General features: G+C 39.6%; 1 protein-coding gene across 5 annotated transcripts; it reads left to right on the forward strand.

Annotated features, from left to right (window-relative positions):
* Window positions 1-37,452: 37,452 nt before the first annotated feature.
* LOC126200319 (SPRY domain-containing SOCS box protein 3) lies at window positions 37,453-111,127 on the forward strand. 5 transcript variants are annotated; one of them, XM_049936698.1, is made up of 9 exons: window positions 37,453-37,976; window positions 48,002-48,192; window positions 65,770-65,872; window positions 65,963-66,088; window positions 66,372-66,620; window positions 94,769-94,843; window positions 95,643-95,732; window positions 97,421-97,452; window positions 109,935-111,122. In XM_049936698.1, the coding sequence occupies exons 1-8, from the start codon at window positions 37,856-37,858 to the stop codon at window positions 97,441-97,443; spliced, it is 978 nt and encodes a 325-aa protein (XP_049792655.1). In that variant the 5' UTR covers window positions 37,453-37,855; the 3' UTR covers window positions 97,444-97,452; window positions 109,935-111,122. The 5 variants fall into 5 exon arrangements, 3 of the variants coding, with proteins under 3 accessions (XP_049792655.1, XP_049792656.1, XP_049792657.1); XM_049936699.1 differs by lacking the exon at window positions 37,453-37,976 and adding an exon at window positions 38,368-38,577 and having other exon boundaries at window positions 109,935-111,126; XM_049936700.1 differs by lacking the exon at window positions 37,453-37,976 and adding an exon at window positions 38,584-38,848 and having other exon boundaries at window positions 109,935-111,127.
* The last annotated feature ends 33,052 nt before the right edge of the window (window positions 111,128-144,179 follow it).

A 144,179-nucleotide genomic window follows, 5' to 3' on the forward strand; every position in this document is an offset into this window, starting at 1 on the left:
GAAATTATACAGAGCTTAAATGCAGATCACGACGCACACACGAGTCTTGATGCGCTCAAAATAATAATAAAAAAACACGTTTAAATTTATTGTGAAATTTTGGGATAGACATTTTGAAAGCGAATTTATACTGAGGTTACCAAAGTCATCGGATAGCGATGGCAGTTGTATTCCGTACACAAGATATAAAAGGCCACTGCATTGGCGACGTTGTCATTTGTACTGAGGTGATTCATGTGAAAAGGTTTCCGACATGATAATGGGTGCTCTATGGGAATTAACAGACTTTGAACGCGGAATTGTAGTTGGAGCTAGACATATGGGACATTCAATTTCGGAAATCGTTGTTGTTGTTGTTGTGGTCTTCAGTCCTGAGACTGGTTTGATGCAGCTCTCCATGCTACTCTATCCTGTGCAAGCTTCTTCATCTCCCAGTACCTACTGCAACCTACATCCTTTTGAATCTGCTTAGTGTATTCATCTCTTGGTCTCCCCCTACGATTTTTACCCTCCACGCTGCCCTCCAATACTAAATTGGTGATCCCTTGATGCCTCAGAACATGTCCTACCAACCGATCCCTTCTTCTGGTCAAGTTGTGCCACAAACTCCTCTTCTCCCCAATCCTATTCAATACCTCCTCATTAGTTATGTGATCTACCCATCTAATCTTCACCATTCTTCTGTAGCACCACATTTCGAAAGCTTCTATTCTCTTCTTGTCCAAACTATTTACCGTCCATGTTTCACTTCCATACATGGCTACACTCCATACAAATACTTTCAGAAATGACTTCCTGACACTTAAATCTATACTCGATGTTAACAAATTTCTCTTCTTCAGAAACGCTTTCCTTGCCATTGCCAGTCTACATTTTATATCCTCTCTACTTCGACCATCATCAGTTATTTTGCTCCCCAAAGAGCAAAACTCCTTTACTACTTTAAGTGTCTCATTTCCTAATCTAATACCCTCAACATCACCCGACTTAATTCGACTACATTCCATTATCCTCGTTTTGCTTTTGATGATGTTCATCTTATATCCTCCCTTCAAGACACCATCCATTCCGTTCAACTGCTCTTCCAAGTCCTTTGCTGTCTCTGACAGAATTACAATGTCATCGGCGAACCTCAAAGTTTTTATTTCTTCTCCATGGATTTTAATACCTACTCCGAATTTTTCTTTTGTTTCCTTTACTGCTTGCTCAATATACAGATTGAATAACATCGGGGAGAGGCTAAAACCCTGTCTCACTCCTTTCCCAACCACTGCTTCCCTTTCATGTCCCTCGACTCTTATAACTGCCATCTGGTTTCTGTACAAATTGTAAAAAGCCTTTCGCTTCCTGTATTTTACCCCTGCCACCTTTAGAATTTGAAAGAGAGTATTCCAGTCAACATTGTCAAAAGCTTTCTCTAAGTCTACAAATGCTAGAAACGTAGGTTTGCCTTTCCTTAATCTTTCTTCTAAGATAAGTCGTAAGGTCAGTATTGCCTCACGTGTTCCAGTATTTCTACGGAATCCAAACTGATCTTCCCCGAGGTCGGCTTCTACTAGTTTTTCCATTCGTCTGTAAAGAATTCGCATTAGTATTTTGCAGCTGTGGCTTATTAAACTGATAGTTCGGTAATTCTCACATCTGTCAACACCTGCTTTCTTTGGGATTGGAATTATTATATTCTTCTTGAAGTCTGAGGGTATTTCGCCTGTTTCATACATCTTGCTCACCAGATGGTAGAGTTTTGTCAGGACTGGCTCTCCCAAGGCCGTCAGTAGTTCCAATGGAATGTTGTCTACTCCGGGGGCCTTGTTTCGACTCAGGTCTTTCAGTGCTCTGTCAAACTCTTCACGCAGTATCGTATCTCCCATTTCATCTTCATCTACATCCTCTTCCATTTCCATATTGTCCTCAAGTACATCGCCCTTGTATAGACCCTCTATATACTCCTTCCACCTTTCTGCCTTCCCTTCTTTGCTTAGAACTGGGTTGGCATCTGAGCTCTTGATATTCATACAAGTGGTTCTCTTTTCTCCAAAGGTCTCTTTAATTTTCCTGTAGGCAGTATCTATCTTACCCCTAGTGAGACAAGCCTCTACATCCTTTCATCTGTCCTCTAGCCATCCCTGCTTAGCCATTTTGCACTTCCTGTCGATCTCATTTTTTAGACGTTTCTATTCCTTTTTGCCTGCTTCATTTACTACATTTTTATATTTTCTCCTTTCATCAATTAAATTCAATATTTCTTCTGTTACCCAAATATTTCTACTAGCCCTCGTCTTTTTACCTACTTGATCCTCTGCTGCCTTCACTACTTCATCCCTCAAAGCTACCCATTCTTCTTCTACTGTATTTCTTTCCCCCATTCCTGTCAATTGTTCCCTTATGCTCTCCCTGAAACTCTGTACAACCTCTGGTTCTTTCAGTTTATCCAGGTCCCATCTCCTTAAATTCCCACCTTTTTGCAGTTTCTTCAGTTTTAATCTACAGGTCATAACCAATAGATTGTGGTCTGAGTCCACATCTGTCCCTGGAAATGTTAAGGATTTCAATATTCCGAGATCCACAGCGTCAACGGTGTGCAGAGAATACCAAATTTCAGGCGTTACCTCTCACCACGGACAACGCAATGGCCGACGGCCTTCACTTTACAACCGTGAGCACTTGCATTTTCGTAGAGTTATCAGTGCTGACAGACAAGCAACACTGAGCAGAAATCAGTGTGGTACGTACGACGAACGTATCGGTTTGGACACTGCGGCAAAATTTGGCGCTAATGGGCTATTTCAGCAGACGACTGAGGCGAATGCCTTTGGTAACAGGACGACATCGCATGCAGGGCCACTCCTGGGCTCATGACCATATCGGTTGGACCCTAGACGACTGGGAAACCGTGGCCTGGTAAGATGAGTCGCGGTTCCAGTTGGTAATAGCTGATGGTAGGGTTTGAGTGTGGCGCAGCCCCAGAAACCATGGACCCAAGGCGTCCACAAGGCACTGTCCAAGCTGATCGTGGTTCTGTAATGATGTGGGCGGTTTTCACATGGGATGGACTGGGTTCTCTGGTCCAACTGAACCGATAATTCACTGGAATTGGTTATGTTCGACTGCCTGGAGACCACTTGCAGTTATGCATGAACTTCACGTTCCCAAACAACGATAGAATTTTTATGGATGACAATGTGCCATGTCATTGGGCCACAGTTGTTTGCGACTCATTTGAAGAATATTCTGGACAATTCGATCGTATAATTTGGGGACCAAGATCGCCCAACATGAATCCAATTAAAGATTTATGAGACACAATCGAGAGGTCAGTTCGTGCACGAAATCCTGCAGCGGCAACACATTCGCAATTATGGATGGCTATAGGGTCAGCAGTGCTCAATATTTCTGCAGGGGTTCCAACGACTCAATGTGACCATGCCACGGCGAGTTGCTGCTCCGCACCAGACAAAAAAAAAAAAAAAAATGGTTCAAATGGCTCTGAGCACTATGGGACTTAACATTTGTGGTCATCAGTCCCCTAGAACTTAGAACTACTTAAACCTAACTATCCTAAGGACATCACACACACCCATGCCCGAGGCAGGATTCGAACCTGCGACCGTAGCAGTCGCGCGGTTCCGGACTGAGCGCCTAGAACCGCTAGACCACCGCGGCCGGCACACCAGACAAAAGTGGGTCTGACATGATATTAGGAGGTATCTCGTGAGTTATGTCACCTCGGTGTAATTAACACTCGAACAGCGAAAGGCTCGCAGCTGATAGCAGGGTCTCAGGTTAAAGATAATTACAATTCCAGCATTAATAAGGATTTCCTCATTCTCGATTTCACTCTTCATAGTAACCACACGATGGCGTTCATGATGAGTTAAACACTCACACAATATGAGTAGCTTTAGTTAAGCGCATACATACATAACATACAGAATTAAATCAAACCACTATGATGCTAACAGCGATCTTTTACAAATTTCTGTGTCTTTATGCTAACAAGTAGTACAAGTTGTCGAACTCATTACCTTTCCCCCATATACAATAGCATATACCAAATCAGACCAACAAATTTAGGCAACAGTGTGAAACTCAGAAAGACTATGGCCCAGGCGGCGCAGAATATCACATACAGTCAATACTCGGTGCCGCCACACCCATTGGCATTAAAATTCACAGAGTTAAAAATACGTGCACTTCTGGTACACAAATAACTTAAGCCGCCCATTGCTAAATGTTTATCAAAGTAGGAGAAGTGCTGAATGTAGGAGTGTTCAAGTTAATGTACCAAATCAGGACTTTGCTGGCTGTGAATATAATGTTACTCCTGTAAGGAAGCTTAATCATCTTCAGTCTTCTCCATTTCATTTTACAGCTATGAGACTTCTCCACATACAGATTAAGTCACCAATGCGGGTAAGCATTCACATAGTCCAAACCCAAACCAATCCTATTCACCAGATAATTACTTTAATCAGCTAACACTACTCATATACAGGACATCATTGTGTTGGTCCACCTGTTTGCACCACTCGACCTCGCACTGCCTGCCTATTCCTTCCCTTTACGACTCCCAATGGCGCCGCCAGCGCGGGTCAAGGAGGGGATAATTCGCAGATGTGCCACATAATTAAGGAATTCAAAGTACAGTAGCGTGCTACGAAGCTATAAAGGAAGTTGTGTCGGAATCAAGTTCTTCGTGTGTTTAACATTAGTTACCGTGTGCACAATGGCAGGGCAAGAATGGGCCATCCCCACCCCTGCCTCCCAGCTCTTAGGGAAAGGAGTTGCTTTTCTTTCAAGGACATTGATTTAAACATCGATATTACCAAGATTTTTAACAGGGTTGGGACTGGAATTTTCTTGGCTACTTACAGTTCGGCACTCATCTTCCAAAATATTAAAAATACCCTACACCCCAGCTGTAGCCCCCCCCTTCCCCCCACCAGCAAACTACTGTATGGACACTCTTGAGTGTGCACGTTACTTAACATGATAATTGTTGTACATGGTGTTCGGTGTTCTGGCAAACAGTGTTACTAAAGACACTGCTGACAACTAAACTTCACAGTACTTTGTCATTAGTAGGATACAAGTCAACATTAATTTCTGCTTCATAAAAATTAAATGGCTTGAACTTTGAAGTTACAGAAAAATTAATTGAGTGTATTCTACTTGCTAGCTACCATTCGAATACAAGCCTGTAACTATGAGCATAAAAAGTCCAAGCATATAAATCATGAGAAACTTCACAAAAAATAAATTGTTATATGAAATAAAAGATAGCATCTTTAATAAACCATCAACTTACGACGTTGTTCTGTGATTCGACAAGAAAAAAAAAGCCATGCTGGTACGTTAAAAAAATCCTAAGTGACAAGTGGCTTAGTTGCTAGACAGACAAGCATTTGAAGAAAAATTCAGCAGTAAGAACAAAACCCGTGACAAGTCTTCAGCCAAAACAGCGAAGTATCAGACATTGTTTTCAGCTGTAGCTGCAGGGCAGAATGGTACATAGACTCACGTACTTCAGCGCACATGTCAAACATGCAAAAAATACCTTTTACAGAAGTATAAGTGATGGGCTTGCAAGTTTTGATAGCAAAAAAATGACAACTTACCTTTTTAAGGAATAGGATCTTATGTAAACGTTCTATGAGCAGGATGAAAGGCAGGATTAAAGTAGAGGTACTTTGTATATACCCAACTAAGTACAAATCTACTATCTGTTACTAAAATTGAGATAAATATCGACAGAAGATAAGTGGAAGTGTGATGAAAAGAAACATGCTTATTAAAGAATTCAGGGTTTGGTAATGTAATAAGAAGCTATAAAGTAAATTATATCGGATACAAGTGGTTCAGCTGTTTAACATTAACTGCAGTATGCACATAATATGAAATGGTGACTGCTTTACACAGTGTTTGATTTAAGGTCCAGTAATTTTCATAGCGAACATTTCATAAAGACCATAACCAAAGCAAAAATAGTTTTGTAAAGACAATTATGATTGTGAGTGTGGACTCAAGTATTATTGAATTGATACTGTTATCTCTGAAAGAGTAACTTTATTCACAAGTGCTTCTGATAAATTATTAAAGACAGAAAGCTGTATTTTATATTAAATTTTCACGAAAGATTCCATCTGTATGCACTTTCTCAATCCCAACTAAATAAATTTCATGGTCTTGAATAAATTTTGTGACTTATAAGTAAATATTTTAAACATGGTAAGGGAGATGTACAAGATGACACTAACTTGCCATCATGTAATAAATGTTGAGACAATGCAGAAACAACCAGTGGCATTCAGGCTAAACAATTTTTTAAAAGTTTTGTGATGTGATTAGGTTCAGAATAGCAAATAAGTTATTACATAAACTTTCATTTTATATGATTATCGTAAATTTTAGTACTTTTCTGCTTCAAAATACTTTGCATAGAAATCTGATTTCTTGGAATGTTGGCATTTTTCATTAGTAGTGTTTTCTAGCATTCAGTGTATTTGTGTGCGTGTGTGTGTGTTTTGTGATCTGTTGGGAATTTCACATTCACATGTCTGTCCATTGCCAACGTTACAGTTCGATAAAAATAACGGGTTAAGTATGTTAGTAGCTGAGTAGCTGTTATGTACAGTAGTGAAAGCCAAGTTGTGCTGTCAGTTTCTTTATTTCGGAATGAGGGGTGCTACTTACAATGCGAAGAAAATAACAGGTCACTTAGATTTCTGTAGACAAACAATAGAGAGCACAGAACATAAAGTGTCTAATGATTGAAAAACCTTTGCCTTACAACAGCCGCTGCAAGTGACAGTCAGTGCACTGGATCGAGCTTGTTTTCTGCGTTCCTCGCTGTCCCTTAAACAAGTAATCAAGAAAAGTTTGATAAATATCATACAGTTTACCATGTGACTTCACTGCTTGACATTATGTTTACTTTCTGTTACTTTGCTAACAAAGTTGTGGGAAAACCCATCTTCATGGAGAGTTCGGCTGTATCTGAGTATCAATTGGAAGAGATTACTAGACCTCGGAGCTATCACAGCTATCTTCGTCAGTAAGTTTTCTACAACGGTCCACACACAGCGATCTGTCTGTGAAAACATCTGTACATGGAATACATAGCCGAAAAATCTCGTGTGTCCACACGACACAGTACTAATCTACTGCTGACCTCCGTTTGCTTTCTAGGAAAAAAATTTCAGCGAAAGGCGGCTACGCTCTCGCAAAGGATATTTCAGTTAGTAAACTAACTTGTAATGAAGAATTATTCTGTGGTATGTTTTCGAAACAAGTTTTGCAAGGAAGATAAAAAAGTAAATAAAGGATCAGAGGAGGAAAGAACGATATCAATGGTCAAGACAGTGACTCCGTAAACGATGGTCCTTTACATATATTAATTTAGTTCTCTAGCTACAGGGTGAATATGACGATTGGCGAAATAAGTTACGAATAAACATGGAGACGTATACCTGTCTATTTCCTTCGACATCGCGTCTCCATTTCCGTCCTCAGTCGCCTCCATGCTGGATCTCGGTATTTAATAATCGACGCAAAAGCACAGGAAGTCAAAAACCACAAACCTGGCTTATATATTTCCCTGCCCCGATCAAACAGATTACACAACTATTTGCGGCAGTGGCAATTTATGGAGTGTCTTCTAGGGATTCACTGGAAATTGGTCTACAAAGTTCCAAATAACTAACAGAAAAAGGCTAAAAACGAAGAAAAAGTTGCTACACGGGAATACGCTTACCTTATGATGAATGTTTGTGTGAAAATTCCGTTCTCCTATCCTTAAGAAGAGAGACTCTGTCAATGAAGCATTCATTTGAAGTCTAGTCTGCTCATACAAAGTCATCCCCGACAGACAGCGCTGTTGCTACTACTGTTAACCGTTCTTCACTCATAGGAATTCTCAAAAAAGCTTTTACGCTCTTCAGCATAGAGAAAGATCGCTCTGCCTCAGACGTTGTCACCGACATGGTAACAATTACTTTCAGGAGTATCGTTGTTTCATTAAAAAGCCTCTACAAATCATTTTCGAACGGGAATTGCTGAAGTGGAATAGTATCTTTGATAGTTCTAAACTCATTCCTCGTGTATAGCACCTGAAGTTCTGTTCTCAGCTTATTTTATTCTAGGAAGGTATCGTATATGTTTTGCAAGACCTCTGCAACAACGTTTGCACTAACTGAGTCGCATACAGACCAAACGTTTCATTATTAAATAAATCTGTAGCGATGTGATGCAGCATTCAGCAATCTGAGCGATAATTGTATCTCAAACTAACTTTGCAACTGCAGTTTTTGGAATTAGTTTCCCTCTCTCTGCCTCTTCACTGCATGCAGAAGCCTTCTGCACATGGAAATCATATCAATGTGCTGTCTCAGATAGGATATTTTTCAAATGTTCCTCCCCTTGTTGTACAGCCAGCGGATCAACTGCTCATTTTTGTAATCGACTGTACAATATACCAATGTGTGGCATAATATGATTAAATACGGACAACCAAAACTGAAATATTTGGCGCCTTAATTTCAGTTGGAGCTCTTTTGCTTGAGTAATAGTTGCAGTTTGCAAAGATGTAAGCTCAATTTGCACCAAGCGCTCTGCAAGTGACACTATTTTCTTTCACAACTTGTGCAGTTCTTGATTTAACATTCCATCTCATGTTGGTAATATGTGAGACTCCCCTGTTCATGGTAATTAACGTCACTGTTCACTGTGAATGACTATAAAAAATCTAAGGATACACTAACATCAGCATGAAAGATTCTAACTTCCATATGAGATTCAACTTATGGGCATAACAATGGTCAAAATAGGCATGTTTAAAATACTGTTTCAGAAGAGTCTATGCATATGAACGACCACTCATAACACTTGCACCATCTTAGCTGCGAGAAACAACTTATTTGAATTAATTGCAGTGCCCTGTTAAGTCTCTTCAAGCAATTCTGATATCGTTTTCACATCATGTTAACGAGGGCTGGGAAAAGTCTAAAACCTTTCTACAGATGTACTCTCAGACCAAACAGATTTGATAACTACGACAAACTAGAATTTTTAAGCATTCTCTCATCTGTAATAGTTGATAAAAACTAAGTGCCAGCAATTTCCTTTCTTTCTTGGTCATTATAAACCTCCAGTATAAAATTGTTATTTTGAATGCATTTGCATGTGACTCTGAAAACTCTGTAAGTGCAGCATCAAATTCAGCAGTGAAATTTAGAGGACCATACAAAATTCCTGAATGTGATGAGTCAATGCATTCATTATGTTCACCAAGTGTGAGCTCAGAAACATCACAGACTTCAACACAATACATAAGTTTAGAGGATACACAACGATATTTGTGAATCTTTCAGTCTACCTATTAGCACCATCCAGTTGTCTAGTATCCTATTTCTGGTTGTGCAGTCATGTGGGATCTGGACTGCTCATATTTTCTTTTATCTTCTGTGATAAACGACCGAAATCGACCACGCCTCTTAGCAATGAGTCATTTTGAACCAAGCATTTTTCTTTGCAAGAGAGTAGTACAGAAAATAGTACAATTTGATCTGATAGGATTACAATTTCCTTGCGACATATGAGTCTCAACTTTATCTTCGATAATGATGGAAGCTGAAGAAATGAATTAAAATTTGTGCCACGGGCAGGACTTACACCCAGGTCTGCTGCTTACCGTGTGAATATGCTAACACCACTGTAGCAGTATAGCTAATACACCTGCACCGTCAACCCTATTCCAGCGCTCTCCCAAACACAAATTTCAGTTCATGCCTTCAGCCCATTTTCCCAGGTGAGCCCCCAGCCACAGCACAAATTTTAATTAATTTCTTCAGCTTCTATCATTATCAAATATAAAATTGAGATTTATTTGCCTCAAGGAAATTGTAATTCCATCAGATCAATAGATCACCTACGCCTGAGACACAGGCTGGATTTCCCCACTACATACAAATCTGAAGTGCTATTCCTAAAGTGGAGAGCATTGGCAATATTGACGATTTAAGATGGGGAAAATGGGCTGAAGCTGTGAACTGAAATTTGTGATAGGGAGGGCTTTGGACTAGGATATTCTGTGCAGCTGTGTTAGCGATACTGCTTTTGTTGCTGTAATAGTTAGCACATCTGTCTAGTAACCAGGAGTCCCAGCCATGGCACAAATTTTATCTCATTTCCTCAGCTTCTATCATTATCAAAAATAGAACAATTTGTTTGTGATATCAGAACCATATGTCAAATCTACTTTCTCCAAAGTATCTAGCCTGAAAAATTTTACAATTTCTACACTTTTAGTTTTGTTGACTATCTTGATTTCCGACATCCATCTCCGTAAGCCCTTGATGTGGAGCGTATCTCCAAGCAACAAGGAAAAGAAATTAGTTTTCCTAAGCTTCTGCACTCAAATATCATACATATGTACTTCTCACTGTAGACACTTCACATCTGGGAACTCACCTCTTCAAACTCACAACTGCGTATCGAATCCTCCCATGTGACAAACAGTAAAAGTTTTTCACAGTATTAGTAACTTAACTGCAACAAACATGACAAAACTCCTGCATGTCTTTTTTGAGTAGACCCTTGTTGTTAATTCAATTTTAGAAATATAATTGCTCACAGGGATTGGTAACACAACAGATATAAGTTACAGAATAGTATAGATATGAATTAGATTCAAAATTTGCTATTTGTGTGCCATGTTTGTGGAACCACTGGGGACGAAGAGGAACCAGGAAGGGAAGTGGAGGATGTGGAGGATAGAAACCAAAGCATCGTTCCAGTACTTAAGGTAGGAGAAATATCCCGCTCTCAATTCCTTCTCCATCCCTCACCAATGAACTCAGTGGCTGAAATGTGTCCATTGTGAGCAGAGAAATAGATATGCACATAGGTCATGCTGAGCACGTAAGAGCTGACTGTCCATTTATAATATGACTGTGGACATCAGAGAGGAGGTTCATATATATTACTTTATAATCATTGGTCATGAATGCAGGGGAAAGGATGATTTTAACTTTGAAATTTTTATGCTCTGTAAAATTCTCTCTGGCATGAATGTTTCTATGGAGGTTCTCTGTTCCACATGATGAACCTCTACTGTTTTGTGATAAACAGTGCACAATGAAGCCTTCACAGTTTTCCTGTTTGCTTCAGGATCAACTGCTCTTATATTCTCTATTAAAGAATTATAAACGCCTATCTTCTTATCTCAGTCACTGAATGCCTACTCCTAACCCCTGCAATTATGTGCAGCTATGTATTTCAATAAATTCAACAGTGAACTCTCTGGGGCAGTGACCTTTATCGTCCATTTCAGCACGCAGCGTGTTTGGAAACATGAGAAACACTGGACAAATTAACAAACACCTGATTCAAAACATATTTCTCCCACCAGACCCACAGCAATCACCAGACCACATGGCATGATTTGTCTATGCACATGTGATTTGTGCCCACAAATTTAAGCAATATTGCTCAAATCTCCGTCTTCCAGGCTGATACGTATCTTATATCTGCACTAATTGCCGATGCATGCAGTATGATCTGTCATAACCAATATGATGTGGGCAGACATTTGCAGATTGAGCATTTGTGGACATTGTTAGAAGGTAGCACATTCATATTGATAGCACCAACCATATTTGTTGGACTCTCGACAATATGTACAACAGTCTGTCAATTCTGTGCACTGAATGTATTCACTGTGTAAAGACAGACTTATACTGTACTTGTCCTGTTGCTAAAAAACGTTACTGACATGTTAGCAATTCATAGTTGTTGAGGTGAAAGAGGAATGTTATTTGGAAAAGTAGTGATCTGTTGTGAACTAACAGGACTTTTTTATTTGAAAATCGTGCTCTGTAAAATTGGGCATGGCTGACAGTAAGAGACTAGTGTTTGGTGGAGAAGACTCCAGGAATTGGGAATGGCAAATCGAAATGTATCTGGAAATGAAAAAATACTATACAGTAGTTTCAAGAAAAAATGAATGTGGACGAGATGGACACTTAGGAAGAAGAAAATCTGACTGCAGTGAACTATATGGTCGGTTAGTTAGTTAGTTTCATATTCCATGGATAATTTTGCATGATAAATCGTAATGATGTGGAATGAGTCATTTTACATTCACATCACAAATTAATTTGTAAATGTGGCTACATGCTTAACATTTATAAGATTTTTTTAAATTTACAGACTGAGTTAGTAAATCCTGCCTACCACCATTTAAATGTTACTATAATAGAAACCTTTTACAGAATAGATGGAGTTATCAAGAAGAAACTTTTTCAGTTTGTTTTCAAATTTTACTTTGCTGTCGGTCAGATACTTTTTATCACTGGCTAAATGATCAAAAATTTTATTTGCAGCATTGTGCACTTCTCATTAGGTTAAAAACAACCTTAATGTGGAGTAATGAATGTTATTTTTCCTTCTGGTATTGCAGTTATGTATATTATTGTTACTTTTGAACTACAGCGACTTACTTACAACATACATCAAGAGGCAATAAATGTACTGTGAAACAGTAATTAAAATGCCCAATTTCCTCAACAGATGTCTACAAAATGATCATAGGTGAGCGTCATGTATTATTTTTACAGCGTGTTTTTGGGCAATGAAGACTTTCTTTCTTAAAGATGTGTTACCCCAGAATATTATTTCATATTACATTATTGAGTGACAATATGCAACATATGTCAGCTTACTAATTTGTCTCTCTCTAAGATGTGCAGTGATTCTAAGTGCAATTTAGGAGTTCCAAAATGTGCTTTTTCCAGTTTAAATTCTCACCAATATGGACACATAAGAATATTGAAGTTTACACCCTACTTATTATTTCCACACTGTCTGTTACACTTATCACTGGTTTACTACTTCTAGATGTGCAGAATTGAATATGTTGTGTCTTTTTGAAACTGATAGTGAGATAATTTACAGAAAACCAGTCAATGATACTGTCACGTAGAAGAAGGTGTAATTAGATGAACGACGAACACTAACTTCACTTAACGAAGGTTTATTGAGCACTTGCACATACAAGAGCGCAGAGCGAACTGCCTCCAGCCAGAACACATATGATATGTATACAGTTACAACTCATTCCAGTACAATGATTCCTGACATTTGTGGATACTTCTAGAATGTACTCGAGCAGAATATAGGAATTAAAATTCGACAGTAGAGGTGAGTTCTGGACTCACAACCCTCCTTGCAATAGTCTAGTATCAGAATCACTACGCCACGGTGACTGTGCTACTCAGCTTCTTCTGTGACATTGCTCCGTCCTTAGGAGAACAGCGTCTCGGTGTTACGCCCTCTTAGTCTAGGAACAAGTCATCGGCCCTGCATACTCCGACTCCCGATGACTGATTTTCGCCCTGGCAGTGATCTTCTTAGAACTTCCTTTGCCCCTACGCTCTTCGTCACCTTTCCTCCTGTTGCCTGTCGCTGGAGCTTCGAATTTACCCTGGGTTGCAGAATCATTATAGGGCTTCATTCGAAGGACATGGACCGTATCTCTGATCTTTCGTCGTCTTGTGTGGGGGTCGAAATCTTCAACTTCATAAGTAACATCAGACAACTGTCTTACAACGTTATAAGGTCCATAGTAGCGCCTGAGGAGCTTCTCAGAGAGACCAACCTTCCGAACAGGAGTGAAGATCGGGATCACGGGGCTGGTGGACAACACGGCAGTGGCTCGCGTCATACCTTCGGCGATCGTCTTTTTGAGCCTGCAGCGTGCGGAGGCGAGCTAACTGCCGAGGTTCCTCATCTCTGGTTAACACCTGGCCAATGTAGTCGTCATCCATGTCATCAGGATGTAACGGAAACACAGTGTCCATCGTCGTAGTCGCCTCACGCCCATGCACTAGGAAGATGACGTAAAACCTGTGATGTCTTGTTTGGCGGTGATCTTGGCCAACGTCACGAAAGGTAGCACCTCATCCCAGTTGCTCTGCTCAACATTCACGAACATATCCGTAGCATGTCGGCCAAGGTCTTATTAAGGCGTTCAGCAAGCCCGTTAGTTTGCGGATGGTAAGACAGTCGTCATGTGATGAATAATGTTGCACCGGCAGTTTATATCTGTCACAAGATTCGATTGAAAACTTTCCTTTGATCCGTATTTAACGAAACTGGGGCACCGTGTTTTAATAAAGTGTCTATCACGATGAATTTGGCTAGCTAGTATGCTTCAGCTGTTTTCACGGCTTTTGTAATGCCATAGCGTGTCAGATAATCGGTGCAAACAATAATCCATCTATGGCCACTAGCAGACGTTGGAAATCGTTCGAGGAGGTCAATCCCAACACGCTGGACAGGAGTTTCGGCTGGTGAAATTGGTAAGAGTTGGCCAGGTGGTTTCTGAGGAACTATATTTCTCCTCTGGCACTCTTGACAATGCAACACAAAATGGCGGACACTCCTAAATAAACACGGCCAGAAAAATCTCTTGCGGATCCTATCGTATGTCTTAATAAATCCCAAATGTCTGGCGTCAGGTGTGTCATGGAATTTCTGTAGAACATTTAAGCGCATGTGTTTAGGAATCACTGATAGCCACCTCTTTCCAAACGGATCAAAGTTTTTCTTGCAAAGTAATCCATTAACTAACTGAAACTGTCTGTTCACAGCCTCTGGCCGATTTAAGGCAAGCATAATTTGAGATATCTTGGCGTCCTTCTTCTGCTCAGCAGAGAGATCCTGGAGTGCAGCGAGGCAGTCACGATCTTCAGCAAAGTCTTGATGGTGTTGCACAGGGTTTCTTGAGTGACAGTCGGCATCTTGGTGTTTTCTTCCACTTTTACACACTATGGTAAGGTTATGCTCTTGAAGACGTAGTGCCCACCTGGCGAGTCGTCCTGCTGGATCCTTAAAACCTGTCAACTAACGAAGTGAATGATGGTCTGTAACAACTGTGAATGGCCTTACATAGAGACACTGCCGAAATCTGCACATGGCCCAGTTCACATCAAGACATTCTCTTTCTGTAGTTGAGTAGTTTCTCTCGGCTTTTATGAGTGTCCTTGAAGCATAGGCTATAACCTTTTCTCTTCCATCCGAAATTTGCACCAGAACAGCACTGATCCCATACCCACTGGCATATGTGTGTAGTTCTGTAGGTGCTCTCTCATGATACAGACAAAGTACATGGTCAGTCGTCAGAGGTTTTTGCAGCACATCGAAAGGATCTTGTTGAGCACTACCCCAGACGAATTTAGCATTGACTTTCAACAACTCTTGGAGTGACCTGGCTTTGATGCAAATGTCTTTGATAAAACGACGGTAATAAGAACATAATCCGAGGAAGCTTCTCACATCTCTAATACTTTTAAGCATAGGAAATTCCGTTATAGATCTCACATTTTCTGGGTCTGGCCGCACACCTTCCTTTGACACAAGGTGTTCAATTCTTTTGATCTCTTTTGCTCCAAAGAGACACTTTCTTGGATTAAGTTTCAGTCCGCCTTGTTGGAGACACTTAAGAACGGCCCTCAGTCTTTTTATGTGTTCATCTCTGAGAACACTATAATGTCATCTAAATAACAAAGAACATCGTCCACTTCAGTTGACTTAGAAGATTATCCATCATCCGTTCAAAAGTTGTTGGTGCATTACACAAACCAAACGGCTTTACCTTAAACTCATACAGGCCCTCAGGGGTGATGAATGCAGTTTTTTCACGACCAGCCTCATCTACTTCGATTTGCCAGTACCCCGAGTACATGTCCGTGGTTGAGGAAAACTTAGCCCCCGTCAGACAATGTAGTTCATCGTCAGTTCGTGGAAGAGGGTAAACGTCCTTTTTAGTTATCTTATTAAGCTTCCTGTGATCAACACAAAAGCGCCAACTGCCATCCTTCTTCCTGACGAGAACCACTGGTGACGACCACGGTCTCTGCGAAAGCTGATGATGTCATTCTTCATCATTTTCTCTACCTCATCGCGAATTATTCGACGTTCCGTTGCTGTCACACAGTATGCTCTCTGGCTTATTGGTTGATGGTCTCCAGTGTTAATCCGGTACTTCACCGTCGATTTGTCTAATTTGCTCTTCACCTGTGGATTGAAGCATTCAGAGAACTCTTGAAGAATGGCAAGTAACTTCTTCTGTTGTTCCTTAGTGAGATCTGGTGATAGTCGAGCTAGATGATCTTGTCTCGTAGTGGTAGCGCTAATTTCGCCCACAGACTCGGCATGGGAGGTTTCTATGACGCTCAGCTGTCCCGCAATTAACGCCTCAGCGTTTGCTAAGCACTTGCGTCTTGGAAGGATCTGCAGTTCTCGGTGACAGTTAACTATCCACAATTCACCGAATCCGTTCTTAAAAGAGACGACGGAGTCTGGGATGACCAAGTTATTCCTCAGTGGTATGCTTCTCTTACATTCCACTACAAGATCCATGGGTTGATGCATGGCACGGCACATGACAGTTACCTTTCTAGCGCTGACTGCAGGAATGAACACTTCCTCCAGCACACATAGTCTTCACACACTCGGATGCGCATCTTCCTGTCCACAGTGTCTCATCTCGTCTACCATAATCTTCGAGCGACAACAATCTATAATTAACTAACAAGCTTTCAAAAAGTCCCATCCTTGAATGACGTCATGACTACACTCTTGTAAGATGATGAATTCTAAGGGTTGTATATGGCCACTTATACCCACACGAATGACACATCTTCCTGTAGGTTTTACATTTTTACCACTAGCCACCTTCAGCAGAGATGTTTTGCTGTTAACGAATTCGGTTTTCTGCAACTGGTGACAGTACTTCTCCGAAATGACTGAATATGATGCGCCAGGGCCCACAAGAGCTCGGGCTGGCTAGCCATCCATGAGGATATTGACGTAGTTTCCTATCATTTTTGTAGTGATCGGCGGTGGAGGATTTTTCTCTTCGGCGGCCTCACCTCCAAGGAAGGTCTTTAGTTTTCCAGGTTGCGGCGGCTAGGTGATCGGCTGGATCTTCGAAACGGTGATGGAGACCTTGACCAGCGAGTTGGGGACGCCCTCTCCAGCAGCTAGCTTGCGGCAATTGTGACCTATTTCGTCCTGCACCCATATCTTGTTCATCTTCGTCGTTCCGGATTTGGCGGCGGCTAAGATAGGTCTGCTGTCTTCTGATGTGGGCGTCATCAAATATCAGCCTCCTATCTCGACAATAGCGCACCACATGTCCCGGTCGCCCGCAGTGGAAACATACTGGTTGGTTATCCTGGGTCCTCCAGACGTCAGTCTTCCTTGGTGCCCAAACAGGTTCCTCATGCCCCATTCTAGGAACGTAACTTCTCCTGGGTCTCGACTTTTTCATCGTTTTAAAGGGAAACGAAGGGCGAGAGATTGGGTTCAATGTCTGTTCCACTTCTTCCCTTAAGACCTCTTGAAGCGCCTCGGTTTTTTGCTCGCCGTGCAATCCAAGTGCCTTTTGAACTTCCTCTCTCACTATCTGACAAAGAACACTTGTGAAAAGTTTATTCCTCCATCAAAGACATCGATACGACGTTTGGAACCCGTTCAAACTTCTTGTGTGTAATTCTTTTTTGATGCATGCTCTCGATATACTGGTACCATTTTATGAAGTCGTCTGCTGTCTAAACTTCCTTTAGGATTAAGGCTTGATACATGTCCTCAGCAACACAAAAAAAGGTTCAAATGGCTGTAAGCACTTTGGGACTTAACATCTGAGGTCATCAGTCCCCTAGACTTAGAAGTACTTAAATCTAAGGACATGACACATATCCATACCTGAGGCAGTATTCGAACCTGCGACTGTAGCAGCAGTGCGGTTCTGGACTGAAGTGCCTAGAACTGTTCTGCCACAGCGGCTGGCTAAGCAACGCCCTTCATGAGATGTGCAAGCTTATCTTCCTCCTTCATTCTGGGATCCACTACTTTACACATCTCCAAGGCGTCTTAAATGTAGGATGCTGTAGTTTCTCCTGGACGCTGTGTCCTGCAATTTAATTTGTCTTCAGCCATGCATTTCTGTCGTTGTGTGTCGCCGAATTATTTGCGCAGTTCCGCCTGGAATACTTCCCAGCTTGTGAACTTCCCCTCGTTGTTCTCATACCATTAGCCAAACACACGGTGTTAACCCATTTGTTAAATTTGGCTATATGCTCGTATGCCAGCAGCCACTTGTTTGGAACTTGGCTATCGTCATCAGAGAACCTGGAGGGATGTCTCATGTGGTGGCACACAGTTGCTGTCATCATAACGTCCTCTTCTTCTTCTTTCTCCGATAGATTGCGATCTGTTGAATATGGCTCGAACTCGGGTTCCTTGCCACGTAAACATCGGCTCTGTCATGGCCTGGTGGGAGCCACTGCGTCGTCGATAATGTGCACTTTCACAAGTCCCAATACCCAGCGCCTCCACCAGAATAATGTCACGTAGTAGAAGGTGTAATTAGATGAATGATGAACACTAACTTCACTTAACGATGGTTTATTGAGCACTTGCACGTACAAGAGCGCGGAGCAAACTGCCTCCTGCTAGAACACATACGGTATATGTACAGTTACAGAGCATTCCAGTTCAATGATTCTTGACATTTGTGGATACTTCCAGAATGTACTCGACCCGAATACAGAAATTAAAAGTTTACAGTTGAGTTGAGTTCTGAACTCACAACCCTCCATGCAACGGTCTGGTATCATAACCACTACACCACAGTGACTGTGGAATTCCGATTTTGCGACAATACTTTTAAGATCATTGTTTATCATTTCTTCTGTTTCTGTATGTATGCATGGATTGATTACAATACTAGTGTCATCTGTAAAAAGAACTAATTCTGCTTGTTGTGTATTAGATGGAAGATCGTTTATATACATGAGGAACAACAGTGGGCCTGAGACTGTGACTTGGGGAATAAAAAAAAAAAAAAAAAAAAAAAAAAAAAAAAAAAAAAAAGGTTCAAATGGCTCTGAGCACTATGCGACTTAACTTCTAAGGTCATCAGTCGCCTAGAACTTAGAACTAATTAAACCTAACTAAACTAAGGACATCACACACATCCATGCCCGAGGCAGGATTCGAACCTGCGACCGTAGCGGTCACTCGGTTCCAGACTGTAGCGCCCAGAACCGCACGGCCACTCCGGCCGGCCTTGGGGAATCCCACATGTGGTTTCACACCAATCAGAATAATATCATTGGACTACACTGGTTGAATTACTAAATACAACTTTCTGCATTCTTTTAGTTAGATCTGGTCAGCTATACCATCAGTCCCATAAAACTTCAGTTGGTCTAACAAAGCTTCAATTGATCTACAGTCAGAAGCTGCAGATAGGTCGCACACAATACCAAATGGCACTATTTTATTATTTAATGGTTGTAAAATTTGGTGCGTGAACATGGAAATGGCATTCTCAGTAGTGCAACGCTTCTGAAACTCAAACTGTAGTTTTCTGATGGTATTATTGTTGATGAGAGGACATACTATTCCTGAATACATAACCATCTCGAATATTTTGGAAAATGATGTCATCAGTGTAACAGGTCAGTAGTTACTGACGTCTCTCCCATTACATTTCTTTAATAGATGTTTGCACTGGCATATTTCAGTATTTCTGAGAAAATGTCTTGAGTTAGTGATGCATTACATATTTAAGATAAGACCAGGCTTATTATTTGGGAACAAATCTGTAGTATTCTATTGGAAACAGCCTGAAAACCGGATGAACTTTTATTTACGAGAGAATGTACAATTTTCTTAACATCGCAAGGAGGAATTGGTGATACAGTCATATGATTAAATTTTATGAAAGTTACTTTTTCAGCATACTGCTGTGAGTTTTCTGCTGAACTGTTTGCCTGTGTACTTTCTACCATATTAAACAAATTATTACTAAATCTTTTTGCTGTTTGTAACTGATCACTTATAGCCCTTACATTCAGTTCGATAGTGATGTAGCTGGCTGTCCATCTCTCGTTTCACCACATTCTATTTAGTCTTAAGTCTATTGCCAAAATTAAGATGTCTGACTTTATGTGCATATATGAAGCGATTAAGAACAAATAACTGTAATTTTTGGGTGATAAGAAAACTGCATTTGAGATCACAAAAAAGTTCGATGAAGGAATCATAGCACTGCAAATTGTTTTCAGAAAAAAACGTACTCAAACTAAGGTTCAAAGACTTTAGTGACATGGTAACATACCTCAGTATGAAAAAAACAGCGAATGAATTAAAAAAGGCAGGTGCAAAAGTTACAGAAAAGGAAAAGCTAAACTATGTGTTGAGAAAGTTGGCAGAATTTTGAGTTGTATCAGGGGCTTTAGTGATGTTTTGAAGGAAGACGATCAGATAATTGAATATAACTACAAGCAAAATTCAAATGATGGATTTAAAAGACAAGCATGTATGTGAAGGTGCAAATCCAACACACTTCACACTGAAAAGTAACTAGTGTGAGCTACCAGTGGAAGTTATGTTACAGATGAGGCAAACCTGGACATTTCAAGAGGGACTGTGCCAGTTAGGAACAAGCAGAAATTCATGGACACTTGGCAGATATTATCAAGGGGCTAGTCATGTCAATTATCAACATGAGCAAAGGGACTTGTGAACAGGGCTAGTAAGAACTGGTCATGTGTCGAAGTAAACAGTATGGTTCAAAAGGTAGTTTGCACTGAAGACAAGGAGGCTACCAAAAGAATAGAAATGGCATGGGCAGCTTTGTAACTCAGGTATAACATATAATTTCTTGTATTAATGTTGAGCAAGGTAACGACATATATACTTATTAGTTATCGGATAGTGGTTACACCAGATCATGTTGTTAGTAACGAAAATTATTTTTCTGCAAGCATAAATTTAAAAGAGCTTGTGAATGTGGAAACTGTGGATGGTAAAGTTTCACAAGCTACATAAATATTATTAGTTTATTCCAATTTATAATGATATGATTCAACTGAAATGAAAAATATGTTTTGCATCAAAAACATGGGCAGAAATTCGTTCAGCTAAGTTAAAAAAAACAGAAAAACGTAAATTTGTATCTGTAGGTAATTTTTCTAAAGCTTTTGATAAAGACAATAACTTACTTGTGATTGCTTTGAAGGAACATAGGCTGCCCAACATGACAAGTAGAATTTGCTGTGTGAGCAGTAAGGATGGTGTATCAGTAAAGGAGAAATGGCATTTTAGACTTCGACAAGCAAATTTTAACGACTTCTATACTTTATGTAAACATAAGTTAGCAGAAGGATTGCAAACAAATTTAGAATCAGATTTTATGAATTACAGGATGTTTACTGAAAATAAAATTAACAGCTTAGCTTTTGAAAACAATTGAATAAAGCAAGACATACATTAGAGATTACTCATGCTACTTTTAAAGCATCTCTCGGAAATCATGTTGTGCATGGGGAAAGATACTTCCTCAGTTTTAATGGTAATTATAGAAAACCAGCTTGAATCTAAACTACCAAATCTAAATGTCAAGTTTATGATTGTTTTCTGGAATAAATTAACGAAACTGAAAGTTTAACTGTTAAAAGTATTAAGAAATGGAGGTAGGGCAATTAGAAGAAATATTTAACTTCAAGGAATCATTTTAAATGGATTTCATTGCTATGTCTGTGACATAAATGGAAGATACAACAGGTCAAATGTGGATATGTCATGATACCTGTTAGATGAAGCTACTGTAGATAAGAGATTTTGGAGTGAAATAGTTTGTACAGCTGCATGCCTTCAAAATAGAACTTCAGCTAATACTACTGTAAAAAACTCCTTATGAGATATTATTTGGGAAACTTAATGTTAAATATTTAAATTTGTATAGAAGTAGGGTTATTGTACATGTACCAGAACACCTGAAACTGTCCATGTGGGATTGTAAAGTATATTTGGGAATCGTAATCGATTCCTGTAAAATTGGGTACAGATTATTGATTAACAATAATGTTGCCATTGCCAGACACGTTGATATTGTTAAGAAGACATCAGTTAGGGTGATCTAAAGGAACATGATCCTGAGTGCAAAAGCATAGAGAATGAACATGAAATGAGCAAATAAAAGAAAAAGGTGTTGAAGGGGTTCAAGCAATCATAAAAAAGGAGAAGAATATGAGTTGAGAGGGTCAGCTTCCATGGTACTGACAGAAAATTTTGAGGGGGCAATGAATAAAAAATTTGGAAACAAACAATAGAGAAGGAATTTGAATGCTCACTTAAATATGAAGCTTGGTAACTAGTATTTAAACCAGAGAGTGTAAATGTTCTTTATGGAAAGGGGGGTTTTACAAGAAAATCAAGAACATTCGTAAAGCAAGATTAGTTGTAAGGAGCTTTCAAGAAAAAGAAATTTTGGATTATATTTATTCACTAGTTGTGATGATGCAAACATTGAAACTTTTGTTTTCATACAGTTGTCAAAAGCTCTTAGCTTTTATAGATAAAATTGGTGGACATATGCATTTCTAATGATAAACTTTTCTCTGACATACATGTAATACAATCTTGAAGATATGAGGATGAAACAGGCATATTTGAGGCACTAAATAATTTCAGAGAGTTATGATTGTTTGGTTGGTTTTTTTTTACATCTAGCTTTGAGAAGAAGTAAATATGAAAATTATCTTTTCGTACTGACAACTGAAAATCTTGTGGCTGACAATTTGTTAATTTGCAGTAAAACTAAAGGCAGTATAAAAAGAATGAAAAATACAGTATGAAAGAATTGCATGTAAAAAAAGTTATCTTGGGATAAATATCGACTTTAATTATGCAAAAAATGTAATAACTCTTAATTAGGAAATTAATATTATTAGTATAGCTAAAAAATATAAGCTTGGACATCGAGAGTTGTACAATATGCTAATGGAATTATAACCAATAAATGATGCAACTCGTGATATTAAGTACAGGAACTTGATATGTGCTTTCCTGTACACTAGCTCAGGAACATGGCCAGATATAAATTATAGTGTGAACTATTTGAGTAGATTTCAAAATTAATATATATAAAGACTGAAAATATTGATCTTTTAAATTATTTTGTAGATGAGGAATGGACTGGTGATTGTGTTGTTATTTTATGGATAGTTGATTGTGTAGATCATAAGTCTAAATCGGTTTGTATAATTAGATTATTTAAAAATTTAACACTTTGAGAAGGAAAGAAACAAGAAAGTGTCAAAAATTCTTCTACTTTTGCTGAGCATGTAACATTGTCAGAAGCTGGGACTGAGATTAATATATTTTTAACAGAAAGTCTGATGAGGATGTTAACCTTCTGTCAGGTGCAGTGTTTCTCGCAATGAGATCAGGCGCCGTGTACGAAATTGATCATATCGTTTATGCACATGGTTATTTATTAAATTTCATTAACAAAACACACAATAAATTAAAAAAATCTTTAAAGAAAGATAAATAATACATAAAAGCACAACAGCAATAGAAATATTATTCATTCAGATTTCTTTTCATCACTGTTGGATTGTGATAACAAATGATAACAATGCCTTTTTTCACTTGCTTCTTTATTACATTTCATTAATTAACATATTATAAATGACATATCTTCACAGAAAGCCAAAGATGACATTATGGCACAATAACAATGGTAACATTACTTATTCAGTTATTTCATCACCACTTTTGGACTTCGGTTACATATGAGGAATTTTACCTCAGTCAGAACAAATAGGTTCAATGTGCATCAAACAGATTGGCTTTTGACACATTTTGCAAAAATATTTTGTGTCTTTTCTTTACTGTGGAGGTATTTCACCTTTTCCTCTTGCTTGCAGTTGTTTGTTCTCCTTGTCTGCTTTCGTCTTCTGCTTCATCTTCACACATTGGCCAATAATGTTATAGCCTCCGTTGAAGATCCCTGTGAACTCCTGTGGTGCCCAAATTTCTTCGAGTCAAGTGAGATAGTAGTAATGCATGAAACAGTTGTTTCAGGAATCCTGTTCTTCTGATACAATTCTCATTGCTGCCACAATAGATTACTTGTACATTGATTCCACTCATATTAATCACTGCAAAAAATACAACCATGGGCCAATGGCGCATGTTTCATGCAACATTGCACAACGTGTTCAACTTATCCATAGTGTTGGCTCCACCTTTGGTGCTATTATAAAATTTTACTATCAATGGCTTTAGTTTATCTCCAGTGTCAGCATCTATTGAATTATCAACATGCAAACTTGTTGCTAGGATCACACACTTCCCCTTTTTAGGAAGATAGGAAACTAGAGTACATCCTTTCTTGAAGCCAAAAAGTGAATTGTTAGCAGCCCTTCCCTTATTTGTAGCAAACTCTGGAGGAATCTCACACTTGTTTTTCTTCATAGTTCCAACAAAAGGAAGATTTTTCCTCCATTACTCTTCTGTCAAGCCAAGTCTACAGTCACATTTCTATCAGACTGATAAATAGGTTCACATAATCGCAGAACAACATTAGAAGGTTTATTGCTTACGTGATGTAATCCTTCTGGTTGCAACCCAGCTTATATTTCCAAATTATACAGGCAAAATGCTTGGGAATCCACAAGAACATATATCTTAATCAAATATTTGTTTGGTTTGCTAGGTATATATTTGCGAAAACTGCGCCTTCCACATAATCCTTCCATTTTCTCATCTGCTGTAACATTCTCTCTGAGGTATAGGATTTCTCGCAGTTCTGTACAAATACAGAAAACATTTCCCAAACCGCTGTTATCTTGTCTGATGGTCTCCTTTCATTGCGTGTTGCACATTTGTCAAATCTAAGACACTGCATAATGAATTTGAAATGTTTTACGTCCATTATGAGGTGAAATTTCTCAATGCCATCCCCATCAGTTCCCTGCAGATCCTCTAAGCTTTGTCTGTTACTTTTGGTTATTCGAGCTAAAAATAAGATACCGATGAAGGCCTTGTCTATTTGTCTCTCTCACACTGGAATGAAGCTTTAACACTCTCAATATACTGATTTGTACACAAAACTATAATAGACAAAATTTTGCCATCTATGACGCAATTCCAGCATTCCAAAGGCGTTCTCGCTGCTTTTGCCACACCTATAGGTCTAGGTAACTTCCAGATAATATCGAGAGTCCTGAATCGTACTCTCTGCGATGGTGGAACTTTATCCATTTTGTCTCTTTCTCCATTCCAATATAGTAATGGCCGTTTTCCTCAAGTACTTCCTCGTCATCTTCACTGTCGTCTTCCTCTGTTTCTGAATCTTCTGGCTGAACTTCAACTACGTCATCACCATCTGTGTCCATTTCGTCTTCAAAATCGTCTTGAAATTAATTATTATTCTATTGGAATAGCATATTTAGGATTTCTGCAACATGATTTGGGTGGAGGAGGTTATATGTCTCACTGTAGTCTGCCATCATGAAGTATATCCCACCTAAAATCATAAAATTCCTATAAAAAAAAAGCCAATCTGGACCGGTGTATCAATTTGATACTTGATATTCAGACAACTGTAAGAGACGACTAAAAGCTCTAAAAAGAATGTAAGTGCATTTTACATTGTAAATTAGATTTCTACTACTTAATAAGTTATGTTGATAATCAAAGAAAGTACCTGTTGAAAAGTAGTGGGGATGGGCGCAGTGTATCAAACTGAGCAATCAGCAAATACCTCAACAAGAGAGCAATCGTGTTGCTACTGAAGCACACAACAATAGAAAGCGTTCAGAGAAGGAAAGCTACTAGTGAGAAGGTACCACTGCTGCAACCGATGGAAGTTTAAAGTAAATGAAGACTACCCGCTCCCGGGGGGGATATTGCAAACTATCGTAAATTTACAAACACTTCAAATTACTCTGAAGAATAGTAGAATTTATAAGGCAAACTCAGAAAACAATCTAGAAGAAATTTTTTACCACACCTTTGAGCGAGTTAAATTAGTAACATTTCAAGGAATGTTGAGTGTAACTTGATTGTGATGTAAATGTAATGAGTCATGTTGGTATGTAATATATTTTGTATCGCTAGTGTCGACAGTGTCGAGAGTACTCTCAACAATTTGTACAACAGTCAGTCAGTTCCATGCCATGAGTGTGTATGGTTTGTAAAGCTAAATTTACAATGTATTTACCTTGACATTAATGCCCACACGATACCTATTTCCTTGTGCACAATTGCAGATGTGCAGGAATATAAGGATGTGTACAAAAATTTGTGGAAAGAACGTATGTACGTTCTTGTGCACAAGCAGTTTTTCATGACTCCCCTTGTTTGGTTTGGAGCTTGTGCTGAGTTTACTGTGATGAAAAGCCGCCAGAAAAAGAAAAAAGCAAAAGTGACCGAACATAAAAAAGTATCTAAATAACAAGGGTACAAGAAATATATATAACGACAATGTTTTGTTTACAAATTGTAGAAGGTGTCATAATCTACTAACTGGTGACTTATAAATTGGTCACACTATTTATTTCACATTACAGTACAAAGCTTTTCAGTGATTATTCCTGAAACTGAGAACTACCTCAGGAAAATTCTTAGTCATCATCTGAAGGTTAATTAATTTTTAATGTATCATTTGTATTTTATTTAACACAAAAGTTGCTTACACAACTTTGATCATAAAGATTATTATAATACAGATTAACATCCTCTGACTCAACAAATTGGGGAATTCGATAGATGCCAGATTCCATGAGAATGGGGGATTTGTTTTCCAATTTTGTATTGCATCACCAATGTCTTCCATTTCTATTTCTAGTACACATACACCCCCCCCCCCCCTGATTATTAGTTCTGGTGTCAGGCTCCTCAGTTGTGCATGAATATTCATCCACAGTTTTCATATACTCTTTTCAACAATTTTTGGTTTATTCTTCTCCATTTCCCTGCTCTGAAACTTAACAGTATCTTATTCTTTACAGTAAAACGATCGGAGACCTTTTGCCTAATACTTGACGCTCAAGGCATGACATCTCAAATTTTTAGTCAAATAAACTTTAGAAGTGCCATCCATAGGACTTTTCATGTCTGTAATAATGCGTAAATGTTAGTGTGCTTCATTTTTAGTCAACACACGTCATGATGAAACACACGTAGGCCCCAGCTGCCTTTTCTCTGCTAAAAAGCACAAAGATTCCCGCCAAAAGACTCCATTTATTGGAAATTAAGCATGCACAAATCCGCACATATAGCTGCGCTGTTAGATTTTTAAGGACATGTGCCAAATTGAATAGGAAAGAGTTGTCGTGTGGACGCAGCTTGAAGGTCCTCTCCCACAATCAAATAATTTGTCAAACAATTTACCATGTGCGGTGCTGTTTGGCGTGTTTATCAAGCATAGATGGTCGTTGCAAGAAATTTGGGTTGGCGGAAAGTTTGGCAAGATGGCAGACATTGTTTGTGTCAGTGTTTCGCCGCATGTGCTTAAGGTAAAATAGTTGTATTACAATTTATCTCATTGTATTGTGAGTTTCCACAACTGTGTACATGGCGATCAAACATAAAAACAAAATAGCATTGGCAATTACAAAAACCGTAGCTGTGTCTCTTCTTTTTCAGGCAGATATTATGCAGCAAGAGGTTATGACGAAAATCAACATTCTACGCGTAACATACAACATGTAGTTGTAGTGAAAAAAATTAGATCGAAGTTTTCGATTTCTTTCACGAATGATGTGGGCTATTTGTTTCCACATTCTGATATTTTAAGGAACTGTTATTAGAGGACACAGTAGAAAAGTATAAATTTTTGCATACTTGTGTCTTCTTTTTCAGTGTAAGGGAGAAGTGACTCCAAAAGAGTTAACTGAAATTTCCCTGTCCACCCGTATAAAGTTGATGTAATTGTCAGGTTCTGGTAATTATAAGCAGCGTGCATATTGAAATCGTGGCTTGCCTCTGCGCGGTATATATCGAACGCCCGACTCTCGAAGCGACAATCATGGATATCGTTTTCAGCGTTGTCTAAGGCCGGTATTACACTATCAAATTTCTTTGTCCAATATCTTTGTCAAAGATATTTGATAGTGTAATAGGGATCTTTGACAAATGTCGTCCAATATTTGATCAAATCTAGGCCGAGGCCGTATATTTGATCAAAGAAATCGCATGTCTTCTGTTCACTGCAATGCGATATGTTACCACGCGGAGCACTAGCATCGCTGCAGCGTTCTGTCGTCTGTAGTGTTTTTATAACCATTGCCGGTAAATACAATTGGTGTGTGCCGACAACTACAGAATTAATAGAGATTTCTGAAGCTTATGAGGCGCTTTACAACGTGAGGCACCCTGAATACAAAAATAGATTAAGAAGATTGAAGACCTAACCTAACCTAACCTAACATAACATAACCCTCTCCTGTAGCAAGGAATCGGAGTGTTATAGTGAGCCTGTCTTCTGAAGATGTAGCAGTTCTTAAGTGAAAATTGTGCTTTGTAATATGAGGATACACTTCATTAAGCACATACAGAAATGTATGCTCATCCATTCTTAAGTAATTGATGTACGACTTGACGTCTTCCACTGTAAGCTCACGTAACAAGTTTTGTTGAATGCTTTTATCGTGTCATCGTAAAACCCACGGCTTCACCAAGATTAGATTAGTTTTTCGTTCCACAGATCCGTGCTGAGGAGATCCTCGTGGATGTGGAACATGTCGATATTTTTTAAGCTGAAATAAAAATACTAATAGTATGAAAAAGTACAATCCATCATTTGTTTCTATTAAAAATTTCGCCAATGGAGTAGAAGGAGTTGGCCAGTAGTAAGTCTTTCAGGCTCCTTTTAAACTGATCTTTATTTCTAACTAAATTTTTTATGTTTCCTGGCAAATTATTGAAGATGAGTGTTCCTGAGTAGTGGACCCCTTTTTGAACTAAAGTAAGTGCTTTTAAGTCCTTGTGCAGATCATTTTTGTTCCTGGTATTGTATGTATGAACTGAGTTGTTTGTTGGAAAAAGAGATATATTATTTACGACAAATTTTATTAAGAAGTAAATATACTGAGAGGCAGTAGTTAGTATACGCAGTTCTTTGAAGAGGTTTCTGCAGGAGGTCCGTGAATTTACTCCACAAATAATACGTATTACACGCTTTTGGACCTTGAAAACTTTTGTTTGACTTCAAGATTTACCCCAAAACATTATCCCATATGACATTATGGAATGAAAGTATGCAAGCTTTTTCATTTTTATGTTGCCTATGTCTGCAAACACTCGAATTGCAAATACAGATTTGTTAAGGCGTTTCTGCAGTTCTGTGGTGTGCTCCTCCCAACTGAATTTATTATCAAGTTGTAATCCCAGGACTTTTAAGACTGTCAACCTCGTATGTATGGTTCCATTTTTTCCCCCCACTTCTTTTCCGCATGTGCACACAATGCAATTGGAGTACGTAGAACTGCTGCGGTTAATAACAAGTTGTTGTCAGCCATCTTGAACTTTGACGAAAAATTTGATGACAGTGTAATACACCTTGTAGCGCTACGTCAAAGATCTTTGTCAAATATATTGGACGGAATATTGGATCACATCTTTGATCAAATCTTTGACAAAGATGTGATCAAATATTCTGTCAAATATATTTGACAAAGGTCTTTGACGTAGCGCTAGAAGGGGTATTACCATGGAGGGAAAAATAAGAGGAGTTGTCATGACGTCACAAACTTGAAGCCAACCCAAGTGAAGATCCGCCATGTTACCTACCCCAAAACATTCGCTTCAGGTGGTTTGATTCTGTGCAGTTGTGAAGAGTTTTGATAAAAAAATGCCAGCTTGCGTCGCTTATGGGTGTACTAATCGTTCTGATTGTAGTCTAAAGTTTAAACAAATCACGTTTCATTCGTAAGTGGACTTATTTAAGTGCTATTTTCTTATATATACTTGAAATTCTCATGCACTGTAAGTTATACAGTATGGTTTTATTTCTGTGATTAGACTTAAGATTTCCTATCAGTCCAACACGAAGAGCTCTCTGGAGGTGAGCAATACACTTGGTTTTCATTGTTTTGCTATTCCCAAGTAACTGAAAAGTCCTGGCAAGAAATATCCTGGAAATGGGGACTAATGTTTTAAAATTCGATAGTTTAATATAAAAGTAATGTAACTACATGTAGTTAGTTAAATCTTAAGTAAAATGTGCGAAACACCTGTTACAGTGGTTAAATATATATTTGTTAAAGCAAATTCCCTATCTAAGTCCAGGCTATTTAGATCATTATTTTAATCACTGTGTTGTCGTGTTACCCTGTAAATTGCTGTTATTTGCCACACTGAATGTCACTTGGTAGGTACAGTTTATGAACAAAGCAGTTGTGTAAACTACAATGGGCCTGACAATCTTAAATTCCGTTCTTTTATTTCGTAATTTAACGAATCTTTCACTTTGTTGACATGACAGCTGTCTTGTTTATATCATCCCTGCAGACATCCATGGGACACCAAAGGAAATAAGGTAAGTTTCTTGCAAACTTGAACATTTAAAATTTGCATTTGACTTGAAAATGCAACGAATGCAAATCGGTGCCTCTAAACTATCAATAATTGCTTTTGGAGTTCTGGCTTTATCAATTATCGACACAAACACAATGAAAGTGAATAGAAATGGATTAAGAAAGTACGCTATTCATAGCACATACTTCTCTTCTCGGTTATTCGAAGTGTATAAACAAAAAGGAATTACTGTTCTGAGACCAGAAGCGTCATGTTTTCGTGTCGTAGTACTGTATCGAATACGCATTTAAGAACAGAAAAACGTATGAAGTTGCGTTCCTTATGCTGTGTTGTTCACTAAAACACTGTAACATTTAATATATAAAATAAATATCGCGTGCACAAGACAGAAATAACGAACAAGAAGCAATTGTAAACACTCGTCTGCTAATGTTAAGGGGGATCCAAGATGGCGGCAGGCCCCGCCCACTGGCTTCTAAACAATTTACAGCTTAAGTCTGTAGCGCCATCTCCCCTTAGGCTTATTCTACCTCCATGGGTATTACACTGTCATCCAATTTTTCGTCAAAGTTCAAGATGGCTGACAACAACAACTTGTTATTAACCGCAGCAGTTGCATGTACCACAGTTGCACTGTGTGCATATGCGGAAGAGAAGCGGCGGAAAAAAAAGTAAACAAACCTGGGTAAAGCCGTGGTTTTACGACGACACGATAAAAGCATTCAACAAAGCTTGTTACATGAGCTTATAGTGGAGGACGTCAAGTCGTACATCAATTACTTAAGAATGGATGAGCATACGTTTCTGTATGTGCTCAATGAAGTGTATCCTCATATCACAAAGCACAATATTCACTAAAGAACTGCTACAACTGCAGAAGACGTGCTCACTGTAACACTCCCGATTCCTTGCTACGGGAGAGGGTTGGGTTAGGTTAGGTCAGTTCAGGTCTCCAACCTTCGTAATCTATTTTTGTATTCAGAGTGCCTCACGTTGTAAAGCGCCTCATCAGCATCATACATCTCTATTAATTTTGTAGTTGTCGGCATACACCAATTGCATTTACCTACAATGTTTATAAAAGCACTACACACGACAGAATGCAGCGATGCTAGCGCTCCATGTGGTAACATGCCACATTACAGTGAACAGAAGACAAGCGACTTCGTAGATCAAATGTAGTGCGAGGCCCTACATTTGATCAAATATTGGACGACATTTGACAAAGTTCCCTATTACACCATCAAATATCTTTGACAAAGAAATTTGATAGTGTAATACCGGCCTAAGGAACGTTGTTTATAGTGACGACTGCATCTGGTGTACAACGAAGTTCGAATAGTCGGTAATTTCCAAGAATGATCTCGTATCGAAGTCGCTGGGTCCAAGCGAACATATCGAACTTGCGATCGGAAATCGATCATGCGACTCCAGTGGCGCGCATTGTGATCAATTATTTGTGATCGTCATTTTTATCTTTTTTCCGTCGTTCCTTTAGTTTCTCTAAATTAGATACCTCCGCGAATCATTTGTGAGTTGCTAGGGAAACCCAGACGATTTATGTCGTTTGTGAGTAGGATGTCTGGTGTTCTTGATGTGTCTTCGGCAGATTCTCTCACATGGAAGAATCTAGTTCCATGTTTATCCAGTGTTTTGTCGTAAATATGGAGTACTACCACACGAGGAAAGAAGGAACTCTTAGACTGTGGTGGTGCAAAGTTTGTGGAACTTCATAAGAACAGTTTCGATGCTGAAATACCGTTACAATTTCATTGCGGAATACGAACGAGTATCAGGAAGAGTACATGGTTCGACTCTTCCAAATTATCCATTCAGAACACCGTAATGTACTTCCACATGACTACACCACCGACGCCGAGTAAGGTAAATCGTCTCCTTTGCAATTACAAATATTTTTGTAACGCTCTTCTTTTGCTGTTGCTGTAGTGACCAACGTAAACATATTCATAACGGCGGCCACCAGAACCGCATGATCGATTTCCGATCGCAAGTTCGATATGTTTCGTTTGGACCCAGCGATTTCGATAGGCAATCATTTTTGGAAATTACCGAATAGTCTCACATGGTGATTATTCATCGACTTTGTAGTGTAGACAAGTGTTTACAATTTTATTGGAGCTATGGGTTGTTGCCAAACCTCAATCTGAGGAATTACGTCGACTGTCATGGGGAGACGTGTGTGACACTCTCTAAGAAGACCGCCAGAGGTCCCTTTTCAGTCGCACTCCACCAAATGCAAGAAAAAGTCTTCCATGATTTGATACCTCCAGATTGACGATCGAGGAGAGCATCATTATTGTGCTGGGTAAAAGCATACACGTTACAAGCCACTGCGTCGCAAACTGAAATGTCAGTGAGTACTCTTTGAGACTCCTACGCTTATTGTCACGAATGAAAGTGTCCCTATGGGCGGTGAGAGTTACAGCGTACACGCTGGTTATTGACATATCGACACTCAGAGGTAAGGGAGATGACGGTTTCTAAAATACGAAATAGAGCATATCGTCGCTAGGCAATGAAAACCTCGTAACTCCATCTGACAATGAAATCCACGTAACTGCATTACCAAATGTAGAAAATTATGCCACATAGGCTGTTGAAACCTTCCATTTTCGAGTTGAACGGTGTTGCCATCTAGCGGCAATAATGAAAACCTCACATCTCCAGAGATCTGTAGTTTGTGCTTAAACTTCGTATCTCCGATAATCGCCATTGTTAGTGTGCAGGGCGAACACATACTCCGAGATTTAAACGTTTTTTGACGTGATAGTAACGTTTTTGACTGACAGACCCAACACTGCTTTATTGCTACAGGTACGTGTTAGTATTTCTAGGTATTTATGTATTGTATTTTAATATACAGAATTAATAATGACCTTGTTAAATACAATATTGACTTAAGAGTTTTTCATCGCGCGTAAAGCAGGATGTGCTCGGTACATAGGAGGTTCTAATTTTAGAACTGAACAGAATCCTATACATTCTACAGTAACTACTTTGTTTTCAGCTATGGGTAAAAAGAGTAAATTCACTCTTCACCTTGTGAAACAAGCCTACGGATCATATCGTATAAAATCACCGGAAGAAGATTCTAGTCAGGTTCCTCCTTGTCCTACACCAATAGAAAGGGTAGACCTACAAAATGAAGGTAAACCGTAGTTTATATTGTTGTAACTGGAAGTAAGATCCTTGTTTGGAAGTTGGGGTGATTAAATTATTTAAATGTTATTGATGACGTTATGGTTTACACTACAGATAATGCGGAAAAAGAATCCAATACAGAGGCGAATTCCACTTCTGAGTTTGAAAGTCTTTTCGAACACAGCAGCGAGGATGATATCTCCAGTGGCAGTAGTGATGCGTACGATCCAGATAAAAACGAAAATGACCATAGCAGTAACAAGAGCAAGGAAGACGACGATGACGAAGTTGATGTGGGAGTGAAGAGTACTAAGCAGCGCCGTAAAAGGATAAGCAATCAATCACTTCAAAGTTTGCAGAAAGAAAAACGTATGAGGGGACAGGATTATTTAGGAATGCAAAAAGATGAGTTTGGCAAAAAGAGACCAACAATGAGCAGGAGCAGGAGGGAAATGAAACCACGATGTACTTGTAAACATTCTTCCTTAAATCGGAACAGGAATTGCAAGGATATTACAGAAGAGCAGAGACAGCGAATATTTAATCATTTCTGGCAGGATATGTCTTGGGGTGAAAGAAAAATTTTTGTTAGAAGCCATGTCTACTACGTTCCAGTTAAAAGACGCAGAAATAATTCAGAATCTAACAAATCTCACCGTTCTAACACACTATATTACAATTTTGTAGTAGGACAGAGAAAAACTGTCTGCAAGACTATGTTTCTGAATACTTTGTGCTTAGGCGAATGGAGTGTCAGAACATGGGCATCTAGTGCATCAGGAAGAACGCTTGCAGAAGGGCCTCAAATGCAGGAGAGACCAACGAAAGTTTCAGGTGGACGACAATCAGCATCAGAATTTTTTGCAGAGTTGCCGAAACTGGAATCGCATTACAGCCGTCGCTCTTCCACAAAACTCTACTTGGAACCTAACTGGCAGAGTAAATCAGAACTACATAGGGAATATATACAATTTTGCAAGAAAAGAGGACAAATCCCAGCTGCTTACAAACAGTTCTGCGAGGTATTCGATGAAAATAATCTTAACTTATTTTCGCCTAAAAAGAACCAGTGCGATCTTTGTTGTTCTCACCAGTCAGGCAATCTCTCAGACAATGAATACTCTTTGCATATGGCCCGAAAAACTGAGGCAAGGGAAGCGAAAAACAGTGATAAATTAGGATCAGCTAGAGTGTTTACAATAGACCTTCAAGCACTTCTCCTTTCTCCCAGACTAAAAGCATCTGCACTGTACTATAAAAGCAAACTGAAGGTCCACAACTTTACCATCTATGATTTAAAAAGTAACGATGGTTATTGTTACCTTTGGCACGAGAGTAAAGGTGGACTAACAGCTTCGGAATTTGCCAGTATACTCGTGCATTTTATAGAAACGTACGTCCAAAATGATTCAGAAGCTATTTTCTATAGCGACGGATGCACGTACCAGAATCGAAACTCAGTCATGAGTAATGCACTGGCTTATCTCGCCAATCAGAAAGGCATTACAATAGTGCAAAAATTTCTGGAGAAAGGTCACACTCAAATGGAGTGTGATTCTATGCACTCCACCATAGAAAGGAAGTTAAAAAACAGACACATTTATACTCCTGCTGGCTATGTAGAAGTTTGTGCTACCGCAAGACAGTCCTAGACCTTATGTTGTCAATTATTTGGACCACACGTTTTTCAAGTCCTATGATAAACTCTCGTTGTATTCATCTATTCGGCCAGGATCCAAAATTGGGGATCCAACAGTGACTGATATCCGGTGTCTCAAGTATGATCCCTCCGGAAAAATGGAATATAAATTGAAATTCAGCGATACATTGGAACCACTTCCAAGAAGGATGTCAAACATACCCAGCTCACTTACAGTGCCCCCTCTCTACAGATCACCACTAAAGATCAGCGCAGAAAAGTTTACGCATTTGCAACAACTAAAGCTGGTCCTTCCTAAGGACGTGCATTCATTTTATGACACACTGCCTCACATTTGTAATGAGAGAACATGTCCGTGCATAAAAAAATGCAGCCGAAATTAAACTTGTTTACAGCCACCTATGACTGTCAGTGTAGCAGCCATAGTAACAATAATAAATGTTAATAAACTGCACAAATGTTTACAGTAAGAAAAGGTTAATTAAAGCTAACAACATTGTTTCTATGTTTTTTAAACACTGCAATTTATTAACATCCAGATTCCAATATTTTGATCAAAGTGAAATTATTCATTTCACTTTATATCTGTAACAATGTATCGTTACAGACGTTTCATAATACACAAATAATGTAAAATTTAAGTAAGTTTTTTTTAAAACAGGGTCATTTCCATTCTTAACCGTGCACTCGTTACATGCCTCTTATCTCCATCACTACCAAAAAAATAACTGTGAAAACCTCGGAACTCCAAAAACCAGCAGACAATTTGAAGTGCATAATAAAGTCTTATGTACCAATGACCGGATCCATATGGTGTAGCAGAAACCACTACATTTAACTAATCAGGCCCTCATGTGATTTCTATAATTAGTTTTTTGTTTCTCCTGTAAAATTTGACCAATTTGAGTTACGAGGTTTTCATTGCCTAGCGACGATATGTGGGTTTTCGGTTGTGTTCGAAGAGAACCTAGCAAATGCTTTATACTTCGAGCACATCTTAGGAGTAGGAAAACTTCAGTACCTCTTACAAAACGCTCCATTTTGCCAGGCGCCAAAGCTGTAACTAAAACCGGAAAGTCTTATAATACTTTGAAAAAAGAAGGCATCGATTTCGCATTTATGAACCATCCATCGGTCCGTACCCAGAATACAGAGTGGTTACGGAAGTCTTTGAAATCCTCAATTAAGATAGAAAGTAGACCAGGAGACCGAGATGAACTATATATTTTCCAGTATCTATATTTCCCCATTTTACGGCTTCCTAAAAAATTGTTCAGTGTGCGACACAGCCGATATTTCTGAGGGACATATTTAGAGTGTATACTGGCTGTCGAAAAAAGTATTGCTCCCAGCTGCCGCGGAATTCTCCACGCGGGAGACGTGGCTCACGGGTAAAATATATGAAGTTTCTTTCGTAAATAGCCTTATTACAAAACGTTCGTCACTTCTCGTTGCTCTCGCCAAAGCTGAAAACGGTATTCATATTTGCCGCCTCGAGAGTGGTGCGTCCGAAATATATCGCTCAAAGGCAGGTCGCGTCTTCGCTATGCTACGTTTCTTGGAATTTACCCAGATTCTGAGTGTAACACTTCCCTGAACAGGTTTTCAAGTAAATATTTCTCATTTTCAGCCATTCCATAAACCAGCACCTTGTTTACTTTTTCTTTAAACACAGTGCCAGAGTCAACGTTAGAAATGCTTGATCTGGATTTTTAATCATTCGCAATAGTAAAAAAACAGCATACACGAAAAGCAGCTGCTTCAAGAAGTAAGGTTAAATTAACAAACTGTGTTGGTACTTTTACAAACTTGCATGATACAGCAGTGGCTACATAAGAGCTCATTTGACAAGCAAGTTTTCTCTTTCACGAGGGCCTTAACAAATTATTAAAGGTTTCATTGCCCATTCGAAGATAGTTGACGCAATCTTCGGCTTCTGAGATTAATATTTCGTTTTGCAGAGTTCCATGAGTACGGTAAATCTCTTTTTAAGCCATTCCATGTATCAGCGTAGTGTTTCGTTCTTCTTCTTTGAATACAGTGTCAAAGCCAGAACTGCTTTGCCTGCGTTTGTGGCCATTCTCTCTACTGTCGAAATACAAACAGCGTCTGCTTCGAAGTAGAGTTAAACTGACACTCAGCTTGTACATTTAAGGGCTTGTTTGACAAATACGAGGCTAGACAAGGATGAATTTGACAAACAAGTTTGATGCGTTAACGGATGCCATAACATCTTTGACAGTGGATCGGACCCGCAGGTCGTTGCAGCGCTGCCACTTTAATTTCAAAGTTACATGAATACATGTACACAGTGCTGCAGAATTGCGACGGTGCCACTTTGTTGTTGTCAAGATATTGAAAACACAAAATCTAGAATATCTACGAAACGGCTCTCACATTACCTATCTTTATCTTATTTTTTCGTGAAGTTGTCCTAGTGTTTAAACGTTACCAAAAAGTTTTATGCTGTTGAGAGTGCTCAAACCAGGTTGCAAGTTCGTCTCCGAAATTGAAAGACATAGAGATCAGTGACCAGAATATAACAAAGAGTGATCATTGAGTGTTTTGAGTAGTGTTTGATTTCAACGCAGACAAGCATTTGTCGATACAAAAATTAATCTTGAATTGATGGCTGCTGTTGAGCTAATGCCGATTTGTGGTGCCGGTGGTCCAGGAAGAGAATCATCCTTTTGTCACTGTAGTGTTGAAACTATCCAAGACTCATGTCGATGCGGCGAAGAAGCGGACTGTAAGTGCATTTAAGTTACTGTTGAAGTAAATAGGGAAACATGTATCTGTAAATTTTCTCCTTTCCTTAAACTTTCACGGGACTGTCAGGACTAGATAGGATGTGATGATACCGGCGGCTTTGTCAAAGTGTATTACACGAGATACCTGCATTATTCCGTTGAGTAATTTCGATGAGAAAAAGAACGATGCGCTAGCTTCTCATAGTTATTTGCGAAAAGACTAGTGTAACTGAGAACACGGCTTTCGCCAATATTCACGATAATTATATTCAAAGTGGAGAATTTTAAGAGTTGTTGACTACTTATTCTAAATTTGTAAAGCCGTGTAATGGCGATACTTTTGGCAGACTCAGATTTACGAATATTTGGTAAGGTAGCTGACTCATTTACCTTGCTTGCCAAGAATAGACTCCCACTTAAGTTTCATCTCGACTGAAAGCTCTCAGTCAAAAGAAGTACAATAGTTTGCACCGATTTATTGTTCAGACCCAGCTGTTTGGTCAGGATAACAGATTGATACCGACCATCAACTTTGACAAGTGATATAAAGTTGTAGCACGTGATTTTATATGCCTCTAAAATGTGAAGATATCCAGAAAGGTGACCCATCAGTGACAATATTTGTGTTGTCGATATCTGTTCTGCAATTTAGTTTGTGGCGACAGTATGAGTATAATGTAGCCCAAGGTCTAGGTTAGGTTGAAAACTGACTGACTGGTTGTGAGTTAGTGAAGCCACAAATGTGAATAAGATACCTAATTTGTTTTGAGAAACTGACCATAGTGTTGGCTGGTGTCTAGGTTAGGACGAGAGCTGGTAGTTTAGTTGTGAGTTGAAGTGGCATCGAAAGTTTCAGTGAACCCCATCTGGGGTAAGTTTTCTTTCGCATTATAAATGTTCTCCATGTACTTTGTGTGTGCCATCATTTCAGCATGTCTGTTTTACCTTCCATGTTCTGCCATCATAAATATTTTTGTTGAATGGGAACCCTTAAGTGCCTGTTGTTTTCTTGTGCCTTTCATTACTTGCCAATACATGGAGTGGATCATAGATCATTTATTGGGCCAAGAGGAATATAGATACTAGTTGTCAGTTTTGACCAGTCACATTATGTTAATGGCTTCTGTGATGTCACCTTTGGGTAGTATTTTCAGTTTTGTTGTCAGTTGCTGAAGCCAACTAATAAGAAAGCAAAAAACCTCGTGATGACAGAGTGAACTGTGGCTGAGATCCATTTGGTCGAGACTTGGCAAAGCCAACAAATGTGAAAGTGAAACACGTGATTGTGCCAGCTGACTGATCTGTAGCTTAGCCCTTTCGGAAAAGTCGTTACAGATATCTTACAGTCACCATGTTTAGACGTTTCTCGCATCTTTCCAGTGGCATTGGTCAAAGCCGAATACTAGTAATTGAATAACACTCTTCATACAATTCCTTACCACTTATATGGCTCAGCTGTTATAAGGGGTGTGTTATGTTATTAGTGCACTATGGGTCTCTAATCTGGATGCATGAATATCCAGTTCTCACTTGAAACCAGGAAACTCTCAGATGCAAAAGTACACTGGACTTTTATGCATCTTACTTCTGGGCAGGTCATTTAGCCAGTGACTGAAGAGAATGTTTCCATTGGGTTTGTGCAAAAACTTTGTTTCCAGTCCGATAGTGCCACTGTGCTAGCTTTATCTACAGCCAACACATTGTCATAATTAAATTACATCAGATTGTTATAACAAGACAGATGGTACTGTACTCAGCAAACATTGCTTATTAAATAGCATGTTCAGATGACTTTAGAATTTATGGCATTGACTGTATGCATTGCCATTGAAAGGACCATGTCTTAGTTAATACATCTACATCTACATTTATACTCCGCAAGCCACCCAACAGTGTGTGGCGGAGGGCACTTTACGTGCCACTGACATTACCTCCCTTTTCTGTTCCAGTCGCGTATGGTTCGCGGGAAGAACGACTGTCTGAAAGCCTCCGTGCGCACTTGAGTCTTTCTAATTTTACATTCGTGATCTCCTCGGGAGGTATAAGTAGGGGGAAGCAATATATTCGATACCTCATCCAGAAACGCACCCTCTCGAAACCTGGACAGCAAGCTACACCGCGATGCAGAGCGCCTCTCTTGCAGAGTCTGCCACTTGAGTTTGCTAAACATCTCCGTAACGCTATGACGGTTACCAAATAACCCTGTGACAAAACGCGCCGCTCTTCTTTGGATCTTCTCTATCTCCTCTGTCAACCCAATCTGGTACGGATCCCACACTGATGAGCAATACTCAAGTATAGGTCGAACGAGTGTTTTGTAAGCCACCTCCTTTATTGATGGACTGCAGTTTCTAAGGACTCTCCCAATGAATCTCAACCTGGTACCCGCCTTACCAACAATTAATTTTATATGATCATTCCACTTCAAATCGTTCCGCACGCATACTCCCAGATATTTTACAGAAGTAACTGCTATCAGTTTTTGTTCGGCTATCATATAATCATACAATAAAGGATCCTTCTTTCTATGTATTCGCAATACATTACATTTGTCTATGTTAACGGTCAGTTGCCACTCCCTGCACCAAGTGCCTATCCGCTGCAGATCTTCCTGCATTTCGCTACAATTTTCTAATGTTGCAACTTCTCTGTATACTACAGCATCATCCGCGAAAAGCCGCATGGAACTTCCGACACTATCTACTAGGTCATTTATATATATTGTGAAAAGCAAAGGTCCAATAACACTCCCCTGTGGCACGCCAGAGGTTACTTTAACGTCTGTAGACGTCTCTCCATTGATAACAACATGCTGTGTTCTGTTTGCTAAAAACTCTTCCATCCAGCCACACAGCTGGTCTGATATTCCCTAGGCTCCTACTTTGTTTATGAGGCAACAGTGCGGAACTGTATCGAACGCCTTCTGGAAGTCAAGGAAAATAGCGTCTACCTGGGAGCCTGTATTTAATATTTTCTGGGTCTCATGAACAAATAAAGCGAGTTGAGTCTCACATGATCGCTGTTTCCGGAATCCATGTTGATTCCTACAGAGTAGATTCTGGGTTTCCAAGAACGACATGATACTCAAGCAAAAAACATGTTCTAAAATTCTACAACAGATCGACGACAGAGATATAGGTCTATAGTTTTGCGCATCTGCTCGACGACCCTTCTTGAAGACTGGGACTACCTGTGCTCTTTTCCAATCATTTGGAACCTTCCGTTCCTCTAGAGACTTGCGGTACACGGCTGTTAGAAGGGGGGCAAGTTCTTTCGCGTGCTCGGTGTAGAATCGAATTGGTATCCCGTCAGGTCCAGTGGACTTTCCTCTGTTGAGTGATTCCAGTTGCTTTTCTATTCCTTGGACACTTATTTCGATGTCAGCCATTTTTTCGTTTGCGCGAGGATTTAGATAAGGAACTGCAGTGCGGTCTTCCTCTGTGAAACAGCTTTGGAAAAAGATGTTTAGTGTTTCCGCTTTACACATGTCATCCTCTGTTTCAATGCCATCATCATCCTGGAGTGTCTGGAAATGCTGTTTCGAGCCACTTGATGATTTAACGTAAGACCAGAACTTCCTAGGATTTTCTATCAAGTCGGCACATAGAATTTTACTTTCGAATTCACCGAAAGCTTCACGCATAGCCCTCCTTACGCTAACTTTGACAACATTTAGCTTCTGTTTGTCTGAGAGGTTTTGGCTGCGTTTAAACTTGCAGTGAAGCTCTCTTTGCTTTCGCAGTAGTTTCCTAACTTTGTTGTTGAACCACGGTGGGTTTTTCCTGTCCCTCACAGTTTTACTCGGCACGTACCTGTCTTAAACGCATTTTACGATTGCCTTGAACTTTTTCCAGAAACACTCAACCTTGTCAGTGTCGGAACAGAAATTTTCATTTTGATCTGTTAGGTGGTCTGAAATCTGCCTCCTATTACTCTTGCTAAACAGATAAACCTTCCTCCTTTTTTTTATATTCCTATTTACTTCCATATTCAGGGATGCTGCAATGGCCTTATGATCACTGATTCCTTGTTCTGCACTTACAGAGTTGAAAAGTTGTGGTCTGTTTGTTATCAGTAGGTCCAAGATGTTATCTCCACGAGTCAGTTCTCTGTTTAATTGCTCGAGGTAGTTTTCGGATAGTGCACTCAGTATAATGTCACTCGATGCAATGTCCCTACCACCCGTCCTAAACATCTGAGTGTCCCAGTCTATATCTGGTAAATTGAAATCTCCACCTAAGACTATAACATGCTGAGAAAATTTGTGTGAAATGTATTCCATATTTTCTCTCAGTTGTTCTGCCACTAATGCTGCTGAGTCGGGAGGTCGGTAAAAGGAGCCAATTATTAACCTAGCTCGGTTGTTGAGTGTAACCTCCACCCATAATAATTCACAGGAACTATCTACTTCTACTTCACTACAGGATAAACTACTACTAACAGCGACACCACCATTGTAAAAATTTCGGCAGAATTTATCTCAGGCTTCAGCCAGCTTTCTGTACCTATAACGATTTCAGCTTCGGTGCTTTCTATCAGCGCTTGAAGTTCCGGTACTTTACCAATGCAGCTTCGACAGTTTACAATTACAATACCGATTGCTGCTTGGTCCCCGCATGTCCTGACTTTGCCCCGCACCCTTTGAGGCTGCTGCCCTTTCTGTACTTGCCCGAGGCCATCTAACCTTAAAAACCGCCCAGTCCACACCACACAACCCCTACTACCCGTGTAGCCGCTTGTTGCGTGTAGTGGACTCCTGACCTATCGAGCGGAACCCGAAACCCCACCACCCTATGGCACAAGTCGAGGAATCTGCAGCCCACACGGTCGCAGAACTGTCTCAGCCTCTGATTCAGACCCTCCACTCGGCTCTGTACCAAACGTCCGCAGTCAGTCCTGTCGACGATGCTGCAGATGGTGAGCTCTGCTTTCATCCCGCTAGCGAGACTGGCAGTCTTCACCAAATCAGATAGCCGCCGGAAGCCAGAGAGGATTTCCTCCGATCCATAGCGACACACATCATTTTATTTTTGTCTTCTTGGCTAAGATGCAGAATGGAGATATGTACTTTAGCTTGAACAGTGAGTGGTTTCCCATCTGACCCTGCAAGTTGTCAGGAGGTTTTCTGTTGAGGTTGAAGGATTTGTTGCAGAGCTGTTTGGCAGTAGGTAATATGTTGATTGACTGGATTAAAATAAGCTGCCATAAGCACAACTAGTAGTAAGTGATGCCCTATAGGGTAAATTGTTTATGCAGTGTACAAATTTCTATGATTTTGAAGGTACACCTTTGGTCACTAATTATGCCTTATTTCTCATTTTTGATGGGGATCATTGAAACTTGATGAGTAACTAATGTGATGTGTTGCACTCAAAATCATACTTCACTGCAAATTTTAAAATTTAGATTATGATGTCTACCTTTACATATACATACTCTGCAAAACAGTGTAAAGTGCATGATAGCCAGTTATATCACATGTTCGGTTTCTGTCCCTTACATTTGTGTATGGAGTGCTAGAGGAATGGCTGCTTAAATGTCTGTGCGCACAGTAATTAGTGTAATCTTATCTTCTCAGTCCCTGTGGGAGTGATACATAGAAAGCTGTAGTAAATTCCTCATTACTACCGTTTCTTGAAACATCGTAATAGGCTTTCACATTATAGTTAACTTCTGTCTTCAAATGCTTGTGAGTAAAAGTTTTTCAAGATTGATCCATAGTAGGTTCTTTGCATCACCATTATTTTTGAAATGCATGCTGCCTGACCAAGATGTGGTATTTGGTTTGAAATGCGACATTATGTGTGAGCCTGCAGTGTGTTCTAAGATTCTCAAACAGTTAGTGAAATTATATGATAATCTTTTAAATCGTGTCTGCTATCCTTCTTTTATACAGGTGTGACCTGTGCTTTTCTTCTAACTCCGAATATGAGTGTCATTCAAAGGATCTTCTGTGTACTTGTATTATGGTTAAGAGGGGCTAACTCGGCTGCAAATTCTGTATAGAATCTGCTGAGGATTCCATTGGACCTTATGGTTTCATTCAGTTCAAGTGTTTTCATCTGTTTCTCAACACCACTGACACTAATATCTGTAGGGTGATTCTTATTAACATTGAAAAACCCCTTAACTCACATAGCTGGCACTGAGACAGGTAATTTAATATAAGACACATGAAGCCGTAAACGTCAGGAAATATCCTAAAAGTGGATGAAAAATGTTGAACATGTGACATACTACGCCACGTGTGCAGCAGCGGAGCCCATTGGTCTGTCACACCTAACCATCCCACCCGAAGTCAAGTATTCACGTCGGTGTTGCTCGAGGCCTACATGTGGGAGTTTAGTGTGTAGGGCTCGGGGTTCAAGTCTTGCATCTGGCAAGCAGTAATTTTTTTGCATTGCTTTAGACAATTTTATGTTTATGTTGTAATATTCATTGTTTTTTATTTACCAGTCTTGCAGTCTCTGCAGGTTAATTGTAAATTACAGTGGAATGAAAATGTGTCTCATTGTGTCACAAGTAAATAATTATCAGCTTCGAAATCGCATTGCTGCCAGTAAATGACCTACATGTTTCCAGAATGACCTGTGTGTTCTTCACTTAAAAAGAAAGAAGACACAGACAGCGAGGACAGTAATTTTGTAACAACCTTTACAACAGATCACATTTACAGAAGGTGTTCAAAAACAGAGCAGCCTAGCAGAGCCATGTGTGACACTGCCCATACTGGCAAGGGTGTGATTGACATGCCCAGTTGCTGTACGTGCAGTGAGATACGTCATCTGGTGACATCACATGTTCAATATTTGTCATTCACTTTTGGGATATTTCCTGACATTTGCGACCCCATATATTAAATTACATGTCTCAGCATCATCTATGCAGCTTTGGGTTTTCTAAAATGTTAATAAGTGTCACACTGTATATCACTATCTTGGCAATGGTGCAAGACTTAAACTGAGGCAATGGGCATACCCCTAGATTTGGAAGTGGAATTCAGCATTTATTCTTGCTTTTCTATCTTCAATTTCTGTTCCTTTTGTCCATAGATGTCTGGGCACTGCCTTTGGTGCCACTTTACCTCAATTTCTGTAGGTTTTGTTAAAAGTCTTCTGGTAAAATCATGCAGATCAACTGTCTATACCAACATCAGGTGATGACTTTGTTCTGCAATGTAATGATATCATACAGAAAGAAAGCAGAGCACTGGCAATATTTCTTTTGCTTTTATATTAGGTTCTGGGACCTAAGCTGTGGTGACATACTAATCTGTAGTGTAGCCCAAGGTCTAGGTTAGGTTGAAAGGAGACAGTTTGGTTGTGGGTTGGTGAAATGGTATCACGCTTCTGTTAATCTCCAGATAAATAGGAATATTCAATACTAGTCATCAGCTTTGACCAGTGATGTAGGAAACATGTGACACATGTTGTAAACAACATGGCGACTATGACATGAATTTAGTGGCAAACGTTTCAGACAGGCTAAGTTTCAGATCAATATCTCCCCACAACCAAGTTTTGTGCTCGCACGTTCATCGGGTTCACCTTGTAACAATGAAACTGAAAACACACACAAAAAAGTGACACCATGCCAGACACTGTCAGTATGTCACTGGTCAAAGCTGACAACTAGTATTGACTATTCCTCTTGATCCTAATTCCCTTTTTACCTACTTTACTGAATATGTAAATATGACTATTTGTTTTAGTTTCTTTTGTGCTTCAGCAATTGTTGCTCCAATTGCCTCTCTAACTATGATACCGGTTTTGATATGGACATCCTCAAAGAGGTCAGGTCTGTTTGTTGGCATTAGATCTTATGTATTCACATCATAATTTGGCTTTCAAACCATTTGTTCTAAGTAATTTTCAGAGGAAGCATTTAAAATTGTTTATAGGATGTCATTGTGCCCATTACATACAAAACTGCAATTATCCAATTAATTATTGGATCATTAAAGTCTCCTCCAGTGAAGTCATTAAGATTGGGGAATGAGTCTCCTAGGTTTGGAAGTGTTAGGAGTTTCAAAATGTTGAGAATTTCAGTGCGAAGCACATTTTCTTTCAGTCAGGGACACATCCCCCAGTTCAGCTATTAGAACATATAGCATATATAATTCCAGTTACCAGTAAAATGTGTAACTGGTGCATTGTTGCTGCTCTTGGAATTGGTTATATTCTGTGTAAACCATTAAATATTTTAATAAGGCAGTATTTGTGGTATATAAAATTGGTGGATACATGACTTTTGATGAAGCTTAATGTGCACTACAAAGAAAAGGGAAAAAAAAAGGCCCTTCAGAAAGAAATTTTACTATTGTGGCAGCAGGGTTGCTGGAGACTCACAGTGAAAAGTAATTATGTGCTTTCATCAACTTGTGGTTACAATTATGTTCTTTGGTTTAACAGATGTAACAATATTACACTTCAAGACATTTGATGTTTTGCGTGCTACAGAGAAAATAAGCGTGCATTCTTGGTGTCAGTATTTCACTGCTTTAATCTATCCATGTGTTATGGTTTGCTGTTGCGAATAGGTGCTTCAGTTTCTTCTGGCTTCATTGGTGAGAGGTGTACTCCACTTGGTGCCAACCTTCCCAGTATTTTGCTTGTGTGTATGGTAAAAATTTCTGGATTGGAAATATTCGTAAAGTTACAAATGACGGTGAAGATGCCTTAATGTTACGCATTTGTACGGAGCTATTTGATCCGTAAACAGCAGATAATTAAAATAAATATGGCTCTAGTGGGGTAACAATATAATGTGCTAGTAGCGATCATAATCAGCAACACATATCGGGCGTTGAAGTAAACAAGAAGGAATAATGGCTTGGGAATCCGATAGAAACCCAACTAAGACTTGGGAACTGGTATTAGAGATAACCATCCTTGATTAATCTTGCTTTGCCACTCGGCGGTATGGTTACATCATTGTGACTCTCCCTTTTTTACATGCTTAAGAAAACTTTTAAAAGAGAGTTAATAATTCACCAGTTTTGAGATAGGCAGATTGAAAATGTGTGCTGACAGCTAATAATGTTTCCATTGCCTTTTACTCACTGTCAAGTCCTTTGTAAAATACAGGGATAATTTGTCTCCATATAATTTTTAAGCGACTTGACAAATTTGAGGATATTTCACATACTTACAGTTCTGAAGAAAGTGGCTTCTGTAAAATTGATGCCACTACCTACACCAGGTTACAGGTGATGCTGGAACTTGGTAGAAGTTCATAAAGTGTCTTAGGTACATTCTGTAAAAATTACATTAGAATTGAAAATGGCTGAGCCAGGAGCATCTTCTAGTTGGATCTCTGGCATACATAGACTGACAATCACTAGTAGATGTACTACACAGATATGTGTTTACATGTTACAACAAATTTCTGAAACCTGCATTTGACTATATCACTCAGGAACATAAAAACAGTGCTGTAGTACACTGCTAAGACTGATCATGTTGTCTGTTATGTTTTTGACTGTACCTTATGTTGTCAATAAATAGTTCCATATATACTGCTAGAAAAATGCTATACGGTATGTTTATTCATCTTTGAATTTAACCAGACACACACCATGCAATGACACAATGTAAGCTCTTTTTGGTTAGCGCTTTCTTTGCTCAGATCCTTAAATTTCTCTTGTTATTTTAAATTACTATTGTAGCCATGGCTACCCTTTCATTTTCCTTTCTGAAGTCTTAGGATTTTGCGTCTTGCAGTATCTGATACTGTAGTTTACTACATCTGTTACAGGGTACAGCTTATTATTGTATGTTGATAAAGTAATGTTGACCGGTCAATTTTGTTTTTCATTTATATAGTGCATTAAATATTTTTATCTTACAAACTTGTTTGGTTGGCACAGTTTAATGTTGTGTTATCTTTGAGTCTCTCTGTTCTCTTGCATGTGACTTGGTGAGTATAGTCAGTCTTCCAGCCTGCTATTTGTCAGCTTTAGGGTTCTCAGTTCATATTACACATGTTTGTTTTATAATTATGAAAACATTCTGTTCAATTTTAGGTCACGAGTGGGCATGGGATGATGCCTTTTGTACGCCAGATACACACCTAGTTGGTAATAACCGGGGAGTACTCTTTCACCCGGGCTATAGCTCAGGCACTGCTGCAGTTCGTGGAGACACACCGTGCGAAGCTGGAAGAGATTATTATTGGGAAATAAAAATGCTTACACCTTTGTATGGGACAGATGTGGTAAGCTTTTTATGTGTTTGTGTGTGTGTGCAAAGAACAGAAGCATTTTATTATTAATGCAGTGGGACAGTTGATATTTACTTTAAACATTTAGAAATATTTAGCTGTTAGTGGGATTTTTTGTGTAGGATAGTTTAGTATAAAGCAGGAGACAGCTACTATTATTACGTGGTCTCCAATCACCCTTCCCCTCCCCTGCCCCTCCGAATTGTCATGTACAACATAACTAAGGAGTGTTTGCACTGGCCTCAATAGTGGTAACAGGTTTATCAGCTTATGCACCTTACACAACGAACTGAAACAGAAATGGATATGGATGATGATGACGAAGTATAACAGTGATGAACTCCAATGATTAATACTGGCACTAATACATGTATTAATTATTCTAAAACATGCATATACAGGGTTTTTTTTTTTTAAAAAAAAGCAAACAGACAGACAGACCGAAGCAAAACATAAGTAAATTCGTAACTAGCTTAAATCAAAGATCCATTTGTAATTTGGACAGTTCAGTTGATGTCCATTCCGTTCAGTATGTTGGGACAGTCTCCTAGAAAGAATCAACAATGACTTGTAACCCAGTGCTACTGCCTGCTACCTACATTAACAATTAGATAAAGTGAAGCAGAGAAACCTTACTACTAAGATGACCCCAGTGCTGAAGCAGAGGCCAACTGTGCTCAGAACATGCAAAAAAAAAAAAAAAAAAAAAAAAAAAAAAAAAAAAAAAAAATGAAATTGAGTAGACCTTTCTGGATTTACACAAAGAAAACCCATTTGAAATCTGATCTTAGAGACTATGTCATTTACTTAAATATCATGGCGCTGATAGAGTAGGTTAGATATATTTTTTGTTCCATAGATCCACAGTGAGAAGATGCCCAAAGAAGTAGAACATGCCAAAAAACAGTAATACACTATATGTAAGAAAATTATAGATATGCTTTAAAATTATAGATATGCTATTGCATCTTCCACAGATACTAAGTGAAACGGTCTTTGTAGAATAAATAAAAAACTGTTAAACATATTTTCATTTGCAAGGTAATTGCAAATTTGTCACAAAGTGGCAGACTCTTCAAGATTGACATAAACTGATGTAAGCTTGCAAAGTTTCAGGAACTGGCTTTGAATGATGACTGTAGGACTATATAACAACCCCTCACACATCTGTCCCATAGGGTTTGTGAGAACAAGATCAGACTAATTACAGCATGCACAGAAGCATTTAAACACTCATTCTTCTTGTACTTCATACATGAATGGAATCCCTAATAACTGGTACAGTGGGCTGTGTCCTCTCCCATGCACTTCACAGTGGTTTGCAAAGTATAGATGTAAAAACATGTAAATGGTAAGCTTGGGAATTCATGATGACTTGTATTTGGGGATCTGAATATTTTAATTGTTCCCTGTATTTACGTTTATGAAATGGTTATCTTCGTACATAATAATCCAGAATTATTTATAGGAAACCATTTTCAGCCTATGTGTGATACAAGAAACAGAGCTAATAGCATGTTACAATCACATAGATCAAAACTCTACTCCCCAGCTCTGCAACACATGGCCATGAAAATTTATTCATAGCAGAAAAAGTCTTCACAGTACGGAACTACCTCTTCAAAGTTGTGGGCTGGATATTTTTTTTTTTTTTTTTTTTTTTTTTTTTTTTTTTTTTTTTTAAGTTTAGTAGTAAAGAATTTGCTAGGAATCGTTTATTAATGTCCATGAAAATTTCATAAATCTATCTTCCTAAAACTCTACTTTCTTGATGATTATTGCTATGTTTCTATCATCTGCAAATAAAATAAACTTGGCATCCGATAATATTAATGATCAGAAGTCACATATACAAGAAAAAGTGAGAGCCATAAGATGGTACCTTGTGGGGCAACACAAGTAATTAATTTCCAGTTGGGTGGTAGTTGATAGCTTAATACAGGCCTCGTTCCTGTTGACGAAGACTGGGTAGCGGTGTTGCAACATGACAAATCCCACTTCTCACTCGTTCCTCATTGGCTGTAACAGCATATGTAGGAAGTTATGGCTTGCCCTTTATTTATGTAGTGGACAGATGCAGGGCTTAAGATGCTGGATTCATATTTTGGACAAGAAAGGGGTCAGACCACCATGACGTTTCCACTGTTTTCCCGAAACTGCGTGAGGTGTGTGCCAAGTGCTTCCTTTGAACAGACCAGTAGTAATATTCTTCCCATCACTATCCACTGAGATATTTACATAGATTAGATTAGAGATTAGTTATATTTTCATTCCACAGACACAGAAATGAGATGATTCTCAAGGATGAAAATGTAACATAAAAAAAACATAGAACATTTAAATATAATCCAGAATGAGATTTTCACTCTGCAGCGGAGTGTGCGCTGATATGAAACTTCCTGGCAGATTAAAACTGTGTGCCCGACCAAGACTCGAACTCGGGACCTTTGCCTTTCGCGGGCAAGTGCTCTACCAACTGAGCTGCCGAAACACGACTCACGCCCGGTACCCACATCTTTACTTCTGCCAGTATCTCGTCTCCCACCTTCCAAACTTTACAGAAGTTCTGCAAGGTTCGCAGGAGAGCTTCTGTAAAGTTTGGAAGGTAGGAGACGAGATACTGGCAGAAGTAAAGCTGTGGGTACCGGGCGTGAGTCGTGCTTCGGTGGCTCAGTTGGTAGAGCACTTGCCCGCGAAAGGCAAAGGTCCCGTGTTTGAGTCTCGGTCGGGCACACAGTTTTAATCTGCCAGGAAGTTTCATTTAAATATAATACTCACTTCCTTGATAATTTATGAGGAGATTGTCAAGATATGGTAATACATTACAGTTAACTGGAACTGCTGATATTTACGAAATAAATACACTGTCAGAATGAAACATAGTTATGCACTTTTAATAAATTTATCATCCACAAACTAACTAATCTTTTTTGACTGTTGCGATCAAGTGGTGTCAAAGCTGAAATCTAAGAGACATTTTTACTTAAGCTGGTCTGACAGTCCCTGTCATGAATTCATTTATAGAATAGGAGGAGTTGGCTACCAAAAAATCTTGCAAACTGTGTTTACACATGTTTTTTTCTTATGAGGTCAGTATCAAGTTCTAACCTCCCTTCTGTAGAACACAGGTCATGTTACATACTTCAGCACTACTACAGGGTGATTTTGTCATTGGTCTCTTCCTTTCCTCAACCACACTTGGCTTAGTTGGAAGTGCATAATCTGTTTTGCAGTAAGTACTCCTGAGCTTGTATCCGTATACAGTTAGAACAGGCCAATTGTCAGCAAGACCTCTGGTATCCCTGCCCGACAAGTTCGAAAGCCCACCAGAATGCATGGACCTAGGCGATGCTCCTAATATTTGTGGGTGCTGCTGCCACCATCTAAGCACTAGGTGTGACCCAGGCCCCATGCGCCCACCTGTTGGTGCCCACAGCTGCTCAGTAAAGGTAGCAGTGCAGGGGCCTTGACATCAGTTGTGTTCAAACAGTGCTCTCGTTCCTTAGTTCTTGATACTGCTATGTCTAGTCTCTAAGTTCGGTTTACTCTCAAGACTTAGCAATCTGTCATGTTGTCGTCATTATTTATCCATCATCGTTGTTGTCTTTCCGTGGTTTTTTGACGACTCACCATCGACATCCTCAGCTGGTTGGCCAGTGTCATCTGGTCATGATCGATTCCAGTTATTATAATGTTGACTGGAAGGTGCCAAAGCAGTCTGCTATACCTGAACACAAAAACAGTGTCCACATTATGATGAACCATATCACCAGCAAGATTTGCTTAGAGGCAGAGGTATTCTTCCTGAAGCCCTTAGGAAATCTTAAACACACAATATATAATGAACAAGAGTGAATAAGTGAGTAGGTATGGTTAACATATGTTATGTAAATTTCCTAGCATAGAGACTCTTCTGCATCTGCTTGCTTACTAGCCAATTTACATGCCAGTTGCCGTTTGTAGTAACAAGATGCTCACTCATTCACTTGGTTGTCTAAGGTGTATTTAGGTGTAGGCAGTAGTTTGTACCTTGGTTAAAGCATATGACACTGTGACAGTTCTAGTGCTTATCATCTGCAGTGAGCCTGACAGCAACTCAAAATGCAATGGGCAGAGACAGAATATGATACAGTAGAAATGGAGAAAGAAGCAGTTTCTGAGTTTAAAAAAAGGTCCATTTACTTCCACACAGGTATCAGGACATATGAGGAGGCTGTCTGCACTGTCTTTGACTCTTGGTCTCCTATCATCCATTCTTTGTTATGTTCTTCACATTTGCTTTATGGTGTGAATACGTTCTTGACACACTCAGCTGCCAGATTTGAATCTACTATAATAATACTACAACCTTGGTGAATATTAACATAAATTGCAGATATAATCATCTCCTTGAAGCACTGTGGTCTGGTTATATCTGTATATATACCGATGGATCCAAAATTCCACAAGAGGAGAACACTGGATGCACTTTTCTATGCTCTCAGATCCAAGTTAGTAAAGCCTACAGACTGCTTAAGAGTGCTTAAATTTTTACGACTGAGACAGTCGCAATTTTGTGAGCAACCAAGTTTGTATCTTCAACTTCCTTCTTAAAGATACTAATTGTGTCTGACTCTCAGATTATTGTTAAAAATATACAACACCAAAGATGGAATAAAACAACCAACCATTATATTTTGAATGAGTCATTGGAATATGTTTGTTGTAAATGGAGAGCACAGACAATCGTTCTGCTGTTTGCACTCCCATGTTGGCACCCACCATAAGGAGGAAGTTGGCATCTTAGAGAAGCTAGTTTTATCTACAGGAACTCTTCTCGATTTGAAATTACCATATACACACTACTTTTGTGAAGTTAAGAGCCACGGAAAACAACAGCCGTGGCAAGAGTTGTGGAATGTTTTCTAACAAATGAAAGGTGGATATAATGTGGCATTACAACCTCAAATTCTTACAAGGCAGTGGTTTATGAAGATGCATTTGCAGCAGTCTGGGATCTCCACCACCATTCGGCTTCTATTTAACCATGCCTTGTTTCCTCATACACCTTACTAACTTAACCCTAATCCACAATTATTCTCCTTTGAAGAGTAAGTATACAAACAAATCTGCACCACAGCCATGGGCACCCATGTTGCACCCTCTCATGCCAACCTGTTTGTGGGCCATATAGAGGAGATCTTCCTGGCCTCCCAAAATTCCAAACTCTTAATCTGGTTCATGTTCGTTGACGATATATTAATGATCTGAACTATGGGTCAAGACACCGTATCTTCATTTCTTTACAACCTCAACACTTTCTTTTCCATCTGCTTCAGCTGGTCCTCCTCAACCTAGCATGCCACCTTCCTAGACATTGACCTCTTCCTCTCTGATGGCTCCATCTGCACCTTCGTCCACATTAAATTCACCAACGACCAACAGTACCTGTGTTTCGACAGCTGTCATCCCTTTCACACCAAAAAATCCTTGCCATGCAGCCTGGCAACCCAGGGATACCATATCTGCAGTGACAAGAACTTTCTTGCTCAGTATACTGAGGGTTTTGCCAAGGCCTTCACAGCCAGCCACTATCCCCCAGACCTAGTCTGCAAACAGATGCCTGTGCCATTTCCCCTCATGTCTCCACGCCTCCCACCATCCCCAAGAACCAATCACAAAGTATTGCACCCTTTGTCACCCAGCACCACCCCGGACTGGAACAACTGATCCACATCCTTCACCAGGGCTTTGATTGCCTGTCGTCATGCTCTGAAATGGGGGACGTCCTATCCGAGACCCTTCCTGCCCTTCCTGAAGTAGTATTCCATTGCCCATCCAACCTCTAAAACATCTTAGTCCATCCCTATTCCATTCCCAATCCCAACCCCTTGCCACAAGGATCATATGCCTATGGAAGACCAATGTACAAGACCTGCCCTGTGCCCCCATACAGCACTTCCTATTCCAGTCCTGTCACAGGTTTATCCTACCCCAACAGAGGCTAGACCACCAACGAAAGTAGCCATGTCATTTACCAGCTCTGCTGCAACCATTGCACAGCTTTTTATATTGATGGGATGAATGGCCACTGCCAAACTGTGACAGCCAAGAGCAAAGTAGACCATCCTGTGGCACAACATGCAACTGAGCATAAAATGCTTGATTTCAATGGCTGTTTCATGACCCAAGCAATCTGGATCCTCCCTTCCACCACCAGATTTTCTGAACTGCAGAGATGGCAGTTACCCTTACAACACATTCTCTGCTCCTGTAATTATCCTGGACTCAACCTACAGTAACAGTCTGTCCCCACACCCTCCACCCAACAGTTTTCACCCACTCTGTCCTATCATCGCCTCACCTTTCTTATCTTCCCCACTCTTCTTTTCGCTCCTTTTTTTCCTCATCTCCCTTCCCCACAACCTCCTGACGCCATGCCTGTTGGCATTCTAGTCCCTGCACACTCTGCAGACAATGTTCCTCTGTCCCATCACCTGTTCACTACTATTCCTCCATCTTCCCCACCCTCTCCAAATTGCTGCTGCCATTCCACTTGATAGTTGCCAGAGTAGGCGGTCATGTGTGCGTCAGGTGTGCCTGCTTGCGTATAAGAATAGTGTGTTTCTCTGTTTCCCTTTTGCTGACGAAAACAGAGGCTGAAAGCTTTGTGTAAGTGTCTTTTAATTGTGCACGTCTGCAACTTTATGTGTATTCTTTACGATAAATGGTAATCTATCTTTTCCTACATTGTTGATACTCTCCTTGTTTCCTGTATGTCTGTATAAAATCAATATTTACAATTCCCCTGCACGTGTGCGAGATTCTGAGTCAGAAGCTGATGAAAATCGCATTTTGTTTTCGTGTTCCAAATTTGACAATGAACAACTGGAATTTTTGAAGACTTTGATTAGCATTGGTTACCTCCCTCTTGCTCAGTGTCTTCTTCTTTTGGTTTCTAAAAACAATTTGCCTTTATGAAGTGATTGTGCATTCCCTTAAGAGTAAATGGAAGAATCTATAGATTTTAATCATGTTCATATTTTCATTTTATCTGTTTCTCTTATTAAATTTAAGAAACAGTATGAATGATAACATAAAAATGTCTAGTTTAGTTATACAATTTGTGAAATAATTGTTGTGCGAGGGTTTGATCTTTCAGTTCTGTAAATAGGCATTTTCGCTGCGCAACTATGTATTCTATGTAAACATGTTTTTTCTATGGTTAAATAGTCTACAATCTCAGGAGGCCAAATAAAACAAAAAATAACAACAAATTTTTGTTTGCGGGTCAGAGGCTGTACTCCGTGCAACATTTTGCAGATTGCAATTGCTCATGGGGCACACCCTCTTCTTGACTAATGTGACTCTAGAATTGGTTTTCAGTTAGGAAATACAGTGTTATTGCTGTTTGAGTAGTATTATTGGTGTTTGAAATGGGGACATCAGAGACAGTGACAAATACTCTAGCCATCACTCTCCACCCCTTCCTGCTTAAGCCCTTGTTTAGACTGTAATGTAATTTATTACAATTAATTTAATTTCAGATATACAGTTTTATCCAAATATAAGTATAGAAGGTAACCGTATGGCTTTCTTCTGGTTAAATAAGTGGAGAACTTCACTCTAAAACTAAATTGAAAGACAATGTGAAAAGTAAAGTTGCTACTCAACATACAACAGAGATGCTAAGTCGCAGATAGGTGCAACAAAAAGACTGTCACAAATATAGCTCATGGCCAATAAGGCCTGTCACAAATATAGCTCATGGCCAATAAGGCCTTCATCAAAAGTAGATGGCACACACACACACACACAAAATTGCAGTCAAAGGCAACTGAGGCCACACAGCAAGCAGCAACTCCAGTGCATGATGGGAGTGGTGACTGGGTGGGGGTAAGGAGGAGGATGGGGCGGGAAGGGGGAGGGATAGTAGGATAGGGGTGGCGGACAGTGAAGTGCTGTTGGGGAGTGCGAGAAGCAAGGTGGAAAGAGTGTATGTGTGGTTGGGTGATAAGACAGAGCGCAGCAGAGAAGGGGGGAGGGGGGGTGGTAGTGTAAAAGGAGAGAAGTAAAAAGACTGGATTTGATGGAGGAATGAGAGCTGTGTAGTGCTGGAATGGGAACGGAGAAGGGGCTGGATGGGAGACGACAATGAGTGATGAAGGTTGAGGCCAGGAGGATTAGGGTGTATAAGATACATTGCAGGAGAGTTACCACCTTTGCAATTCAGAAAAGCTGGTGTTTGTGGGAAGGATCCATATGGCACAGGCTGTGAAGCAATCATTGAAATGAAGGATGTCATGTTTGGTAGCTTCCTCAGCAACAGGGTAGTCCACTTGTTTCTTGGCCAAAGTTTGTCAGTGGCCATTCACGTGAACAGGCAGCTTGTTGGTTGTCATGCCCACATAGAATGCAGCACAGTGGTTGCAGCTTAGCATGTAGATCACATGCCTGGTTTCACAGGTAGCCCTGCCTTTGATGGGATAGGTGATGTTTGTGGCCAGACTGAAGTAAGTGCTGGGGGAGGGGAGGATGTATAGGACAGGCCTTGCATCGAGGACTATTACAGGAGTATGAGCCATGAGGTAAGGGGTTGAGAGCAGGGGTTGTGTAAGGATGGATGAGTATGTCATTTAGGTCTGGTGGATGGCGGAATACCAGTTTTGGAGGGGTGGGAAGGATAGTGGGCAGGACATTTCTCATTTCAGAACATGACGAGAGGTAGTCAAAACCCTGGCAGAGAATGTAATTCAGTTGCTCCAGTCCTGGGCGGTACTGAGTTATGAGGGGATAGCTCCTCTGTGGCTGGACGGTGAGACTTTGGGAGGTGGTGGTAGACTGGAAAGATAAAGCACTAGAGATTTGTTGTTGTAAAAGGTGGGCAGGATAATTATGGTCTGTGGAGGCTTGTGTGAGACCCTCAGTATATTTCGATAGGGACCGCTTGTCTATGCAGATGCGACAACCACGGGTGGCTAGCTTTATGGAAGGGACTTCTTGGTATGGAACGGATGGCAGCTGTCAAAGTATAGAGGTATTGCTGGGGGTTAGTAGGTTTGATATGGACAGAGGTACTGATGTAGCCAGCTTTGAGGTGGAGGTCAACATCTCGGAATGTGGGTTGTTGGGTTGAGTAGGACCAGGTGAAGCAAATGGGGGAGAAGTTGTTGAGGTTCTGGAGAAATGTGGATAGGGTGTCCTCACAATCGGTCCAAATCGCAAAGATGTCATCAATGAATCTGAAACAGGTGAAGGATTTAGTGTTCTGGGTGTTTCGGAAGGATTCCTGTAGATGGCCCATGAATAGGTTGGTATAGGATGGTGCCATGCAGGTGCCCATAGCCGTACCTTGGATTTATTTGTAGGTAATGCCTTCAAAGGAGAAATAATTGTGGGTGAGGATACAGTGGGTCATGGGGACTAGGAAGGAGGTTGCTGGTTTGGAATCTGTCGGGCATTGGGAAAGGTAGTGTTCAATAGCGGTAAGGCCATGGGCATTAGGTGTGTTAGGTGGCATCAACAATGATGAGTAGGGCACCGTATGGTAAAGGGACAGAAACTGTCGAGAGTCAGTGGAGGAAACGGTTGTTATCTTTTATATAGTAGGGTAGGTTCCGGGTGATAGGGGTGATAGTTTGAAGGTGTTGATCTATGAGAGCAGAGTGTCTCTCACTGGGGGCACAGTAACCAGTCACAATGGGGCGTCCTTGGTGGTAGGGTTTATGGAGTTTAGGAAGTGTGTAGAAGGTAGGAGTGTGGGGAATGGTAGTGATGAACCAGAGGGATGGACTCCGGGGAGAGGTTCTGGGATTGACCTAAGGATTTGAGGAGTGACCGGAAATCCTGCTGGATTTGTGGAATGGGACACTGTGGCAAGGTACGTAAGTTGATGTATCTGATAGCTGGCAGAGTCTTTCTGCCAGATAAACCTTGCACTTCAAAACAACAGTGGGAGCCTTTATCCGCAGGTAGTATTATAAGGTCGCGATCAGTTTTTAGATGGTGGACTGCGGTTCTTCCTGTGGATGTAAGGTTAGTTTGCATGTTGAGGGATTTGGGGAATGATGGTGAGGTAAGGTTTGAGGTTAAGAAATTCTGGGAAGTTAACAGGGGGTGATTTTGGGATGGTGGGGGTGGATCATGGTTGGATGGAGGAGTGAGCTGAATTAGGCAGGGTTCGACATTGGTCTTTGGTTGAGACTGATTTGTAGGGTTGATGGCGTAAAAGTGTTTCCATTGTAGTGACCGAGAAAAGGAGAGGAGGTCTTTAACAAGTCCTGCATTATTGAATTTGAGAGTGGGGCAAAAGGTGAGGCCTTTGGAAAGAACTGATATTTCTGTGGGGCTAAGGCTTTTACAGGAAAAGTTTGTGACTGTGTTTCGGGTCTGTTTTGATACTGGATTCTGTGTGATGGTGGGAGTGAATTTTGGAGGGTGATGTAAATGTAGTGGGTCTGCGAGACACGGTTCGATAGCTATGAGGGGATGTGGAGAAGGTTTGGAGGTTGTTGTAGGTGTGGTGGACAGTGGTACTCCCAAGGCAGGAGTGGGAAGTGAGCAGAGTGGAGAGCTTTTTGACGTGGCGTTGTGCCTGTTGCTCTAGTTCCTAGATAGCAAGAGTTTCATCGTGCGTTACAGGTTCCAGGAATTTGGGATTGCGTAACAGGAGAATTTTGTGGATGGAGAGAAAGTACTGCAAGGAGGTTTGGGCTTGATTGATATGGGTGGCACCCGGAGAGGGGTAATTTGATGGTTATGCCATTTGGGGGATTCCATGAGCCAAGCAATAAGGCAGGGACGATATGTGGGACTGGGTTCTGACTAGGGATACGGAAACTTTTCTGTATTCACGCAGATGGAAGCAACAAGGATCCATGGTGGTGGAAAAAAATGTGAAAAATTATGTAAATAATGTAGAATTATGTCCAAAAATTCGCAAAAATACACGTGAAAAATCACGAGAAGGATGAAACTGAGGAAAAAGGGGAAAACAAAATGAAATCTGTGGAAGTCGACAATAGCGAAAGGTGAAAACTCACTAAAATTGACGAGAATTCACAGAGAGACCAAAGAAAAGATATAAATAATATATAAATATATATTTTACTGTGAGTAGCAGGTCTGAGGGTGGATAAGTTTGAAGAGGAGGGATGGCAGATGTGACTGGATGAGGAGGGATGGCAGATGTGACTGGATGAGGTGGAATTAGTTGGTGCAACCTGGGATAGAACGGAGAAAGAGGGTGGGGGAGGGGTTCGTAGGATGAGATACAAGATAGTGTGGCACCGGAAGGGTGCAGGAAATAACACCCTGAAAATACAGGAGAGTCATGCAGGGAAGTTAGCAAAGTTTCAGAACAATCTTTTGATTTAAGTTGTAGGATGTTACAACACATTAACAACTAAGTATCTGGATCTCCTCTCACATCAGAAACTAAGTTGGGTACTGTGAATGAAACATTTTGAATGTTTCAAGTTCAAAACATCTTAAAATGCTTCTGCCTTAAATCTTGGAGAGCAAACAGGGGTGTGCTCACATAGTCTTTGTACTGTCTCAGTTTGGTTATGGATACATGAGTTATAACTGAGCAAGAGGTTCATATCTGAAGATCATACATATATTTGACTAACAGGTGTTTAGTGAAGAGCAGATGCAGCAATACCACTCTGATTCTCAATCATCAGCACCAATGTTGGTGAGCTGCCATTTGCTGTCCATGGCATATCGTGCTTCAGGAAGTCTGGATTCCCTGCAGATAAGGGCGTGCCAAGAGAATGAAAGTTTATGAATTAAAAACCAGCGAGTGTCATATATTAGAAGATGTAATTATAATCCACCCTGTATTCTTCAGAGGCCTATTGTAGCTTTAGACTTGCTGGGGTACAAAAACCGAGCGGGGTAGTGTACTGGTTAGCATACTGGGCTCACATTCGGTAGGATGACAGTTCAAACCCGCATCCAGTCATCCAGATTTATGTTTTCCTTGATTTCCCTAATTCACTTAAGGCAAATGATGGGATGGTTCCTTTTGAAAGGGCACAGCCACTTTCCTTCTACATCCTTTGCTAATCCGAACTTGTTCTCCGTTTCTCATGATCTCGTTGTCGATGGGACATTGAACACAAATCTCCTCTTCCTCCTCTGGAGTACACAAGGATTATATCGATCATATTTTTAAATCCAGCATTGCAGTCTTTTAGTGATTTCCACCAGTGAGCAAAATTAAGCAGATACAATTTGCTGCTCTATTGTGCTTCCTAAAAGGTTCAAAAGACATATTTATCAAGAAAAATCACCATCTCTGTTGCAGGAATATTTGCACTTTTGAGGGCAGTGGAGCAAATGAGATGGGTTATGCAGTAAAGTTGCTTATCTGTTTGGAATTTGTGCCCTTCGACATAAGCACAGGCAGTTACCATTGCAAATTATGCTGGTGTTTATCCTCCAAAAATGATCCTAATATGCATTTTGACGGTATGTTGCCCAACGATGATTGGAGTTCCTCTCTGAGAGACCCTACCACTGTGTGGTGTACCAAATCCATTATTTTGCAAGGATTGAGTCATCAGCCTATCACATGATCTGCCTTCCATGTTGTTGTTGTGGTCTTCGGTTGAGAGACTGGTTTGGTGCAGCTCTCCGTGCTACTCTAACCTGTGCAAGCATCTTCATCTCCTAGTACCTACTGCAACCTACGTCCTTCTGAATCTGCTTAATGTATTCATCACTTGGTCTCCCTCTACGATTTTTACGCTCCACGCTGCCCTCCAATACTAAATTGGTGATCCCTTGATGCCTCAGAATTTGTCCTACCAACCGATCCCTCCTTCTAGTCAAGTTGTGCCACAATTTTTTTTTCCCTCCCCAATTCTATTCAGTACTTCCTCATTAGTTATGTGATCTACCCACCTAATCTTCAGCATTCTTCTGTAGCACCACATTTTGAAAGCTTCTATTCTCTTCTTGTCTAAACTGTTTATCGTCCATGTTTCACTTCCATACATGGCTACATTTCATACAAATACTTTCAGAAATGACTTCCTGACACTTAAATCTATACTCAGTGTTAACAAATTTCTTTTCTTCAGAAACGCTTTCCTTGCCGTTGCCAGTCTACCTTTTATATCCTCTCTACTTCGACCATCGTCAGTTACTTTGCTCCCCAGATAGCAAAACTCATTTACTACTTTAAGTGTCTCATTTCCGAATCTAATTCACTCAGCATCTCCTGATTTAATTTGACTACATTCCATCATCCCCATTTTACTTTTGTTTTATGTTCATGTTATATCCTTTCAAGATACTGTCCATTCCGTTCAACTGCTCTTCCAGGTCCTTTGCTGTCTCTGACAGAAGTACAGTGTCATCGACAGACCTGAAAGTTTTTATTTCTTCTCCATAGATTTTAATACCTACTCCGAATTTTGTTTTGTTTCCTTTACTGCTTGCTCAGTATACAGATTGACTAACATTGGGGAGAGGCTACAACCCTGTCTCACTCCCTTCCCAACCACTGCTTCCCTTTCATGCCTCTCGATTGTTATAACTGCCATCTGGTTTCTGTACAAATTGTAAATAGCCTTTTGCTCCCTGTATTTGATCCCTGCCACCTTCAGAATTTGAAAGAGAGCATTCCATTCAACATTGTCAAAAGCTTTCTCTAAGTCTACAAATGCTAGAACTGTAGGTTTGCCTTTCCTTACTCTATCTTCTAAGATAAGTCGTAGGGTCAGTATTGCCTCACGTGTTCCAACATTTCTACGGAATTGAAACTGATCATGCCAGAGGTCGGCTTCTACTAGTTTTTCCATTCGTCTGTAAAGAATTTGTGTTAGTGTTTTGCAGCTGCGAGCCATGGCTTATTAAACTGGTAGTTCGCTGATTTTCACGTCTGTCAACACCTGCTGTCTTTGAGATTGGAATATTTATATTCTTCTTGAAGCCTGAGCGTATTTCACCTGTCTCATACATCTTGCTCTCCAGATGGTAGAGTTTTGCCAGGGCTGGCTCTCCCAAGGCTATCAGTAGTTCTAATGGAATGTTGTCTACTCCCGGGGCCTTGTTTTGACTTAGGTCTTTCAGTGCTCTGTCAAACTCTTCACGGAGTATCATATCTCCCATTTCATCTTCATCTATGTCCTCTTCCATTTCCTTAATATTGTCCTCAAGTACGTCACCCTTGTATAGACCCTCCATATATTCCTTCTATCTTTCTGCTTTCCCTTCTTAGCTTAGAACTGGGTTTCCAGTTGAGCTCTTGATATTCATACAAGTAGTTCTCTTTTCTCCAAAGGTCTCTTTAATTTTCCTGTAGGCAGTATCTATCTTACCTCTAGTGTGATATGCCTCTACATTCTTGCATTTGTCCTCTAACCATCCCTGCTTAGCCCTTTTGCACTTCTGCCGATCTCATTTTTGAGATGTTTGTATTCTTTTTTGCCTGCTTCCTTTACTGCATTTTTATATTTTCTCTTTTCATCAATTAAATTCAACATTTCTTCTGTTTTCCAGGGATTTCTGCTAGCCCTCATCTTTTCACCTATTTGATCCTCTGCTGCCTTCACTATTTTATCTCCCAAAGCTACCTCCTTCTTCTGTATTTCTTTCCCCCGTCCTTGTCAATTGTTCCCTAATGCTTTCCCTGAAACTCTCTACAACCTCAGGTTTTTGCAGTTTATCCAGGTCCCATCTCCTTAAATTCTTACCTTTTTTTTTTTTTTTTTTTTTTGCAGTTTCTTCAGTTTTAATCTACAGTTCATAACCAGTAGATTGTGGTCAGAGTCCACATCTGCCCCTGGAAATGTCTTACAATTTAAAACCTAGTTCCTAGATGTCTGTCTTACCATTATATAATATGTCTGAAACCTTCCAGCATCTCCAGGCTTCTTCCACTTATACAACCTTCTTTCATGATTCTTGAACCAAGTGTTAGCTATGATTAAGTTATGTTCTGTGCAGAATTCTACCAGGCGGCTTCCTCTTTCATTCCTTACCCCCATTCCATATTCACCTAGTACTTTTCCATCTCTTCCTTTTCCTACTATCAAATTCCATTCACCCATGACTATAAAATTTTCGTCGCCCTTCACTATCTGAATAATTTCTTTTATCTCATCATAATCTGTCTTTCATAATATATAAAAATCAGATGAAGATTTTTGGAGATTTCAGCGTGCGCTCTATGGCTGGCTCATCAAGTAATTTTGTATTCTGTCAGCAGTCCACTTTTTACCTATGTATTATTTTAAGCTTTGTGATTTTTGTTTTAATTGACTAAGAGGATTGCATTTCAAGTTTTTACAAATGGCCAACTGAGAACAACATTGGGATAAGAGATTACTATTGTTTTAAGATTGGTTATTGTTTTAAACAATGGCAACCCAGAAGTTGGCCAAGTAGTTGATTTGCAGGAAATTTTTAAAGAAACAGCGTTGTGAAAAAATGGAAATTTTTAATGTTTTACAATTTTTGTTGAGGCCTAACTGTACAATAATGCCTTGCAGTGTGTAGTTCAACTTTTTGTAATTGGACGTCTTCAGAAAGGATTGTTTACAGTTGGTTTGCTGAATTTTGCCATGGTCATTGTGCCATCGGAATGAATTTTGTGAAGGTTGATCAAAATCTGTTGTTCATCCAAGAACACAATTGCTGTGTGCAACATGAGCGAAGAGGATCACCACGTGACTTACCGTGTGATAGAGGCATCGTGAGGTGTATTGAAGATTGCAGTACATGTGGTTTGGTGCAACATTTACCTGTGAAAAAGACCTGTTCTTGGTGTGTCAGTTGCTGTAAGGAAATGTCTGAAAAATTTAACTGAGGAAATGAAAAATCTGCATACAACAGTATAACAGGAGCCAAAACTTGGATCTATTAATAGGTGCTGGAAACTAAGCAGCAGTCAACTGCTTTGGTGTTCTGAAAATGAACTGAAAGGTACAAAAGTAGTTTGCTCCTGAAGCAGTTCCAAGAAAATTATGGTTTGTTTCTCTGGTTATGCTGGATATGTCGTGACTGTTGCAGCAGAGTACCGAAGAGCAACTAATACTGAATGGTATTTGACAATTTGTGTGCCACAGGCTGTTGATGAAATCAGGGGAAAAAACTGAAAAGTTGTCATTTTTCATTGTGACAATGCCAATTATCTTACAAGTCCTCAAGCAGATGAATATTTGGTAGGGAAAAGTATTGACTTTTGCCTGTATTCCTCAGATTTGTCACCTAATGACTACGTCTTGTCCCCCTTATGTCAAACAAAATGTGTGTGGAGAGCGATTTTCATTGCCTCGAGAAGCTATGGACTCCATACAATACAATGTTTTTGGGGTACCAACATCAGAGGGTGGGGGCAATGTTTCTAAAGTGGTTGGAATGCATACAAAAGTGTATTAATTTTAAAGGCAAATATTTTGAGAAACAATAAATTACATGTACCCTTTTTTTAGAAAAGAAAAGCCTTAAAATATGGCTCTTACACCTAAGACAATAACTGTATTAATAGGTTTTAACATTTTGTGTCATTGAATGGTATCAAATGTGACAGTGTTTAAGGTTTTAACAGACCAATTTATTAGTGTTTAGCTTTCACAGCCATGAACAAGATTCACTTCTAATAGTTTAACGAAGCTGCTAATAACGATATTGCTAGTTTCAAGTAGTTTAGTCCATATCCAAACTCAATAAATGTCAGATTATGGACACACTGGACAAAAAATTAATCACCCCAATGCGCATGCACAGATGAATTGTTGCACCTTATAGATGGCACAGTGATAGTCACATGTACTGCTTCTTTGGGAGCATATAGTAGTAGTAGTGATTAGTGAAACATCTATGTTTCAAGTAGACATTGTATGTAAAAATGGGTAAATAAGGAAATGTAACACATGGTCACAAAACATGTTGTGAGAATTGTGGTCAGAAAAAGATCCTGACTGATAGGGACCTGTGATACATTTCATGGCTTGTGAATCAAAATTGTTTCCAAACCTGACAGGGATAGCTCCAGGCAGTGAAAGAAAGTCCATTCCAACTGTTAGCAAGAGAACATTGTGACAGGAATGGCATGCAATGAATGTTTGGAGTCAGTCACTTTGCAAGAGGCCATTGCTCACACAAGCACATAGACGATAAGAGCAAAGTTCATAAGGCTGGAAGAATAAGTGACTGGTTTTCTGAGCACTCCCACACTCTATTGCATCTCGAATCAATCTGCAATATCATCTCAGTCGAACGCCACAGGAAATCTTTGGGACATGTTGGAACAGTGGGTAAAATGCCGACATCAGCATCCTCAGCAAGTGGCTTAACCTGGTTGCCGTCTACCTGCACCACCTTGTGGACTCATTTACTATCCAAATCCAGGTGGTGGTTATCTCCAGAGATGGAATTATATGGTATTAAATTATGCTTGAAATGATTTCTCTGGGGTGACTAGTTTTTGGTCTGGTGAGCTTATGTTGTGCATCCATTGACTAACTACAGATTATTTTATGAAATTTGGATGGGTAAAAGGATAAATAATGGAATATTGCAAATATTTGTGTACTCAGTTTATTTGATAGCATAATTGTGTGTTTCTTTTTTTAGATGGTGGGTGTTGGAACCCCTAATGCAGAGCTATCCAGATCGCGCTACCAGTTCTGCAGTCTTCTAGGGTGTGACCAGGAATCTTGGGGTTACTCGTATAAAGGTAGGTTTTGTATAAATAGATTTTGTAAACGTGAAGGGAAAAAGTATGTTTCATATGTTGAATTTATAGCATCTTGTGTTTTGTTTTAAGGGCATATACAACACAATGGTGAGAAAAAGTCATATGGGCCTGGTTTTGGCCAGGGTAGTGTCATAGGTGTTCGTTTAGATATGTGGAATGGGACACTACAGTTCTTTTTAAACAGAATCCCGCTAGGTGAGTTCAATTGCACCAGCAGTAATTGAGAGTTCTAAGGTTAGTGAATGAGTTTTCGAAGGCTTAAAAAATACTGGTATTGTGAAGTTGCTGCAGCTTACTGTATTTACAAAGTATGTTTATTAGTAATTTTTAGTATGTTTATTAGTAATTTTTAGTATGTTTATTAGTAATTTTTAGTATGTTTATTAGTAATTTTTAGTATGTTTATTAGTAATTTTAGTAGTCATTCATTACATTGTTTATAATTATTCGTAAGTTAAATTATCCTCATATTTTGTAGGTATTGCATTCACCAATTTGAAGGGCAAAGTTCTCTATCCAATGGTGTGTTCTACTGCAGCCCATTCATCAATGCGAGTAATTTACTCCTTCTCTTGCAAATCATCGCTGCAACTTTTGTGCATGCAAGAACTGACTAACAACAAAGTACAAATGGAACACTTAATGCGTGTACCAGGATTTAGAAACAGTTTACAGAGAGCTTTTTGGTGGCTTGCTCCAGATCCTTATATTCATAATTGTGAGCTGGGTGAGCGAGCAACTTTGTGATATTAAGGTGTATAGTATTATTTTTAATGAGAATAGCTTGTATACTCTCATTGTTAAAAATGCATGTTGGGAAATCATATGGTAAGATCAAATAAAAAAAATACAAAGATTTATGTTTCCATTGTTTTGAAACATTAAATAAATTGGTGAGCACCTCAAGAACTTTGAGTAGTGAAATATTTTGAAATGTTTATGTTTACAAAATAGGTGCTTTATTCAGCTGTATGCACGTCTGAATTTGGCTCAAATTTTCTGCTGTTTTTCTATTCTGATGCCATGTAACACTATTTTGCCATTGTAATTATGGCATGTACTCTGAAAACTATATCTCATCAAAAATTAAGTGTCCTATAACTGTTGTTTATTTGTCCTGTTCTTGAAGAGCTCTGAGGTGCACAAATATGACAGATTTTTCTGATGAAATGATTTATCCAATTTCTAATTTTGCCAATGATGAAGATACAATTACTGCCAGTAAACACGCATACAAGAGACAGATGGGTAGGGGGAGTCAAATACAGTAAATTGGTAATCACTGTGTTAGCTTCAGTCTAGAGATGATAGGACAGAGTGAGAAGTAAAGGTGGATTAAGTGGAAGAGAAATGAAATAAATACTGGCATTAAAAGTAAAGTGAAAAAAGAGAGGATGAAAAATCAAAATTAGAGAGAGAGACAGATCGGCTGGTCAGTATCTGGTGAAATTCTAAGTACTGTTGTAAAGGAAATTTGAAAATAGAGCAATCTGTTCTATTTCTTGTAGCTGTTAGTGCCTTCCACAGGGAGGAAAGAGGGTAGTTGGGGTTAGGTTAGAAAGACAGGCAGGTCACTGAGACTGCATGTTGAAAGGGAGCCACACAATTTTGTGTGCCTTCAGTCTCACAACAGTTGGGTTCCTCTTAACCTGGGGTTTGAGTGATTTGCACCTCTTTTTTTAACCACCCCCAACCTATTCCTCATTCCTCCCAGTTGATTTTTATATTTTCAAATGTGCAGTACTTAAAAATTTCACCATCTGTAATACACTGACTGAATTATTTGTTTTTTTCTTGTGTCTTTGAGTTCTGACATTGTAGAATTTTATCAAGTGTGGGATAGTTTAGCTGTCTTGTAATTGTACTTTTCCCCCTTTTTTTTATGCTCTGAACATAGAGAACCTTAAAGAATCATAACAATATTGTCAATGTAGTAGTGATACGTAAACATTGTATGAACTACTCAAAATGTAAATTCCTGTTAAAGATTATAGTGTTACGAATACTGTAATGTGTTATTTTTCTGTATCAATTTTAACCAACATTGGGATGAATACTCCATGTGCCACTGCAGTGTGTGGTGGAGGGCACTTCGTACCAGTATTGGCACACTACTCCTGTTGCACTCACATACTGAGTCCGGGGGGAAAATGTCCATATGAATCTATTTTTACTCTAATCTGTCAAGTCTTATTCTCATGTTGCCTGAATTGTCACAGACTCTTCTTCAAATAAAGGTTCTTTAATTTTGTGCAACATGGTTTTGTGAAATCAACTCTCCCTTTCTTCCAAAGTTTACAATCTAGGTTCCCTTGGCATCTGTGTTACACTTCCATGTGAGCTACACAGACCTACAGTACTAGCAGTGTATCTCTGAATTCTTTAGATTTCTGCTCTCTTGCCTCCTCCATAGCAGTCTCATTGCTGAAGCATTACTCTAGTGTTAGTCATTCTGGTGTCTTGCATATAATGGCCTGTTCACTAAAGCCTAAAATGTAGGCTGAACAATAAAATGAAGTAAATGGTACATTTAATTTGGTTTTCGTAGTGAAAGCAATATTTATAATAAAAACACACGGTAGGAAATCTTTTAATCTCTACAGAACTATTATACTCAACTTAATCTATGATCTGTTCTACGTACTCTAGCCTTGGTCTGCCCCCAGTACATTTCCTCTCTCGTCCACCTTCCAGTGTAAGATTAACTAGTCTTGAATGATTTAAATGATGATACATGAGTCTGTCCCTTCTACCAGTAAGATCCTTCCACAAACATCTTTCCTCGCCTTTTCTTTTAGTAGTGCTTCATTTTATACCTTTTACTGTCCACTTAGTTTTAACATTCTTAGGTATTATCACATTTCAAAGCTTCCAGTGTATTGTTCTCCATGTTTCTGATGGTCCACATAAGTTCCGTACAGTCCTCCGTTTCAGATGTACACTTTCAGGTGTACACTTTCAGGTGTACACTTTCAGGAACTCTCTCAGTTCCATACAATATCTGATATCGGTAAATCTTTTTTATTGAAGGAAGTATTCTTGGTCTGTGCAATTCATATTCTGATACCTTCATTGTTTTCTCTATCTTGTTTGAGTGTCTTTCTTGACCTCCCACGTGGGGTTTGTAGAAACTGCAGATTATTTGTCTGTCTCTGTAGCTTTGATCATCTAAGTATTGTGAGCCTGTTGTTTTACTTTACGTTGTTGAGTTCTTTCTTCAAGTCCATGAATGCTGTAATTTTGTTACAAAAGCTTAAATTAAATATTATTTCTTGAAAAGTGAAAAATTCTTCGATATTTAAATACATTGGTCTCAATTATGAATGAATGAAAAGCAGTCACAAATAAATGCTTTGCCAATTAAATAACTTTGTTTTAGGCTGTGAGTACTTGTAAAAGGAAAGAGCATGTCGTCGCATATGATTACAACTAAAATTGTTACAAGATAATTTATAATTACAACCTGTAAATTGTTTTGGCCGAAGGAAATCACTTTGAGACAGGGCAATTGATACAGTTTACTTAAATGTTTATTTGGAGTGTTCTAAAAATTCAGGTTCTGAAATGTGCCGACTTTGTTTACTTTGGACAGTCCTGTATGCAAATCAGTACTGATGACGAAAGTGTTCTGTTAATAATAGCATCTCTAATTTCAAACTTATGTTTTCAATAGATATGTTGTATCTAGACTTGTCAGTTTCCTGCTATACGCATATGTCTTTGACCAGGCCCTGTGTGAGTAAGAAATCAGTTTTTCGATACTATTGTTCACTGAAAGTTGTAATCATGTAATATATTGTTCACTTTTTCAGAATTGAAAGATGGTTCTGTGATATTTTACACTGCGGAATGATATAACTCTTGGAGGGTAATTGAAAGTATCAACAAATACTCTCCACTCGCTCCAATATGCAGGTAACCATTTCCTGCATCTTGCGCTCATTCACCCTCTCCTTACCTTCCTCTTAATGCATACGAAAGGATGCTATCAATTTTGACTATCGTAATATTAATTATGAAATTTACAGCTACTTTTCATTAAAATAATGACCTGTCTTTCAATGAAGCAGCAGATTAATTTTTATGATGAATTTGCATGATTAAAGTAAATCTACTGATTTGTGCTCCATCTGTCTCTGCAGTACCAAGAGTTTGAAGTGATTGAGGAGATTTAAACTTCTGCAAAATGCTGCACCCTGCTCTTCTTATTACTTTCTGGAGAAAATCTGATTCTACTTTTTGTGCTGGTTCAGTTGATTACTGCACGTAAGTTCTCTATTCCCCATGGAGTAAGAGGATTCATATGTGGGACTTCCCAATTTGTGTGTACACATTTGTTTTTTATATCACTTCAGCCCTCATCCCTCTCCTGATAAATAGTTCACCTAACCCTGGTGAATGGCTTGCATGCCTCAAAGGTATAGGAGCCAAACTGTTGGCACAACCATATCGGATGCAGTATGTGTGGGGAAGCCAGGCTAACACATGGTTCTTGAAGACATGCAGCAGTCTTTTAACTAGTCACAGAGGCAACAGTTTGTATAACTAACTAATGTGGTCTCATAAAATTACCTGAAGTGGCATTGCTATGCTGATTGCAACAGCTGAAGCAATAGGATGCACAGCTGTTATATTTCCCAAGGACATGCTACTCCACTGTATGGTTCAATAATGATGGCATCCTCCTCGGCAAAATATTTAGCAAGAATTTTTCCCAGAGAACAATTTAATCATTGCTCACACTTGGTTTAAGAATCATGAAAATAGATTTTATATGTGGAAGAGACATGAGGTACCAAAAGGCATACGTAAGTTGTATAAAAGTAAACCACCTTGAGGCCAGATTTTACACTGCTAAACCTCTCCAGGAGCATAAGTGGTCAGAGATCATTATTTATGCTGAGAGTTGAATGGGGACATACGGCAATGACTAAAATAAGCTAAAGAAATAAAATGCAAGACAAATTGGTAGTTTTAAGAATTGAAATATTGAAGGCAAACAACTGGGGGGGGGGGGGGGGGGGGGGGAGGGGGCAGTAGGAATCTTTATGTAACACACAAATTATTAACTTTGTTTGATAAAAGGAGAAATTATAAAAAAATTAAGTAAACAAAAGGAAAAGCAGACATAAGAAAGACTGGTGAAGGTAAAAAGTGACAAAACAGAAATGGCTAGAAGGAAACAACCTAGCTGTAGAAAATGCATGACTTAAAGAAAGATAAATGTTGCATATTGGAAAATTAGAGAGACCTTTTGAGCATAGAGAAGCAGTTGTGTGAACACCAAGAACTTTGGTTGGGAAGGCACTACTAAAGAAGGAATTGAAAGGTGAGAGATGTAAGGAATATATAGATAGGCTGTATAAATTAAAGTAACATGAAGATGATAATATAAAAATAGGGCGACATGAATGAAGACAAGGTGATGATGACGATGATGATGATGATGATGATGATGATGATGCAAGACTATGAGAAGAATTCGATAGAGCACTGAAAGACTAAAGTCAAAACAAGGCACCTGGAATGGGTATGTTGTCCCATGGGTCCCAGTAAATCTGAGGGTGTATCACAAAAACAGTACTATTCCACCTGGTGTAATAGATACATGAAATGGGTTGAGCATGAAAGAATAATTTATAATGCCAAAACAAAAGAGGGCAAGTGCTAACAAGTGTGAGATTTATTTAACCATGAGTTTAATTTCTCATAAATACAAGATACTTATACAAATTATTTATAGAAGAACGACAGGACGAGTAGAAGATGATCGTAGAGATGATCAGTTTGATTTCTGGAGAAATGTAGGGACACATGGGGAAATACTGACCCTGCGATCTACTTTGAAAAAAGGCAAGCATCTATTTTTAGATTTAGAAAAAGGGTTTGACAATGCTGACTGGAATACAGTGTTTCAAGCCCTGAAGTTAACAGATGATAAAGTACAGGTGACAAACTGTTATCTAAGATTTGACGCAGAAACCAGACTGCAGTTCTTAGAGTTGCAGGACATGAAAGGATGGCAGTAATTGAGTTGGGAGTGAGACAGGGCTGTAGCCTATCCGTATGCTCTTCAATCAAAGACCAAGGAGGATTGAGGTTTGTTGATGACATTTTAATTCACACAGAGACGGCAAAGAACTTGGAAGATCATTTTAATAGAACGGATATTGTCCTCAAAAGAAGTTACAAGGTAAATATAAATAATAGTGAAAGAGAGGTAATGGAGTGTAGTCGAATAACATTTGGTAATACTGATGGATTAGATGAGAAAATTACACACTAAAGGCAATAAATGACTCGCTATTTGCGAAGCAAGATAACTGATGATGACTGAATTAAAGAGAATGTAAAACTCAGCCTGGTAGTATCGAGGAAAGATTTTTTAAAAATTATAAACAACTCAACTTCAGATATAAATTTAAGTGTTGGGAAGTCTTGTATGGTAATTTTTGTTGGGAGTGAATTGTTATCAGGAAGTGAGATGTGGATCATAAAGAATACCAACAAGAAGAGAATAGAATCTTTTAAATTATAATGATAGAGAAGAATGTTGAAGAGTAGATGGGTAGATCAGATAACATATAGTGAAGTGTCAAATCAAATAGGGGAGAAAAGATCTTTGTGGCACAACTTGACAAAAAGAGGGTATAGGTTCATAGGAAACTTCCTGCGGCATCAAGGAAAAGTTAATTTGTCATTGAAGGCACGAGTGGGAGTAAAAACTATTGGGGAGACCAAAGTGTCACTACAGTAAGCAGGTTCAAGTGAATGTAGGTTGTTATAGTTATTCAGACATGAATAGGCTTGCACAGAATAGCCTAGTGTGGAGAACTATGTCAAACTTGTCTTCAGACTGAATACCACCACCACCATAACAACAACAACAACATCACTTCATGCAAATGTAGGGATGGTTACTCCAACAAAACTATAGCCAATTTCCTTGCTCATTTTTTCCTAAATACAGTTTGTATTCAGCTTGTATCAATTCTAATGGGTTAAACCGTAATCTTCTGTCCTGCTGTTTCCATTGACAAGTTCAGAGCAAAAGTCTACCATAATGGTTTAGATGCATTTACATGCTTTTACTAGAGATCAGAAATAAGTGAGTACAAGTCTTATATTGAGAGTTACATATTTTGGAAATCTGAGTGCACTTTTACATCAGTGTTATACTGGTTTACTTCCTTAAGTAAGACAAATCTGAGAACAGTGGTGCTGCAGTTGCTTCCTACTTGCTGCCTTGTTCCCTCTTACTAAAGCATGCAGGAGTATGAGGCTAATTGTAACTTACAAGGAGTGCTCCCTAGGTGGTGGGATCAGCTTTTTCAAAATATCTGTACAGTGGTATAGGGTAGTGTTCCATATATTGCACTCTGAAACTATTCACCCTGGTGAGCCCTACTTCACGATTAATCAACAGAAAAGAATTTCATGTGATGGTCTGCACTGTCTAGAATTTTTTTTTTTTTTAAAGTGCATTGTGCAGAGTGAAATCATATCTTAATGGTTTAGATGCAGGATTGATGTGCAAAACATTGTGGGAACCTCATCAGGTGCTTTGAAATTTTTGTTTTTAAATCTTCATTGAGGTCACTTTGATTATTATTCTTATTTAATTAATAGGTTTTAATGTAATTTTTTATTTCAAACAATTTGTTATGTGATTTTAATCATCATATTAACTTTTTCATTTGCTTTCACTTTTTATCGCTGTCATTCTTTTTCATTTGGAGTCTTTGGCCATGTGACTAATTGTTTTTATGTATTAACTTCTGTTTCATTTCTACCATTTGATCATTTTATATTTTCATCCATGTGATTTCTTTCATTATTTCTGTTCCTCAGTTTGCTTGAAAATTTTTTTTTTTTTTAATAATATCTTAGATGCTTAAATCTGTATCTGTGATACTCTGTGCTTACTGTAACAAGAATTTGTTTTAAATGTTTGTGTGGTGCTTATTGTCCAAAAAACTGTGCAGCTTGTAAGGAAAGATACATTTTTTACCCCGTTGCATAGCAACAGATTGGCATTTTCAAATGTTTAAATATTATAATAGATAAATAAAAATAACTAACATCAAATGCACAAAGATTTCAAATGAAGGCAAGTGAAAAAGTTAATACAATGATTAAAAGCACTCTATCAATGGTTAGAAATAAAAAAAAATATATTTAAAGCAATTAATGGACAAAAAATGAGTCATTTCGATAAAGATTTTAAAATAAAACTAATAAAGCAATTAATATGGTTTGAACGCATGACCTTTGCACATCAACCACATATCTTAACTGCTACACTTATGCTTTCGCTATGCATGTTACAGTTAGAGGCTATAGGGAGCATAAATTATTTTTCGTTGATTACTCTTATAAGGGTCCACCAGGGTAAATGGCTGCAGGGTGCATTACCTGGAACCCTAATGTACACAACAGTGTAGATGGTAGTGTGCCTGTTTCCTTCTCCAGCTGCGCAACAAGCCACCAGACTTTAGCTGCATGGGGCAACATCACCTGCTACACAACCGGAAGGCTGGAAAGGACAAAAGGAATACTGCCATGAAGACTTCCTATGTCCCTCCAGCCAACAAACATCTGAGTCTTCCTCTGCCAACCGGAAAGGCTCCAAGAAGTCAAACAAATGGAAACAGTCTTCTGCTTTGCTGACTTGGAGAGCCTCTTCGATGGTGTCACCAGACGATACCCTCACCCGGCTGATCTTTGCATTGTCGGTGTGCACTGCCAACTGTTTTTCTGCCCTGGACTCCACAGACCAACAGAAGGAGAATGCCGACGTCTCTAGACCTCATGGAGCAGGATCGTCCTGCCTCTGTGCGCTGTAACAGTGAGTCTTTGGAGGCTGACACTCGGCAGCCACCGAGGTGACACCCTGTCATTTTTTCCTTGTTATGGCTCTCCTCCAGTGGAACATTTGTGGTCTACGGTCCAACAAAGAGAACTTACGACTGCTCTTAGAATTGCAGCATCTGCTTGTATGCTGCCTCCAGGAAACAAAATAGCATCCTCATGACTGCTTTGAGCCTTCACATTTTTTCCTGGTTTGCTTTGATCTTCCCCCCTGAGGACACCATTCCATCTCATGGGAGAGTCATGCTGCTGATCCGGGATGATGATTATAGTCAACCCATCTCCCTGATACCCAGCTCCAAGCTGTTGCAGTCTGCATTTTCCTTGCTCACTTGACCTTTTCCCTTTGTACCATTTACATCCCTCCGTCACAAGGCTGGACCTCCTCCAGCTTATTGGGCAATTCCCTCACCCCTTTCTGCTGCTCGGTGACTTCAATGCACACCATCACCTTTGGGTTCTCCCAAACCTGTCTGAGAGGCGCCTTCTTGGCTGACCTTCTTAGTTAACTTAACCCCTTATGCCTTACGCAGGATTACCCACATTCCTTTCAGACTCCATGCACACCTATTCCCATTTGGACCTATCCTTCTGCACTGCCCAGCTTGCCAATCGTCCTGAGTGGTCTGTTCTGTCTGACACATACTCGAGCGACTATTTCCTGTGTGCTATCCGTTTGCTGGTTCCTACCCCACCTCTGTGCGCACCCAAATGGCAGCTTGCTATGGCCGATTGGAGGCTTTATTCCTCCCTGGCAAACTTCAATGAACACCATTTCCCCAGTTGTGATGACCAGATGGAATACCTTACAAAAGTTATCCTTACCGCAGCAGGATGTTCCATTCCTCGCACTTCCCCTTTATCATGCCGTGTCCCGATCCCTTGGTGGACTGAGGCATGCTGCAGTGCAGTTTGCACACAGAGATGTGCTGTCCACATTTTTGACCATCATTCTACCATGGCAAACTCCGTTCATTATAAACAGATGCGTGCACAGTGTCGTCCTGTTTTTTGGGATAGCAAAAAAGCTTGCTGGATTTAATTCAGTCATTCTTTTAACAGTTCCATTCCCTCTTCTGTTGTGTGGGCCAACCTCTGACGGTTCCTGGGACCAAGATTCATTTCCCAATTTCTGGCCTGACAGTAGCAGACAATGTTCTCGTGGACATTATTGCTATCTCCAACACCTTGGGCCACCTTTTGCAGAGATTTCGAACTCCTCCCACTATCACCCTGCCTTCCTTCTTCAGAAACGAGTGGAGGCGGCTCCGGTGATACCCTTCTCTTCTCCGAATCATCAGTGCTAAAATGCTGCCTTTACTATGAGGGAGCTAGATCATGCTCTCACTTCATCCAGACCCTCTGCCTTACGGCCAGATGCTGTTAACATACAGATGTTGCAGCACCTTTCTCTTGCAGGCAAGCACTTTCTGCTTAATACGTACAACCGCATCTGCGCAGTGGGCATGTTTCCCGCATGCTGGCATAAATCCACTGCCATACCCATACCTAATCCTGGTAAGGACAAACATCTTCCTTCTAGCTGCTGCCCCATTTCTCCCACCAGCTGTGTTTGCAAGGTGATGAAACTTATGATTCATGCCTGGCTGGTATGGTGGCTTGAGTCATGCAATTTACTAACCACTGCATAGTGTGGATTTTGAATGCACAGTTCTGAAGTTGAAAATCTCGTCACTTTGCCCACCCATGTCATGAGTGTTTTTTTGTGGAAATCACAGACTATGGCTGTGTTCTTAGATTTGGAGAAAGCCTACAACACCTGCTGGAGGACTGGTATCCTCCGTACTCTTTACACATGACCCGTTTCCTTCAGGAATTTTTAAAAGGCAGAGTTTTCAAGTTGTGTCGGTTTTGCCTTGTTGGACACCTTTATGCAGGAAAACAGTTTGCCTCAGGGTTTTGTCCTGAGTGTCGTCCTCCTTGCTATCACCATTAACCCTATAATGGCCTGTCTCCTGCCGCGCATTTCTGGCTCCCATTTTGTTGACAATTTTGCCATCTGTTGCAGTTCAGCATGGACATGTCTCATTGAGCAGCATCTTCAGCAATTGGATTATGGGAGCTTTGTATACTCCTCTGCACGGCCGTCCATCTTACGCCGCCTCAACTCTATGCAACATAGGGGGTTATGTCTTGCGATCGGAGCATTCTATACTAGTCCTGTTGAGAGTCTTCATGCTGAAGCCAGTGAATTGCCGCTAACCTACCGGCGCGATATACTGCTTTGTCGGTATGCCTGTCGGCTATTATCAATGCCCGACCACCCGTCTTATTGTTCCTTTTTTGACGACTCTCTCGACCGTCAATACGGGTTGTATGTATCTGCCCTGCTACCCCCTGGAGTTCGCTTTCGTCACCTCCTTCAGCAACTTTATTTCCCACTCCCTGCAACCTTTAGAGTGGGCGAGAGCCAAACGCCGCCTTGGCTCCAGGCTCAGGTTCGCTTTCACCTTGACCTCAGCTCACTCCCAAAGGAGGTTAACCCAACTTCGGTATACTGCTCGCTGTTTGTCAAACTTTGTTCGAAGTTCATTAATACGATCTTCATTTATACAAATGGCTCTAAGACCAATGACGGTGTCGGGTGTTCTTTTATTGTCAGGGCATACAGTTTCAAATACCAGCTCCATGGCCATTGTTCGGTCTTCACAGCTGAGATATTTGCCCTCTATCAGGCTGTTCTTTACATCCGCCGCCACCGACATTCTGCTTATGTTATCTTCTCTGATTCCCTGAGTGCCATCCAGAGCCTCAGTTATCCGTATCCGGTTCACCCTTTCATGCACCGGATCCAACACTCTCTTCAGCAACTGGTGGACGAGGGCTCTCCGGTTACCTTTATGTGGGTTCCTGGCCATGTCGGTATCCCTGGGAACGAAGCTGCAGATGCCACCGCCAAGGCTGCGGTCCTCCAGCCTCGGACAGCTTCTTGTTGTGTGCCTTCATCTGATTTTAGCAGGGTCATTTGTCAGCGCATTTTATCGCTGTGGCATGCCGATTGGTCTACACTTACTGAAAACAAGCTTTCGGCCTTGAAACTTCTCCCCACAGCTTGGAAGACCTCTTCACGCCCTTCTCGATGGGAGGAGGTCGTTTTGGGCCGGTTACGGATTGGACACTGCCAGTTCAGCCACCGCCATCTGCTGACGGCTGCACTGGCGCCGTTCTGCCCATGTGGGCAATTGCTGACGGTACGCCACTTGCTGACGGTACGCCACATTTTAACGTCCTGTCCGAATTTTAATACACAGCGCATTGATATTGGCCTGCCATGTATTCTGGATGAAATTTTAGCGGATGACACAGGAGCAGCTGCTCGCATTCTTCGTTTTATCCACTTGACGAACTTGTCTAAGGACATTTGATTATGCTGTTTTCTTTTAATCCCTTGCCTGTTAAGGTGCCTTTTATAGTGTTGTCCCTTTTAGTTGCTGTTTTAACATTGTGCCTTGCAGTGCATTCATAATTTAGTCTGGGCGCTAATGACCACTGTAGTTGTGCACCCCTTAAAAAATCTTCAGTAATGTCTCAATCATCTTTACTTACGGAGCATCGCCAGTGGCTTTCATTTTTCCACTAACAAAACTGTTCCTATGAATTTCTGGGGGTGCAATGGGTTTCTTTCACTGTCTTTACATCTTGGCCCTGCTGCTCTTTCATTTGTTGAAACTACGAGATTCCTAGGGCTCAAGATCGATAGGAAACTTTCTTGGTCCTCCCACGTGTCTTATCTGGCGACCGGCTGTATGCGGTCCCTCAATCTCCTACCTGTCCTAAATGGTACTTTCTGAGGAGCAGATTGAGCCACCTTCCTCCGTTTGTACTGGTCCCTTGTCCATTCGAAACTAGACTATTGGTGTTTTGTTTATGCCTCTGCACGTCCATCCTCCTCACGCTGTCTCAATACTATCCGTCATCGTGGCATCCATTTGGCCACTGGCGCCCTTTACACTAGCCCGGTTGAGCGTATGTATGTAGAAGCTGCTGAGCTACTACTGTCCTACTGCCATTATTTCTCCTCAGTATCAGTAGATATGCAAGCCATTTGTCCACTGGAGGTACTGTGTGGCCTGACACAGGGCAAAGAGCTCAGCTGTAAATGCTGAGCAACGTTCCAGAAGCTGAGGCTGTATGGGGAGTGTCCCTCTTCTGTGCTGCCTTGTGGAGTTTGCTTTCGGCTCTTGCTCTGGCAGCTTAACTTGATACTAACTACCACTTTCCCGATGGTTGTGAACCCTTCACCACATTTGCTTCATGCGGCGGCCTGTGTCCACCTTGGTCTTCCTTTGTTTTGTAAGGACACTACTCCATCCTTGCTCTATCGCCTTCAGTTTCACGATCTTCATACGAAACTTTGTAATAGTACCCGTGTGTATACTGATGGCTCTCGGACTGACCACGGTGTCGGGTGTGCCTTCATCATTGGCACCAACATTTTTCTGCCTCAGCTTCTGGAACGTTGCTCAGCATTTACAGCTGAGCTCTTTGCCCTGTGTCAGGCCACACAATCTCCAGTGACACATGCGTTTCAATTGTGTCATCTATCCAGACTCTCTCAGTGCCCATCAAAGCTTGTGTGTGCCATACAGCATCCATCCCTTAGTGGAACAGGTGCAAGAGAGCTGTCACTTGCTCACTCTTGATGGAGCCACTGTGATGATTGTGGGTTCTTGGTCACATCAGTGTGACAGGAAACAAGGCTGCTGCCAAAGCTGCAGTCCTCGTACCTCAGCCTGCTAGTTCTTACATTCCCTCCAATGATCTCTGTGTTGCTGTCTGTCAGCAGGTCGTGTCACTTTATCATCACCACAGGTCTTCCTGTCGTGGGAACAAGCTCAGGGTTATGAAGCCTCTCCCAGTGGCTTGGACAACCTGCTCTTGGCCCTCTCGCCACAAAGAGATCATTTATCTAGGTTGTGTATCAGGCACTGTCTTTTTATCCATCGCCATTTGTTAAATGGTGCTCCCCCACCACTTTGTGCTCATTGCTCGCTACCTGTGATTGTCCACCATTTCCTGATGCAATACCCTTTTTTTAGCCACCTACGTTCTCATTTGTGTTTGTCATCTGAATCACCAGCCATTTTAGGAAACAATGTGCAGACTGTCGACCACGCTTTATGTTTTATCCGTCGTAGCAATATGGCGTAGGATATTTAATCTTTGATTCTAGTCCTCCATTTCTGTATGGCATATTTTATAGACCTTTCTCCACGTCCCTGTTTTTAGCTGTGTTCTCTTCCATTGATTGGGATTTGCATGTAGTCGTTTTTAACTCCTCTCTTTGTCTTCGTGTTGTACGGTTTTGATGTGGGTGCATATGACCCTAGTTGTTTTCGTGCCCTTAAACAACACCAAAAAAAACATGTAGATGGTTTCAAAAAATTGATCCCAACCAGGGATAATGCTTCTTGTTAGCAGGATCTTGCTGCTGTAAATTAACACTGATGTGGTGAAAATGACATAATCTTGGGATCAGATGATCTCTAACCGTGCTATGTTTTGTGTGACTTTGGAGAGAGTAATACAAAAACTCAATAATGCTGTGTAGACAATTGCAAATGTGCTACACAAGAGGAAGAATGAAGCCTGGAAAAAGTTTGCTGCCGTAGTTTATGCTTCAGACAAAAAACATAAAAAGTATGTCCAGTGCAAACGAAATGGTTGTGTTACTGTTCATTCCATCTCCATGATGGGAGAACAAATGTGCTCCATCAAACAAAAGCAGGGGATAGAGCAATGAGATGGTTACACCCCTGCATGCATTTTTGGGCTAATAGCGAGTCTGTTATCTTATTTATTTTTCTAACTTTTTCAAAGACTGCTATAAATTTATTTTAATAATTGCCACTATGTAGAGAATACACTTTATCATCATATCTTGTTTTCTTATATTATTGTGTCATCACAGACCCAGTAAAACACACGCACACAGAGGGAGAGGGGGGGGGGGGGAATCTGAGCTGTTCACTGTATTTGTATTGTTGAGGGTGGCACCCTGTGGCATTGCTCTGTTGCTTCTCGTGGCGGGAGGGGGGTGGCGGGGCAGGGCAGGGATTGGGCTGTGAGTGATGGGCCAGTGGGAGCCAGCGATAGACCGATGGTCGAGAAAAATACTTTATAAGTTTTCGATTACTCGTTTCTCCGTCGTCAGAGTGAGGCAGAAAAGCCCTACTCAGGCACAGCAGACTGAGTGGCAATGGTCAATGGGCGGCTGGCCTCCGCCCAGCGGGATAGTACATGCATCGGCACCCTGCGGTGCTGACATCAGGGCAGGCAGGAAGTTGGCAGTCTGTCAATAGGCCAAGGCCCTAGCATCAGCAGCATGTTTCTTCTTCTTCTGCCTCTGCCTTCTGCTGTTGAGCACCTGTGCCCAAGCGATTCAGCCACGGCTTGAATCTTCCACAGTGATGAGGGAAGACGCTCGTGCACAGCACATGACATGATGCCTCCTGGCAAGAGTCTGGTGTCGGCCGGCACTGTGGCATCAGTCCTACAGGGTGGACTTTGTGCGGGAGGTGGTTTCCCTGACCCAGTCTCGAACCCGTGGCGGCAGCTGGTGGTGCCCAGTCATCCCATTGTCTGGTGTAGTCCTGGCATTGTGGTAGTATTGCTGGGCTGTGAATGAATCTGTCTCAAAATTCTCAGTTATTTATACTGCTCCAAGGCACATTTGTTGCACTATTGCCCCACACCTGGTCACACAGCACACAAAGTGATTCAAGCCCTGGTGTGTTGATACCATCCTGCCCGCTCTGGCTATTACTGCTGTGAGGTGCAAGTTTTGCAGAGCAAGACTACCAAATCTTGCAGTACTTTCGTGTACATATTGCTATAACATACATGCTGCACAATACACTTACTGGCCGGCAATAGCTACCACAATGCTCCATGGAGGTTTCTTACTACTTAAGGCTAGGTAGTGACGCTATTATGTGTAATAATTATCATGCCCAACGATTACTTAAGTACCAGGCACTACCACAAGTCCTCAGTTATACGTGTGAATTCAAGTACTCGCTGTCCTTTCTGTGCTGGTGTGGTCCACTTGTAACCAGCAACAGACTAAAATGACAAGTTTTCAGTTAAATCAGCAGCAGTGGAGACTGGCTAGTCGAGTCTCCTAGCATATGGGGCAAAAAGTTCAGAGATGTCATAGACCCTTCTGGCAAGTTTGATGTGTGTTCAGGGCTCGTTTCTGATCTCTGGTGTTTACCACTTAATAATTTGTTTCTGTATGGATAGAAATATTAATAATTTTCTTCATTACCTATGTAGTCACATTATGCAAGAATTCCTCAGCCATGAATGGACCATGATTTCAAATAAGTGAGAAATATGTGTTCAGGTTGGAGATGTAAATGTAACGAGAGGATGTAAGTTGCTGTAAGTTCAAATTTTAGCGTTGAAAGCAAATTCTTCTCATGATACTTCCTACAAGAATTTTTTTACCCCCCTCTTCATACAAACAGACAAGAAATGAATTGTAAATGGTGCCAACCATATAGGTTTCATCTCAAACAAATTTGAGAGACAAGGTTCCAAATAAAGAAAAGAAAGATCTGTCTCCACAGTAAACGACTCAGAATAAACACAGTGAAATACCTCACACAGTCTGACAATAAACTGTATTTTGAATACCTTAATGACACTGTGTCAGACACTGCCTGTCAGTAATAAACTCTAGTGTAGGTTGCAGCATGACAAAAGAAAACAGGTGAACACAATAATTTTACTTTAACTATATCAATACATGCAGTTTAGCTTTTATTAATGTATATAAAAGTCTGAGAATAGGCATCAGTACAAAAAATGATGAGTGGCTTGTAAGAAAATAAAATAATGGACCAGAAGTACTGATTGTTTTCAATCAGACCACTTTCCCCCTGAGGAAGGAAGTAATATAGCAAATCCAAAAGCTAAGACAGTAAATGTTTCAAAATTCTGTAGATAACTTTGTTGCAATGTCTTGTACTGATTATTATTCATTGAACAATAAGATACTATTGAGTTTGTCTATATCTTGTTTTCAATCCTAGCTGAACTCTTATTAAACGCTTGATAGTGTCACCATAAATTTCATTGCTAGCCATGAGGATTATCAAAACAAAACTCGCACTCATACACAACTAAAAGCAGGGCAAATTGAAATTTCAACTTGAGGAATTGCAGATTTAAAGGAAATTTGGAAATAGAATGAAATTACCCATTGGCATAAACAAGGCTGCTGCAAAATGACTCTCAGAGTTCTGTATTTTCCAGAGTATTACATGTACATGCATGAATATAACCATAAACTGAGGGTTTGTATTGTGCCTGCCAGTTGACAGTATGAGTACAGTGCCTTTATGAAATAGTGACAAAGCAAGAACAGACACATTTCACTTCCAAGCTGATATTTGGCGACTATTCACTTATCTGGAAAGGTTAATCGCCACAGTGCGAGTATGTGGAGCACTGAAAATCCTCATGAAATTGTGATGCATGAATGAGATTTACTTAAGCTTAATGTTTTCTGTGTAACATCACGGACAAAGCTGTGTGGGCTGTTTTTCTTCTGTGAGAAGACTGTGATGGGTACCACTTGACCGTGATATGTTCCAGTTGTGATGTTTCCCACAACTGACTGCTGATTCCTAGAATTTCATCTTCCAACAAGAAGGGGCACCCTCTCATTGGAGTGTTGACGTTCATTGCTACCTAAACTATGAACTTCCAAATCGCTAAATTGGATGTAGTGGTGAATATGTTCCCATGACACCACAGGTCACCTGACGTACTGCCTTGTGACTTTATCTTTGGGGGTTCATTAAGGACCATGTTTACATACCCCCACCGCCAAGGACACTTGACCAGCTCAGAGAACACATCAGTGCTGATGTGATGACCACTGACGGATATTGCTACATAAGATATTGAATAAACATGACTACCACTTGGACATGTGTAGTGTCATCGGAGAGGTACTCATAGAACATTTGTATAGTAAAAATTCGAACTTGGTGAGTTTACAGTTCTATTAATGCATCAGTCATGTTCTTACATGTAATACTTTGGAAAATATAGAGCTTTCAAATGAATGAACCTTTTATAGAAGCCCTATATAAAACTGTAGTTTGCCTGAAACACAATGATATTATTTCTTTGCAGAATAGCCTTCTACAAATGAATCAGTTTACTGTTTTACTTAATTTCCTTAATGCTTTAATATGTTAATTCAGTAATTTTATGAAGAAGATTGGTATTAGTAGTAGTGTAAAAGTCAATAAATATATTTCTGTAGACTTGACATAGACATTCTGTGAAAACATTTTAAAAACTGCATGCTAGTTCCTGTTTAACAGGATATATGTAATTGCTTGTGGTATAAGTAAGGAATAGCACTATATATATTGAAAATAATTGTCTGCAACACTGCCTTGTCTGTTCGAAAATACACTATGGATGTTTTGTTTATGCATCTGCATGTCTATCCCTCTTACGCTGTCCGTATACTATCCACCATAGTGGCATCCATTTGGTCACTGGCGCCTTTTACTTTAGCCCAGTTGAGAGTCTGTATGCAGAAGCTGCTGAACTACTGCTGTCCTACCACCATGACTTTATACTCAGCAGATATGCATGCCGTTTGCCTGCCATGCGTGGCCACCCATCCTATGCCTCCTCCTTTGATGACTCCTTTGATTGCCAGTATGGGGCATGTCCCTCTTCTGTGTTACCTCCTGGAGTTCACTTTCGGCTCTTGCTCCGGCAGCTTAGCTTCACACTACTTGCAACTTTCCCAATGGGTGTGAACCCTTTGCCACCTTGGCTTCGTGTGATAGCTCGTGTTCACCTTGGCCTTCATTTGCTTCCTAAGGACAATACTCCAGCCTCACTGTATCACCAGTTTCACGATGTTCGCATGGAACCTTTGTGTACACTGATAGCTCTCGGGCTGAGCGTGGTGTCAGGTGTGCCTTTGTCATTGCTGCTGACGTTTTTTGGTATCGGCTTCCGGAACACTGCTCAGTATTTACAGTAGAGCTCTTCACCCCGTATTAGGCCACGTAGTACATCTGGCGACACAGGCTTTTTCAATTGCGTCATATGCGCAGACTCTCAGTGCCCGTCAAAGCCTTCGTGTGCTGTACACCAACCGTACATTAGTGCAACGGGTCCAGGAATGCTGTCACTTGCTCACTCTTGATGGGGCCACTTGTGATGTTCATGTGGGTTCCGGGTCATGTCAGTCTGACAGGAAAAGAGGCCACTGAAGCTGCTGCTAAGGCTGCAGTCCTCGTACCTCAGCCTGCTAGTTCTTATTTTCCTTCCGATGATCTCTGTGGTGCCATCTGTCAGCAGGCGGTGTCACTTTGGCATCACCACTGGTCCTCCCTTTACGGGAACAAGCTCCAAGTTATTAAGCCTCTCCCGGCAGCTTGGACAACCTCTTCTCAGTTCTCTCACCACAAGGTGATCGTATTAACTAGGTTGAGTATGGGGAATTGTCTTTTTAGCCATCGCCATTTGTTAAGTGGTGCTCCCCCATCACTTTGTGCACATTGCACTCAACTTTTGATGGTCTGCCATTTCCTGACGGAATGTCCTTTTTATAACCGCTTACGTTCTCGTTTGTGTTTGCCATCTGAGTTATCGGCTATTTTAGCGAATGTCGCGCAGGCTGTTGCCTGCATTTTACTTTTTATGCATCGTAGCAATATGGCGACGGCCATTTAATTTTTAGTTATGGTCCTCTGTTTCTTTATGGCGTATTTTATAGACCTTTTTCCACGTCCCCGATTTTAGCTGTCTTCTCTTCTGTCGATTGAGATTGACATGTAGTCATTTTTAACTCCTCTTTGTCTTCACGTTCTACAGTTTTGACATGGTCACATATGACCCTAGTTGTTTTTGCACCCTAAAACAAAACAAAAGAAATAACTGCAGCGCATGGCAGAATAGTAGCTGTAAAAATTCAGTTTTTTCACGTTTAAATAGCTTTTCTATTATAAGGAAAGATCATTTCTTCTGATGCCGCAGTAAAAGTCAATCCTTGAAGAACATGAAGAAGCAGTTAGAACTGACTCAAATAATATTTATTACTGAAGAGAATCGTTTTCATACTAGCCAGTGAGGCAGGAGCAGTAGAGTAGACCTGATATATATATATATATGATGTGACTTACCAAATGAAAGTTCTGGCAGGTCGACAGACACACAAAATTCAAGCTTTCGCAACAAACTGTTGCCTCATCAGGAAAGAGGGAAAGACGAAAGGATGTGGGTTTTAAGGGAGAGGGTAAGGAGTCATTCCAATCCCAGGAACGGAAAGACTTACCTTAGGGGGAAAAAAGGACGGGTATACACTCGCGCACACACACACACACATCCTTCCACACATATACAGACACAAGCAGACATATTTAAAGACTCGTCTTTAAATATGTCTGCTTGTGTCTGTATATGTGTGGATGGATATGTGTGTGTGCGCGAGTGTATACCCGTCCTTTTTTCCCCCTAAGGTAAGTCTTTCCGCTCCCGGGATTGGAATGACTCCTTACCATCTCCCTTAAAACCCACATCCTTTCGTCTTTCCCTCTCCTTCCCTCTTTCCTGATGAGGCAACAGTTTGTTGCGAAAGCTTGAATTTTGTGTGTATGTTTGTGTTTGTTTGTGTGTCTGTCGACCTGCCAGGACTTTCATTTGGTAAGTCACATCATCTTTGTTTTTGGATGTATTTTTCCTACTTGGAATGTTTCCCTCTACTATAACCATAGAAAAAAACTTCTTCAAGGTCTTCAATTGGGAAAACCTGGTAAACAATAAAACATGAGTCACTTGGGTATTAAAGGAGGGCAAAAGTCACTCCATACACTTTACAAAGATAAATAAAAGATATGGCAAATCTCTCAGTTCTGTGTTTAGATCATGGATCCTGCCGTTGTAGATCTCTATATTGTATCCTTAATTTTTTTTTGTTTGCGTATGTGTGTTCTGATTCCAAATTTTTATAAATTAGGAATCCTCCAATGCTGAACGGATGATTTGTATTTCAGTAGCTGGTAAGTAGGTGCTCCTCTTCTGTCCTAAATATTATTTTTGTTCTTTATTTCTACATTGTGAAGTGTGTGGTAGAGTGTACTTCCAATTAGGTTTTTTCATGTTCCATTCACATTCAGAGTGTGTAATAAATGACGGCGTGTATGTGTCTGTGTGTACTATAATTAGACTAATCTTGTCTTCATGGGGGATTACATAGGAGGCTATACGATATCCCAAGGTTTCTCACTTATCAGCAGTTCTTGAATCTTTGTAATTTATAGGCTTACCACAGGTAGTTGCTGTCTATATTCAAGCCTTTGTCTTTTCAGCATTTGCACAAGAAATCTCCTGTGGCTCAAACTTGTGACCATTCATCATTTCTGCCCTTAAGAGAAAAAGACTGGCCATATACAGGATGAACCACCTAAAACTTGCACCACAAATATTGCGTATATGGAAAGTGATATCGATATGCGGTTTTCACAGAATGTATTGGTAGTCAGGGTCTCATATTGTTAGCTAGTCATCAGATTTTAATAATACTTAGAAAGTGTAGTTTTGTGCAAACATACACTTTCCAAAATGGAACAATGCCTATTGACATTAACAACCTAAAGGTAGGGTAGATGAGAATTTCAGTGGTGTTTGTTGCAGGATTCTAGTGCAAGTCGTTTACGAGATATTGTATTTTGAAAAGTTTCTACACTGACACTTGTTTGTGCCTTTCAACCAGAGTAGTTGCTAAGTATGATGTTATGTTCACTTACAGTGTGCTTGTGTGCTCTTTGAGTGCACTGCGACTTGCTAGGCAGTTAGTGTGTGACAGTCCAATCAGTAGGTTGTGAGTGATCAATGGGATTTACCAATGCAGAAAAAGCCAACATGCTCATCTTGTTGGAGAGTGTAGGCAGAAAGGAGTTTGTTCTTTTGCGGTATATGGGGCAAGATATCCCAATAGATGTCAACCATCTCGGCTATTTTTTATCAATCTCTTCAACCAGTTATGTGAAAGTACCTGTGCAACACCTGTAACAGCAGGAAGCAAGTGATGACAGAAGAAGAGGGAAATAAATGTTCTTGCTGGTGTTGCAGCTGAACAGCATGTTAGGAGGAAGTGGCAGGAGTCAGGCAAATGTCTAATGCATTCTCCATTGACATAGGCCCATCCCTATCACTTCTCTCTTCATCAAGAGGTGCACAGAAACAATTACGAGAATCGTGTTAACTTCTGTACATGGCATTAAGGCAGGATACTCCAGATGTATTATGTATCTTGTGTAGTGATGAAGCTTCATTTACCAGTCACTTACAGGTAAACTGCCAAAACATGCACTATTGGTCTGTTGACAATCCTCACGTTGGCCTCTTCAGGTGGAACGTCAGTGTCTAAGGAATGTAAACATGTGGTGTGGGGATTGTGAACCAGCAGCTCATAGGCCCATGTTTCGTAGATGCACAAGTGTCAGCCTCCTAACAGACCACCTTTCATGAATGGTAGAAGACAGTCCTCTTCAGACTAAGAGGAACATGTGATAGCAACATGATGGCTGTCCAGCCACTAGTGCATGAAGTACTACTGCATGTCTTCTCAAATTGTTTCCAAGTCACTGGATTGGACCCAGAGGATGTGCACCTTGGTTGGCTTGTTCCCCAGATTCAACACCTGTAGACATTTTCCTTGGGGAAAGCTGAAAGACACTGTCTACAAGGACATACCAAGTACACCTGATGATATGCAACAACGAATTACTGCGCTATGCTCGGACATCTCTGCCAAAATGCTAGGATGTGTACAGCAGCCATTCTGTACTATATTGGAAGTGTGTATTGCCACTGCTGCTGGTCATTTTGAATACAACCTGTGATGTCTAGTGATCTTGTTACTGGTCAGAATTCACATACAGTATAACGAGCGTAGATAGAAGTGTTGTTATTTAATGTGTGCTGTCCAAGGTATTGTATAAGTTTCAGTGTGGAAACTTTCAAAATTCGACATCTCGTAAACAACTCGCATTAGAATCCTGCAACAAACACCATTGACATTGTAATTTACCATACTTTTAGTTTATGTCAATAGGCAGTGTTCCATTTAAAAAAGTGTGTTTGCACAAAAAATACACTATCTAATTATTATTACAACCTGTTGATTGGCTAACAATATGAGGCCCTGACTACCAATCCATTCTGTGAAAACGGCACTCCTATAGCACCTTCTTTTTTCACAGTACTTGTGGTCCAAGTTTTTGGCAATTCACCCGTATGCTACATAGCCAGCACTACAGTCACCTTGTGTATTGAAGATTTGTAGCCTGCCTCTCCTCATTCAGCGACATTTACATGTGGTGCAGAAAACTTTCAGGCCACATTTCTTGCAGAATTGCTCATCTCCAACAACACCACAATACTATCATGTAAACAATGTTTTAGCTAACTGACTGACAATTTCAGAACACTCTAGGATCTGAGCGAAACATTGCCTTGCGGAATTATGTATGGTGACAGAAATTGTAGATCATTCTGAGTAAAATAGATTTATTATAAATTTAATAGCTTCAGGCCTCTTTGACGTACCTTGCTTTTATTTATTCCCAAAACAACATAGATAGTAATATGTTTCAAAATAGTGTTTGTTAATCTAAGTGATTTATGGAGGTAACAGGGATTCAGGTACTGAAAGAGTTTATTTCAGGTGTGTTTGAGACAAGTAGCCAGATCTACACTTTTGTGACAGCACTCACAAAATAAAGTTTAGGATAGAGAAAAGGCAATAGTTTTGTTCCTTCCATACTGCTATGAATACTTATGACAGCAAAACGGTATATGTACAAATCCTATTAAGGAAGATAGTTTGTAATTAATAATATTTCAAATTACTGTTTTTTGTGAAATTATGCAAGTAATTGTTTTCTTATGGAAACAATAAAATCAAGCAGACTTGAATACAGGTCAACAGTAGAGATGGGCAAAACTGTTCTTTTCAGAGATTGGATCAGAACTGTTCACTCCCTGAAATGAATTAGCTCTTTTTCATGACTCACCACTCATTTACAATAGAAAATAAATGGAAGGCACATTGCCCTTTAAACTTGGTTTATTCCAGTACTACACCTGTATTTTGATCTTATTTGATCCTATTTTGAAGTAACACAGATAATGAGTAAGAATTTTGTATTGTTTATTGAAATTTCCACGATATGACAAAGTTTTTGATTATTGATTTATTTTGCACTATCGTGGTTTTTTGGGTGATCGGAAAATGTTGTAACTTGAGATTTACATTAACAATATATTTGGCTATAATGTATTAAAATTTCATTAACCTCATACAAATACATCGCAAGCCATATATTTTTAAAGTGAACGTTTCCTTCCGAAGACGCCTAAAATCGCAAAATCCGTAGCAGAATAAGAAAAAAATATATAAATTTGACTGTAAAACGAAAGTGCTGCATATAGCCTTACGCAGAATAAAACAAGGAAAATATTGGTGTATCACATTTTGCGATACATTTATCGGTTCGCTCGTAATTAAAGCGTAAATTCGAGTGTCCATAATAAAAATCCTATGGTAAGAGGAGTCATCAGCAACCTAATCTAATCAGTTTAAACAAATAAAAATAAAATAAAAACGATTGATGTATACATAACATAATAATGTAATATACATAGCGGTATTACTACGAAGAACAATATCCAGTGGGGACGAACTCCGATGCAGAGGCGCTGAGTCGAGCAGGTCGAGCCGCGAGCTGTATTGCTGCATGAGCTGAGACCGCAGAGACCAGAGTGACACCTGAGTCGCTTTGCTCAACGCTCTGGCTAGAGTCGAGACGGTGGGGTGAGCGTTGAGCGGGCGAGTTCCGCGGGTGGGGGGAGCTCACCCGCTCGGAGCCAAATCGTCCGTTCCATTGCGAGCAGGTTTTTGCAAGTAGTTCCTATGTTATCCGCTAGGTGGCTCTCTGTCCTGTTGCTCGCATCAACTGCCCAGAGGGCAGGACGTGCGACTGAAACGATCGCCGACAGAGTGCGATGCGAAGTTAAGCTGCGCCAGACACTGCACGCGGCAGACGACGCACAGAGACCGCACGGCATATGTGAAACACAAAATCCAATGGGGCACTGCACAATGCAGGCAGCCAAGGTAGAAGCAGGGCAGAGGCCGGCGCTGGCTGTGTCGTGTGGCGTGCAGTGTGCTCTGACCAGCAGACGCGCTGCTGATATGCTCCGTCTCTCTCTCTCTCTCTCTCTCTCTCTCTCTGCCGTGGGAAACGTTTGGAGCTACCGTTCTTTTTTTCTGAATCACTGATTGTTCACTCCTTTGAAAGATTAAACTCTATGAATTAGTTCAAGAGCGGATCCCCCATCTCTAGTCAACAGTATTCCTTTGTTGACTTCTTGCACATTGGTTGACAATTTGCGGGTAGTTGTATAGGTTCTCCATTTTTTCTGTTAAAGTGGTTTTTGTTTTCATGTAGAAGGTTTTAAACTACTTCCAGGGTGGGGATAGGGTGGTTGGGGTTGGGGCCTCTCCTGCACCATGCTGAGTCTGGACACTCAACCCCTACCTCCTTGACCAGCTCAAACTTTAATCCTTCTTTTATTCTGTTTTAATTGCTATTAGATGTGGTTTGCCTCCTTTTCTGCTGCACCCTATTTTTCATTTTAGGGCTAGCACTCTGTTGAATGGTGGTTTCGCTCCTACTTACTTATGTCGTCAGAACATGTTTCTGGAGGACATCATTTACACCAGATGAACTACCCCTGAACTGAGGGACTGATGACTTTGCTGTTTAGCCCCTTAACCCCCGACCAACCAATCTTCGTTCTTGCTGCCATGCCAAGTTTACAACACTTTACTGTGTAGTACTACTTTTCACACACAATGATTTCTAAAATTAAATACCATTGAGTCTGGTTTATAGTGTTGTGTATTTTTATAAACAGAATTAGTAAGTAGAAACATTTTTATACATTTCACATAGAAATTTGTGGTTGGAGAATGCTAATCATTTTTAACGTTTGAGCCGCTGAATTGGCACAGGTCTTTTATTTAGCTGTACACACTTTGCCTGTGACTTGGCAAAGAGCCTTCAAAGAGGACTTCAGTGATGTAATAGTGCCACAAATGACTGCCCTGGTCCAAGGGAGGAGGTCCTACAAATATGAACAAACAAGGAACTGAGGTACTGTTTGTATGTTTACCTTCTTTGTTTGAAGCCCACTGGTTTATTTTCTGCCATTGTATTGATCAGACAGCTTGCTCATCAAGATATTCAGACTTCCACTATGTATACGACAATCAAAATAGTTAATGTGGTTTTAGGCCATGGTGAATGTTTCCAAGAGCAATGGTGCAATTCTATGTTAAAAAGTATGTGCTCCTGCAAACATTATAAAAATAAATTAAAAAAACTGTAAATGTGAAGACTATAGGTCATCCACAAACAAAAAGATCAGGAACTAATGAGAGAAATAGACGTAGCATTTTAGCAGCAGTAATGTACAATCCACATGTCACTATAATCCACCTTGAAAGTGCGAGTGGCATCTGTCAAAAGAGTATTCTGAGAATACAGCATTCCACCCTAGTTTATCCTTCCCACATTTCACTCCACCAGCAGCTTCGTGACACTAGCTTTCAGAACAGATTGCAGTTCTCAGAATGGCGTCTACAAAAACTGAGGGGGGATTTGGCATTTCTATGCAAAATTACATTTATGCATGAAGCATTGTTTATGACCCATGAGCAAATCAATCTTCACAATATGCTCTACTGGTCAATCGAAAATCCATAGTGGCTTGGTCTATCGATATGTGGTATGGGCTTTTTAGCAACTGCACCATTGGTTCCTGTGTTAGTGAGAGGACTAGAAATAGTCACAAGTATTTGCAATTCCTAACATATATGCTGCCACAGTTACTGGAAGGTATCCCACAGCAAATAAGGCAGTCCATGTGGTTCCACTGTGTTCGATGTCCCACCAGTTTTGTGCAGTAAATTACAGGCCTTCTTAGCAGAACATTTGGAGGTTGATGGATTAGTTGTCCGAGACGTACAAAACGGCCTGCACACTCACCTGACTGATGCCTTTTTTCTCTATGAAGAAAATTAAATAAGATAAAAAAAAAAGGCTGACTCCAACAGGTACAAAATGGCACATAACACTGTCCTGTGCTGTGATAGGTCCTAATGAAATTCAACGTGCAGTGCTATTTGTATGGAATTGCTTTGTAGCATCTTTAGTGATGCCCAACGTCAACATTATGAGCACTTGATATGCCAAACATGATAATAAAAACAAAAACCATACTCTAGTTTTGGTTTTGCTTACATTTGTTACATTAGGACACATGTTTGTGGGACCTCTTCTACTGATGGCGGGTACTGGTTTGTGGCATTGTTATCTTGTTACAATTTAATCAAGTTCTTTACATGTTGTAGCAGCATAGAACACAGCAGGATCCAGAGGTGTATCCCGAGCACCATCATTTATCTGCTGATGTTGCACCCTTGTTAAGACACCAACCATTTCTGTGATTCAAAGTACTGCCATCCAGCAATAGCTGGGTCTGAGAGACTGACTGACTTTTGGGAAGCTTCTGTGCTAGCTAGGAGGTTAAACACCACAAAGGAATGTGGCAGTGATACTCCTTCCATCTTTTTCAGTGCCAAAGAGCTGCATTTAAACCCTAGCCTGGTCAAGTAGGTTATGATTAGTACTACCAGGCTGCACCTGGCACCTGTCATGTCAGTCGTCACCAGGAGTTCTACTGGTGCATCCTTGGAGTTAACGCCATAACAATGTCACTGCTGTCGCCAGACCGCGATATGAGGACCACTGTCTTACTGCCCAGGCCCTGATAGCCAACACTCTGCCGCTACCTTTATGAGACCACTAACCATTGTATCTTCCACCAGGTGTCCACAGCAGTTCTCCAGCCTTCAGTCCAGGGTTAGAGTCTAGGCAACGTCGCAACCTTCCACAAATGAGAAGGCATCACTGGCTGCCCCGTGCCCAGAGCAAAGCAGCATTTTGCTGATGGCCACCACCGGCAACTCGGTGCCACCTCCCATGCAGCACTTGTACCGCACTAGCTAAACGCTATGTCTGTGATTCACACTGTGCCAATTGGAAATATCAGAACACCAAACTACACCAGAGTCAAGGACATGTTACAATTGCTGCTTAATATTAATGGGTTAATAATGAACTGTTTATGTTCACCAATTCTTTGTCTGCAGCTTCCCACATCACACCCATCTCTGAAACCACCAAAAAGAACCCAGAGTGCCGCAAGTGGGTATTGAGCCCACTTCAACACACGCCGAGTTGGCCCCCGCCAACTAGTAGTGGTCATTTGTCCCGTGATCTTTACAATGTTATGTTGTTGAAATTCTCTTTGTTTGTTCTTTCCAATGGCACAGAGAAAAGTTAAAGGTCCATTTATGTTAAAAATTACTTGGGTACATTTGAAAATTTGCCATCAAACTTTATGAAGGCTGCACCAAGAAATATTTACTTGCTCTGTTTATATTTTGGGTTGCCTGCTTAGCACTGAGCGAGGTGACACAGTGGTTAAACACTGGACTTGCATTCGAGAGGACGACGGTTCAATCCCGCGTCCGACCATCTTGATTTAGGTTTTCCGTGATTTCCCTAAATCGCTCCAGGCAAATGTCGGGATGGTTCCTTTCAAAGAGCACGGCCGCCTTCCTTCCCCCTCCTTCCCTAATCCGATGAGACCGATGACCTCGCTGTCTGGTCTCCTTCCCCAAAACAACCCCCCCACCTCCCCCTCCCGTGGCCTGCTTAGCTGTTTCATCATATATGCTCAATCTGCATCTCTTGATATGATTTCAGGTTACAAACAATTTGATTATTGTGAATGAAGTACTGCAGAAAACTTTTTGAATGACATTTGTTACATGAATATGTTACTCTTTTTTTTTCCCTTCAGCATCTGGAACCATGAATGTTAAAGACAGCACAGAAAGCCGTACAACACAGCAGGAAGACACTGAACATGATACAAGTAAGTGTCAATAGGTTGTCAGAATAAACATACATGATACATTAGTAAATTAATTTTCATTAGTTAACAAGTGCATTGTGGAATACCGGTAAAACATTCAATAAAGAAGAGAACAAATGTAGGGTGGATACAATTTCTAGAAATAGCTGAATTCACAAATTGATAGTTTCTGTTGCTTTCAAATGAAGCAATAAGTCTTACATTTATGGTGTAATAACATGGTCATGTATTCCCTGCTAACATAAATTCATCAGCTTTTTTAATACTTCCAGTTGTTCAATATGGTTTCACAAGTTGCAGTGTGTATACTCAATACCAGCTTGTAGAAAAAAAGAATGTGGTATATTTAAAACCATTTGACCTTAAATGTCTAGAAAATTGTTACAATTGCCTTTATAAACATGAAGTGTTAGTGTGTTCTAAAAGACTATAATTAAGAAATAAATATTTATAAGACTGAAAAATTTCACTAAACATTTTAAGCCCTCTAAATACCTTTCATGACGGCAAAAGAAAACAAAGCATACCTAAAGATTATAATATTTAAGAGGGATTATAATTTACTGCCTTCTGACAGTCATTTCCATTGCATTTGAGCTTGGGCTGTACACTGTGTCTGCTGCCCCCCCCCCCCCTGCCCTTCCAACTTATTTCATTGGAAGAACTTAAATACACTGACTATTCCCTTCATCAGCTGTCACTTACTCCATTGCTGTCACCACTTTTTGGACCTCTGACAGTTTTATCTGATGTTCCAATTAAAATCGTTAAGTGAAAGTGTTCAATTATTCTATTACAGCGGGCGTAACTGGATGTGTGTCACATGTGATTTTGGACAGTGATGTGGACAGTGACCTAGAGACATCGTTGCTCGAAAATAGTCATGCAGGTAAGCCCCTACCACTTCCCCCACCACACACACACACACACACACACACACACACACACACACACAGAGAGAGAGAGAGAGAGAGAGAGAGAGAGAGAGAGAGAGACCAGAATAGTCGCTTAGTAATATAGCTATGAAAAATTTAAACTGGACATACCATAAAAATCTTGGTTACAGTAGGTAACATGTTTTAATCAATGTACACACAGCTTGCTCATTTAGCTTGTCTTGTAACCAGTCCACATTTCCTGGTACCTTAATTTTTAATTATGCAGGTGGTGGTTCCTTCAGTTGGCTTTTTATCATTCTGTTCCTCTTTTTATCATTTTGTTCCTCTGCCACAAGCATAAATTTAATTTATGACTAATTCAGTCATTTAACTTTGCTAGCCTGTGTGCCCATAAGTAGATGTGAGATTGCATTCTTTTATAGATAATGCAGAGATGTACACACCAGTTGTAGTAATGTAGCATGTGTATACGCTGTGCTGTTTGATATATTATCCCCTACAACTAAGTGTGGTTGTTTATGTCCAATTTGGTGTTCTATATATATATATATACTGCATATCTAATATAGGTTATGAGCAGGAGGATTGTGTAAAAAAACTAAATCTATAGTCTGAATATAACAGAGGGAAACATTCCACGAGAGAAAAATATATCTAAAATCAAAGATGATGTGACTTACCAAACGAAAGCGCTGGCATGTCGATAGACACACAAACAAACACAAACATACACACAAAATTCAAGCTTTCGCTTGTGTCTGTGTATGTGCGGATGGATATGTGTGTGTGTGTGTGTGTGTGTGTGTGTGAGTGAGTGTATACCTGTCCTCCCCCCCCCCCCCCCCCCCCCTAAGGTAAGTCTTTCCGCTCCCGGGACTGGAATGACTCCTTACCCTCTCCCTTAAAACTCACAACCTTTCGTCTTTCCGTCTCCTTCCCTCTTTCCTGACGAAGCAACTGTTGGTTGCGAAAGTTTGAATTTTGTGTCTATGTTTGTGTTTGTTTGTGTGTCTATCGACATGCCAGTGCTTTCGTTTGGTAAGTCACATCATCTTTGTTTTTAGATATAAATCTATAGTCTGAATTATATAAGGGGCTTTCAAAAAGAAACGAGCTGTAGGCGTAATTACAGAAACCAGTACCTGTATGTTAGAAGTATTAACCCTGACTGTTGAGACACTTGTCCCACTGTGACACAAGACAGTGAATGGGTGTCTCATAAAATTCCCGGGGCTGCAATGTTAAGGGTCAAGGTTTGTGAGTAATGCTGGGCATTCACTGTTGTCCCGTGCTGCAGGAAGTGAATCAGAAGGGGGCATCTTGGTCAAAGAAGAACATAGCCCCGGGAATTTTATGAGACAGCCATTCACCGCCTTGTGTCACAATGAGACAAGTGTCTCAACAGCCAGGGTCAATACTTCTAACATACAGGTACTGGTTTCTGTAATTATGCTTCTGACTTGTTTCTTTTTGTACACCCCTCATAGTTTGTGACAATAAATAAATAAATAAATAAATAACATATCCTTCAGGACGAATCAATACATACTTTCTACTGTAGATAAAATTACCACTGACCAGTTCTCATATGCACCCAAGCATTAGTGGGCATATTTCCAAATTATGCTACAAGTGCTCTGTTAATGCCAACAGATTAATATAATCTTTTCTTTTGCAGGCTTAGTCAGTGCACACAGTTAAATATGAGAGGTAAGTATAACTTTATTGCGTCCTTAATCATAGATGTACTCTGGTTATATATTGTTAAATAGGTGATTGGATCTACTTCTAATTTAAAAATGGAACTTGAGCAGAAGGTGGGGAACAGAAACATCAGTGTTGGAATGTCGAGAATATGGGAAGTGAGCATTAGGATGGGATGCTGGTAAATGGCATGAGTGTCATATGTTTGACTGAAGGAATGTTTTCTTGTTTACTTGTCCATGGAGTTAACTTCCATGTTTAGTTTTTGTGCTAATGAGAAGTTTTGAGTGCAGTGTAACTGAGATGACAGATCATACTCACATTTCAGATATATGACACATCATCACTCACATTTAAGATAGTGTGTCGAATTGCCGGTAGGCATAAAAATAAAATAGTGATAAATGTTATGCTATCACTTTAAACAAGAAACTTATAAGAAGATTTGCAACCAAATTGTGTATGCAATGGTAAAAGTAATCATAACCATTGCTTACATGTTGTGAAAGTACCTGTGGATGATACAATTCTAAAATATTTAAGGACCAGTTGCGTTACATGCAAACCTTAACTGAAATAGTGTTTCATGTCACTGTCTTTCAAGATACCCAGCAGTGATGAATACACCTTCCTTCTTAAAAGGTTTCAGCACAGAAGGATTAGTAAAAATTGACTGACTGTTTTTGAAATGCCTGTCACATCTAATTAATCTCCATTTTGGGCATATTTTAACAAAAAGGCACACATGCAAACAATTTGATAGTGAATTGTATGGAAGAAAAGGCTACTAGAAGAAGGGACACATTCAGGAAGTCTTTTACACAGCACCAGGAACTAAGGAGAAATAATAAGAATTCAGGAGGACAACTATTCCCCCCCCCCCCCCCCATATTCAACACAACATACATTATTGGCTCTAAATGGTAAAATACTTGCTTATTGCTAAAATAATTTTATTTAACTTCACTTGTGATCTGTGTCACTGAAATGTAGGATAAAATACAGGATTTTAGAATGATTGAATTTCAACAAGGAAGTACATAACTGTGGAAGTCTATACTGGGTATCTTGTCATTTGCTTGGCCAACTGCACCAGGAAAACAATTTCATTGATATTTGGTGTTAAATTAATGCCTATGACATCGGGAATGATCATTATATTACAGATACTTATCAAAAACTAAGTATTCAAATTTAGAGTCCATATATGAACAAATGATCGTTAAAAAAAGGGCCAAATTTGTGCCAACAAGACAATAACTGCAATCACAAGCTACTGGAATTTGAACATAGGAAAGAGGCACATCTGAAAATAGCTCAGTATGTAAATTGCCACCAAAATATTTAATGTATGTGTCGTAGCAAAATCAAGAAGAGTGTGATTTGATAAGTCTGGTAAATTTCCATGAAAGAATGGAACATTTTTGTTGTGCCTTCTTGATTATTCAAAGGATTGTGTAAAGCTGTTTTAATTGGTCAGCGTGTTGATTGTAATTGGAGGAAACGGAGTTTCGTGCTGTTATGAGACATCTTCATTTGATGGATTGGACTGCTGCACAAATCAAATCAAAACAGAATTAGATGTTCACATGGACTCTGCACCATCATTGAACATGATTTACTTTTGAATTAATGAGTTTAAACATGGTCGTACAAGCACCAAAGACAAAGCACACTCCGGCTGTTCAGTTGTCTTCACCACAAAGGAAACCACTGATAAAATCCACTATATGCTAATACAAGAATTTGTGAGATTGCTGAGACTGTAGGCATCTCACCTGAGGGGGTGCACAATATCCTTCATGGAGCATTGGCTGTGAAGAAGCCACATGTGAGGTGGGTGCCATAATTGCTTTCAGTCGACCAGAAGCACATGCAGCACAACATTTCAGTGCAATGCCTGGCAATGTTCAGTGGTAATCTGCAAGACTTTGTTCTGATTTGTGACTGTTGATGAAACCTGGATCTGGTACTACTCACCAGAGCTAGAACAGCAATCAAAACAATGGACAAAAGGATGGTGAAAGTGCACTGAAGAAGCCAGAGACCAGTTGTCAGTTGGTAAAGTGATGGCCACTGTTTTTTGGGATTCCTAGAAATAATCCTCATAGATTACTTGGAAAAGGCAGAACCTTAACTGGGCTCTGTAATGCTTTACTGTCAGATCATTGAAAACTTGTAGTGGCTGGAGGGAGACCAAGGTTGGCACAAAAAGAAGTGCTCCTTTATGGGTATAATGCACCATCCCACACATAAGTGATAACAGTGGCAAAAGTGCATGAATTGGGCTTTGAGTTTGGTTCCTCATGCAGCCTGTACATCAGATTTAGCCCCAAGTGACTTTTTCTTGTTCCCTGACTTGAAACTTTTGGTTGCCGGAAAGAAACTTGCATTAAATGAGGAAGTGCTAGTTGCAATCAATAACTGTTTGTAGGTTCCTCAAAATGTATTTTTGTGATGGGATGAAAAAGCTGGAGAATCACTGGACCAAGTGTACATCTCTCAAAGGACGCTATTTTGAGAAGTAAGGTGAGTTGTTTATGAAACAAACATTTTTTTTGTGTTTTTTGCCAGATTTGTAAATATATAATTTTAAAAATGGAGAAAGTAGGAAGCAGGGACATTAATGATGAGAGGGACCTCTGACATTTATGGGATATTAGAAAGTTAACATTTATAATTGATCATTAGTAATTGCAAATGCATTTAAAAAAAGCCAGCAGTATGCCATCACCCATTTTAAATACAATAAAATAGAACCATAGCTGTTACATTACTTTAAGTGCATAACTGAGAGTATAAAATGAAATATACAGATGTTAAAAAAAAAACACTTTTTACAATTTGAAATGCAGCAAATATAATCTGCATCTATAATATGAAAGAAAAATGTTCAAAATGGCAGGAAAAGAAACTGTTTACATATTTTTATTTTTTTAATATAGGTTGACGCAAAAGTCACTGAGCACTGACTTAAACAAAAGATTGAATTTATGTTTCATTACAAATACAGTGAATACTTACAATTATTTTTTATGTTCAACCTGTTTTCCATCTTTATTAATACATTTTTGAAGTCTTTTTGAAACACTGTTACATACTCTATTGCATAGTGTGGTATCACTGTCCAAATCATGAAGTGCATCCTGTATGTAGTCTTTTAGTTCAGCAATGGTTTGAGGCCTTTAAGAATACACAGAGTCCTTTCCCCCTAGGAAAAAATCCATGGGCATGGTATCTGGTGAACATGGAGGCATGTCAATATTTGCCCTTCAACCAATGACTTTTATTTGGAAAGTTTCGTTTAATTAATCATGGGTGGCAGTGGCATAATGTGATGGAGCACCACTGTGTTGAAAATAAATTTCTTGAAAGTTTTTGCTCACCTCATAAATTCTGGTACTATGTAATTCTGAAGCATATACAAATAGTTATCTGCTGTCTCTGTTCCTTCAAAAAAATATATGGTCCATGTATGCCAGATGATGATATTGCCCCCCAAACACTCATACCAGGTTGATTTAGCGATTGTTCTAACAAAAGATTTTGATTGTCAGTATACTAGTGAGTGCAGTTGTATCTGTTAACTTGTCCGCTTAACTTAAAATTGTCCTCATCAGACCACAAAATTTTAATAAACAGTTTAAGATCATATTTCTGTTGGTCAAGCATCAATTCATAAAACTGAAGATGACGATTTGGATCATCTTCAAGTAACCCATGTTGTAAACCTTACACTTCTGTTTGTGTAACATTCTTTGCACTGACCTTCATGATAAATGCAGCTCAGTTGCTAATCGTCTGGTTGATTTTGCGAACTTTGGGTCACAGCAAAACATACCCACAATTCATTTTCCTCAGTTGTGACAGTTGTTGGGTGGCCAGATTTTGGTGCATCCATAACAAATCCATGTTCTTCAAATCTATCTCCATTGTCATACACTGTTTGTGTAGGTGGTGGTTTTAATCTAAAGTGTCTTCCCCATTCATTAACAAACTGCAGGCAGCCTTTTGTAAAATGTTTTTAGCAAAAATCCTTTCGTCTTTTGTTAAAATTATGACAATTCGGAAATTACGTTGTAAACACGTCTCTTTCAACAATTCATTGGTTTGATTATTCTGTTTGTTGTGTTTGTCATTGCACTGTATACCAATTTGACAAAGTGTACTTATGACCATTTGGTAATAACAACTTAATGGGTTTAAACTTCCTACTGTACTATGTCTTGCTGTTACTTTTGTTTTCTTTTAACCAACTGTCCAGTAACTTTCCTGCCACCCTGTATGTTGATCCATTTGATGTATTGCATCACAGCACATAGGCATTAACATTTTGGTCATACCCTGACATGTACACAGTGTAAGCTGTGTTTGTATAAAATAGATTACAGCATAATGAACGAACTTTCGTTACAGTTTATAACTGTTTCCCATATATTTGATTACACATTGTTTATCAGAGCACACTAACAGTTCCTTCTGTTTTCTTGGTTTTGCATTTATTATACCTTTTGTTTTACCTTCCAGTGACCAGAAAATTGATTTACAGAGTGAAGTGCCTTTTTCTCCAATGTTTGTGCTGTACAGTCATTAATGTTCTTTCTATGGCTGATATTGTGTAAGTGGCAGTTACGTCCACCTGTATGCTACATGATGACTTGTCGTGTTGAAATGTTCTGTTTCCAACAATTTCTTTTTTCTTATTGAAGTATCTCCTGGTTAACTTCTGTAATGCATAGCAGACTGAGTTTAATTTACTACCTGTGCTACTGACATGTGCTCTGACCATGTTAATTTAGAGACCCAGAAATTTTACACATGGTAGTTGCTGAAGTTTGTGCTCATTGGTTTTTAGCAGTAACTTAATTTTGTTCTAAATTTAATATTGGTTTATTGTTTATAAACCAATTATTTAATGTCTTCAGCTTCCTTTGTAGCTTCTTTCAGATCTAGCCCCTTAATTAAAATATTTGTATCCTCTGCAAATAGGATAGCTTTCATCAGGAAGGGCATTAATATGCACTAAGAAAAGTAATGGCCCTAGAACACTTCCATACAGCACACCATTTAGGATCTTCTCATGTCTGAGGAGTATTTATTACTCTCCTCATGTAATATTTCTACTTTTGACTTTTATGGAAGAAATTAACTAAATCAAAAACCATTTGATTGTGCACAGAATACACTAGTTGTTGAGTCTTCCCTGTCAATTGTTTGTACAAGTCAACAAGTTTGTGTTTTGCCTAAGTAGTCCAATTATTTTTTCTTTGTGGGGAGGATTCAGGTTGGGCATGTAAATACATTTATTAGTCTATTATACAGAATATGTTCAAAGATACTTTTATATTACTGATACAGTACTTGTCAGGGCTGATGTTTTCTTGTTCTATAGAGTCACCTGTTTTGTACAGTAGCTGCACCCAGGTAGTTTTTAAACCCTCATTATATGGTCCTTCTGTGATGGCTTTATTAATCTAAACTTAGATGACAACTTGATAATGTCAACTGAGATACCATGGATGTCCTGGGTGTTGGTTTTTTCAAGTTATCTATGATTCTTGTCACTTCTTCCTCACTTGTTGGAAATAGGCATAATATGAAATTTCATAGTGGACATCTTTTCTCTAATAAAATATTTATAGCACATTTTAGAGTTGACTTATCCTGCATTAGATTTTTGAATATGTTTGTAAAGAAATAAGAAAGTGTTTTGACTATGGTTTCTGAGTTATTTTATGATGAATTGTTCCATTTGATTTCTTCAAGGCTATTGTTTTTTAATGTTGCTAGTCATGTTTCTGAATTTACTATCATGCACAATGTTTATGCATTTGTTCACTGGGTTGATAATGACCAGCTCGATAGCAATTTTCTTTGCGCATTTTATGCCTTTGTTGAAGATATTTTTATATTATTTATAGAACTATTTATAATGTAAGCAATTAGTTTTAAATTTACTGGTTCTGTAAGCCTTTCACTCAAAACATTGTGTTGTGTGGGGAATGCCTCCTTATGTGTATACACTAACTGGTTATGAAGAAGCAAAAACTGGTTACACTGCTTTTGCCACATTGGATTTATATCTAGCCTTCGTTAGCCAGATTGTGGTTGAAGGTACTTGTTATCTATCATAAATTCATTGGAATTTAATACAGTTCTTCCTAGGTTTCAAATTTTATTCCATGGAGATTACTTGCTCTCTATGATTGCACAAATAAGTTTTAGTTACTGGTACTGTGTAGCTATCTGCCTGTAGATTGGTGACAATATAATCTATAGCAGTAGCACTGTTTATAAAAGTTCTAGTACAGCTGTTGATTCTATTATACAAATTGTGTAGGATTAGTTGTGAATTTTGCAACTGCTAACCTTCGTCAGTGGTGCAAACCCATGACTGGCCTGTTGGCCTGACTGCAAGCAGAATGCAGCCCTTCTTTTTGTTATGGCACTAGGAGGGAGAAGCTGGCAACCCCATCACCCAGCCACCTTTTACTCCTAGGAAAGAAACCCAGTGCTCATTTGTAACAGGATGAATTCATCTGGGACCTTCCTGGAAAGACTAGAATAAGGATGAATCACCATCCGTACACAGAATTGAACGTGGGATCTACAGGCCTGAAGTCAAATGCTCTACCTGCACGACAGCCACAGCCACCTAATCTTGACTTACACACTGCGTAGTATTTTCAAAATTGCCTTAGGACCATTGTCAGGTGAATGGTAAACTTAAACACTTAAAGCATCTGCACCTGCCCACACTAGCATTCATGACGATACCTGTATTTCCAGCGGGCAAACATGTACCTGCCGCCTGAAGGTCACTTAGTGTGTTGCGGAAAAACTTTTGTCATGTAATGTGCAGGTATTCTTGTTTTGTTGCAGAGGGAAGTGAAAGGAGTGAACCCCTTGTAGTTTGCTCATAGGTGTTTATAAAGATAGAAATGGCATGCAGCAAGCTGACAGTCCTAGATTTTGGATATTTTATTTAGAAATCCAGGGCCACAAATAGAAGATACTGACAGAGAAGATTCATACCTTCCAGATGAAAGTGAAAGGGACAAATTGTGTACACACCCTTTGCAATCCTTTACTTGTTACACATCTGTGTTGACTGGGAAATGCCTCCTTATGTGTACACAATATCTGGTAAAGTGAGTAGGTCATTCTCGTGTTTCGTATTGTGAGCAATGTTCATGTCTTAATTTCTGTTTGTGAGTTCAGACTACTGCTCTAAGCAGTCTTTTTCTATTCTGGAAAGGAAACAGAAGTCACCATCTGTAATTCCTAGTTGTTCGTGTGTCTAAGGAAAGGAAGCAAGATTCATTGGAACTATAGTAGAGCTGGGATCAGAAGATCCCTGACAGTTGCAGTGGACTGGGCATGGGAGGAGGGGGTTCAAAACTTCCCAACCAAATGAGTGCAAGAGCGCCTTGGTGACTAAGGCTGCGAGGACTGGCTTTGCGATGCAAAAAGCACATTCCTCTCATCAACATTCCCCTCCTTTTGTTTTAAATGCTCCTTTTCAATGTTTGTAGGCTCTTACAACATCATTGTACATTGACGGTCTGCCAATGAGGCAGAAATTCAACCAAAATTATGCCTTTTTGGTCCCAAAACACAGAGATAATGATTTATTTTTCCTGAAATTGTGGATTTGAATTATTTTGGCAGATGGAGAATTGATGTGACTACTGCCTTTTTGTCTCAGGCTGGTAATGAGCCACCCATGTTTGATCTCCAGTCATAATAGACTTCAGAAAATCCTCACCTTCCAATTCAAGTCGCTCAAGAAACTTTTCTTTGCTACTGTCCCTGTTTTTCTTGTGCTGCACTATCAGCTGTTTTGGGACTCCTCCAGTACCCTGGTGTTTCTGTGAGTGTCTCGTATAAGAGAATTTTGGAGAGTTGTGGAAACATCACAGAAATTTCATCTACTTTTGATTGGCAGTCTTCATACACAGTTCACTTAATTTTTTGCACCAACACATCGGTCAAAATGGATGGTCTTCCCGTCCTCTGTACATCATGAACATTTGTTCTGCCTCCACTAGACTCACTACACCACTTAAATGCTCTCAGTCTGTTAATAACATCTTCACTGTAAACCACTTTTTTTCATTAAAAAAGGAAAGACCTGAGTAGTTGTTATTCCTCCTTTGAGTAGGAATCAAATCACACCACATGACTTGCACTTCATGGGATTTCTGACCAACATCTTTCACACAACTGGACACTATTACATGAATTTATGTACTACCGGTTTCCTGTGACACTTCCTCTGGTCAGGGGATCTCCCTCTACCACTTGGTGTTGGAAACCCTCAAAAAAACAAAAAACCACAGCCTGTTGTGATCATAGTACACTTTCTTTCTGAAAATGTCTTGCATATTACTGCAAAGTGTGTTCGTTAAGTCCAGGAGCTTGGCTGGAAGGATTTTTCAATTTAAATCCTGCTATTGTTGAATTTATGAACAAAAAAAGGAAACCAGGAATGAAGATTTAGAAGGTCCGGAATGGAGTGCAGACGTCGCATTTTAAGTGGACTTGACTGCCCACAGTAACATGTTTCAAGGTGAGAAACAACTTATTTCTGATGTGATCAGGATTCATTTAAAAGAAAATTGCATTGTGTAAGGGACAAATTCTGACAAAAAAATTCCATCCATTTCCCTAAGAGCCAGCATTAAGCAAAATGCAAATTTTGAAGAATTCATCATGGTATTCAAAGAATTACAAGGATACTTTTCCAAACATATTGAGGATACTACAAATCTTACACCTGTGCTTTTGTTTTTGAGCATATGCAGTTGGAACTAACACCTCCCCCCCCCCACCCCCCCCCCCCCACCCCCCACCCCCACCCCCTCAATCTTAAAACTGTCCAGGAGTTTTACATTCTTTCTGTTGGGAACAGTTTTCACATCTCCGTAATGAGGTTGCAAATGTATAACAATATTTCCGTCAGTATACGTGTGTGAAAGACTTTTCTCAATTATGGAACTAAATAAGTTAAGATTACATGGAAAAACCTGAATGATGAAAGGCTGCAAAATTGTCTACATCTGTCCATATGCCAACAGTTTGTACCAGACAAAATTTTGTTATGTTTTCAGTGCATCAAAGGTTATTGAATAATACTGAAAATTTGTTTTATTGATAATATAATATAATATAATATAAATGGATAAATTAAATATCTACTTACAAAGTGACGACAAGGTAAAACACACACACACACACACACACACACACACACACACACACACACACACATACACATAAGGATTTAACTTTTACAGGTTTTCACTGCCAGTGTCTTGTTCTTCTGTTGTTCTTCTGGCATAAGAGTTAAAGGGGAAGGAAGAGGATATTGTGTGTTGCCCACATACACCCTCTGCCTATGCCCGTTCATCCTGCCAGGATGTATGGGCATAGGCAGAGGGAGTGTATAAGCAACACACAATGTCCTACTGCAGAGCATGCTGTACAACATGACAGTCATGACCTCGGTGCCTATTTCACCACATGTACCATAAGGATTCTTCCCGCAGACACCAGTTTCTGATAACTCCGCATTTGGGAACTAGCAATACAACATATCCTTCTTCTCAGCACATACTTGGCCTCAATTTATGCTAATTCCTTCCACCTCGGCATTTATTCACAGTAGCTATTCCTTTCTACACTCCATTTTAAACTGAAGGTTATCAAGATTTAAGTGAGTTTGAACGTGGTGTTGTAATCAGCGCATGAGCGATGGGACACAACATCTCAGAGGTAGCGATGAAGTGGGGATTTCCCTGTATGACCATTTCACGAGTGGACTGTGAATATCAGAAATCTGGTAAAACATCAAATGTCCGACATCGCTGTGATCAGAAAAAGATCCTGCAAGAATGAGACCAACAACTGAAGAGAATGGTTCAGTGTGACAGAAGTGCAACCCTTCTGCAGATTGCTGCAGATTTCAATGCTGGGCCATCAGCAAGTGTCATTGTGCGAACCATTCAATGAAACATCATCGATATGGGCTTTTGAAGGCCCACTTGTGTACCTTTGAGACAGCACCACACAAAACTTTAGACCTCACAAAGCTCTGCGCCTGTCAAATCCGACATGGGACTGTTGATGGCTGGAAATATGATGTCTGGTCGGACGAGTCTCATTTCAAATTGAATTGAGCAGATGGATGTGTACAGATATGGGGACAACCTTATAAAACCATGGATCCTGGATGTCAGCAGGGGACAGTTCAAGCTGGTGGAGGTTCTGTAATATTATGGGGTGTGTGCAGTTGGAGTGATATGGGACTTATGATACATCTAGATACAACTCTGACAGATGACATAAGCAGGTAGCTTATGCTTAATGTGAAGTTTGTTTATTTTATTTATTTATTTTTTTTTCATAAACTGAACACTAAAGTTAACTTTTCTTGCATTATTAAAATGAAGTCCATGTTGTGAAAAATATCATAAAGAGCAATTTATTTGAGTGACACATTTGGATAGAATTTAGTAAATTTATGAAACAAACCATTCGTTTTCCTGATTTCTTCATTCACACAAATTTTTTCCATTAGTCATTTCTGTGTGAAATGATAGAATCACATTTCCATGTCTTAATTTGTCCATGTCTGTGTTATTCCCACTTCCAGTGCTTCATTCTGTAAACATCACTCTCATCACCCATAATTAGTATGCAGTCACTTTCTTGTAGGCCCCCACACAGGTTTTCAGTTTTCAACAAATCTAAATTTCGCACCAGCTTTTACCATGCTCTATACTCTGTAGATGTGTTACGCAGCTTTTCTGTAACTATTGTCATGTATATGAAACCACATTGTGAAAACTAATTTTTAGTGTCATTGTCATGTTAGATATTTTTCTATTTTTCATGGTTAATGTCTTTGGAATATTGTGTAGCAAGTGTCTCTTTCCACAGTTTTCTGAATCACCACACAAATTACGCAAAACACTGTACCCATTTTGAATTCAGATTTCCTTGTTTATGTTTAAACCTGTCATGTTTCTGCATCTGGTATTTTTTGGTACAGGAAAAGTGTCTTCCCAATTCTGTATCACATTCTTTTTCTTTCAACTTTTCTTTCAGAGCTCTTAACTGCATGATCACAGTTCTCATGCAGAAGTATTTTTTTGTACAGGATCTGCAACTTTCACACTATTTACTACTTTATGAATATTGTTTTTGTTCATAGCTTTAGTCCATTTGTCTACAGAATTCTCATTTTCTTGCACTAGTTTCGATGTGCTTTGCTGCGGCATTGACTCGAAATCCTTACAAACTGCAAATTTGATGTGTGTCTCCCCAGTTTAGTAATTTTCTCCTTCCTTTTTAGACAGGCTTTCTTTTTATCATCAATTTTTTTTCCACTTCATACTTTTACATTTGCTGCCATGTTATAAAAAATCCCTACCATTGTTCGTGAGATTAGCCTTTACGTACAGACAGAAAAACGTGGCAGGGACTTTAATTTATAATATGCATAGATTGTATCATCCATGACTACCTTCATACTGTGTATTCATAAGCAATGGTTTTGGTTACTTTTACCATTTAGTTGCAATATGATTAGCACATCTTGTGAGGAATCTTACCTAAAATGATGGCATGAATGGCTGCCTAACAGTTATCACTATTTTATTTACTTGCCTGGTACCCCTTTCAGCATCTTATCTTAAATGTGAGTGGTGAACTGGCATCTCTGTTATACTGTACTCAAAGTTTCTCATTATAACAACAACATGGTAATGAAAACTTTGTAATTTGGAAACTGAGGATATAAGATTCATTTGACAGTGGGTAAAAGAAAAATACATCACTAAGGAAATTAAGCACACAAACTAACTCATAGATCTATAAAAAGAGAATATTACTTAAGTAAAACACACAACTTTCAAACCATTTACCACCATTTCCTCCTAAGGCTCACTTCCTACATTTTCTAAAATCCAGCACTTGGGTTCCTCTTCATCAGCTTTTACTTGAGTTCCAGTTTTCTTACTGGAAGTAGTACCAGGTATTATGGTTGGGAGGAAGTGGATAAGAGAGAGGTGTAGGTACCCACAATTGATCAATATGGCAAGAAAGTGCTATTTAAAGATTAAGCAAGGATAAATGAAGCTGTTGTCATACTCGTGTATCTGGAAAGTAAACACACAAAGCACAGAAAATGTTTCTTGAGTATTCTATTTTTGAACAACTTGATGTATGTTTAGTATATACCTTGGTTACTTCCCATCATCACAAAGCTTCTTGAAAGTCATCATCATCTTTAAATACCTTTACATTGAGATAATTCTTTGTTTTTTTGGAGGCTCACAGGCTGTTTGTAAATATGGAAGGTTTTGTGTTTGCTATTTCTTATAGTAACAACGTTTCCGTATTCGTTTGCCATTGTATCCTAGTATTTTCTCATTTTCAATATTTGCAATTGCTGCAGTGCTTAACAATGTTTTTATTTTCAGAAATAAGACTTCCCATGTTTTGGACAAAGGTGTAATTTTACTGGGGTTTGCTGAAGGACCGGTCTTTGTACCAATGAAAGTGATATTACATTGTTCTTTTGTTGTAAATTATGAGGAGTACCAAAACTGCATGGGACAGATTTTACACATACTGTTTTATTTCTGTGTCGTGGTAAAAGTTATGTTGAACTGTTCCTGTATCCAGAATGTAATTACCATGTATGAGCTTCCTCAACAGAAAGGAAATTTGATGATAATGAGAATATTAATTGTGATAATAATGAGAATGTTAATTGTGACAGACATTAAACAGTCATAGCAAAGATGGCATTAGCATGAAGATTTCGTGTATTTACGTATTGTAAGTAAAATATTTTTCAATGTACATAACTATAGATGTAGTATAAGAACTCAAACTTCAATGTCACTTTTAGCTAGTAAACGATTTTATAAAAAGAAAGTATCTGTATATGAACTTAAGTAGCAGAAAATTTATCTTGTGAGAAACATATTGCAAAAAAAGAAAATGCAGCAGATGTATTCATTGAAAGAAATTCACACATAGTTCACAATTTTTGACAGGTTGTAACATTATTGTGCAGACATCTTTACAATTTTGGTTTGCTTAAAGACCTAAAAACAGACCTGAAGTGTGATTTCCCCCCCCCCCCTTTCCTCCCCCTTCTGTGGTGTGTGTACATTCAGAAGTACCACTTTGCATAAACATTTTTCACGTATTACTGTCTTTGATACTGATCTCTCTTGCTTATTTTCACATTCACTTGCAGCACTTCAGGAAATATGATGTCAAATGTGACTAAATGTTACATTACTATTGTTTATGAAAATTTTTTAAATCAGCAACTAACCCAAAATTGTAAATATGGTATATTTGATTCCAGACCACTGATAATGTTTTAACCCAATGAAAGGAAATACTTATGTATAACAAATATGCTGTGTGAACAATTTTTAAAATACTTTAGGTAATTATATATTACCAGAATCAATCAACACCATTTCCAGGCAAATAAAAAATTTACCTATTGGTTTTTAATTATTCTATGTTGATTCAAGCTAATCAATTTATTGTGCATTGTATAATAGCAAAGTACATTTATATGTTGATTTGATATCAATTTGTTACATCGTCATATTGTCTGTGGGAGTATAGAAATCAAACTGCTTTGTTTGATTCGAGATCATGTGAAGTTCTGTAGTAGAAACAATAAAAGATGGTCCCTGCTACTTGCAGTGGGTGTAGCGTAGTTGCCTCATGTGTCTACCTCAATCACTTAACACAATTTTGTATGTCTCTATACAATGCCTGTGTTCTCACAGCTCTGTAGATGACTATTGCTTGGCCTACAGCCATTTACAGTTCCGTTGAAAGCCAGCAACTGGCTGCCAGCTGCCAGGAATCTCCTTTCGCTGACTCTGCTATAGAAACAATGACTTCAAAAACTCATAAAAGAAATCGTCCTCTAATTTTTATGTTTCATTCCAGGAGAATGATGCTTCTGTTGCACAGAAAGTCCTTACCTATGTTCCCCATCCCCAATCCTCATTTTCTTATGGGAGAAACTCAAAGTTAAGATCATGGAAGAGGCTGTGAGATGTGGGAAAGTGTAACTTTGAGACCAGAAGAATTATGGAAACCAGGAAACAATGCAACTGATGTCAATAATAAATCGGAAAATATCTACAAACTATTCAATAAAACTTCAAATGAAACACGTTCTTTAGTAAAAGAAGTAAACAAAGCTGTTGTTGTTGTTGTTGTTGTGGTCTTCAGTCCTGAGACTGGTTTGATGCAGCTCTCCATGCTACCCTATCCTGTGCAAGCTTCTTCATCTCCCAGTACCTACTGCAGCCTACATCCTTCTGAATCTGCTTAGTGTATTCATATCTTGGTCTCCCTCTACGATTTTTACCCTCCACGCTGCCCTCCAATACTAAATTGGTGATCCCTCGATGTCTCAGAACATGTCCTACCAACCGATCCCTTCTTGTAGTCAAGTTGTGCCACAAACTTCTCTTCTCCCCAATCCTATTCAATACTTCCTCATTAGTTATGTGATCTACCCATGTAATCTTCAGCATTCTTCTGTAGCACCACATTTCGAAAGCTTCTGTTCTCTTCTTGTCTAAACTATTTATCGTCCACGTTTCACTTCCATACATGGCTACACTCCATACAAATACTTTCAGAAGCGCTTCCTGACATTTATATCTATACTCGATGTTAACAAATTTTTCTTCTTCAGAAACACTTTCCTTGCCATTGCCAGTCTACATTTTATATCCTCTCTACTTCGACCATCATCAGTTATTTTGCTCCCCAAATAGCAAAACTCCTTTACTACTGTAAGTGTCTTATTTCCTAATCTAATTCCCTCAGCATCACGCGACTTAATTCGACTACATTCCATTATCCTCGTTTTGCTTTTATTTATGTTCATCTTGTACCCTCCTTTCAAGACACTGTCCATTCCGTTCAGCTGCTCTTCCAAGTCCTTTGCTGTCTCTGACAGAATTACAATGTCATTGGCGAACCTCAAAGTTTTTATTTCTTCTCCATGGATTTTAATACCTACTCCGAACTTTTCTTTTGTTTCCTTTATTGCTTGCTCAATATACAGATTGAATAACATCGGGGATAGGCTACAGCCCTGTCTCACTCCCTTCCCAACCACTGCTTCCCTTTCATACCCCTCGACTCTTATAACTGCCATCTGCTTTCTGTACAAATTGTAAATAGCCTTTCGCTCGCTGTATTTTACCCCTGCCACCTTCAAATTTTGAAAGAGAGTATTCCAATCAACATTGTCAAAAGCTTTCTCTAAGTCTACAAATGCTAGAAATGTAGGTTTGCCTTTCCTTAATCTAGCTTCTAAGATAAGTCGTAGGGTCAGTATTGTCTCACGTGTTCCAACATTTCTACGGAATCCAAACTGATCTTCCCCGAGGTCGGCTTCTACTAGTTTTTCCATTCGTCTGTAAAGAATTCGCGTTAGTATTTTGCAGCTGTGACTTATTAAACTGATAGTTCGGTAATTTTCACATCTGTCAACACCTGCTTTCTTTGGGATTGGAATTATTATATTCTTCTTGAAGTCTGAGGGAATTTCGCCTGTCTCATACATCTTGCTCACCAGATGGTAGAGTTTTGTCAGGACTGGCTCTCCCAAGGCCGTCAGTAGTTCTAATGGAATGTTGTCTACTCCGGGGGTCTTGTTTCGACTCAGGTCTCTCAGTGCTCTGTCAAACTCTTTACGCAGTATCATATCTCCCATTTCATCTTCATCTACATCCTCTTCCATTTCCATAATATTGTCCTCAAGTACGTCGCCCTTGTATAGACCCTCTGTATACTCCTTCCACCTTTCTGCTTTCCCTTCTTTGCTTAGAACTGGGTTTCCATCAAAGCTCTTGATATTCATGCAAGTGGTTCTCCTTTCTCCAAAGGTCTCTTTAATTCTCCTGTAGGCAGTATCTATCTTACCCCTAGTGAGATAAGCCTCTATATCCTTACATTTGTCCTCTAGCCATCCCTGCTTAGCCATTTTGCACTTCCTGTCAATCTCATTTTTGAGACGTTTGTATTCCTTTATGCCTGCTTCATTTACTGCATTTTTATATTTTCTCCTTTCATCAATTAAATTCAATATTTCTTCTGTTATCCAAGGGTTTCTACTAGCCCTCGTCCTTTTACCTATTTGATCCTCTGCTGCCTTCACTATTTCATCCCTCAAAGCTACCCATTCTTCTTCTACTGTATTCCTTTCCCCCATTACTGTCAATTGTTCCCTTATGCTCTCCCTGAAACTCTGTACAACCTCTGGTTCTATCAGTTTATCCAGGTCCCATCTCCTTAAATTTCCACCTTTATGCAGTTTCTTCAGTTTTAGTCTACAGTTCATAACCAATAGATTGTGGTCAGAGTCCACATCTGCCCCTGGAAATGTCTTACAACTTAAAACCTGGTTCCTAAATCTCTGTCTTACCATTATATAATCTATCTGATACCTTTTCGTATCTCCAGGATTCTTCCAGGTATACAACCTTCTTTTATGATTCTTGAACCAAGTGTTAGCTATGATTAAGTTATGCTCTGCGCAAAATTCTACCAGGCGGCTTCCTCTTTCATTTCTTAGCCGCAATCCATATTCACCTACTATGATTCCTTCTCTCCCTTTTCCTACTGACGAATTCCAGTCACCCATGACTATTAAATTTTCGTCTCCCTTCACGACCTGAATAATTTCTTTTATCTCATCATACATTTCATCAATTTCTTCGTCATCTGCAGAGCTAGTTGACATATAAACTTGTACTACTGTAGTAGGCGTGGGCTTCGTATCTATCTTGGCCACAATAATGCGTTCACTATGATGTTTGTAGTAGCTCACCCGTACTCCTATTTTTTTATTCATTATTAAACCTACACCTGCATTACCCTTATTTGATTTTGTATTTATAACCCTGTATTCACCTGACCAAAAGTCTTGTTCCTCCTTCCACCGAACTTCACTAATTCCCGCTATATCTAACTTTAACCTATCCATTTCCCTTTTTAAATTTTCTAACCTACCTGCCCGATTAAGGGATCTGACATTCCACGCTCCGATCCGTAGAACGCCAGTTTTCTTTCTCCTGATGATGACGTCCTCTTGAGTAGTCCCCACCCGGAGATCCGAATGGGGGACTATTTTACCTCCGGAATATTTTACCCAAGAGGACGCCATCATCATTTAATCATACAGTAAAGCTGCATACCCTCGGGAAAAATTACGGCTGTAGTTTCCCCTTGCTTTCAGCCGTTCGCAGTACCAGAACAGCAAGGCCGTTTTGGATAGTGTTACAAGGCCAGATCAGTCAATCATCCAGACTGTTGCTATAAATCAGAAAGCTGAGATTTTCCCTCCTGAGATCATTGACCTGAGGGAGACCATGAAAGGCTACTATATACTCTTTAGGCAGACTAAATTACAATATTTTTTAACAAAATATAAACTACTCAGCAAAATTACAGATTCCTTGACTAACCTTAAATCTCAGAACTATGCCTGGCAAGTAGGCAGCTCCAGTTGTGTTGGTAAAACAACCTGGAAAATAATACATAAAGATTGTGGAAAACAGCAGTCTTGTAACCACAAAAGCTTAACATTAAAGAAAATGAAGAAATAATAAATTATCTAAAATAAGTGTGTGAAAAATTCATACAGAAGTTTACTACAATTAGCAAAAAGGAAGTACAAGACTGGGCAACCAAATTTTAATTTTAGAAACACAAACCAATCTTTTTCTGTCTGTGGCATTTCTGAGAGGGACCTACTAGCAAGCATTTCAAAACTTCAACCTAAAACGTCTTACAAGTGGGTGACATTTCATCTAAGCTGCTAAACGAATGCAGACAAGAACTAGTGAAGCCTCTACCATGCCTAACAAATACCTCTCTCTGCATAAAGAATTTCACGACTTCTTGAAAATGATTCAAATTCTACGGGTGTATAAGAAGGGAATAAAAACTTGACAACAAACACTACAGGCCAATGTCTTTAACTTTAGAACTTGGCAAATTACCATAGAAAGTAATATTAAATCAACTTGAGGGGTATTTCATCAAACATAATCCATTCGACACTCTAAAACGTTGTTTTAGGAAAGGTATACATGAAATATTAAAGCTGGATAATGGAGACAATGTAACAGGCACTTTCCTGGATATGAGTAAAGCTTTTGATAGTGTCAATCATATATATCTGTTGTGTAAATTAGAAAAGGAACAGCCGTACAACTACTTATCTTCTATTTAAAAGACAGCGAACAGTGTGTCGCGCCAACTTCTAAGAGAAATGAACAGTTGTTACCAGCTAAATAAATTAACCTACATGATACTTCAATGTGGTGTGCCTCCAGGAGCTGTATTAGGGCCTTTTCTGTTCCTTGTGTATGTTAACAATTTAACTGAACCACAAAACTGAAAGGTTGTAAGCTGTGCTCCTGAGACATCTTTTTTCAGCTCAGCCATGTATAAAACTGTTGCCAACAGTAGTGAAATGGATTAAAATTTTCTGTCAGCTTACCTTACTGCAAATACGGTACTTGGAAATAAAGAGAAGACAGTGACAATGCTGTTCATGCTTAACTATAATCAGGACATAAATGTTCTCAATTTATACCACCATTTGCACTTAGCCATACAAACAACGCAAATTTTTGGCATTATTGTTGATGAAAGCCTTTGGCGGAAAGAGCTTGTAGATCAGATTTGTAAGAAAATCAGTACAAATGTGTGTCTGTTGAAATGGTCTCAGCCTTCTTGAGCAATGGTAGCTTAAGGCAAATATATTTCAGACTGATACAACCACCTCTTCAGTATACTTCTGAGATACGGAGTGGGGCATCATCAGTCTATACAGACAGAATTTTTAGACTAGGAAAAAAGGCAGTAAGAGTGGTAGCTGAAGTAAACAAGAGAGTCTTGTAGGAGATTTTCAGAAAAGATTTACCGTATATTGTGTGCACGTCTTGCAGGCAATCATGTTTGTGAAACTAAATCCAGAACATGATTTAACAAACAGTAATGCACATAATTATAATACATGGGAAAGGGAAAACTGAACTGAAAACAGCTAATTTAAACACCTTAATAAACTGAAGCATTTACTAATAGAGGAAAGCTTTTACTCAGTAGAAGATTTCAAGTTGTAAGGTCTCTTTGTAAAACCATGTGTATGGCCATTAGCTCGTGTTTGCAACAAAAATTTGATGATTTTTTATTGTCACTTTTTATATCAATATGTGTGTTTCTACACTCCTGGAAATTGAAATAATAACACCGTGAATTCATTGTCCCAGGAAGGGGAAACTTTATTGACACATTCCTGGGGTCAGATACATCACATGATCACACTGACAGAACCACAGGCACATAGACACAGGCAACAGAGCATGCACAATGTCGGCACTAGTACAGTGTATATCCACCTTTCGCAGCAATGCAGGCTGCTATTCTCCCATGGAGACAATCGTAGAGATGCTGGATGTAGTCCTGTGGAACGGCTTGCCATGCCATTTCCACCTGGCGCCTCAGTTGGACCAGCGTTCGTGCTGGACGTGCAGACCGCGTGAGACGACGCTTCATCCAGTCCCAAACATGCTCAATGGGGGACAGATCCGGAGATCTTGCTGGCCAGGGTAGTTGACTTACACCTTCTAGAGCACGTTGGGTGGCACGGGATACATGCGGACGTGCATTGTCCTGTTGGAACAGCAAGTTCCCTTGCCGGTCTAGGAATGGTAGAACGATGGGTTCGATGACGGTTTGGATGTACTGTGCACTATTCAGTGTCCCCTCGACGATCACCAGTGGTGTACGGCCAGTGTAGGAGATCGCTCCCCACACCATGACGCCGGGTGTTGGCCCTGTGTGCCTAGGTCGTATGCAGTCCTGATTGTGGCGCTCACCTGCACGGCGCCAAACACGCATACGACCATCATTGGCACCAAGGCAGAAGCGACTCTCATCGCTGAAGACGACACATCTCCATTCGTCCCTCCATTCACGCCTGTCGCGACACCACTGGAGGCGGGCTGCACAATGTTGGGGCGTGAGCGGAAGACGGCCTAACGGTGTGCGGGACCGTAGCCCAGCTTCATGGAGACGGTTGCGAATGGTCCTCGCCGATACCCCAGGAGCAACAGTGTCCCTAATTTGCTGGGAAGTGGCGGTGCGGTCCCCTACGGCACTGCGTAGGATCCTACGGTCTTGGCGTGCATCCGTGCGTCGCTGCGGTCCGGTCCGAGGTCGACGGGCACGTGCACCTTCCGCCGACCACTGGCGACAACATCGATGTACTGTGGAGACCTCACGCCCCACGTGTTGAGCAATTCGGCGGTACGTCCACCCGGCCTCCCGCATGCCCACTATACACCCTCGATCAAAGTCCGTCAACTGCACATACGGTTCACGTCCACGCTGTCGCGGCATGCTACCAGTGTTAAAGACTGCGATGGAGCTCCGTATGCCACGGCAAACTGGCTGACACTGACGGCGGCGGTGCACAAATGCTGCGCAGCTAGCGCCATTCGACGGCCAACACCGCGGTTCCTGGTGTGTCCGCTGTGCCGTGCGTGTGATCATTGCTTGTACAGCCCTCTCGCAGTGTCCGGAGCAAGTATGGTGGGTCTGACACACCGGTGTCAATGTGTTCTTTTTTCCATTTCCAGGAGTGTATTTCAAGTTGTAATGTCTCTTCGTAAAACAGTGTACATAGTCTTAAGTTTGTTTTTGCAACAACAGAACGGATTATTTAAGATCTCACTCTTATGCTGTAACTTACCAAACAAGAAAGCGCAGGTAGATAGACACAATAAAAAACACATAAACACACACAAATTTCAAACTTGCGCAACGCAAGGTTGCTTCATTAGGAAAGAGGGAAGGAGGAGGAAAGACGAAAGGATGTGGGTTTTAAGGGAGAGGGTAAGGAGTCATTCCAATCCTGGGAGCGGAAAGACTTACCTTAGGGGGAAAAAAGGAGAGGTATACACTCGCGCACGCCCCCCCACACATATACATTATGTCTGCCTGTGTCTGTATATGTGCAGATGTGTGTGTGTGAAATAAAGCTTTGTATGTGACTGTCTGAAAACTGGTTGTTATATGGATTGCAAATGAATAAGTTAATTATGGGAACAGAGGAGGTATTGCAGTGGCAGTTACCATCTCGTAATTCGTAGAAGCTAATATTGGGGGGGAAGAATCCACATGGCACAAGTTACAAAGCAGTCGTTTAAACTGAGCATGTTGTGCTTAGCAGCATGTTCCACCACTGAGTGCTCAACTCTGTTCTTGGCCACAGTCTGGCAGTGGCCATTCATTCTGGTGGTTGGTGATCATGCCAAAATATAATGCTGTGCTTAAGTTTTAGCAGAGATGGTTCATGATAAGAATGTTTTCACAGCTAGCCTGTCTGTAATAGAATAAGCCTGTGTCAGGCTTGTCTCAGTTGAGTGTTTTTGGGCAGTGAATGATTAATAAATAACTCTTAATTTCTGGTGGACGATAAGAAAGCACAACAGACTAAGAAGCTACCATTGATGTATTAACTCCAATGTCATTAGAAATCAGAATAATGAAATATGCCACGAGATATTAATAACATCTCACATTCAGAAATGATTCATTCTGAGGATACATTCCCTACACTCACACTAAGATTAAATGCTCTTCACACATGCAGCTGAACACACATTATAGCACCACTTTAACAATGTCTCTTAATGACTGGACAACTTCCACTTCTGCTGCAGTGCACATCCAAAATGACCAACTTCATATCTGATTTTTGTAATCAGAGAGGTTTAGCCATGTGTTTCTGCAACTCGCAGACATATATTTATTCTGCTATCAACAGAGGGCACCAATGGTGACCTCACAAACAGGATGAGCTTTGGTGGGTTTATCAGACATGTCCTGCATGTGGGGCTTCCACAGGAGTATGATCCACATGGCAAGGGATTGAAAGTAATTGTTACATAAGGATGGACTAGAATATTATGTAGATGGATTGGCCAGCTGAATATCACTTTGGGAAGGATTGTGGGTAGGATGTTTCATATGTCCTAGCACTATGATAAGTAGTTAAATGCCTGGAATAATTTGTCATTCCAGAGTGATACTGCATAATGAGAGGGTGTTCCTTGTAGGTGGTTGGAGGATTAAAGGAACCTGTAGATATTACTCGGAAAATCTGTGTATGGACTATGGGGTGAAGGCCTTAAAGACCTGCAACATTCCAGGTAATGGATTACCCTTAACTTATGATGGTGCTAACCTGGTTGTGTCACTGCAAGTCCTCAGTGGCACATGATGAATTGAAGCCTCCTGCTCTCTAATTGTTCAAATTTATGGCCTCACAGTTCAATAACAGAGACAAAACCATTGATTTAAGTCTGATATCCTTTTATATTAAAACACTTTGGTGATGACCAGCTCACACTCAGTCTTTCCATATTTCAGTTTGTCAATAAGATAATCTCTAATAATTATTATTATACGTGACATTGGTATTTTTCTCTTTCACTGTGTACATGCATTGGCAGGATAAAAGGCATGTGTAGTACTGGAGTGGGAGCAAAGGGGATTTCAGATGGAAGTGAAGTTGAGGTTTTGGGAGGGGGGTCCACAGGAATGAAGGGAAGGGTATGTTGTAGGGAGAGTTCATACATGCACAATTCAAAAAAGCTGGTGTTGGTCTGCTCATGTTGACAGACCACTTGTCAGTAGTCATGTCTATGTGGAATGGGCACAGTGGTTGTACTAAGTTTGTAGATCACACGGGTGCTTTCACAGGTGGCCCTGTCTTTGATGGGAGAGGAGATGCCTGTGGCAGGACTGGAGGAGGTGGTAAAGGGAGGATGTATGGAAAAGATCTAACATCTAGATCTATTGCAGAGATATGATGCAAGGGGTTGAGAGAAGGGATGGATTAGGGATGAACAAAGGTATTTCGTAGGTTGGGTGGGCAGCAGAATATCACTGAAAAGGGGGATGGAAAGGAATTCCTCATTTCAGGGCACAATGAGAGTTAGTTCAAACCATGGTGGAGAATGGCATTCAGTGCTCCAGTTCTGGGTGGTTCTGTCACAAGGGGAGTGCTCCTCTGGGGAGAAGTCATGAGAGATCTGTTCCTGGACAAGGTTGGGAAGGTAATTTCGTCTGTGAAGGTCTTGGTGAGAACCTTGGTTATTTGGAGAGGGAATGTCTGGCACTACTGAGGTATGTTACAGCCACAAGTGGCTAGGCTATATGGAAAACACTTCTTAGTGTGGCGTGGGTAGCAGCTGTTGAAGTGGAGGTATTGTTGGTGCTTGGTAGGTTTGATGTGGGTGGGGAGGTGTTGTGTTCTCCTTCCATACACCAAGGTGGACAAAGATAACCGTCTACTGAACTAACACATATAGTCAAATATCACAATTCTTTATTTAATGCTTAAATACACTTATCTTTACAGCTGTCCATTGCTGTGACTTGATGGGGACACTCGTGGAATTATTTATACAAATAGAACTCTTTATTTTAAAGGTACACAAAGAAGCAGCCAAAGACAATGAACTGCATAATATGGCAAGTCTGTAACTCTCACATTCTAAACGTTCTAGGTGCCATTACTACAAACACTGTATGTTAGACGCAACTAAACACTGAAGTCCGACATAAGCTGGGCAGAGTGATGATTGTTCACTCAAAACAGTAGAATACTTAAGACAAAACTGCTTTGCTTGTCCTTTGTGTCTGTATTTCATAACGGTTGGGCGGTGGCAACACTCTGTAGCCCCGAGAGGTGTGGCTCAAGCTTCGTCTGGAGTGGCATCATCAGTGACGCTGCATGGACATGCAGCTTCTTTGTGGTGGTTGACTGCTGATGTGACATTAACAATGACTGATGACACTGCAGTAATGATATAGCTATCCTTGAGGTGATGGTCAACAACGAGAAAGGTAGCTTGTTGAGCTGATGAGGATCAGGTGTAGTGAATGAATGGGGAAGGTGTTGAGGTTCTGGAGGAACCTTCAGTCCACATCATGAAGATGTCATCAATGAATCTCAACCAGGTGAGAGCTATGCGATTTTATGTGGTTCAGAGGAATTCCTGTAGATGGCCCATGAATAAGGTAGCAAAGGGTGCTGTCATGCTGGAGGTACCCATTTCTGTACCAGGGATTTGTGTGCAGATGATACCTTCAAAGGAGAAATAATTGTGGGTGAAGATATAGTTGGATGGAGTTTGTAGGGTTAGAATCAGTTGGGCATTGGGAAAAGTAATGTTCAGTAATGGTAAGGCCATGAGCATTGGGGATGTTAGCAAAAAGGCTGGTGACATCGACTGTAATGAGCAGGTTACTGGGTGGTAAAGAAACAAGAATGATGGAGGAGGTGGTTGGTGTCTTATGTAAGGCCCTGTAACAGTCCACAATTGGCCATCCAGGGTGGTTTGATTTTGAGGTACTGGAGGTTCTGCTGGATCTCTGGAAAGGGGTCACTACAGCAAGGCTTGTATGTGGACGTATCTGACAGCTGGCAGAATCCCTGCAGGTCATAAGGACATCAGTGGAGCCATTGTCTGCAGAGAGGATTATAAGGTTGGGATCAGCTTTTATTTAGTGGGTTGTATTTCTTACTGGGTGTGATGTTGATTTCCATGTTGAGGGATCTGGGGGGATGATGGCAGAGGCAAGGTTTGAGGTTAACAAATTCTGGAAAGTTAATAGGTGTGGATTTGAGCACAGCGCGGAAGGATCACAGTTAGGTGGACAAATAAGTGGAGACCAGGGCAGGGTTTAATATTGGTTTTGGATAACATCTGGTTAGTATGATTACTGACAAGAAGCTGCGTTCACTGTGGCCAGAGAAGGCCTTCAGCAAGTCCAGTATAATTGGATTTAGGAGTGGAGCAAAAGGTAATGGAAAAAATGTACTTCTGTGGGACTGAGTCATTTGAAGGATAGATTCATGAGCGTGATGTGGGTCTGCTTAGGCTTTGGGTTCAGTAGGATGGTGGGTGGGAGTTTCTGAGGGTTTAGTAAATGTAATATGCCTGCAGGGCAGGTTTTGACAATTATTTTCCTTTTTGTGAGACTGTATGTGCAAGTTTGCCAATTTGAAGTTCTTGCTTCACATATTTTATTTTCTACATAATCTTTCATTGACTGTATCAATGCCCATTTGTACTGTGAAATTTCGAAAATTACCACAATAAACTCATACTGTTATTGTCAATTGCAGGCTTAAATGTAATTGTGGTCTTTTAAAATTTTTGAGAAAAGTAGACCTATTCTCATACAAAACAATCATTCTCTAATTTCTCTGTACATTTATGTGAGACATAGGTTACTTTTAAGAATTTTCAGATGCTTACAAAACTATATTTTCAACAGTTACTGGTATGAGTATTCTGAATATGTAACTCATTTTGTAGCAAATCAAGGTTGTAGTGTTGTGGTTCACAGTTCTGCCAAAGAATAAATTGCCCCTGAATTTCATGTATATCAATGCAAATAAATATGCATTTTTGAGAATTTTTGGAAGCTATCATTGCCCTTTGCATAATTTGTTAGCGATCTGCAGTAAATCAGCATTCATGATATAGTTTCTGTAGCAGATATTCTACCTAACATATTATGTTACATCTAGGTTTCCCTGAAAGAGGAGCAGTCATAAATATTGTCTGCATTTATTGTAGATTAACTCTGCTAACATGTATAATTAAACTCAAAACATTTTAGGAAACTAGTAATTTTTATCACAAGTTTTGTGTTGCCTTAACAGAAGTCTCATTTTGTGTACTGTTTGCTTCAGTTCCTATAGAGAATTAGCAACTTTTTAGCTCAACAGATTAAAAGATAAATAGCAGGCTTAATTTAAAGTTATTTTCTCGCAGCCTTGTAATACATTGCGAACAGCAGAATTACACTGTGAATGATGTTTTCAAACACATGAAGAGTTGGTTTACATTCATAAGCAGTTGGAAATAACCCTGACTACTGTCAAATAATTGGCAGCTGCTGCAAATCAATGTGTTGTAAGAGCTTGTAACAGTCATTTACCCTTGACACCAGAACCAGAGGTACCTCAAGTACTGTCCTCTACTGTGGATCCTGTCTCCTCTGCAGAAAGTACAGGATCTGCCATTACTCATACACTTGACTGTGAGTGGTGTTTCAGTGGTAGATCTAGGTGTTCCATACAGGGTGGATGGGGAGCTGGGAGGACTTGAGGTGTTGTGACAATCCCCCTACCCAACAAGTTTGGGGTGCTATCTTTCACTGAAACTGGAACTGAACCAGTGGGACTCAGTTTTGTCTGGTGTCATGAGGAGGCAAACACAAAAGGGTAAGTGTCTGTTGATCATTGGCATTCAAATGTACGTCAAATGAGGGTACTCCTTAAAGAAATTGGCAGCAAGGGACAGGATAGAACACCAGGTGCACTCAGTGTGTATACCTCGGGGCCTCATTCAATATGTCAAAGAGACTATTCTGGCAGCCATTGAGGGAACAGGATGAAACCAGCTGCAAACTGTGGCGCATGTTGCAACAAATGATGTCTCTCATCTTAGCTCGATGTCATAGTTGAGTCATTCCAGCGACTTGCCGAGAAGGTTGAGAAGATCAGCCTTGTGCACGGAGTGTTGACAGCGGAAGGACTGAGCCAGAAACTTTGAAGGTTATATGACAGGCTAGGCTGCATGGAGTTTCGGTGAGGATCACAATTTGCAGCATTAGTCCCAGAACTGATTGTGGGCCCTTGGTTCTGAGTCGAGTGGAAGGACTGAACCAGAGACTTCAAAGGTTCTGTGATGAGCTAGGCTGCAACTTCCTGGACTTGGGTAGTAGGGCTGAGAATTGTAGGGGCCCCTAAATGAGTCACATGTACACTACACATCAGTGGCTGCTACTCAGATGTCTGACTGTGTGTGGGGTGCACTCAAGGGCTTTTTAGATTAGGTGACTCTCCATTCGATCCAGATAATAATAGCTTTAGGAAACCCAGAAGTATCAGTGTAAGATCAAAAGGAATGCCTTCCACAAGTGAGAGTATTAAAACCATAATGGTTAACTGTCGAAGCATTTGCAACAAAGTGCCAGAATTTGAAGCACTCATGAAAAGCAGTGAAGTTCACATAATGATAGGTACAAGAAGCTAGTTAAAACCTGAAATTGACAGCAGTGAGATTGTTGTAGAAAATTTGAGTGTATATCGAAAGGATAGGCAAATGCAGATGGTGTATTTGTTGCAGTAGACAAGAAATTCAAATCCACCGAGTTAGAAATTGATACTGTATGTGAGATTGTTTGGGCAAGACTCAGCATCAGGGATGGGCATAAAATGATAATTGGATCCTTCTATTGCCCACCAGACTCATCTCATGATGTAGCCGAAAACATTAGGAAAAACGTGTTTACTTATAGGTAAGTTCCCAAATCAAACTGTAATCGTCAGTGGAGACTTTAATCATCCAACAATTAATATGGAAAATTACGGTTTTGCTAGTGGTGGGTGTGACAAGACATCCTGTAAATCATTACTAGGTGCTTTCTCTGAAAACTACCAAGAATAGATAATTAGGAATCCTGCTTGTGATGAAAATATATTGGATCTAATGACAAAAAATAGACCTGACCTCTTTGACGATATCAGTGACCGTGACACAGTTGGGGGCAATAGTGATTACCAAAGAACAAAGGACAACTAAACAATATATGTTCAGTAAACAAGGTAAAACCAGTTTTGTTATACGTCCATGAGAAACTTGAACTTTCAGCACAGGGCAGGAGCACGTAGAGGAACTATGGCTCAAGTTTAAAAGAATGGTTGACCATGCACTGGATAGATAAATACCCAGTAGAACAGTTCATCGTTAGAGGGAGCCTCCACTGTATACAGTCACTGTAAAGAAACTTCTAAAAAAACAGAGATTACTACATCATAGACATAAAACAAAGTGTAAATAGAGATGCTGAATGAAACGTGTTTGGCTGTCAAGAAAGCAAACTGTGATGATTTCAATGATTACTGTAGCAGAATATTGTCAAATGATGTTTCGCAAAACCCATATAAAATCTGTTCATATGTAAAGACTGTTAATGGCATCAAAGCAAGTGTCCAGTTCCTAGTAAATGAGACGGGAACTGAAATTGTGGACAGCAAAGCAAAATCTGAAATGCTTAAACCTGTTTTGAAATGTTCATTTACGAAGGAAAACCAAGGAGAGTTGCCCCAATTTAATCCTCATACGACTGAAAAAGTGAATAAAATAAGTATTAGTGTCAGTAGTGTTGAGAAGCAGCTAATTGTTAAACTGAACAAAGCTCCAGGACCTGATGGAATTTTCTATACTGAATTTGTGGCATAATTAGCCCTTCTTCTAACTCTAATCTCTTGAGCAAAAAACCGTGCCCAGTTCTAAAAAAAAAAAGCACTGGTCACACTTGTCTACAGTAAGGGTAGCAGAAGTGATCCACAAAACTACCATCCAATATCCTTGACAGTGATTTGTTGCAGAATCTTAAAACATATCTTGTTCTCAAACACAGTGAGGTATCCTGAAAAGAATTACCTCAATGTCAACCAGCATGAATTCCGAAAACATCAATCATGTGAAATCCAGCTCACACTTTTCTCACATGACATACTGAAGGCTGTGGATCAAAACAGTCAAGTAGATACAGTAGTTTTTTATTTCCAAAAAGCATTTGACTCAGTGCCACACATACGCTTATTGTAAAAAGTATGATCATATGAGGTATCAAGTGAAAGTTGTTTCTGGATTGAGGACTTTTTGGTAGGGAGGACACAGCACGTTATCTTGGATGGAATCGTCATCAGATGCAGAAGTAACTTAAGGTGTGCCCCACGGAGGTGTGTTGGGACTCTTGTTATTCATATTATGTATTAATGACCTCAGGCTTTTTGCAGATGATTCAGTTATCTACAATGAAGTACATTCTGAAAGAAGCTACATAAATATTCAGTCAGATCTTGATAAGATTTCAAAACCATACAAAGATTGGAAACTTGTTTTAAATGTTCAGAAATGTAAGAGTGTACAAAACAAAATGTAGTATCCTGCGACTATAATAGCAGTGAGTTACTTTTGGACTTGTCCAACTCATACAAGTATCTGGATGTAACACTTTGTAGGGATATGAAATGGAATTGTCACATAGTCTAAGTCGTGGACAAAGCAGGTGGTGGTCTTCAGTTTATTGGTAGAATTCTGAGGAAGTGCAATCAGTGTGAAATGTGTTTTATTCATCTCATGATGCGCATTTGCAATCCATTTGGTTTGCATTCGAGAGACATGTCAAAAATTTATAATATAGTTACAATGACTTTTACATTAATAAATAATAGCACTACAATAAATAATAACACTATAAGGATATTTCTCAGAATATGTAACACATTGTATCCAGCTCAAATTTCCAGTTTGTCCTGCATGAATTCATTCACTGAGTAATAACTCTTCACTGTCAGTATCTCATATAGCTTTCTTTTAACTGAAGCTAAATTAATCTGCATCAATTTGTTCCCTTTTTATTAATTACAAATTTTCATTCCCCCTGGGCTTACAGTCTGAGGCGGTTGGTGGGGAGCAGTATCATGTGAATGGACAAAATGGTTTCCCTCAAATAATTCATGTCTGGTGTACAAAAATATAATAATCTCATATATGTATAAGGATAGGAGAGTTAATATTTTAAGTTTTCTAAATAATGCTCAAGATGGTTCTTTGTGATTTGCATTGCACATATTTCGAATGATTTTTTTCTGTATTTTTAGTATCCACACTATGTTTGTTGAGGTACCCCAAAAAACAATACCATATCTAATAATGGGTACAAAGTCGCTTGTACATGTTTCTTTTCGTGTGTCCATGTCAGTTGCAGTTGATAATATTTGCACTGCAAATGCAAAGCTGCTCAGTTTATTTACTAGGTATTCAATGTATGCCTCTCAGCTCAAATTTTTATCTACATTTAAACTTAAGAATTTGACTTAGTCAACTTCTTCTATATCTTGGTTGTTGTGTACAATCTTTATCTGGTCACATTTTGACTGTTTGGTTTTGAACTGCATCATGTGAGTCTTAGATATGTTTAGATTCAACCCTTTGGCTGAAACCAAGTTTCTATGGTACTGGGGTACTGATCACAGATATGGGAATTTTTTTCTGAATCCTGATCTTCAACTAAGACAGAAGTATCATCTGTGAACAGAACTCATGGGGAGCTGATATTTGATGGTAATCATTAACAAGAAGAGAAATAGGACTGGGCCTAATATGGAGCCTTGTGGAATTGCCTGAGGGTTTTTTTTTTTTTTTTTCCACTCAGAAAAATAATATGCGCCATTTGAAGAGATGCTTACTCTTTGTTTTTCCTGTCTGATAAGTAGGATTTAAGCCATTGTGGGGCACTGCCAATAATGCCATACTTTTCAAGTTTGTAAACAAGCAATGCATGGTTTACAGAATCAAACGCCTCTGTGAGGTAGCAGAAAATTCCTGCCACATTATTTTTCTTGTGTAATGATGTACTTATTTTCTCAATGAAACTCTTTATTGCATCTGTTGCATTTTCCCCCTGCTGAAAAACAAATTGATTGTTTAGAAAAACAGAATTTTTGCAATGAAGTTTTGGATTTGTTCAACAGCAAGTTTTTTAAATATTTTAGATAGATCTGGGAGGATCAAGATTCGGCAATAATTATCCATGATCTCTCTGGATCACTTCTTGAAGAGTGGTTTGACTTCAGCATATTTCAGTACCTATGGGAAACAGCCCTCTTCAAAACATTTATTTATTATTTGAGCTAGTGGGTTTGCAATTCTTTTGTGTACCACTTTAATAATTTTGGTGGGTATTCCATCCCAACCTGCAGATTTTTTGTTTCTTAATGTTGGAATAACATTTTCTACATCCTCCACAGAAACTTTCAAGAATTTTATACAGTTTTCAGGGTTTTCACCTAGGCCAAAGTGATTTACTTTGTTGTGGTAATCTGTTACATCTACATCAGACTTTGCTAGATTTACGAAGAATTCATTAAAGTACTTGGACTTACAATAGTATTTCCTACAATGTCAATTTTTGAAATTTCTTGGTTACAGGCCTTAACACCTAATTCAGATTTAATGACTAAACACAGCCTTTGTCTTATTTTTGTGATTTAAAATTAGCCTGTTATTTGCCAGTTGTTTTGTTCCCTTGACAACTTTTTTAAATATGGTTTTATAGAGTAGTAACATATTTAATGAAATAAACATCTTTACTATATTTTAGTTCTCTGTGCAGTTGCCTTTTCCTTACACTGGAAATTTTTATCCTCTGGGTAATCCACTTTAATTTATTTGTTATTTTATTGCTGCAGAGTCTAGGTGGAAATGTTTCATTAAAAACACCAAGAAAACTATTTAGGATTTTCTCAAAGTTTTCATCACGTGAGTTACAGTGATCAAAACACCATGTTTGCTCTTTTAGCCCCTCACTAAATGTTAGCAAGTTTTCTTTGCTAAAGTTTGTGCTATAAAGTCTACAAAGGAAATTGCTTGCAAATCACTTGTGTGATTTGTTGTAGAATATTGCTAAAGTGTGTAGGACCCATACCAAATAGGACTAACAGGGGATATTGAACATTTACAGAGAAGGGCAGCACAAATGTTCACAGGTTTGTTTGATTGGTGGAAGAGTGTCACAGAGATACTGAGAAACTGATCTGGAAGACTTTTGAATATAGATGTAAACCATCCCGAGAAAGTCCATTAACATAGTTGCAAGAATTGGCTTTAGATGATGATTCTAGGAATATACTACAATCCCCTAAGTGTCACTCTTATAGGGATCATGAGAAAAAGATTAGAATAATTACTGCATGCACAGAGACAGTCAAACAGTCTTTCTTCCCACCCTCCATATGTAAATGGAACGGAAATAAACCCTAATAACTGGTACAATGTGATGTACCCTCTGCCATGAGCCCTCAATGGTTTGCATGGAACAGATGTAGATGTAGATATAATGGTGCATTTATGCAGCCACCTCACTGCTTGCCAGCATGGCCCGGCAGTGATGAAACAAGCACAGTGAGTCTTATCAGCCCATTTAACTTGCACCATCACTGCTCACAATTATTCTCACCACATTATGATATCCAGTTGGTTTGTCTTCCGTGCTGTATTCCACTGTTGTATGTCCTGAAATTCAAGCCATGATTGGTTGCTTCCAGGTCACTTCCAGCAGTGCCATGTTTGAGTCTGTTAGCTATGTGAGTAGCTGCAGGGCAATTACTCCTGATGAGCTGGGAGACTGCAGTGTAAATGTAACAAGGCTCCTAGTATGCACTGAGGTGTGATGTGCCAGAAACAAGGCTGCAGCATGCATGTACCATTAGGGGATGTGAGAAAGATTTGATGAAAGCTTTTGTAGTGGTGGTGGATAGTGGTAGTCCGAGGTGGGAGTATGGTATTAACAAGTTGGCTAGTTTTGTGAGGTGCTGTTGTGCTTGCTGCTCTAGCTCCTGGAGTACAAGTGTTTCAGAGATGAGATGCAGAAATTTGGAACTGCGAAGCAGGAGAATTTTATGGAAGGAGAGAAGTTATTGCTAGGTGGTATGGATGTGATTTATATGTTTTGCAGGACTAGGTTCGTGAGGGCTATTGGACTGGCAGAATTTGAACAGATAGAGGTCATTGTGGAAGGAGAGATTGTAACCAGAGATGGGTAATTTAAAGGTCACAGCATTACAAGATGTCCTTTTAGTAAATGTTACCTGCAGACTTTTGGTCTGGTGGTGGTGTTTATATAGACACATGTAAGAATAATTAGTGGAATCAGCAATTAATTTTACTGAATAATCATACAAAGATTAAATTTATTAGTGATGTTATTCCACTGAACCAAATAATAATTTTGTTTAACTGTGTGTTAGACAACTGTAAAAGTAACAAAGTTCGATGACTGATACTAGTTCTCAGAACCTCTATTTTCCTGATTTTAATTTCTTAGTCAGCGCCTTAATTGAATATCAAAATGTGCATTGTGGGTTAGAAAAATTAGGGCAACAAAAGTATGACATCAAATCTGGGAATTAAACAAGCTTAAATGTTCAGATAATAAAAGTATTTTCATGTGAATCAAAACATTAGTTGTGACTAATTTGATAGTTAGAAAAAGTATATTTCTTGTTGTAGAGAGGGAAATTAGAGATTTAGAATGAACTATGTCTTTTTCTAAACAAACAGTTATTAGCTCACAACATTTTTACTGCCACATGGCCTGTGGGTATAGTAAATTATGGTACTCATTTCTCTTCAAAGAAAAGAATTCATGTAATACTAAATGTACCTTTTGAATCAGCTTAGCTTAAATAAATTACTAGATGATAAGCCTTCATAAAATATTACCTAAACACAGATTTCAATATTTTCTGTAAATTTGATATGGTAAGTACCACTATATTATAAGAAACAAGAAAAAGTCATCTAAGGAGTAGAATTGTAGAAAATGGAGTAATTCCACTTTGCAACATTTCAAACTTCAGATTTGCAGACACGGATGGGCAGATCATATGGGAGATATTTTTTAGTGTGTAAGGCATAGCAAGTATCAAAACGCAGTTACTGTAGCCTCGGGCTTGATATGGTCAGATGTTTGTATGGAGCCACAAGAAATGTGAAAGTCAGTATCCTGAGGTATGCTGGGTTGAAGAGGATCAGGTGAACTGGATGGGAGATCACATTAGGTGAACTGGATGGGAGATCATATTATGGTGTTGTGAAGGAATGAGGCCATTGAGATATCATCAGTGGACCTGACCCAGACAAGGGGTTTCAAATTTTGAATGGCTAGATAGGCTTCTTGTAGATGGCCCATAAACAAGTTAGTACATGAGGGTGCCACATAGTTGCTCATGGCCATGCTGTGTATTTGTTTATGTAGCCCCCTTGTCAACCCATATAAATGTGTTACTATTTCTTAAGTAATCTAATTCAGACATTAAATATTTTAATAGGAATTTTTCATTATATTGGAACATAGTTCATATTTAGATTCATTTTTCATTAATCAAATATCCTTCTACTTAAAACATTCAAACCAGTTTGCTTTGCTTTACTTCTTAAAAGCTACAAGTTCAAATTACATACCGAGCTGAATAGCACAGTGGTTACCACACTGGATTCACATTCAGGAGGACAATGGTTCAAACCCATGTCCGGCCACTCTGATTTAGGTTTTCAGTGATTTCCGAAATCACTTAAGAGAAATGCTGGGGTGGTTTAATCGAAAGTGCACAACCACTTTCCTTCTCCATACTTCCCTAATCCAAGCTTGTGCTTCATCTCTAATGGCATCGATGTTGATGGGACATTATATGCAAATCCCCTTCCTCTTCCTTCAAATTACATGAGGTACATATAAACATTTTTTTGTATCATGTTTTTTTTTTTTTTTTCTTTTCAAGTTGATTGACCATAAAGGCATCAGTAAAAACAGTTTTGTAATTGAATCAGTTCTGTTAATATGAAAATTATGTCTATGTATTGAAATTACTTGTTTTAAAATATATGTAGATACTAAATGTAACTAGATTCTACTTGACGTACCTGTAACATCTCATGTATGACAATCTTTCAGTTATTATAACAATGTAGCCTACTGACCTTTTAACATAGTACGTTTATGTCATCCATTTCATGTATATACTTCCCGTTATTATACTTCCCAAAATAAATTAAGAAAAATGTAAATTTCACCTTTTGGTGCTAAGACAGAATGTCTCATTCAGAAGCTACTTGAGCATTCCATCCAATATATAGACTAGCCACAAATAATGTTCATTAACTGATGGCACCACTTGCTTAATCTTAAGTCATTTAGCTAAGTCAGGGTAATCAGTTAGCTTGACTTCTTACACTAAGTTAAGCTAACCGCCCAAAAATAAAAATAAAAGTATATACAAACCGAAATATTATTATTACCATTTCTAGAGGACTCTATCTGAGCACATTCTAACTACATTAATATACACCACATTGGTGCTCACCCCTTAAAGGGTAAAACAAAATTGGCCTCTAAACCAAAGTACAAATATCTCTACCTCTCTCACTATGTCTTGAGTATATTATGTGTGCCCCAAAAATACTCACTTCCTCAAATGTGGCCCAGGTGAGCTAAATGGCTGGGCACCCCCATTTTGAACTAACTAATAATAAATTATGTAGTTATTTGGTTTGTATCTTTTGGCACTGAAATAAATTTCCTTGACTAATTTTCTTTCTCAATTGAAGAGTGTTTGAAAAATTTACTTTGTAAATGGATATTCACAAAACCACTTCTCTCTCTTAACTGACAAAATTAATGGCAATTGAGAAATCACTTCAAAGTATATTGCACTGTGAAGGGACAACACCCACCAGGTTTTAACACAGTGGATCCCATGGAAAGTCTGTCGTGAAGCACTGATTGCACCCCTATCTGCTGTTGCTGTGTGTCGTGAGCACTGTCCATTTGTTTTGTAGTACTTTTGGTTGTTTGCCTACTGTGCCGCCTTGCTGCAGCATGTAGCAACAGCTTCTTGCAAATTTCGAGGCTGCTAGTCACTGTTAGAGGATTGCTATTGCGTACTCTGTCAATTCATTTCTTAACTAGACTTGTCGTAGGCAGAGCTTACACCCAATAAAGTCCAAGTGCTTGCAGTTCTTCTATTACTACTTTTGAAATACTGCTTATTAATGGTTGAATTTTGCTTTAGAAAAATTTTATCTTTCTTCAATGTGTTGAAATGCTTCTTGTCATTTGATATTGCTGTCACAGGTTGTTGTATCACATTTAATGGCTTATGTATTTATCCTTTTGTTGATTTTCTTGAGAACAGTTTGTTGATTATTCTCGCCAAGAGAAATCCACTTTAATTTCTCCTTGCAGATAGTTAGTATTTGGACTTTTATTCAGTTCTAAATTTACACCATTATATAAAATTTTGGTGTGATAAATAAGCATTTGTACTACTTGCAAATTATGTTGTTTCTTCCAAGAGTAAAAATTGAATACACGTAAAACACACAACATATTCACAGTGTTTCAATATAAATGTCATTTAACGTCTTCAGATGTTACTTAAAGTTCAATCTGTATTTGTATTTTTCACTCTAAGTTGTAGCAACATCTGTAGTTAATTTCATTTCATACTATTGCCTAGCCCTGTTCAGTGTATGACAGTATGTATATACTATGTGATCAAAAGTATCCGGACACCCCCAAAAACATACATATTTCATATTAGGTGCATTGTGCTGCCATTTATTGTAACGTACTCCATATCAGTGACCTCAGTAGCCATTAGACTGGTGAGAGAGCAGAATGGGGCACTCCGCAGAACTCACGGACTTCGAACATGGATGGGTGATTGGGTGTCACTTGCGTCACATGTCTGTATGCGAGATTTCCACACTCTTAAATATCCCTAGGTCCACTGTTTCTAATGTGATAGTGAAGCACCTACAGGCCGACCTCTTCTGTTGACTGACAGAGATCGCCGACTGTTGAAGAGGGTCATAATGTGTAATAGGCAGACATCTATCCAGACCATCACACAGGAATTCCAAACTGCATCAGGATCCACTCCAAGTATTATGACAGTTTGACGGGAGGTGAGAAAAGTTGGATTTCATGGTCGAGTGGCTGCTCATGAGCCACACATCGTGACAGTCAATGCCAAACAATGCCTCGCTTGGTGTAAGTAGCATAAACATTGTACGATTGAACAATAGAAAAATGTGTGGAGTGACGAAACACAGTACACAATGTGATGATCTGATGGCAGGGTGTGGGTATGGTGAATGCCCGGTGAACATTATCTGCCAGCATGTGTAGTGTCAACAGTAAAATTCGGAGGCATTGGTGTTATGGTGTGGTCGTGTTTTTCTTGGAGGGGGCTTGCACCCGTTGTATTTTGTGGCACTATCACAGCACAGGCCTACATTGATGTTTTAAGCACCTTCTTGTTTCCCACTGCTGAAGAGCAATTTCAGGATGGCCATCACATCTTTCAACATGATCGAGGACCTGTTCGTAATGCACGGCCTGTGGCGGAGTGGTTACACGACAATAACATCCCTGTAATGGACTGTCCTGCACAGAGTCCTGACCTGAATCCTACAGAACACCTTTGGTATGTTTTGGAACTCCGACTTCATGTCAGGCCTCACCGAACAACATCAATACCTCTTCTCAGCGTTGCACTTCATGAAGAATGGGCTGCCATTCCCCAAGAAATCTTCCAGCACCTGACAACGTTTGCCTTGGAGAGTGGAAGCTGTCATCAAGGCTAAGGGTGGTCCAACACCATATTGAACTCCAACATTACCAGTGGAGGACACCATGAGCTAGTAAGTCATTTTCAGCCAGGCGACTTGATATTTTTGATTACATAGTGTATGTAATCATGTAGTCTGCTGTCAGTAATTCATAAAGAAATAGTGAACTATTCGTCAGTCTTGAGTAACACAGTCACGAAGAAAATATTCTTCAAAAATATGTTTCTTCTCTTTTAAATGTTTGATTCTTCTTAATACATTAGTTTTTCTCTGCTAATCATTGAACCGAAATTCTTTGCTGCACAGTCAAAGTCTGAGTGTGTATTTGGTGACGAAAGTGTACTAAAATCTTATTTGGAACTTCTTCATTTTTTTGTATCATATTTTCATTTTCAGTCTGAACTTCTATCAGTCCAGATTCATATCTTACTCCAGGGTTGCCACATGAGAGGGTTTGTGCAAATTTATATATTAAAAAAAAATAATTAAACAAATTGCCTATCGCGATTGCAGTTTATTGTATCGCGACATTGCTGCTCGCATTAGTTGGAATACAATGACTGTTAGCAGAATATGGAATAGGTAGGTTCAGGAGCATAATACGGAACGCCGTGCTGGGTCCCAACGGCCTCGTATCACCAGCAGTCGAGATGACTGTGGTGTCACCGCCAGACACCACACTTGCTGGGTGGTAGCCTTTAAATCGGCCGCGGTCCGTTAGTATATGTCGGACCCGCGTGTCGCCACTATCAGTGATTGCAGACCGAGCGCCGCCACACGGCAGGTCTAGAGAGACTTCCTAGCACTCGCCCCAGTTGTACAGCCGACTTTGCTAGCGATGGTTCACTGACAAAATACGTTGTCATTTGCCGAGACGATAGTTAGCATTGCCTTCAGCTACGTCATTTGCTACGACCTAGCAAGGAGCCATTATCAGTTAATATTGATATTGTAAAGAATGTACAGACAAGAGCTACGTTCAACATTAATGGATTAAAGTTAAGTATTCCAACATCTGCGTCCGTTTTTCTGGGTTCTGATTTCCTTGTCCTGTTCCAGACCTCACGCCAGCCTGCGTGAGCTTAAACGCATGCCTTTCGGCTTCCGCCAAACTCCGTGGGTTGGCTCTCCTGCCAATCCACAACAATGACAGGCATCTTATCCGCATGGCTGTAACGGATCATGCAGCCACGTCTCGATCCCTCAGTCAACAGATGGGGACGTTTGCAGGACAACAACCATCTGCACGAACAGTTCGACGACGTTTGCAGCAGCATAGACTATCAACTCGGAGACCGTGGCTGCAGTTACCCTTGACGCTGCATCACAGACAGGAGCGTCTTTGATGGTGTACCCAACGACGAACCTGGGTGCACGAATGGCAAAATGTCATTTTTTCGGATGAATCCAGGTTCTGTTTACAGCATTGTGATGGTCGCATCCGTGTTTGGCGACATCGCGGTGAACGCACTTTGGAAGCGTGTGCTCGTCATTGCCATACTGGCATATCACCCGGCATGATGGTATGGGGTACCATTGGTTACACATGTCGGTCACCTCTTGTTCGCATTAACGGCACTTTGAACAGTGGACGTTACATTTCAGATGTGTTACGACCCGTGGCTCTACCCTTCATTCGATCCCTGCGAAACCCTACATTTCAGCAGGATAATGCACGACCGCATGTTGCAGGTCGTGTACGGGCCTTTCTGGATACAGAAAATGTTCGACTGCTGCCCTGGCCAGCACATTCTCCAGATCTCTCACCAATTGAAAACATCTGGTCAATGGTGGCCGAGCAACTGGCTCGTCACAATACACCAGTCACTACTCTTGATGAACTGTGGTATCGTGTTGAAGCTGCACGGGCAGCTGTACCTGTACGCGCCATTCAAGCTCTGTTTGACTCAATACCCAGACGTATCAAGGCCGTTATTACACAGGCGTCAAAAGCTTTCGAAATGAGGGATGCTCAACTACCGGACCTACCGATAGATGGCTCTACCAGCTGATTACAGTCGTCTGTATTGTCCGCCATATTCGAATTTGGCAAGAAGTTTCTCTAGGTCTGTACGGTGTATAATGAATTAAGGATTATCGAAATGGTGATTTCTTGTTCCGCTTTCAATTGTACGAAGCGATGGAGTAAGGAAAGTGACTTACCATTTCACAGGTAATAGAACTATCGATACAATACGATAAAAATACGGACTTAGTGCGTTTGCTAATTCGATGTTTTTGAACAGGTTTCCTCTAAAGCACCCAGAGCTGCTGAAGAAGTGGATTACTTCCGTGAAGCGGAAAGGTTTTAATCCTACAGCTTGCAGTTTTCTTTGCGGACACCATTTCCGACTAGATGATTACGTAGTGAGCCCTGGATCGTGGAAGAAACGTCTCAAACCCAAAGCAGTGCCATCAGTTTTTTACTTTCCGACACATTTGATACCACCAAAGAAACAGCCACGACGATATGTTGTTAGGATTTTGAGTGACAACGATGCTTCTCCATTTGAGGTAGCTAATTAATTTCCTTGCTATGTGTGTGCTTTTTACTTTTCTGAATTTATTTCGTACGGACACAAATGGGCTACATAGGTCTAAGCAATGTTGTAATACAGGTCCGTATTTTTGTTTTTAGCGTTATGTCATGGAATCCGTGCTCGATTTGCCCACTGTAGAAGCTACTGATTGCGTGGAGAATGTTGTCAATGAGAATACTTCCGTGGAAGGCATGTCCCATTTATCCAATGCAGAAGCTGCAAATTGTGTCGAAAACGTTAGTATAAGGATGTTTTCGCACCCCCAAAGTTTTCTTATAATATTTTTTCATTGAGCCTTGAGTTATTTAAATCATATATAACGAAATTATTTCTTTATTTCAGAGTGCAGTTAGTTCTTCAGTAAGTGATTGTGGTGTACAGTCGGAAGTAGAAATGGAAGACAATGCAACCGAAACTTGCAATTTTTCCTCAGACATTGTGCACGTAAACTGAAGTGCGTCCATGAAAAACTTCGAAGAAGAGAGAAGAAAGTGTTTTCCATGGTTGACATCATAAGTTCATTGAAGGAGAAGGGGCATCTTCCTGAGAAGTTACATAACTTCCTCAATCATCAGGAAGGAACACACGTGGAATTAGTGTGCAATTTAGTGAACAACTCTCTCTCATCAAAGGGTAATAGAAAACAACAAATGTGAAAATGGTTGCGATGACTGTGTACTTTTATTCACCAGCAGCATATGAATACCTGCAAAAATTAATGCCTCTGCCCCATAAATCATTGATTTCCAAATGGGTGGCAAGTGTAGACTGTGAACCTGGCTTCTTAAAAGATGTTTTTAAGTACATTGATTTGAACCCAATTGTAAGGGACCAGTTCAACGATTCATGTCTAATTGTAGACAGTATGGCAATTAGGAAGGAAGTAGTTTGGGACCAAGGAACCACTAAATATAGATATCCTACAATTCCACAGAGAAGTGTAGAAGACAATGGGGAAATACAGATTATGTGTATGCGATCTGTTGGGGACTCAGCAAAGGTATTCAAAGCTGACAAGCAGGATGTATCCTGCATAAAGTTTAAACAAGTTGTTGCTATTCTCCCGAATCCAAATGTCAAACATGTTAGGGACACCTTATATTATGAGTTTCCCGGCAATTTAGACATTTTCGAAAGTGGGCGAGAGGTCAAGTGTATATTTTTTCGAAGTGGTACATTCTTCAAGTGAAATAATTAAGTACTCAGAACTGTAAACTAATACTATACCAAGATTTATATTATTTATAGGCAACAAAAATGTTCTAAAAAGATATTAAAACTTAAAGTGCCCTCTAAATATGTTACCTACTGATTCGTAGCTAACTGACATAATAAAATCAGTTTAAATTTAAAAAGAAAAAAAAGGATTGTACTTCACATGAATCCCACCCGTAACAATTCCTTGTCCCACCCGTGACAGTCCAATTGCAACTAAGTATTACTAATCTAATATTTATTGATATTATGTCATGTAGAGAATTGTTTTATTAATGTGAATTCAATATTTTCAAAAGAAAATAAGTGCATAAATCACAGATGTCTTCTAAATTGTTGGTGGTTATTCAATGCTATGTCTATTTGCTGTCCCACCCGTGACAAAGTTTTAAAGATGAATAACAACTCAATCTGTAAACTTCTGACATTCAGATTTAAAGGGAAGGTAAAACAATTATTTGTATGGCAACCAGTCAATCTTTACTTTATTTCTATTTATACTTTATGTTATATCAGCATCTGACTGTTGAAAAACGTAGTGCAACTGTCCCACCCGTGAAAATGGATTCCCCCCACTATCTCTGTGCCACTGGTATTGGCTAGTGTACTTTTGCAGATAAGAAAATCGACTGGACTAGAATGTCCTGTCAGTATAGGACAAATTCAGACAATATGGAACTTTTTACACTAAATTTGCAATATGTCACCCTTGTCTCACACAGATTGTAGCAGCCATTGGGGTGCCTGTCTGGCCAGTTTCTGCAGCTTTCGCTTTCAGGTTTGTGTTTTGCTTGGGCCCTATACTGACAACCAGTTATTCCAGTGACTGACACCATGTCAAAGACTGGAACCAAGATTCACAGAAATAAAATCCCATGGTTGTAATTCATAGCGTAATTAATTTTGCTCACTAACATGTTTTGAATTCAATTTTAAAATAAAACCATGGTACCAGTCATTACAGTTTTAAGACACCCCAACCTTAAAATTAACAGCTGTGATCGATGTTATTTTCAACAAGTTCCTTCACTTCCTAAATCATCATGGATCTGTCCAATATAATGTTATTACTAGACTTAACTTCCAAATGATACAAGTCATGCTTTTAAGAGGAGCCTTAACGTTGGCCTTTGTCTCATTTAAATGTATATCTTGTCTCGTATCAAATACTGAAGCACTGTCAAAAACTGGTGCCGGCTACCTTATCACGCAGTTAAAATACATCATGCCACGTACAGGCGTTAATAAAATTTTGGCATTTAAATTTATGATCAAAGAGAGAGCCAAATTCGTAAGTGCATGTTGCAATTACAGTGTCAGCATATATGCAGATCGGTAATGCGTCACTTCAGATAAAGAAAAATAACAATTTGTTCCGTTTATACGTAAGTAATACTTTAATAGTTTAGTTGTAATTTCTGTTGTCAGTAACGATACCCCTAAGCAAACGATGTCAACTATTTTTCAAGAGACATCTTCACTGTTTTCCACACTTGATTTTCCGAATTATACCTGTTGTTAAAAGCTTTGGCAAGTAAGGTAATTTGTTGACCTCCACTGAATCTTAAGTAGTGTTTTAAAACGGGCAAATAAGTAAAGTGCTCATAAAATTAATAGTAAACAATTTATAGGTCAGCTTGTGAAACTAGCAAAACACACTCGCCGGCCGGTGTGGCCGTGCGGTTAAAGGCGCTTCAGTCTGGAACCGCGTGACCGCTACGGTCGCAGGTTCGAATCCTGCCTCGGGCATGGATGTGTGTGATGTCCTTAGGTTAGTTAGGTTTAATTAGTTCTAAGTTCTAGGCGACTGATGACCTCAGAAGTTGAGTCGCATAGTGCTCAGAGCCATTTGAGCCAAAACACACTCGAATTTAGGAATTTCATAGCAGAACTGTCAGTGTTTTTTCTCGCTAGATTAGAAACACATCATTATGTTGATGTGTAGATATCTAGAACATCCAATATAAAAGATTCATTTGGGCGCAGAACGAAAAACATTTTCATCCGTGTTTTGACACTTCGTTTTTAGCCAAATTCAGATATGGCTGATGAACTTTGGCCGGCACGCGCTAGAGCCATCTATCGGTAGGTCCGGTAGTTGAGCATCCCTCATTTCGCTAGCTTTAGACGCCTGTCGTTATTACGGCCAGAGGTGGTTGTTCTGGGTACCGATTTCTCAGGATCTATGCACCCAAATTGCTTGAAAATGTAATCACATGTCGGTTCTAGTATAATATATTTGTCCAATGACTACCGTTTATCATCTGCATTTCTTCTTAGTGTAACAGTTTTAATGGACAGTAGTGTAAATCATTTCTTTGAGGTGCAGCCCGTTTTTTTCATTCGGTACCTATAACATCCATCGTAAATCTCTTCTTCTGCGCCGTGTCGACGAACTGGTCGCTGCGATATAAAAAACTTATAACTAACTTAAAAACGAATTGAGTTTCGTAGCTCATAGATCACGCATACACTCGGTCATCACATTCGTTTGCAGACGTTTTTCATATTTCATTCTTATTTGCTAATATATTTATTTGCATGTATTTGTATTACTTTTATTTATTTACCCTGCAAAGAAATTTACTTTGACATCTCCTATGGCATCTTATCTTTTTGTTAGTTAACAAGTCCGGCAGGTTTCGTTGTAATGATTTCTTTTAATTCTAGTTGCATTGTATGTATCTTAGTACTGATGCAACTTCGCATGTTGATACAAATGTAATATTATGTTCTTTCATTCCCTTATAGTAAATATAGTTGTTACGTGTTATTATTTTTTTGAAATTGGGTTTGACACTTGTGTAGCTTCGACTTTGTATTCGGTTGCGCCGCGTTTTAGCCTGTTGCCCTTGCGCAAGGTCAATGTCTCTTCCCTAGTATTCACGTAAGCATGCATTGTTGAGCGCGCACAGCTGAGTCGTACGCTGCTCCAGTTTGCATTTCGCTTCGCGTGAAGCTGTGTTTTTACTCTTCCTTCTAGTCAAATGTTTGTCTTTGCTTACAAAACAAGAAAATTATTTGAGTTTATACACATTTAATTTAAAAATACACATAATTAAAATTTTTACTTATAAAACTATGACATTTACTTATAAGACTATTTTATACACATCTCTACAGGATGGAAGACCCCAAGAACAGCAAGAAAACTTTTCAATATTATAACAAAAAGTAAATGCGGCATAGAATGGCGGAGAGAGGTCCAGAGGGATCTGCAGCAGATCAACATAAAAATCTCGAAGACTGCACTGAGTGCAGTAATAACATCGCAAATGTGGAATTGAGGAAAAAACATCGCGCTCACCTGGTAAAATAAATGGACAGAAGAACAGAAGAAGAAACATTGGTTCAAATGGCTCTGTGCACTGTGGGACCTAACATCTGTGGTCATCAGTCCCCTAGAACTTAGAACTACTTAAACCCAACGAACCTAAGGACATCACACACATCCATGCCCGAGGCAGGATTCGAACTTGCGATCGTAGCGGTGACGCGGTTCGACTGAAGTGCCTAGAACCGCACGGCCACACCGGTCGACAAAGAAACATTCTGAGAGGATGAAGAGCTTTTGTGAAGCAAAGAAGAAAAACGCCCAGAGATGAAATTATGAATTCCAGTTCAATCGCTCTCCTAAAGGGGAATAATCGTTATAATAATAATAAAAACTATAACATTTCTTATATATTATGACAAAAAACTGCTGTGATACTGTGTCACTACTCGTGAAAAACCTTTAAGTTTTTGTGAGGGTGGAGACCTTTGTCTCTCCCCGTTCTTTCATAGACCAACCTATAAGTTCCAGGATAAGGTATTTTTGAAATAATATAGGTCTCTGAGTAAAGTAATTGCCATTTTTTATTTAGCTTACCGACCTTTGTCGATTTGGGATGTGTTCTCAAGAGGACTCGATGCCCTTCGAAAAAATGTGAAACTCGTTTTAACTTCTATTCTCTATAGTGTAATTACCGCCTGTTTGATTTTGTCCTGTAAAGCTAACTCTTTGGTAGGTAATTTAGATATGGGTGATTCCCATTGGTTAGTTTGCTTTGGGTTAAACGTAATTTCATTAGGAGTGAAACCAGTGGAAGAGTGGGGGATATTGTTTGCTATTAGCATAAATGGAGTCACGTATTCAGTCCATCGTGAATGCTTATTATGAGTGTATGTTCTTATAAATCCATTGAATTCGTTAAACCCCCTCTCCAAGGGACTTGTTTCTGGGTGGAAAAAACTTCCCAAGATGTGTTACTTGGGGTTTCCCTACCCGTCGTAAATAATCCTCTTCAATTCTCTTTATGATGCTACTGGCTGTAGAGGTTTTGATAGCATAAAATATTTTGTAAAAATATCATAAAGAGCTATTATGTATTAGACACCACCTTTTGCTCTGGGATATGGCCGTGTGATATCCAGAGAAACCATTTCCATTGGAGCTTTGGTTAGTATGGGATGTAGTTCTGTAAACTTTGACATATTAGATGGTTTTGTTCTTTGGCAAATAGCACGCTATTTTAATACTTGCGAAACACGTCGTCGTAAATTAGGAAAGTAACAAAGTTTGGAAATCTTGTCTGTACATTTTGTTACTCCGTAGCTGCCCCATACTTCGTGTGTGTATGTTTGATAAATTCGTGTATATATTCCTCTGGAAGGCATACACACCGATGGTTAGAACCTTCGTGCTCCCGGTGAAACAAAATGCCTTTGTATAACTGATACCATTTACTTACCTTATGGTTTGTAATCTGGTTGAAATTTTTTATTACCTTTTTCCACCTGTTGTCTTGGTGTTGTATCATCCCATATGTTTACAAAATTTTTTGTAGTCTGATTTTTTTTGTATTACTTTGCATCAACAAAGTTCGAATTTTTGAATCGTGTTCAGACAGTTATCGAATTGTACGAAACACATTCGAAAATATGATTTGCCCCCATCACTTATAAGGTCTATCTCATGGGGCTCAACTACGACCGGGTTTTCCTGTGGTGTAGTCTGATCTACTTCGGTACACCGGACAATTTCAGTCAGTGTGATTGTTTCCCCAGTGTGTATCATTTCCAGTTTGCGACATGCTTTCTCTTGTGTTCCTATGGCTGTTGTGGATTGTTGGCGTATTGTGATTTTGCTAAAATTGGCTGCGGTACGGCGTGCGGCATGGTATTGTTGTTGCCTCGAGCCGACCTTTCAAACAGTTGACTGTTTTTATTTACACGTGCATACTTTTGAGAGGAGGGATTGAAATTAGCTTGTGGATGGTAATCGTTCCTGTTATGCGTAAAGTTTTGTTTAAATCTCTTGTTCCTGCCATTTCCAATCCCATATCCATTACCACGGTTAATGTATCCTTGCGGTTGCGCGTACCAGCCTTGCTGTATATTCGCGTCTGACTTTTTGTATTGGCCATTCTAGTTATGTTGTTGTGGTGTTTGGCGGTCTGACGACCTATTTGTTCTTCATATATTAGACCGATTGAATCTAAAATTGATAGAAAATATTCTGTGTCGTGTTCAGGTGTAATAATTAATTTCTCACGAATGTGTGATGGCAGACGACTTTTTAAAATTTTTAAAACATCAACATGAGAAATAAGTTTCG

This window comes from Schistocerca nitens, chromosome 1, assembly GCF_023898315.1.
Source record: "Schistocerca nitens isolate TAMUIC-IGC-003100 chromosome 1, iqSchNite1.1, whole genome shotgun sequence".
NCBI lineage: Eukaryota > Metazoa > Arthropoda > Insecta > Orthoptera > Acrididae > Schistocerca > Schistocerca nitens.

Excerpts from the sequence above, each read along its gene's own strand:
- LOC126200319 (XM_049936698.1), top strand. The coding sequence starts at position 37,856 with ATGGCTGCTGTTGAGCTAATGCCGATTTGTGGTGCCGGTGGTCCAGGA. Across the intron at positions 48,193-65,769 it reads CTTTGTATGGGACAGATGTG|ATGGTGGGTGTTGGAACCCC; the intron begins GTAAGCTTTTTA and ends TTCTTTTTTTAG. Across the intron at positions 66,621-94,768 it reads TATTCATAATTGTGAGCTGG|CATCTGGAACCATGAATGTT; the intron begins GTGAGCGAGCAA and ends TTTTCCCTTCAG.